This window comes from Heptranchias perlo, chromosome 33, assembly GCF_035084215.1.
Source record: "Heptranchias perlo isolate sHepPer1 chromosome 33, sHepPer1.hap1, whole genome shotgun sequence".
Lineage (NCBI taxonomy): Eukaryota > Metazoa > Chordata > Chondrichthyes > Hexanchiformes > Hexanchidae > Heptranchias > Heptranchias perlo.
The window spans coordinates 28156865-28301043 of record NC_090357.1 but is presented as its reverse complement, the minus strand read 5'-3'; the positions used below and the strand labels follow the sequence as shown (position 1 = coordinate 28301043).

The window sequence follows — 144179 nt, the reverse complement described above, 5'->3', positions numbered from 1 at the left end:
TTCTAGATCAGTATGTTGAGGAACCATCTAGGGAACAGGCTATTTTAGATCTAGTATTGTGCAATGAGAGAGGGTTAATCAATAATCTTGTTGTAAAAAAGTCCTTAGGGAAGAGTGACCATAATATGATAGAATTCTTCATTAAGTTTGAAAGTGATGTAGTTCAATCCGAAACTATGGTCTTAAATCTAAACAAAGGAAACTACGAAGGTATGAGGTGCGAGTTGGCTGTGGTTGATTGGGGAACGACATTAAAAGGTATGATGGTAGACAGGCAATGGCTAGCATTTAAAGAATTAATATATAAATTGCAACAATTATATATTCCTTTAAGGCACAAAAACCCATCAGGAAAAGTGGTCCAAACGTGGCTAACAAGAGAAATTAAAGATAGTATTAAATCAAAGAAAGAGGCATGTAAAGTTGCCAGAGAAAGCAGTAAGCCTGAGGATTGAGAGCATTTTAGAATTCAGCAAAGGAGGACCAAGAAATTGATAAAGAAAGGGAAATAGAATATGAGAGTAAACTAGCACGAACATAAAAACGGAAAAGCTTCTACAGGTATGTAAAAAGGAAAAGACTGACTAAGGCAAATGTCCCTTACAGACAGAGACAGAAGAATTTATAATGGGGAATAAGGAAATGGCAGAGAAATTAAACAAATACTTTGTGTCTGTCTTCACGGAAGAAGACACAAAAAACTTCCCAGAAATACTAGAGAACCAAGGGTCTGGCGAGAATGAGGAACTGAAAGAAATTAGTATTAGTAAAAAAAATAGTACTAGATAAATTAATGGGACTGAAAGTCGATAAATCCCAAGGACCTGATGATTTACATCCCAGGGTTTTGAAAGAGGTGGCTATAGAGATAGTGGATGCATTGACCATAAGACCATAAGAGATAGGAGCAGGAGTAGGCCATTCGGCCCCTCGAGCCTGCTCCGCCATTTAATGAGATCATGGCTGATCTGATTTTTACCTCAACTCCACTTTCCCGCCCTTTCCCCATATCCTTTGACTCCCTTGCTGATCAAAAATTTGTCTAACTCATCCTTGAATGTATTCAATGACTCAGCCTCCACAGCTTTTTGGGGTAAAGAGTTCCAAAGATTCACGAGCCTCTGGGAGAAGAAATTCCTCCTCATTTCTGTCTTAAATGGGCGACCCCTTACTCAGAGACTATGCCCCCTAGTTTTAGATTCCCCCTATCGAGTCCCCTCAGAATCTTGTATGTTTCAATAAGATCTCCTCTCATTCTTCTAAACTCCAATGAGTATAGACCCAACCTGTTCAATCTTTCCTCATAAGTTGGTTGTCTTCTTCCAAAATGCTACAGATTCTGGAATGGTTCCTGCAAATTGGAGGGTAGCAAATTTAACCCCACTATTTAAGAAAGGAGGGAAAGAGAAAACAGGGAACTACAGACCCTGTTAGCCTGACATCAGTAGTAGGAAAAATGCTAAAATCTAGTATAAAGGATGTGATAATAGGCCACTTAGAAAATAATAAAAGGATTTGGCAGAGTCAACATTGATTTATGAAAGGGAAATCATGTTTGACAAACCTATTGGAGTTTTTTGAGGATGCAACTAGTAGAATAGATAAGGGGGAACCAGTGGATGTGGTGTATTTAGATTTTCAGAAGGCTTTCGATAAGATCCCACACAGGTTAGTGAACAAAGTTAGAGCCCATGGAATTGGGGGTAATATACTGGGATGGATTGAGAATTGGTTAACAGACAGAAAACAGAGAGTAGGAATAAACAGGTCTTTTTCAGGTTGGCAGACTGTGACTAGTGGGGTTCCACAGGGATCGGTGCTTGGGCCCCAGCTATTCACAATCTATATCAATGATTTGGATGAGGGGACCAAATGTAATATTTCTAAGTTTGCTGATGACATGAAACTAGTTGGGAATGTGAGATGTGAGGAGAATGGAAAGAGGCTTCAGGGGGATATAAACAGGCTAAGTGAGTGGGCAAGAACATGGCAGATGGAATATAATGTCGAAAAATGTGAAGTTATCCACTTTGGTAGGAAAAACAGAAATGCAGAGTTTTTTAAATGGTGAGAGATTGGGAAATGTTGATGTTCAAAGGGACCTGGGTGTCCTTGTACATGAGTCACTGAAAGCTAACATGCAGGAGCAGCAAACAATTTGGAAGGCAAATGGTATGTTGGCCTTTATTACAAGAGGATTTGAGTACAGGAGTAAAGATGTCTTACTCCAGTTATAAAGGGCCTTGGTGAGACCACACCACGAGTATTGCGTACAATTTTGGTCTCCTTACCTAAGAAAGGATATACTTGCCATAAAGGGAGTGCAACGAAGGTTCAACAGACTGATTCCTGGGATGGCGGGATTGTCCTATGAGGAGAGATTGAGTAGACTAGGCCTGTATTCTCTAGAGTTTAGAAGAATGAGAGGTGATCCCATTGAAACATACAAAATTCTTACAGGGCTCGACAGGGTAGATGCAATGATGATATTTCCCGTGGCTAGGGAGTCTGGAACCAGGGGTCACAGTCTCAGAATAAGGGGTCGGCCATTTTGAACTGAAATTAGGAGAAATTTCTTCACTCAGACGGTGGTGAATCTTTGGAACTCTTTACCCCAAAGGGCTGTGGAGGCTCAGTCATTGACTACATTCAAAACAAAGATTGATAGATTTCTAGATATTAAAGGCATCAAGGGATATGGGAATGGTGCAGGAAACTTGCGTTGAGGTAGAAAATCAGCCATGATCTTGTTGAATGGTGGAGCAGGCTCGAGGGGCCGGATGGCCTAGTCCTGCTCCTATTTCTTTTGTTCTTATGTTCTTATGATGGCACTAACACACAGAGACCAGAGGGAATCAGAAATGTTACTGATGGCACTAACATACGGGGACCAGAGTGAGTCTGCTAGGTTAGTGATGGCATCTGCACACAGTAACCAGAGGAAATCTGCAATGTTACTGAAAGCACTAAAACTTAGAGATCAGAGGGAATCGGCAATTTATTGATGGCACTAAGACACAGGAACTAGAGGGAATTTGCAATGGTACTAATGAAACTAACACACAGGGACCAGAGGGAATCTGCAATCTTACTGATGGCACTAGCACACAGGGAGCAGAGCAAATCCACAAATCCGCAGTAAAATACGGAGACCAGAAGGAATGTGCAATGTTACTGATTGCACTAAGACACAGGAACTTGGGAAATCTAAATGTTACTGATGGCGTTAACACATTAGGACCGGAGAGAATCTGAAATTTTACTGGTGGCACGAACACACAGGGACAAGAGACCATCTTAAATGCTCCTGGTAGAACTAACACACAGCAACCACGTGAAATCTTAAATGTTGCTGCTTGCACTAACACACAGCCACCAGAGGGAGCCCTGCAATGTTACTAAACCTTAAGGACCACAGGCAATTCTACCCATGGCACTAACAGGAGCTGAGGGGATCTACAATGTTACTGATGGCAATAAGGGACCAAAGGGAATCAGTAATTTTACTAATGACACGAACACACAAGGACCAGAGAGAATCCTGCAATATTACTGACGGCACTAACACACAGGAACCAGAGAGAGTCTGAAATGTTACTGACGGCACCAACACAAAGGGACCAAAGGGAATCTGAAATGTTACTGATGGCACTAACACACAGGGACAATAGGAAATCATCAGTATTACTTATGGCAATAACACACAGGGACCATTGGAAATCTGTAATATACTAATCCACAGGGAGCAGAGGAAACCTGCAATGTTACTGATGGCACTGACATACAGAGATCAGAAGGCATCTATATGTTACATATGGCACTCACACAAAAGGACCAGAGGAAATCACAAATATTACACACATCCACCAGAGGGAGACCAGCGATGTTACTGATGGTGCTAACATGCAGGAAGCAGAGAGAATCTGCAAAGATAGTGATGGCACTGACACACAAGGACCAGAGGCAATCTGCAATGTTACTGATGGTGCTAACATACAACAAGCAGAGGGAACACAGCAAAGTTTCTCATGGCACTAACGCACAGGAACCAGAGGCAATCTGCAATGTTACTGATGGCACTAATACACACGAACCAGAGATAATCTGTAATGTTACTAATAGCACTAACACACAGAGACCAGTGGAAATCTGCAATGTTACTGATGGCACTAACACAGAATGACCAGAGGAAATCCACAATATTACTGATCACACTAAAACACAGGGACCATAGGCAACCCTGCAATATTACTGATGGCATTAACACACAGGAACCAGAGGTAATCTGTAACGTTACTGATGGCACTAATACACAGGAACCAGAGGGAATCTGCAATCTTACTGATGCCACTAACACAAACGAACCAGAGGGAATCTGAAATGTTACCAATGGCACTAACCCACAGAGACCAGAGGGAATCTGCAATGTTAGGAATGGAACTATCACAAAATGACAAGAAGGAATTTGCAGTGTTGCTCATGGTACTAACACACAGAAATCAGAGTGAATCTGAAATAGAATAATAGAATCATAGAAAGTTACGGTACAGAAGGAGGCCATTCGGCCCATCGCATCCATGCGAAAAGAGCCATCCAGCTTAATACCACTTTCCAGCACTTGGTCCGTAACCCTGTAGGTTACGGCACTTCAAGTGCAGATCCAACTAATTTTTAAATGAATTGAGGGTTTCTGCCTCTACCATCCTTTCAGGCAGCGAGTTCCAGACCCCCACCACCCTTTGGGTAAAAAAATTTCTTCTCAGTTCCTGTCCAATCCTTCTACCAATTACTTTAAATAGCTAAAATTCTCCAGCCCTGGCAATATCCTCGTAAATCTCCTCTGTACCCTCTCGAGTGCAATTACATCTTTCCTGTAATGTGGTGAGCATAACTTTTTTTAAATTTGTTCATAGGCTGTGGGCGTCATTGGCAAGGCCAGCATTTATTGTCCATCCCTAATTGCCCTTGAGAAGGTGGTGGTGAGCCGCCTTCTTGAACTGCTGCAGTCCGTGTGGTGAAGGTTCTCCCACAGTGCTGTTAGGTAGGGAGTTCCAGAATTTTGCCGCAGCGATGATGAAGGAACAGCGATATATTTCCAAGTCAGGATGGTGTGTGACTTGGAGGGGAACGTGCTGGTAGTGTTGTTCCCATGTGCCTTCTGCCCTTGTCCTTCTAGGTGGTAGAGGTCGCGGGTTTGGGAGGTGCTGTCGAAGAAGTCTTGGCGAGTTGCTGCAGTGCATTCTGTGGATGGGACACAATGCAGCCACGGTGCGCTGGTGGTGAAGGTAGTGAATGTTTAGGGTGGTGGATGAGGTACCAATCATGCGGGCTGCTTTGTCCTGGATGGCGTCGAGCTTCTTGAGTGTTATTGGAGCTGCACTCATCCAGGCAAGCAGACAGTATTCCATCACATTCGTGACTTGTGCCTTGTAGATAGTGGAAAGGCTTTGGGGAGTCAGGAGGTGAGTCACTCGCTGCAGAATACCCAGCCTATGACCTGCTCTTGTAGCCATAGTATTTATGTGGCTGGTCCAGTTAAGTTTCTGGTCAATGGTGACCCCCAGGATGTTGATGGTGGGGGATTTGACGATGGTAATGCCGTTGAATGTCAAGGAGAGGTGGTTAGACTCTCTCTTGTTGGAGATGGTCATTGCCTGGCACTTGTCTGGCGTGAATGTTACTTGCCACTTATGAGCCCAAGCCTGGATGTTGTCCAGGTCTTGCAACATGCGCTCACAGACTGCTTCATTTTCTGAGGGGCTGTGAATGGAACTGAACACTGCAATCATCAGCAAGCATCCCCATTTCTGACCTTTTGATGGAGGGAAGGTCATTTCTGAAGCAGCTGAAGATGGTTGGGCCTAGGACACTGCCCTGAGGAACTCCTGCAGCAATGTCCTGGGGCTGAGATGATTGGCCTCCAACAACCACTACCATCTTCCTTTGTGCTCGGTATGACTCCAGCCACTGGAGAATTTTCCCCCTGATTCCCATTGACTTCAATTTTACTAGGGCTCCTTGGTGCCACACTCGGTCAAATGCTGCCTTGATGTCAAGGGCAGTCACTCTCACCTCACCTCTGGAATTCAGCTCTTTTGTCCATCTTTGGACCAAGGCTGCAATGAGGTCTGGAGCCGAGTGGTCCTGGCGGAACCCAAACTGAGCATCCATGAGCAGGTTATTGGTGAGTAAGTGCTGATGATTGAAGGTAGACTGATGGAGCGGTAATTGGCCGGATTGGGTTTGTCCTGCTTTTTGTGAACAGGACACACCTGGGCAATTTTCCACATTGTCGGGTAGATGTTAGTGATGCAGCTGCACTGGAACAGTTTGGCTGGAGGCGCGGCTAGTTCTGGAGCACAAGCCTTCAGCACTACAGCTGGGATGTTGTCAGGGCCCATAGCCTTTGTTGTATCCAATGCACTTAGCCGTTTCTTGATATCACGTGGAGTCAATCGAATTGGCTGAAGACTGACTTCTGTGATGGTGGGGATATTGGGAGGAGGCCAGGATGGATCATCCATTTGTACGCAATACTCAAGCTGTGGTCTAACCAATGTTTTATACAGTTCTAGCATGACCTCCCTGCTCTTATATTCTATGCCTCGAGTAATAAAGGGAAGTATCCCGTATGCTTTTTTAACCACCTTATCTACCTGTCCTGCTACCTTCATGGATCTGTGGACATGCCCTCCAAGGTCACTTTGTTCCTCTATACCTCTCAGTATCCTCCCATTTTTTGTATATTCCCTTGCATTGTTTGCCCTCCCCAAATGCATTACCTCACACTTCCCTGGATTGAATTCGATTTGCCACTTTTCTGCCCACCCGACCTGTCTATTGATATCTTCCTGCAGTCTACAGCTTTCCACATGGCCAATTTTTGTATCATCTGCAAACTTCTTGATCAAGCCCCCCACATTCAAGTCCAAATCATTAATATATACCACAAAAAGCAAGGGACCTAGTACTGAGCCTTGCGGAACCCCACTGGAAACAGCCTTTCAGTGGCAAAAACACTCGTCAACCATTGCCCTTTGCTTCCGGGCACTGAGCCAATTTTGAATCCAACTAGCCACTTTCCCTTGGATCCCATGGGTTTTTACTTTTTTGACCAGTCTGCCATGTAGGACCTTTTCAAAATCCTTGCTAAAATCCATGTACACTACATCAAACGCATTACCCTCATCGACCCTCTTTGTTACGGGCTCAAAAAATTCAATCAATTTAGTCAGACACAACCTTCCCTTAACAAATCCATGTGAACTGTCCTTGATTAACCCGTGCCTTTCTAAATGATGTTTTATGCTTTCCCTCAGAATTGATTCCAATAATTTGCCCACCACCGAGGTTAGATCTATAATTACTCGGACTATCTCTTTCTCTCTTTTTAAACAATGTTACAACGTTAGCAGTCCTCCAATCCTCCGGCACCACACCTGTAGCCAGGTAAGATAGGAAAATGATGGTCAGAGCCTCTGCTATTTCCCCCCTTTCTTCTTTTAACTGAAATGTTGCTAATGGCACAAAAACACAAGATCCTGAGGAAATCAGCAAAGTTTCTGATGGCACTAATAAACAAGGACCGGAGGGAGTTTGCAATGTTACTGATGGCAATAATACACAAGGATCGGAGTGAAACTGAAATGTTAGTGATGCCACTAACACACAGGATTTTAAAAGAGGTGGCCTCAGAGATAGCAGAGATGGCGGATGCATTGGTTATGATCTTCCAAAATTCTCTAGACTCTGGAACAGTCCCAGTGGACTGGAAGGTAGCAAATGTTACCCCGCTAGTCAAGAAGGGAGGGAGAGAGAAAACAGGGAAATACAGGCCAGTTAGCCTGACATTGGTTGTCGGGAAAATGCTGGAATCCATTATTAAGGATGTGGTAACAGGGCATTTGGAAAATCATAATATGATTAGGCAGAGTCAACATGATTTTCAAAAAGGGAAATCATGTTTGGCAAATTTATGAGAGTTTTTTGAGGATGTAACTAGCAGGGTAGATAAAGGGGAACCAGTGGATGTAGTATATTTGGATTTTCAAAAGGCATTCGATAAGGTGCCACATAAAAGGTTATTACACAAGGTAAGGGCTCATGGGGTTGGGGGTAATATATTAACATGGATAGAGGATTGATTAAAGGACAGAAAGCAGAGAGTAGGGATAAACTGGTCATTCTCAGGTTGGCGAGCTGTAACTAGTGGGGTGCCGCAAGGATCAGTGCTTGGGCCTTAGCTATTTACAATCTATATTAATGACTTAGATGAAGGGGCTGAGTGTTATGTATCCAAATTTGCTGACAATACAAAGCTCGGTGGGAAAGTAAGCTGTGAGCAGGACACAAAGAGTCTGCAAAGGTATATAGACAGATTAGGTGAGTGGGCAAGAAGGTGGCAGATGGAGTATAATGTGGGGAAATGTGAGGTTATTCACTTTGGTAGGAAGAACAGAAAAACAGAATATTTTTTAAATGGTGAGAAACTATTAAATGTTGGTGTTCAGAGAGACTTGGGTGTCCTCGTACAAGAAACATAAAAAGTTGATATGCAGGTACAGCAGGCAATTAGGAAAGCAAGTGGCATGTTGGCCTTTATTGCAAGGGGGTTGGAGTACAAGAGTAAGGAAGTCTTGTTAGAGTTGTACAGGGCTTTACTGAGACCTCACCTGGAGTACTGCATACAGTTTTGATCTCCTTATCTAAGGAAGGATATACTTGCCTTGGAGGCGGTACAACGAAGGTTCATTAGATTAATTCCTGGGATGAGAGGGTTGTCCTGTGAGGAAAGGTTAAGTAGAATGGGCCTATTCGCTCTGGAGAATAGAAGAATGAGAGGTGATCTCATTGAAACATTATCAGAGGGCTTGACAGGGTGGAGGCTGAGAGATTGTTTCCCCTGGCTAGAGAGTCTCGAACTAGGGCGTATAGTCGTAGGATAAAGGGTCGGCCATTCAAGACTGAGATGATGAGGAATTTCTTCACGCAGTAGGTTGTGAATTCTCTACCCCAGAGGGCTGTGGATGCCGAGTCATTGAATATATTTAAGGCTGAGATCGATAGATTTTTGTACTCGAGCGAAATCAAGAGATATGGGGATCGGGCGGGAAAGTGGATTGAGGTCGAAGATCAGCCATGACCTGACTGAATGGCTGAGCAGGCTCGAGGGGCCGTATGGCCTACTCCTGCTCCTATTTTTTTTTATTCGTTCATGGGATGTGGGCGTCACTGGCGAGGCCGGCATTTATTGCCCATCCCTAATTGCCCTTGAGAAGGTGGTGGTGAGCTGCCTTCTTGAACCGCTGCAGTCCGTGTGGTGACGGTTCTCCCGCAGTGCTGTTAGGAAGGGAGTTCCAGGATTTTGACCCAGGGACGATGAAGGAACAGCGATATATTTCCAAGTCGGGATGGTGTGTGACTTGGAGGGGAACGTGCAGGTGGTGTTGTTCCTATGTTCTTAGGATCCAGAGGCAATCTGCAATGTTACTGATGGCACAAACACACAGAGGTCAAAAGGAAATCTGAAATTTTATCGATGGCACTAACACAATAGGATCAGAGGAAATCCACAATATTACTGATGCCACTAACACACAGGAACCAGATGGAAGCTGTATTGTTGCTGATGGCACTAACACACAGGAACAAGAGAGAATCCTGCAGTGCTACTGATGGTACTAACTCGCAACGACAAGAAAGAATCTGCAATATTACTGGTGCCACTAACACACGCGGACCAGTGAAAATCTGTAATATTACTGGTGCCACTAACACACGCGGACCAGTGAAAATCTGCAATATTACTGGTGCCACTAACACACGCGGACCAGTGAAAATCTGTAATATTACTCGTGCCACTAACACACGCGGACCAGTGAAAATCTGTAATATTACTGGTGCCACTAATACACGCGGACCAGTGGAAATCTGTAATATTACTGATGGCACTAACAGGCAGGAACAGAGGGACTCTGTAATGTTACTCATGATGTAACGCTATGAATGGCATTTCTAACTTTAGAGACAATGAAGGATTGGGGTGGGGGAACTCGCACCTTTTTCCCACATGGTCAAATATCATCTTTGCCTCACACTCTTGAATGAAGAAAGGGACACAGCATCTCCCCCAGCGCCTCTGGGTCCATGGCCAGTCCGCAAGGCCCCGTCCCCGTCTCCGTTCCGTTCTTCTCCGACATGACAAGGCAATTTGCAACTTAAACCGTGACCTCCCAGCTCTGAAACTGAACGGCGGCGCCGCCCACTTCAATGAACGAGCAGTTTGTGGATAAAAATACATCTTACTGTAACCGTCTCGGGAGCTTTGTAACTTGGCGACCACTTGACAAAATGAAACCGACCCTTTTAAGGTGGAAAGTTGACTGAAGGGAAGGGACCCGCTGGGTGAGAATAAATGGAGCGATTCATTGCAGCAGAAACCATTTATCAGAGAGCCTGCGGTCACTGATGGGTTTCTACTCCCTGCGCTCACTCCTGTTAATGATCTTTCTGCAATGTTCTTTCAATTACAACCACTGAAGATACACTAGCTGGGTTAAGAAACAATGTCCCAATTAATTGGAAGGCCCTTTTATTTTCTACGGTGCGTATAAAAGTCCTGCCACATACACGGTTTATAGTTGCCAGGGGAGGAGGGTCGTGATTGAGACACAACCACAGAGCGAAGGATCCTGGAAATAATGTTAACTGGATTGAAGCTTCATTTATCGGGATTTTGCTCTGTGGCAAACCAGAGCAGAACCAAATTGTGTAAATCACCCTCTGGTGTTTAACGTGATTTACAGTTCTGACCAAGGGTCATACCCTTTTAAAAATTGTTCCTGTGGATGTGAGCAACACATCCGTATTTATTGCCCATCTCCAGTTATTCAGAGGGCATTAAGAGTCAGCTACCTCGTGTGGGACTGGAGTCATAAGTTGGCCAGATAGGTTGTAGCGGCACCTCCACCCTCCCTAAAGGGCATTCGTGAACCAGTTAAGTTTGTCCAACGATCTGGAAGCTTTCATGGTCAGTACAAATTACCAGATTTATTGAATTCACTTGTCCGTTGCCTCTGTGCTGCTAGCTCAGTACCTCTAGTGTACCATACCTTTACAGCTGCTGACTCACTTGCTGTGTATTTCCAGCAGGTTCTGTTTTTGTTTTATATTATGGTGTTACAGACTGGTCCGAAAAGTAAAAGCCCATGGGATCCAAGGGAAAGTGGCAAGTTGGATCCAAAATTGGCTCAGTGGCAGGAAGCAAAGGGTAATGGTCGTAATAGTTTTTGTGACTTGAAGGCTGTTTCCAGCAGGGTTCCGCAGGGCTCAGTACTAGGTCCCTTGCTTTTTGTGGTGTATACCAATGGTTTAGATTTGAATGTAGGGGCATGATTAAGAAGTTTGCAGGTGATACAAAAATTGGCATTGTGATTGATAGTGAGGAGGAAAGCTGTAGACTGCGGGAAGATATCAATGGGCTGGTCAGGTGGGCAGAAAAGTGGCAAATGGCATTCAATCCAGAGAAGTGTGAGGTAATGCATTTAGGGAGGGCAAACAAGGCAAAGACATACACAATAAATGGTAGGATACTGAGAAGTGTAGAGGAAGTGAGGGACCTTGGAGTACATGTCTACAGATCCCTGAAGGTAGCAGGGCAGGTAGATAAGGTGGTTATGAAAGCATACGTGATAGTTTCCTTTCTTAGCTGAAGCATGGAATATGAGAGCAGGGAGGTTTTGCTAAAACTTTATAAAACTCTAGTTAGGCCACAGCTCGAGTACTGTGTACAGTTCTGGTCACCACATTACAGCAAAGATGTGATTGCACTTGAAAGGGTACAGAGGAGATTTACGAGGATGTTGCCAGGACTGAAGAATTTTAGCTACCAGGAAAGATTGGATAGGCTGGGGCTATTTTCTTTGGAACAAAGGAGGCTGAGGGGAGATTTAATTGCGAAAATTATGAGGGGCCTAGATAGAGTGGATAGGGAGGACCTATTTCCTTTAGCAGAGAGGTCAGTAACCAGGGGCATGGATTTAAAGTGATTGGTAGAAGGATTAGAGGGGAGTTGAGGAGAGCTTTTTTCACCCAGAGGGTGGTGGGGGTCTGGAACTCACTGCCTGAAAGGGTTGTAGAGGCAGAAACCCTCATCACATTTAAAGGGTACTTGGAAGTGCACTTGAGGTGCCATAACCTACAAGGCTACCAACCAAGAGCTGGAAATGAGATTAGGCTGGATAGCTCTTTTTCGGCCGGCACGATGGGCCGAATGGCCTCCTTCTGTGCCGTAAATTTCTACGATTCCATGATACACATCTGTTACCACAGGAATCTCGAACATAAAAGGATCCAACTTTTTTGGCTCCTTCGTCAAACACCCTTTTTCCAGGTGACGTCCCTTTAATAGTATGTTAGTTTCAATGCCCTCTTTATTACACAATCGAATGATCAGAGACTCTCATTCGCAGAAGAATAATCTGATTTCTAAACGGCTCTATAGAATCCAGTTGTACGCAACTAGTCCCAGATCCTTCAGTAAGCTTTCAGTGTATTTATAGCGCAAAGCTATAGGATTTATTCGAAACTCCACAGAAATGAAGAGTTGTAACAGGATCTGTCATTTTGGCGTTGATGTGAAGTGGTTTCAGAAATGCATCTGAGTGAAGTGGCAATATAACTTTGGAGTCAGGTCCTGATGTGACTTTAGAATGCACCAAAGGCACATAATATGAGACCCCTTCAGGAGGCGGTCTCACACCACTATAACGTGGCACCATATGGAGTATAACTTCAGTCATGAAGCCAGGCTTTTAAAGTGCTGCGAGTTGCAGCAGCGACTCTGTAATGCTATGACAAAACGCATGCTCCTGTCCCCACTCTCCTCAACAAAACACAGCCGCCAGAGAGCAGCATTACATCCACGCACAGGATCCTCTCCTGGTGGGCAGAGGGTGATTTTTATCCCACAATATAACTCAACTTCTGTAGCTACCAGTCTTTAGATAGGTAATGCAGTATAACTGCGGTCTAGAATGTTCACGGGGGGGGGGGGAGGGTCGGTGAAAGAGTGATTTTAATGCCACTGATTTAAATTTCCACTTTTAATTGACGCGTAAAATCTGAATGGCATAGCAAGGATTAAAGGGACATTGTCTTCATGAAAAAGTGTTTGCCAAGGCTTTTATATTTCGGGAGGCAGAAGAGCCATGTCACAAATATTCCTGGGCTCGTCTGTTGCGATGTTGAGGCAAAGTCTAAATTAAAGTGTACGGTGAGTGAGCAAGGTAGTGAGCTTAGACTAGGTGCCTTGTGGACACAAGCACGGGCACAGACTGTCCTTTTTCTCTCTTCTGTTTCTCCGTTTCTCTCTTTTTAGCTATTTTCCTCTCTATCTCTCACTGTTTTTCTCTCTATTTTCTTTGTTTCCCCCTCTGTCTTTGTCTCTCTCAGTCCCTCTATGTCTCTTTATTTCGTTTTCGAGGTTTCACTCTCTTTCTCTCCGTTTCTCTTTTTGTTTCTGTCCATATGTTTCTCTCTATTTTGTCTCTCTGTCTCCTGATGTCTCTATCTCATTTTCTCTCTGTTGTTCTCTTACTCTGCTCCCTTTCTCCGATTCTCGCTGCCCTCTTTCTCTGACTTTCTCCATTTCACTGTCCCTCTCTATCTATTCCTCTCTTTCTGCATTTTCTCTCATTTCCCATTTATTTATCTGTCCCTCTGCCCCTCCATTTATCTATGTCTGTCTCTCTCCGTCTTTCTATCGCTGTGTTTAACGCTCTCCAGTTCTCTCTCATTCTCTCGTTTCTCTCTCCGTTTCTCTGGCTCTCTCCTGCTCTTTCTATATCTTTCTTTCTCTGTCTCTCCCAATTCTCTCTCCCTCTCAGTTTCCATGTATCTCTCTGTTTTTCTCTCTCTGTGTTTCTTTCTCTGTCTCTCTCACTTTCTCCATTTCCCCCTCTCTCCCTCAGGAGTTCAATCACTTTAAAACTAATGAAGTGGATGAAGGGTTGTCCACCGGACCACAAAATACAAAGAGGGATTGATGGTTGGACCGGTATTTGTGCTGGAATTGGCTTCAGGTCATAAGTGAAAGTGATGTTTGCCACTGCCCGGGAGGTATCAGTGTGTGCATCCGGCTCCATTTCCCGTGCGCTGGCCGGTGGGTAAGGCTAAAGGCGAAAAATGTCACGGATGGTCAGCCTGATGTGCTCAGGTTACGTGGGCTAGGGTCCGGCAGCTGAAAATGGAAACAGGAAATAGGGCACCAGGAGCCGGCTAGAGGCCTCAGAAGCTGCAAACTGATATCCCTAGACGCGTGGATTGTAAGAAATCAGCGTACTAGAGCAGGTAAACATAAAGCCACTCCAAATCCTGACAGATTCCAGTGTAACATCGCAATTGGTGCCACTGTACAGAATCACCTGCAGCAAAATCCAATTCCGATATACTCCAAATCATGGATTATCTCAATCCAACTATATGGCAGATTTATGGACAATCCAATTCCAATATTCCCCAGATTCAAGAGTAATCTCAATCCAAATATACCCCGGTTCAAGGGCAATCTCAATCCAAACATACCCCAGATTCAAGGGTAATCTCAATCCAAATATACCCCGATTCAAGAGTAATCTCAATCCAAACATACCCCAGATTCAAGGGTAATCTCAATCCAAATATGCCCCAGATTCTAGGGCAATCTCAATCCAAATATACCCTTGATTCAAAGACAATCCCAATCCAAATATACTCCAGATTCAAGGGTAATCCCAAACCAAATATACCCCAGATTCAACAGTAATCTCAATCCAACTATGCCACAGATTCAAGGGTAATCTCAATCCAAATATACCCTCAATTCAAAGACAATCCCAATCCAAATATACTGTAAACCTAAGCCATATCCAATTATCCCGATGCCAGGTTTCTCTGCTGAAGGTAAATTAGATCTCTTGGAAAGTGAGATTTTAACAAATCAGAACACAGTGACATCATGTCAGAGAAAGCACAGGTTCAGGTTTGGGGTTGCACACTTTTGTCAGAATTTGGGGGTTATTGTGCTGGGTTAAACACTCGAACCTATCGTTCATCTGTCATTTTCCAAATGCTCACTGGCCTGTTGTGTATTTCCAACATTTTCTGTTTGTAGTTCAGATTTTCAGTTTTCCTTTTATTTCTATTTTGGATACCTTAGTAAAATTTTATGAAAAAAATGTAATACCTGCTAAAATATTCAACCATCAAAGCAAATGTTCTTGGTTCCTAAATGACCTGCAAAAAATGTTGAATTGGATATCCCACGATTTCAGCGGTTCTTGTGATAAAATATGAAACCTCGGCTTTTTATGAAAACAAACAGTTTTTATTCATAGTATTTTCTGAAAACCTAAAATATATGGTAAGGCCAAAACTTATGGGTTGTATGTACTCACAAGAAGTTCTAGAGGTCTATGTGGACTGCAGGTCATCGCCAAACCAGTACACGGACTGGGGATCCTCATACAGTCTGAACCCTGCAGATATTCGAGGCATCAGTTGGTCACATTGAGGCCAGGATTTAAATGGGAGCAACTCACAAGGAAGGAAGCGTTGCCAAGTGCCTGATACCAGTTCAGCTGTCAGATAGAACATTGCAAAGTGGAACCCCGACTTCTTCCCTGTCCGTGTGTTCATAAAATGTGGCTAAAATACAGCAATTCTTCAGAACCAATTATATCTCAATGCAACGCAGAGCAGAGAGCCGCATTCCCTGGGCTTGCACCCGTCGTGACCTGCAGCAACCCCAGTATCTGGCTGGCACCACTGTTCATGTCATTCTGCCAATCCCAGTTATCTAGGATAAGAGGGCTGGGTGGTCAAAAATACGGTCCACAGGCCGCATCGGGCCTGGGGAACAGTTCCACCCATAAGAGACCATAAGAGATAGGAGCAGGAGGAGGCCATTCAGCCCCTCGAGCCTGCTCCGCCATTTAATGAGGTCATGGCTGATCTGTTTTTTACCTCAACTCCACTTTCCCGCCCTTTCCCCATATCCTTTGACTCCCTTGCTAATCAAAAATTTGTGGAACTCATCCTTGAATGTATTCAATGACTCAGCCTTCACAGCTTTTGGGGTAAAGAGTTCCAAAGAGTCACGACCCTCTGGAAGAAGAAATTTCTCCTAATTTCCGTCTTAAACGGGCGACCCCTTATTGTGAGACTATGCCCCCTAGTTTTAGATTCCCCCATGAGGGGCAACATCCTCTCATCATCTACCCACCCCGCCCGCAGACATCCCCTGAGTGGCGGACGGGCTATGGGGAGATTTATTTCCCGAATGCCCCCGCTTCCCTCCCCACACCCGGCTGCACTGGGAGGGCTGGGACTTGTCCAAAGCCCGTCCGTCCCGGGGCCCTGAGGCGTTTCCCGCGCTGCCTCCCCAGGGCTCGCGCTCGCTGATCCTCCAATCACAGCTTGGCTTTTTTTCCCGCTCTCTCCGGCCGCTCGCGCTTTTGCCGTTGGGGTTTGAAGCTCCGCTCGCGCCCGCCCTTCAGCCGCTTCACTCTCGGCAGCGGGGCGCCGCGCTCCGCCGCCCTGCCGTGAAACACCAGCCCATCAGAAAATAACCGAGCAGCGAAATGGAAGAGCAGAGGGGGCTCGACGGGGAGAGGTCCCGCTTCGCCCAGCATTAAAAGGAGAAAAACGGGACGGCTGAAAAAAGATGAAAAGCTGGTTGATGAAGGGATGAGGAGATGGTGACAATGAGTTTCCACTCAGACCAAATCCAGGGACCACTTACACCGAGAGATCAAATCCAGGGACCACTTACACCGAGAGATCAAATCCAGGGACCACTTACACCGAGAGATCAAATCCAGGGACCGCTTACACCGAGAGATCAAATCCAGGGACCACTTACACCGAGAGATCAAATCCAGGGACCACTTACACCAAGGGATCAAATCCAGGGACCACTTACACCGAGAGATCAAATCCGGGGACCACTTACACCAAGAGATCAAATCCAGAGACCGCTTACACCGAGAGATGAAATCCAGGGACCACTTACACCGAGAGATCAAATCCAGGGACCGCTTACACCGAGAGATCAAATCCGGGGACCACTTACACCAAGAGATCAAATCCAGGGACCACTTACACCGGGAGATCAAATCCAGGGACCACTTACACCAGGAGATCAAATCCAGGGACCACTTACACCGAGAGACCAAATCCAGGGACCACTTACACCGAGAGATCAAATCCAGGGACCACTTACACCGAGAGACCAAATCCAGGGACCACTTACACCGCGAGATCAAATCCAGGGACCACTTACACCAAGAGATCAAATCCAGGGACCACTTACTCCGCGAGATCAAATCCAGGGACCACTTACACCAAGAGATCAAATCCAGGGACTGCTTACACCGTGAGATCAAATCCAGGGACCACTTACACCGAGAGATCAAATCCAGGGACCACTTGCACCGAGAGATCAAATCCAGGGACCACTTACACCGAGAGATCAAATCCAGGGACCACTTGCACCGAGAGATCAAATCCAGGGACCACTTACACCGAGAGACCAAATCCAGGGACGACTTACTCTGCGAGATCAAATCAAGGGACCACTTATATGGAGAAACCAAATCCAGGGACCACTTACACCCAGAAACCAAATCCAGGGACCACTTACTCCGAGAGATCAAATCCAGGGACCACTTGCACCAAGGGATCAAATCCAGGGACCACTTACACCGAGAGACCAAATCCAGGGATCACTTTCACTCAGACAATAAAATGGGAATCCGAATACCTCGGTATGGGGAATGTCCATGTTGGCAGAACCAGCTCTAGTAAAGGCGGGTAATGGATGACGGTGGAATCAGATGGCGACTGTTGGGGCCTGGTGACATATTATTGTCAGAAGCCTTTACAGGCAGTCGAATGATTGGATGCAACCAGCGCAACACCTGGATCTGCCTGTTCTTGTGCCAAAATCCCATGGTCTAATGCCCCAATGTCTTTTTCCGTGAGGAATGTAGACATGTGAAAAAAAGGAGGAAATCGGGCTCGGGCCAGAAGATGATTCCTTGAATGAACAATTCATGAAGCTGTTTTGTGACTCGTCTGCATGAGGTAAAAACATGAAATGAAAAAGGATGCGTCTAGTGACAATGGCGTTGTCACTAGTGATTTCTAACTCTAAGTCCTAATCCTAACCCCTAAGCCTAACACCCTAACCCCAATCCTAACCAATAATCACTAACTTTGAATTGTGCAATGTCAACAGGGCAGTGTTGTGGTGTCGATAGTCGCCATGATGTCACCAATGACGTAGGCCAGCCACGTTGTCAATAGTCGTTGTAATATCATTGGTGATGCATGTTGACCACGTTGTTAATAGTCACAATGAGGGTGGGAGAAAGGTCATCCAAAGAAACCTTGAAAAAAGCCAAAGGGAATTACTTTATTTGAACCGTAAAGGTTACAGACTAAAGCATGCAGATCACCATGGGAAGAAAGGGCAACTCTTTTCCCCTTTTCTTGCAGTTTTCCTCCCCACTGCGGAGGACCCAGAGATACTGCTTACAAGGTGCGTGCAGCAGACAGTGTTATGTGCTTGTGGTTTACAGCTAATAATCACTGAGGCAGCCAGTTATGTAACAGATTAGGAGTACAGCAAATCAATTAAGATGGGTTCATTCCTAACCAAAATGGTAGGTAGCTCAATCTCAGGCCCATTCTGACCTTGTGCCCTTTCTGTTGGGACTCATCCTTCTCATATTCAACACATATTCCAGGGTGATATGATAGAAATATTTAAAGTTATGAAAGATTGGATGGGCTAGATAGAAGCAGGCTGTTTCCAGTGGTTTAGGGGTCAAGATGAGGAGCCATAGATAAAAGATGAAGAGAAATTTCTTTACACAGAGAGTTGTGAGGAATTCACTTCGAGGGTAGGTGGTTAGGTTACAAAGTGCTTTAATGACTAGTGGTCCTCATGTTTTTATCCAAAACTGACCATAGCCCAATCATTTGCTCCAAATATTGATGCAATGGTTTAAGCTAAGAGCTGCCAGGTATCAGGGAGCAGCAGTAGCAGTAAATAAAATCTAAATGTAAGTAAGTGCCAATATAGATTATCTTCATCTATTGCTATTTTAATAACATGTGCTGAATGTGGTCCATACTAGGTGCCAGAATATCGGATCAGGCCCACCATAGAAAATGTGTTTGACACCCTGATCTAGGATCTATACAGTAGTTAAACTGCAATCCGTTAATTCTACTTAAATAGGTTCGAATTGAAAGCCACACGTGTGTATCACCCGAGCTTCTCCCTGCAGAATAACCAGTTCAGACTGAATGAATTACCTTGTTACATTACAAACACCTTACCAGATAACAGAGATTTTACCCACTGTCTCAAATTCAATGCAAAACTTCCTTTCTACAACAGAAATCTGTGATGTATATCTGGATGGCTTGTCTTAGGCTTGCGTTGCCAAACTATGAAATAAACATGGAACAATAGAATCAAGTAGCCTCTATTAATGTTAATTTGCATTAAACAAACCATCCTTCGATACGTATGGGCCCAGTAGAATATACACATGAATATATACTCACATAGTGCACAAACATCTACACACCCAAATACACACTCATGCATACCCCCAAACATACTTACTCCAATGCACACTTATACATACAAACATACACACACTCAAACATAACCACACTTAAAATAAACACATACAAACACTCAAACATACTAACATTCACAAACATACATGCACAACGCTCAAACATGTGCACACATACTTACACAAACAAACACACATATACATACATACTCTTACATATGTACACTGAAACAGATGCATACATATGCACCTACATAAATAGTCAGACCTCAAGTCTGCATATATATACAGATATAGAAATACATCGAAATTGCCACATGGAAACAGACCACTGGGCCCAACCAGTCCCTGTGGATGTTTACACTCCATGACAGCAAATAGTTCCAATCACATTTACCCACCCTATTCCTGTATACCTTCATTCCCCCTTTCCTTCATCCACCTGTCTAATATTGAATGTTGACACAGTTTCTGCCTCAACCACTAACCCTGGAAGTGAATTCCACAGCCTTACATCTAACTCATGTGTAAATAATATTTTCTTGTCCTCTGTTTAATATTTTACATTTAATCTTTTATCAATGACCTCCTGGTCTAGAACCCACAATAATCTGCTTCTAACAAATGTGCCCCAGCCTTTCATAACTTCAAACATTTATATAATTTCCCCCTGTAATCTGCGTTGTCCTAACGAAAAAAAAAAACAATTTTTCAAATCTTTTTGGGTATTTGTATTTCCTCATATTAGGCAGCTAAATGGTATGTACGTGTGACATATGGAGCATACATATCAGGTACACATGTACACATAAAACATGTGTACCTGATATGTATGCTTGCATGCACACATGTACAGGCAGATGCACATCTGTTCTAGTTGATATTTTTGAACAAAATTGGAGAAACTGTGACATTAATATCCGACGGCTAGTATTTTGAGAAGTGACCGCCTGCAGTAATGAATTGGACCAACTTGGTGCTGGGAAAGAAAGGAGTTGGGGGGGTGGAAAGGAGAATATTGCAGTGCTGGAGAGAGAGGATGTCCTGGAGGGGTCAAGGACTGAATCTATTTGGTTAGAGTTAAGAAACATGAGAGGTGCCATTACACTACTGGGTGTATTCTATAGCCTACCAACTAGTGGGAAGGATATAGAGGAACAAATTTGCAGGGAAATTACAGATAGGTGCAAGAACCGGAGAGTAGTGATAATGGGGGATCTAATATAGGATAATGGGGGACCTAATATAGACTGGGATAATAATAGCGTAAAGGGCAGAGAGGGGGAAGAACTTCTGAAGTGTATTCAAGAGAACTTCTTTTATCAATACGTTTCCGGCCCAACGAGGAAGGAGGCATTGCTGGATCTGGTTCTGGGGAATGAGGTGGGTCAAGTGGAGCAAGTGTCAGTAGGGGAACATTTAGGGAACGGTGATCATAGTATCATAAGGTTTAGATTAGCTATGAAAAAGGTCAAGGAGCAATCTAGAGTAAAAATACTCAATTGGAGGAGGGCCAATTTCAGTGGGTTGAGAATGGATCTGACCCGGGGAAATTGGAATCAGAGATTGGCAGGTAAAGCTGTAATGGGCGGCCTTTAAAGAGGAGATGGTTTGGGTACAGCATAGGTACATTCCCACAAGAGGGAAAGGTAGGGCAACCAAAGCCAGAGCTCCCTGGATGACGAAAGGAATAGGGAGTAAGATGAAACAGAGAAAGGGGGCGTATGACAGATGTCAGATTGATAATACAAGTGAGAACCAGGCTGAATATAGAAAGTTCAGAGGAGAAATGAAAAAGCAAATAAGAGGGGCAAAGAGAGAGAATGAAAATAGATTGGCAACTAACATAAAAGGGAATCCAGAAGTTTTCTATAGGCAGAGGAGGGGTCGGGCCGATTAGGGACCAAAAAGGAGACCTACTCACGGAGGCAGATGGGCATGGCTGAGGTACTAAATGAATACTTTGCATCTGTCTTTACCAAGGAAGAAGATGCTGCCAAAGTCATACTAAAAGAGGAGGTAGTTGAGATACTGGATGGGCTAAAAATTGATAGAGAAGTGTTACTAGAAAGGCTGGCTGTACTTAAAGTAGATAAATCACCAGGTCCGGATGGGATGCATCCTAGGTTGCTGAGGAAAGTAAGGGTGGAAATTGTGGAGGTCTGGCCACAATCTGCCAATCATCCTTAGAAACGGGGTGGTGCCAGAGGACTGGAGAATTGCAAATGTTACACCCTTGTTCAAAAAAGGGTGTAAGGATAAACCCAGCAACCACAGGTGGTGGGGAAACTTTTAGAAATGATAATCCGGGACAAAATTAACAGTCACTTGGACAAGTGTGGATTGATTAAGGAAAGCCAGCACGGATTTGTTGAAGGCAAATCGTGTTTAACTAACGTGAATGAGTTTTTTGATGAGGTAACAGAAAGGGTTGATGAGGGCAATGAGGTTGAAGTGGTGTATATGGACTTACAAAAGGCGTTTGATAAAGTGCCACATAATAGGCTTGTCAGCAAAGTTGAAGCCCATGGATTAAAAGGGGCAGTGGTAGCATGTATACGAAATTGGCTAAGAGACAGGAAACAGAGAGTAATGGTAAACGGTTGTTTTTCGGACTGGAGGAAGTTATACAATGGTGTTCCCCAGCGGTCGGTACACCCAGACCACTCTTCTTGATGTACATTAATGACTTGGACTTGGGTGTACAGGGCACAATTTCAAAATTTGCAGATGACTCAAAACTTGGAAGTGTAGTGAACAGTGAGGAGGATAGAGAGAGACTTCAAGTGGACATGGACAGGCTGGTGGAATGGGTTGACACGTGGCAGATGAAATTTAACTCAGAGAAGTGTGAAGTGATACATTTTGGTAGGAAGAACGAGGATAGGCAATATAAACTAAAGGGTACAATTCTAAAGGGGGTGCAGGAACAGAGAGACCTGGGGGTATATGTACACAAATTGTTGAAGGTGGCAGGGCAGGTTGAGAAAGCGGTTAAAAAAGCATATGGGATCCTGGGCTTTATAAATACAGGCATAGAGTACAAAAACAAGGAGGTTATGATGAACTTTATAAAACACTGGTTCGGCCACAACTGGAGTATTGTGTCCAATTCTGGGCACCGCACTTTAGGAAGGATGTGAAGGCATTAAGAGAGGGTGCAGAAAAGATTTACTAGAATTTACTGTTCCAGGGATGAGGGACTTCGGTTACTTGGTTAGATTGGAGAAGCTGGGGCTTTTCAGCTCAGAGCAGAGAAGGTTGAGAGGAGATTTGATAGAGGGGTACAAAATCATGAGGGATCTGGACAGAGTAGATAGAGAGAAACTCCTCCCATTGGTGGAAGGGTCGAGAAACAGAGGACACAGATTTAAGGTGATTGGCAAAAGAACCAAAGGCGACATAAGGATAAACTTTTTTATGTAAGGAGTCGTACAACACCAGGTTATAGTCCAACAGCTTTATTTGAAATCACAAGCTTTCGGAACTTTGCTCCTTCATCAGGTGAGCTGACGAAGGAGCAAAGCTCCGAAAGCTTGTGATTTCAAATAAAGCTGTTGGACTATAACCTGGTGTTGTACGACTCCTTACATTTGTCTACCCCAGTCCATCACCGGCATCTCCACATCATAAACTTTTTTACTCAGTGAGTAGTTATGATCTGGAATGCACTGCCTGACTGAGTGGTGGAGGTAGATTCAATCATGGCTTTCATAAGGGAACTGGATAAGTACTTGAAGGGAAAAAATTGCGGGACCACGGTGAATGGTGGGGGAGTGGGACTAACTGGATTGCTCTTGCAGAGAGCCAGCACGGGCTCGACGGGCCGAATGGCCTCCTTCTCTGCTGTAACCATTCAATGATTCTATTAGACCACAGCGAAATGAGGAACACATTTCAATAGCAGCGGGGCTTTAACCCTTTCGTGCAATACTTTCTATCCCTCTGATAGTCACATCTACAGTACTCTGGCCCCATTGGAATCTGTAATATGAAGCTATGATCAGATCTCATCATTTAGAAAATAAAGTGCAGCTCTAGGGTTTGATGAGATCCAGCACACAGAATGCTATCCTTCGCTCGGATGTGTACTTTCTGTGATGCGGAGGCCGTGTCACTACAGCATGCCCCGGTTGATCCTGTTAGTGGGGCAGTTCTTGCTGGTGTTGCCACTATTACATTGATAACATCACTGCACCCGGGAGCTCCCACATACGTTCCAACCACTTTTATTAGTTAAATTCTGGGTCCTGCATTTTGTTTTAAACTGGCTCCAGGAAATTAATGCAGTTGCATGCCAAACAGTCTGTTCTTTAAATGGCTTTCTACAAAATGTTTAACTTTCTTTGACTGCCACAGGTAATCAGAATATTTAAACACGTGAAGTGACTGGAGATTTTGTTTAAACCTGTAGCCCATTCAGCGGCCTCCACCTGTGGTGCAATAAATAGCAGGCAGTGGATTAAAACCAGTGCACTCAGTGTGGTGCCTAAAACATCGCAAATACTCCAGTCTCGAGCTAGCCGCCTCCGTTGTTAAATTGGTAAAATCCTGTAAGCGAGCAGGGAGCTGGTTAGGTGGAATGTGGTGCAGATTAGAGAGGAGGGCTGCATCTTTTAAGGGTCTGCGGAGAGTTACAGGCCACGTATTGTGACACAAATGTTTTTCAATTTGAAACTAAAATATTTTCATACAAGTCTAATGTTTTCTAAAATGTATACAATTTCATTTGGTTAGAATTTGGCCTCCTCTTTGCACAGTCCCTGTACTAACCCCGACACTCCTGTTATTTGAATTTTCGGCGCTGTCTCTTAAGAAATGTAATATAATTGCAGACTGGGCAGACAGATTTTTGTTTAAATGTTCATTTTTACAAAGTGTTTGTCTCCTGAAACGCTAGCCCGTCTTTTTTTCTTTTCACATGCTGACTGACTTGCTGTGTATTTCTAGCATGCTCTGTCATTGTTTCATTTTGCCAAGAGTTGCAGTTTGTTTCCCTTTTTATTTGTAAAGTGACCTATTTGTGAAAGATTGATACTTTGGTCTGTCAGAGGAGCCGGTTCTGTGTGTGTGTGTGTGTTGGGGGTGGTTGGGGGGGGGGGGGAGAGGTTCACCCTAAGTAATGTCCAGTCACAGTTTACCGGCTGTCCAAGCGTGCTATTAAAGCGAAGTAACATTTATCCTGAGCACGCTTCATTGACGGTTCTCAGATACATTTGGATTACAAATTATCCACAACTCTCTTCAAAAGTAGACACTTTTGTAAGTAAAACTGCACTTTATTTTGTGAACTCCGTCGCCTCCCAAACTTCTGTAACATGTTTTCTGTTATCACATGTTACTTCTCATTTCTGTGAGACTCGAGTGTGCGGTATATTGTGTCTGAGAACTCAAGGGCCAGATGCTGTATCTCAAGTACAACCATTTTTATACCAACTATTTACAGAACTTCAATCGAGTTTACAATTTAGTAAACAGGAGACGAGTGGAAGTGTTGCAGTGTGAATCCTATTTGTGAGTTGACTCGTTTCCCCCTCAATCGTTGAGTACTGTTGGGTCTGTCTGCGAGTTTGTTGACTCCATTTTATTCTATCCCATTCTTTTCTTTCAATGCTTGACTGATTGTCAGATTTAAAAATCCCCCGGACCTGTTGTTGCTTTTTTTCATTGGTTCCAGAACTCGGCTCTGCTCCAGGTTACACTGGGTCCAACGTTCACTCACTCATTCACCCATTCATCTATCCATTAATTTGCGCGAAAGAGTGTGTATCTAAATTAATGTGTGTGTCGGTGTGCGTGCAGCTTGCTGTTACCTGAACGAAACCAAACGTCAGCAAAAACTTAAAGGTAAGGACGATTCAAACTTATTACTCATTGTTAACACGATGTGATTTCTGGATGAGTGAGATGAGTGTTTTTATCTCTCTCGAAAACATTTTAGACTTCTTTGCAAAGTCAGGAACTAGTTAACTTTGCATTGCACAGGAATTTAAATACCGTCCTCAGTTCCGTTAGTGTGTAATTGCACGGTAGAGCTGAACACAGACAGAGCGACCCGTCTGGCCCCTTTCACCCCGACTCTTTATATGTTACTGTTCAGAGAAAAATGTTTCAATATGTTTGAGTCTGGATCATCGTGGGGGAGGGGGAGACTGGCGGAATTGGACTTTTTTTAAAAGAGGAAAATCTACCCTAAATGACTATTTACAAAATAACTTGGTGTTTCGTTTTCTTTGTTTTCCTTCTAGAATTGGGTCTGGGTCTTATAAAGTTAAATCCCGTCCCTTTTAAACAAAATTTGATTTTGAGTTGAAATTACCGACGGACCTGGAGCTCCACTCAGCGTCGCTTCTTGGTTTAACTCCTTTTAAAAAGTATAGAAAAAAATCTGATGACTTTGCCTGCTCAATGGGTTTATGGTGAAAGTTGAGGGGGGAGTTATCCACGGGGTTGGGCTTCACATTGAGTCTGGCAGAGGAGGATTTCCATTTCACAGTAATTAATTAGAATAAATTTAAGAATTGATAAACAAAACTAAGACTTAAAAAAAGAGGGCATCACCGTAACGCGCCGTTAATAATAATTCCCTGCGGCTTTGCTAAATTCGGTCTGTCTGGAGTTTTTGAGGCACACAGCCCCCACTGTACCACAGTATGGACGGGTCTCTCTTGTCAAGACTTTTATACAGCCAGTATTAGATTAGCAATGGGCCGCTAACCCGTCTGTCTGCCAGATACCGTGCCGGAATCACGAAGCGTTACACGCCTTTTAACTAACATTAAGGGTGAGTATAGCCTTTTAAACAATAAAGCAACGAAATGCGACGATAAAGGAATGAAAAATACGGGTCAAGGGGCAGTTGAAAGAACTTAAAAAAGAACAAATAAAATAGTGATGAGGAAGGGCCGAGTATCCCGGCTTAATGGATACAACACATCAACGAGAGAAAAGCCGGGAAAGCGCTGGGAGATCAGACAGAACACGAGAGTGAAGAGAGGAAGAAAAAGAGGGAGGAAAGAAAAGAGAAGCGAAGAGGCGAACCGAGGTGCCTGGAGGAAATTAAAGGAGAGACAGGATGAAAGAATGTTACACAATATTAACCCTTTCCATTGAGAATCAAGGAAGGAAGGGAGCCTGAGGAAAAGAGACAGTTACTGATAGAACGAGAGAAAGAAGGAAAGATAGATAGATAGATATGTGACAGAAAGATATGTAGATGGCTGAAGAGGCAGCGCTGAATCAGTTCTTGAGCAGCACAACTTGTAGGAGTGCCTGCTGCGGATTAGGAGAAAGTAATTTTCTATCTGAGTGAGTTTGGATGTATTTTATGTCCGCGGTGTGCGGTTGGACACGACCAGGCCATCGACAGGAAATGTAGAGGGGTCAAGGTACAGTAGTCTGGGTGAAAGGGGCACTGGCTAAACCCAACTGCTGTACACACTCTCAAATGTGGGACTTCTTTCAGGACGTGGAAGCAACCGGAGTGGGGCACGGGGCAGCTTGGAGGAAGATGTTTCAGACTGTCCCAGACACCTCGTCTTACGTAAAGGTAAGATTGAGGCAGCAGCGTTCAATCAGAGCCATCCAACTGCCTGCGATTAAACTCATCCAACATGTACCGAAAAAATGGCCTTTATTGATAGGAAGGACACAAGAGAAAATGGAGAATGCTGGAAAACATTGTTGAATTTGTCCTCGTTTAACTCGCAATTAACTTGCTCATTGTGACTGAATTCCTAATTACAATTTGTTTAACTCCAGTTTTCCAGTTAAAAATATGTCTACCCAAATGGGATACAATTTCAGAAACCGACTGAATTTGAAAGTCAAGACTCTGCCTGCCGTTTAGTTAAATACTAGCGAAATTCATTCCTTACCATTACCAAAACCCGTGCTTTTGCCCATTTTATCATTACCGCCGTGATGTTACCTGCTGGGACTGCCGCTCTCCTCATTCCCATTTGTAACTCAGACCTGCATAGTAGCGTATAGCTTCTAAAAGGGGACACACAGCTGGATTCCGTGAAAGATTTTCAGTAGTGTTGGAGACTCCTAATGCCGCTGTTGAATCTCTCTCTATGTTTTAAGTTTAATGTAAATTTAAAATTCCAGTAATGGCCCCCAACTCCAAGATCTATGGATTTGAAACGAAAAATAATCTATGATAATAATCCTTTTTTGTACAGAAACTCATATTGTGTGCCAGCCACACTTCGGGCCTAGTCACAGCGTGTGTGAAACTGATCTAATCCAAAAAAAATAAACAAAAGAAATGAGTTTTGAAATGTAACTTTCAACTCCGGATTGTATATAATGTGACTGTGCAGTGACTCCAGATCTGCCCTGGAAATAGTGAGTTGGAGCTGGTAGGGACTCGGATAAGGAAATCTATAGTCATGATCTGTTATAGGAGCTTTCAGTTTTTATAGACACACGGCCAGCGTTCCAACTATTTGTCTGTGGAAAGTTTCACCAACTCCAAGCCGAACCCTTCTTTGCTTCCTCCTTTATCCCATTAGCGGAGTTCTCCATAGGACCCAAACGCTTCAATCGCATTGAATCCCCTCTTAGTAGGACAGACAGGCTTTCTCAGACGGGAGAAATACGCTAGACTTTAACAAGTTAAATAAATAATTAAAAACAAAATAAAAAGAACATTTGTAGCGCCCGACTTTGATTCACGAGATAAATGTAATCCGGTCACTGTAAATATAATGTGTGTATCTAATATAAACAATATGTGACTTACGTTTTTTGAATTAAATCTTATGCAAAGTAAATATGCTGTACATTTTGGAGTCATTGAGGCGGTTTCTGGCCTCTGTGTCGTGTTTTTTCAAAGTGAAAATCATTTAGTTGCAGGTGTGTAAAGGTCTGGATCCATTTATTTCATACAATGTAGGCAGCTAACACTTAATCAAAAGGGAAGCAATATCACAGAGGCTTGAAACGCGCCTCAGACGTATCAAAGAGGACCTTCAAAAAACATTTATGTCTAATATTCCGCGGCAGTATTAAAGAGTGCAGTATGCGGACCTCGGGCTTGTACCTAACGCCCTTGAAATAGCAATTTTTTTTCAACCAGTCATAACGTTTGTGTTATTTCACAAAGGCTGGTTTTCAGACAGTCTCCAACCAAGGGGGAGAGGTCTGCGAAAGTGGAACAATTCTCAGTCTGTTCCCTGCTCTCCTCTCTCCTCGCCAGAGTTCAACCAAAGCTCACCATGAGATACTCAACGTCAGAGAGAAAGTCCCCTCCATGGGGCTCACATGGGGTAATAATCGGCCCCTTCATTACAGTGCTCAGAACTGCGAGACCTTGATCTAATTACAACTCGAACATTTATTACTTTCTAAAGATAGCTGTGTATTAATTTTTTTAAGCGCTCCGAGACAAAACCCAAAGCAGGCAAGCAAGAAATACTTTGCAGTTATATTATGTTTCATTCAAGCGCATCCAGGTCCTCGCTGCAGACTTGTTTTGCTAAGGTCAGCGGAGACTAGGAGTTCTCCAATAAAAATAAATCTCAAATTAATTATGGCCCCGAGCAACGGCCCAGACAGCTTGCTTGTGTGTTTGGAGTCGCAGATTTTTTTCCCCTTTCACCATTTTTCTTACGTTCCTTGTAATTGTGGGAATTTGCCCCCACTCTTAAAAAACCCCAGAATTGGTCGGGTTCGTTTTATTTTAAGTTCTAAAATTGCCGCCCTCCACCGCCGCCCCCCCCCCCCCCCAAAAAAAAGTAAAATTACATATTAAAGTTCACCTCCAGAGCGGGCTCATAAATTACACGTTGTAACCTTCTTGTTGGTTACAAGGTTTTAACACATCCATCACACGCCCAGACCCTTTCCCCAGGCTTTTTAAAATCTCATGCCAGAAGCAATCTGAGAATTTGTTTGCTGTGTATCAAATTGTAAACAAATATTGATGTTTATTTGCCTGGCCCTGCTTCCAACTTGATGATTATTTAAGATTCAGGATCCCTGACTCTCTCTCATGGCCCAAGGGGTGCCCAGACTCAACGTTCTCGTGACCCGAGGTACCTGCACGCAGGGATCGGGGTCTGTATATTAGCAGCGGCGGGAGGGGGGGGGGTGGAGGGAGTGATGGATGGGGCCCAGTGCTAGGCCCCATGAGTGAGAGGCAGGAGGCAGACGCCTAGTGGGGATGGTCCCCAGTGAGAACAAGGAGAGTTCCGGGTGAAAAGTTGGATCTCTGAGGACGGCAGAACGTCCCATGGTTGATCTGGTATAAGAATCTCGGTTACCTGGAGAATTGGTCATTAGATATAAGAACTCTGGATAACCAATCCCTCGCATTTAAAGAAAAATAATAAGAAATAATTAAAGAGTTATGTTGCTCTCAATGTTCAGCAATAACATTCCTCTATACTTGACTCAGAAAGAGTCCAAATGCCCCTGCACGTGCACACCCAGGTTTAATATACTTTCAAAGTAACTAATTACACTGAAGCTTTCTTTGGGGCTTAGGATACGGGGCCAGGTTTCAGTTAATGAGAAAAAAACTGCCCTCAGTATAAATACAGAAACGAAACCCTACAATTACCGGTGAATATTGCACTCGCCTCATTGGTGAGCACACCGCGACTCCCCGGCGGTCTCCTCACGTTCGGAGGCTGCAGCTGCATTGAAATGCTGGCTGGATTGATGAGGATAATTTCAGAGGGGGGAGGGAACTGCAAGCTTAACTCGCCAATTTAGTGAAGAGAGAGAGAAAAAAACGAATAAGGGGATTGGAGATCTGTGGACACGTTCAAAAAACCAGGAGCACAACGTCTAGACATAACGGGAGATTTCACATAAATACATTTATATATATGAAAACTTCACCTGACCAGGTAAACTCTTCATTCCGAATTATGCAGTTTCAGTAAATGTTACCAAATGTATATTTTATATGAAGATTATTGGTGGAACACTGACTCGGTGGGATGTCAGCTGGGTTGAGGGAATAGATGGTGACTGCCCGACTTTGTATAACTTTTATGTACTTTGCCGAAAACTATTTTGCTTTGTTAGATTGTGTTGATGCTGGAATCCAAGTGTGTGTGTTTTTTTTATATAGAAATATCTGTTTGTCAATCAAACAGGGCGCAAACAGCTTAAGGTAACACCTAACGTGTCATTGTAGGGGGGAGGGGAACTGCAAAGTTACTCTTTTCGTGACATGAGGTGCAGCCACAAAAGGCTCTGATGGTTTATTTTATTCTGAAATAGAAGACAATAACAGTGTAGTTTGTGTGTGAGTGTGAGAGTGTATGTGTGTGAGTGTATGTATGTTGTGTGTGTGTGTGGAGCAAGTGCAAAAACGGCTGAGGGTGAGGGGCGCTTCCCGACAGGAAAACGCGTTTGAACCACGGAAAATAGAAATCGCTATTGTTTCTCTTTCCTTATCTCGACGGCCAAAATATCCTGCTTTAAAAAAAATGTGTAATGAGCCCCCACCATTGGTTCAGCGGCTTCCTCTCGGGCGGCTGACTTCACTTCCCAAAATTGCCAATCTTTCATCCGGTTACCTCGCCTGTCCGAGCAAGAATTGCGGTGGTAATTACCTCCTGACCGTGTCATGTTTGGGATATTGTTCCGATTTGGGGAAAAGGGAAGAAATCGGGTGAAATGGACGGCACGATTAAGGTAAGGGGGAGACTGGAGGGGTGGGGAGTGCTTTAGAGGCTGGCCGTCGCTGGCGTTTCGCTCCCGTCCCCTTTCCTTGGGGGTGACGCGACTTTTTCACAAGTTTCCAACCCAAAGCGGTAATCCGATTTCCTTAATTTTCCATCTCCTGCTAAATTTCCTTTTCCTTTCAAGCGCCGAGGCCGGAGTGGGAGCTGTAGTTTCAGTCAGTGGGACGCCTGGGATAGGGAGGGTTGTTGAGGGAGCTCTGGTGATTGTTGCCCTTTCTGCACCAAATGGACTTCGCTTCTCCAAGTCACTTGGATGGCATCGTCCCAACGTGGGCGCCACTCGGACTGTGGCTGCTCCGTAAACATGGCTATCACTAACCCTAGATTAGGCTAGGTGGGTGGGAGGTCCGAGGGCTGTGGGTCGGGGGGCTCTCAATGCGAGGTGGCAGGAACCTGTCCGCGGATCGCAGGGACTTTCACGAACTGCGCAATGTTGCATGGCACAGAGCCCGAGAGCCACTCCGCAACTCAATGGGTCTCTCGCCACCTCCAGACGCACCAAACTTGTGGCGAACACAACTCAGCAACCATAGAATGACCAATTTAATGTGTTTAGAATTTACTAGGATGTACTTATAACGAAACCAGTCGTGTAATTTTCCGCTCAGTCTGTTGGCGGGATCTTGCTGCTTGTTGCGGTACAGCGCGTTCCCTCCATCTCCAACTTTCAGACAGAATTTATTTCTCTCAGATGTTTCAAATGTCTCTCTGGCAGCGGGTCCCACAATATATAGAAACAAGAGGGACCCGCTTTAAGATATCCAGTGTTACAGAATAGTGAATGCACATCGGGGGAGGCGGGTTAGCGCTCTTCGGGATCCAACATCTAACAGTTTTAAGTGAAGATAAAATGTTATTTAAAGGTTTGATTGACTCATAACTGAACACCAGATTTCTCATCAATCCCCCTCCCTTATCGACCCAACATACACTTCCGTTCTTTACACCCCTGTTTCCTGACAGATTTCCTTTTCCTTAATACAATGAAGATGTAAAACAACCCCCCCCCCCCGCTCTCCCTAAAGGACTGTAACTGGTGTTCGTGTTTAATGTTTGTCAGTACGCATTTATTTATGTTTTTTTTGTTACTTATTCTGGGCTGGACTAGGGTCAGACGCCTCTCTCTTTCTCCTTCCCTCTCCCTCCTCTCCTCTCTGGCTCTACCCTCTCGCTGAGCTCAGTGTAGTTTGGGTTTGGTTTGAGCCTATGGCTTCTGAGTGCTGGCAAGTGCAAACTAATGAAAAAAATAAGCCGGCAGGACTACAGTGTCTGTGAGTGATACTTGCCACTGGCCCTGCCTCTCTGTGTGCCGCTGTGTACAGAGGCGGAGACTGCTGACTCCTACAGTTAGAAACACCGCAACAACAGGGGCGCGCACTCCAGCATCTTTATTCAAATCTGCTTCAAACCGTTTCACCGCGTTGTTGCTCCCTTCAAATGCTGCGGACATATTCAGTCTACAGACTGCCAGACTCATTCATGATCTATCGCTCGCACAGCATTCCCACTGTGTGGAAACCCCGAGCATTCCCAGAGATTTCTGGGCTTTATTTTGAGTTGATCGAGGGACACCCTTGCGGAAGAGGCCAATCCACATATAACGGTTCCAGGTTACACATGCAATATTCTTATACGGGATTATGCATTACTGTCCCTTTCGGATTTGAAATCATACGGACCCTAAAAGTATTCAGTTAATAATTATTGAGTTAGTGGTGCGGATTCCAAATGATGGATGTCTCACACCCAGAAACACGCACGCATACACCATGCTTACACAACATATACACACATACCAATAAGCGTACAACTGTACAGAAACCCGAAACATTATATACAAATATAGTATAACTTTTGTATATAATGTGACAGTGCATTTAAAAATGTATGTGTATGATATTGAGCACTCTTGCAATTTTTATGTGATTACATAATCGTCGATTGAAGTTAGAGTTATTTTAAATAATTAACCTGTTGCCATATAATCTACCTTTGGTCTGGGGAGGGGTCACTGTATCAGGAGTAATTTGTCCCTCTCTGAATATCTGCCTTATTTTGGAGGGTGCAGTTTCTGGAGTTGTGTTTGGTGTTGGTACCTGTAACTCTCTCACCGTTTGCCCTTTGCTGTTTGCCATGTTTTCAGGAGGCCTTGTCGGTTGTGAGTGACGACCAGTCCCTGTTTGACACTTCGTACGTGGCTGCCCACCTCCCCAAAGCGGATATGACGGCTTCAGCTGCCGCCGACTATGGACAAACACACAAAATTAACCCTTTGCCTCAACAAGAATGGATCAACCAGCCTGTCAGGGTTAATATCAAGAGGGAATACGATCACATGAACGGCTCCAGGTAACATCGGATCAGGCAGTCCCTTCCACCCACGGCAACTTCCCCAGGCAGAACGGGGGCCAGTGGGCATCATGCACTCGATAACAAGCACCCAGCCCCATTCAATTTTTTGTAAATGCTCCACAGTCCTGATGTAATGCATTCCGAGAGCTTCCCATCCCAGTCTCATCTTTCAGTAGATCTGACCCAATGGTGTTTGTAAAGGACAGCACTAAACAATCAGCAGAACGCCACACGTTGTCATTGCTTTCAATAGAATTGATCATTTATATTAAGTATATTTCTATATATAAAATGAAGTAACGTTTGAATAGGCCCATTGTGTTTATAGCATAACACACAAATAACTTACATAATATTTTTGCAGTCTGATTACTTAAGAGATATCCATTACAGCCCACAAGAGCACAGTGCGCTCTATGAATAGGCCCCAGATACCTAGTGCTTCTCAGGGACTCTTCTTGCTACTTATAGCCCCCAGTCTCCGGCACTGTCCGCTGGGAGGTGCTCGGGGTTGGCTTGTGATCGGTTCGCTCTATGCCCAAAGGGAACTGTTGCCTCTCGGCCAGTAGTGAGGGCCGGGTGACACTACTAAACATCCAATGAAATATATTCTAACGAAAACTAAAACTAAAGGAGAAATTTCTTTACCCAAAGAGTGGTAAGAATGTGGAATTCGCTACAACAAGGAATAGTCCAGGCGAATAGTATAGATGCATTTAACGGGAAGCTAGGTAAGCACATGAGGGAGAAAAGAATATAAAGTTATGCTGATAGGGTTAGATGAAGTAAGGTGAGAGGAGGCTCGTGTGGAGCATAAACACTGGTATAGGCCAGTTGGGCCGAATGGCATCTTTCTGTGCTGTAAAATGCTATGTAATGTGCTTTCTGTGTGGGTCACTGTTCAGATTTGGCTATATGGAACTGTATGAGAGCCATCTATTATTATTATGGGATGTGGGCATCGCTGGGCCACCCCCAGTTGCTCTGAGAAGATGGTGGTGTGTCTTTTGTACAACTGAGTGGCTTGCTAGGCCACTTCACAGTCAACCACATTGGACTGGAGTCACATATAGGCCAGGCCCCGTAAGGACGGCAGGTTTCCTTCCCTAAAGGACATTAGTGAAACAGTTGATTTTTTAGGACAATCCGATACCTTTTACCAATACCAGATTTTTTTTATTGAATTCAAATTCTCAAGTTGCCAGGGTGGGATTTGAACTCACATTCTCTGGATTACTAGTCCAATAATATAACCAGCCATTACAATAACGCGCCCCCCTCCCTCACACATCTGAAAATCTTTACTTAATTTCTTAATTCACTTTTCTTTCGTCGCCACCTTTCTCAGTCCCCTTTAAAAAGCATTGAAATACTTTATGGAATGGATGATATGCCTGAATTGGTCTTTTCAGGACACAGACGGGACTTGTATTTGGAAAACTGGAAGGGCAAGAATATTGAAGGCTAAATGCACAAGGAACAGGGGAGAAGAACGCCTCCATGCGCTTTATAAAACGAAATTGTAAACCAATTCATAAGGACATTTCATTGCACCTAGCGCATACAAGGAATCTTGCCCCTGTTCCCTTCAGGAGATGCGATGCATGTTGTCTTTATGCGAACATGTGATCCCTTGTTGACCTGTATACACAAAGAAATGTAATTAAAGTGACTCATCGTGCGGAGCCCTGGTAACTGCTGCGCACATTTTCAGAAGGGGTTAAGGGAATGGTAGGTTCTAATATGTCCTAATGAATGTAAGCAAAAGGCTAGTTGGAGAAATGGAGAGAGCTATCTCTAGCTGCACCTATAGCTCTTGTATCTGTGGCTTCCTCTCTCTGACGCCTTTCTCCTGCTTCTTAACCCTGACAGGGACTCACCTGTAGACTGCAGCGTGGCCAAATGCAATAAGCTGGTGAGCAGCACCGACACTAACCCTATGAATTACAGCAGTTACATGGACGAGAAGAACGGACCTCCCCCGCCTAACATGACCACCAACGAGAGGAGAGTGATCGTCCCGGCAGGTAACTTTTCCCCAACACAGCCCTTGGGGTTCGGGGTGGGGGTGCGAGAAGTAGAGTCGTTGCATCTCGGACCAGCTAGGGGCCCTCGGGACCTGCACATTAATGACAGTCCCCCTCCAAACACACTCACAGACCCTGAGGTGCCCCTCTCTCAGCCAATACTGTATTAAGGTGAAATACCAGGGATAAGGCTCGACCACATTGCTAAAGTTGACTGAATTTGATCCAATTATGCACTGAATTGCTATTACCAGAAATTAGCCGAGTGGGTTGCATACATCTGGATTGAGTAAATCGGCCGCGAAACCGGCTGGTGTGAGCTAAGCCTCAGTATTTATTGCACACAGAAGTGACACTGTCCCTTTAACTAGAACAGCGTTTAGATTGGGGTGTTAGTGTTGTGGAATCGGTGCGGTTTTTGCAGGATTCTGGATGAGTTATTTAAATAACTGGTGTTTTGCAGATCCGACTCTTTGGAGCCAGGAGCACGTCAGACAGTGGCTGGAGTGGGCTATCAAGGAGTACGGGCTGCTGGAGATCGACACGTCCCTTTTCCACAACACGGACGGCAAAGAGCTCTGTAAGATGAACAAGGAGGACTTTCTCCGCCTGACTTCCCTCTACAATGCCGAGGTCCTGCTCTCACATCTCAATTACCTCAGGGAAAGTAAGTGCCATTCCAGTTCTTACCATCAGCCTAACTGAACGTGTCAGTGAGTCAGTGCTGCGAGTATTGGAGTTTCACCGGTGTATTATTATTGTAAAGATTTAACTAAAGGGACGGTAACCTGTACTGGATTTCTTGGATTGCAGCAAGAGTGTAATGTATCCCCGGTTCTTTGCCGCCAGTACTTTTCAATATCATTGTAGATAACTAATTAACCAGAAGGAAGCATTTCACCAACACGCCCTGTGTGGTCCCACTGTTTTGAAATATTTGCAGGTTTTCAAAGATGTCTTGATAGTTTTCGTACGAGCTGCAGTATATAGTTTTAGAGACTCAGTGTAGCTTTTTCACCCAGTTACGTTCGTATCTGAGAAACATCTCACATCTCCTGAATTATATCACTAAAGATTCAGAAGACTTGAATCGGTGCCTATGGGGTTAATTCGTTATCGAGGGGCGGGATTAATTTTACATCTGGTCTAAACGTGTATGTGTGTGTGTATGGCTGTCTGTCTATGTATGTAACTCTGTGTGTGTGTGTGTGTGTATGTGTAGGAGCAGGACTAGGTTTGCAGGCTGCTTATATTTTTTATTGTTATTGTAACTTTTTGAACACGCAGCCTTGTTTGCGATCTGGTACATTCAGGGTACACGAGGGAGCACCTGTGCCAGAGGGTTTTATTCAATCAAAAAAGAGGGTTGATGAGGGTAGTGCGGCTGATGTTGTGCATATGAACTTTCAGAAGGCGTTTGATCAAGTGCCACATAATAGATATGTTAGCAAAATTGAAGCCCATGGGATTAAAGGGGTAGTGGCAGCGGTGATCCGAAATTGGCTAAAAGACAGAAAGCAAGATTAGTGGTGAACGGTTGTTTTTCAGACTAGAGGGAAGTATACAGTGGATTCCCCCAGGGTTCGGTATTAGGACCACTGCTCTTTTTGATATATGTTAATGACCTGGACTTGGGTATAAAGGGCATAATTTCAAAGTTTTTATTTCAAAGTGGCACAAAACTTGAAAATGTAGTAGAGAGTGAGGAGAATAGTAACATACTTCAGGACAGATTGTTGAAATGGGCAGACACATGGCAGATTAAATTTAATGCAGAGAAGTGTGAAATGATGCGTTTTGGAAGGAAGAACGAGAAGAGGCAATATACACTAAATGGTACAATTCTAAAGGGGGGTGCAGGAACAGAGAGACCTGGGGGTATATGTACACAATCTTTGAATGTGGCAGGACAAATTGATAAGCCTGTTAAAAAAGCATAAGGGACCTTGAGCTTTATAAATAGAGGCATAGAGTACAAAAGCAAGGAAGTTATGCTAAACCTTTACAAATTACTGGTCGGGCCTAAGCTGGAGTATTGTGTCCAATTCTGGGCATCACACTTTAGGAAGGATATCAAGGCCTTAGAGAGCATGCAGAGCAGATTTACAGGAATGGTACCAAGGATGAGGGACTTCAGTTATGTGGATAGACTAAGAAACTGGGGTTCTTCTCCTTAGAGCAGAGAAGGTTAAGGGGAGATGGAATAGAGCTGTTCAAAATTATGAAGGGTTTTGATGGAGTAAATAAGGAGAAATTGTTTCCACTGGCAGGAGGATTGTTAACCAGAGGATACAGATTTAAGATAATTGGCAAAAGAACCAGAGGGGAGATAAGGAAAGTTGTTTTTACACGGCCAGTTGTAATGATCTGGAATACACTGCCTGAAAGGGTGGTGGAAGCAGATTCAATAGTAACTTTCAGAAATAAATTGCATATATACTTGAAAAGGAAAACATTGGGGGATATTGGGGAAAGAGCAAGGACATGGGACTAATTGGATAGCTCTTTCAAAGAGCCGGCACAGGCACGATAGGCCGAATGGCCTCCTTCTGTGCTTGAAGATTCTATGAAAAGCTGGATTGTTAGATTCTTGCACCATCCCATTGATGTAATAAACCAACACAGTCTGATCAAAAATTAAAAAGTGCCTTTTGTATATAAAAAGCCGGCCGCTGCAGTAAAAATGTGTACTGCACGCAACCCGACATAATGTATATTTATAGATCATATAACTATGTTAATATATTTTAATTAAATGTAATAGAAAAAATATAAACAGACGATGACACTATTGTATCGGATTGGTGAATAGTTTGATCCATTTTCCTTTGCCATTTTAATATCCTTTTCCTGTGTCTTAGACCAGCCTCTCTGAGCTTGTCTGCCCTGATCGTGGAAAGCCCTTTGAATACACGAGAGGAGACGCTGAAATATAGTAAATAACTTTATATAAGAAAGCGGTGGGGGATGGCAGAACCTCAAAGTACCAATCTCAGTCTGCAATGAGCCGAGGAAACGAACCCCCGCTCCCTCTGCAACTTTGCCCTGTCCGAGGACTCAAGTTTATTTCAATACATTGAATATTATAAGATAGAAAAGTTCATGCGAGTGTCGGGTGAATTATTTTCCTGACTCTTTCGGCTGAAATGAAATCTTCCTGTCTAAGGACTCAGATCTCAGATTTTGAAAAACGTGGCTTGTTTTCTTTGGTGTGTTCAGTTATGAATTTCTGGAGATTTTCTAACCCAAACGGGTTATAGACAGAATCGGAGGTTTTCCGGAGCTTGGTTTCAGTGAGCTGGAATTGGGTTCGTTGGGACGAGAGTTCGGGATAAGCAGGTTAAACTGTCACGGTGATATATTTGAATTTTAGTTTAACAATCTTGCTCTTAAAATATGAATTTAACTGGGCTCCGGGTGAGTTACTGTGTTGGCTAGTCATTGCGTCGTCTCTCTATCCCTGTCTGTCTTTCACTTTGGCCTTCTTCTATCTCTATCCCATACATTTAAAGGTTGCTTCCTTGACATGTATTGAGGTGTAGAGGAAAAGTGAGCGCTGGGATTAGTGTTGGGATGTAATGCTGATGTAATGGCGAACCCACCGACCTACAGTGCCCAGTATCCCGACCCCAATAAACACGACCATAGTTGTTTGGTTCGGGTTTTTGTGTTAAACTTTCCTGATCCTAGCGCTTTAATCCGCCCTAAAGGTAGTCCAGAATTCATAAGTGCATGTCTATCTGTAGAAAATAATGATGGGAGTAGAAGAGATTGTGCTCTAGATGTGAAATATTAGGTGTAAATAATGGTGCTCTTCTCCATCACTCAGGAGATGTACAGCCTGTATCGTGTGTTCATTTTAAACTGTGCCTAAAAATGGAGGTTGTCTGCACGTTCTGCAGTGGGGGATGTCACCGTGTGTCTGATGAGGCAGTCCGAAGCTTGTTACAGGGTCTGGAGATCAATTTTCTGTCTTTGGTTTAATGTTAAAGTGACAGCCCCGCTCGGGCTGGTTGTTCGTGTATGGCTGGAAGTTTAGGAACAATGTTAGTTGTGATCCGCGGCCGTCTCAGACCAGTCTTACACCTAAACAGGAAGGGTTTATTATAGCCCACAACACTTAGACGTGAGGACAGTCGGTGTAATCAGTGCGTGGTCGGGCACTCTTAGACTCTCCCTGTTACTGCTGTGTGAGACGGGCAATGGCCCATTCTGTCTGCTGAATCGTTGAGCAATCCGACCTGTACTACGTTTATTTCAGTCTATCCCAGAGAAGGATGGGGGTTCATTACCAACGCACCTCTAAAATCCTAAAAAATTGGGGATTGGGTTTGGAACTAGTGAGATTTGAGCGGTGTAGTGTGTGAGAATATATTAGGGCATCAGGGGCGAGACTGTTCTGACTAAACTGGAGCGCAGCGCTTCGGGTTTTCCCAGATTATTACAGCTTCAGTTTGAAGCGGTTTCCCGGGGAGCATACAAGGGGTGGGAAGGATTAACTGTGGAGTAATTCTAGGATTTTTAGAATTAATCTGGAATTGCTCAAATATATTGGGGTTTGGATCTTGTTCGATGTTTAATCTGAGTGGATGAGATAGTCCTCTGGTAAAAAAAATGTTATAAATCCCAGTATAGGCAGCCCTCCCGCTCAGCCCCAGTACCATAGTTAGCCCTCAGGAGCAGGGCCTCCATTGCTAGCTCCAAAATGCAAGCTGGCCATCGCAGCCCCCCACCCCATACACACATACATACAAACACACACATACAAACACATACATCAAACACACAAACAAACACATACATACAAAAACACATGTGCAAACAAACACATACAAACACACACACAAACAAATACATGCAAACACACATACAAACAAATACATGCAAACGTACATACAAACACACACATACAAGCACACACACATACAAGCACACACACATACACATACATATAACAAATACATACAAACAAACACACATACAAACACATACATACAAAAACAGATATACACAAAAGCACATATACAAATACACCCACACTTACAAACAAACACAAAAGCATATACATACAATCACATATACATGCAAAAAAACATACTATCACACACATGCAAACACATACACACATACAAAATGATCAAGAAGTTTGCAGATGGCCGCATGGTTGATAGTGAGGAAGAAAGCTGTAGAGTGCAGGAAGATATCAATGGACTGGTCAGGTAGGCAGAAAAGTGGCAAATGGAATTCAATCCGGAGATATGTGAGGTGACGCAGATATATTCCTAATGTCACATTCTGTCACCATGGTTTGTGTTGTACAAACTGTTAATTCAAATGCCGAGATGCAGCACTATTTAATTTAAATACAAGTCTTGGATGACCATTTTAAAAGTTCGCAGTCTCGATTTCCCATGACTAATCTTTAGTTCATCATGGCAGCTTGAGCAGTTACACTGGCTCCTTACAACCGCTACTTCGCTGCAGAATTCGTTAGAATTTCGTTAAAGTGGAAAGTTGGGCTTGGAGTTGAGCGAAATGTTGAGAACCTTTCACCCGCCTATTCTGCGTGTCTCTGCAAATAGCATCTAACTTGGAGAATGAGTGATGATCTGGAAGAAAAAGTAGAGATTGAAGGGAAAGGGATGAGAGGGGGTCGGGGGTGGGGGGAATAAACTAAATAATAACAAGATAAAAGAAACCAGAGAGGAAAAAGTCCACTGAAGGTAAACGGATGGATCTTGGGGCGAAGTCTGTTCTCGGGTTTTACTCAGAGCCTTTTCTCTATACCAAAGCGAAAGTGCAAGCGGCAGTATTTCAGTGCTGCAAAGCAGAGTAACAGTATCTGCCCATCCGAGTAACCACACACAGGAGCCGGCGCTACAGAATAGAGACAAGTACTGCATTGTACGTGAAACGGCCTGAGATGTTTCCGACACGCGATAAGGCGCTGTGCAAATACATTGCTCTTCTGTGGCACGCTCCGTGCCTCACACGGTCACAGATCCATACTGACACCCCTTATGCCAATCTCCGGCTCCATTATAATAAAACGCTGCTGCTTCTGCCAAATTCTGTCTTAGGTGTCCCAGTGTGTGAGTGCCTTTAAATGATGCCAGCTGCCGTTTTGCTTGCTCTCTTGGATTCTATTTATTTTAAAGGTGATTGTATTTCGCATTATTCCTAGTGTACACGCTGGTTAAAGGGCCTGAGTCATCTCCATCTTTTGATTATAGATTATAAATTATAATCAAATCCAATGATGTTCGGGATTAAATATTTGCAGAACTGACGCTTAATGTTACTGACCTGGGAGCGAGGGATTGAGGTTTTAGTCCATACAGTCTCCCAAACCTTTTAAAAGTTATATATTGGGCCTTTCCCCCGGGAAATAGCTGGATTCTGCTGTTATGTTCAGCTCGCTCTATGTGGATGTGCGCTGATAAGCCGTGCTGTTAAATCCCGTTCCAATTCCCTGTTAAACTATACACTTCCCTAATGTTGTTCTGGTGACTACTTTTTTAAATTGTGTACCCTAACCTGAGGGGTTTTTCACTTAAATCACAGAAAAAAATCAGCCAACGACTCAATGTGTCAGTAACAGAATGCTTTATTTGATATTTGATTTTTTTTTAAAAATCATTATAATAGTTGGCTTCTGAGAAGAGCTGTAACTTAAAGAGACAGAACCAGCCAATTCCTCAGGGCCCCGAGTATTAGACCTGCTCAGCCGAAGGAGTGTAGTCTTTTTAAAACAAAAAAAGGCGTGGGAGAGAGGTTAATTAGAAAGGGCAGAATCATAAGTTTTCACATGTGGTGTTATTATTACAATATTATTCTGGTAGTTCTATCAGAAAGTACAGTAACTGGGAGGCTACAATATGGTTGGTTTCATTTAAAGGAGCAGAGTTTTTATAGAATTATATTCACCAGTTAGATATGGTGTAATTCAATTCAAAATGCCATCATAGAATTTTACAGCACAGAAACAGGCTATTCGGCCCTACAGTTCCATGCTCCACAGGAGCCTCCTCCCACCACACTTCATCTCACCCTATCAATATATCCTTCTATTCCTTTCTCCCTCATGTACTTATCTAGCTTCCCCTTATCATGTGTGAGAATGTCTTGGTTTTCCTGGCTGTGATGCTCATTGGGTGAATATAAGGGTGGTTATTGGTTGCTCCTACCTCTCCAGTATAAAGATTTACTTCTTTAAGTAAATTCTTATCCTCTATATTGATGGCAACTACTGCACTGAAATTGATTGTCTCCCCACAATGCAGCTCTTTAACTGCTCCTCCTGACATCAGCCCTGCCAACTCCCCCTGATGGTTGGTGACTCACTCGCTGTTTTGGGCCCATTTTCCAAATCTCACAGAAAACATCCTAAAACTCCTGGTTTTGATTCCCTCATTTATTCATCGTTTTAGGTCTAAATGCGGCACAACATACAGCATCCTTCATAAATTAATCATACTTCAAAACATTAAAAAAATTGTATGTACATACACACAGACAGATACCCAGACACACATTTCTAGTACAAGTCATTGTGTGACAAGTATTTTTTTATAGGAGTATAAGTTATCCAGCAAATTGTTACTCAATAAATAAAACAAGTATATTCTTGAAAAGGAAAAAATTGAAGGGCTATGGGGAAAGAGCAGGGGAGTGGGATTAAGTGGATAGCTCTTTCAAAGAGTCGGCATAGGCACAGTGGGCTGAATGGCCTCTTTCTGTGCTGTTATGTACACTGGGACTGTTGCCTTATTGGTCGATGTGCATTTTGATACTTAAATATTTAAGTCTCTGGTCTTCTGAAGTGATTATTTTCTACTTTTGCTATTCACCAATCATATTACATTTCTCCTCCACCACATTGCAGCCAAAAAAAAATACACAATCATAATCTAATAAAAAAATCCTCCAACATACTGCCAAGACAGTTCCCTACCCACTCCATTATATATACTTAAAACTAACATTTACAACATAATAAACACGTTAAAAAAAATCAAAAGTTCACTAAAAAAAATCACAAAAATGCTCATAAACTTGCCCATCCTGCCTTCCAATCATAACAACAACTCGCCACCTTGAGGCTGATGCAGCATAACCAAATATTCCAGTTTACAATTTCCAATAGCTCCATGTCTCGGACTTCTCTAATCTCTCCCTCTGACCCCACATCAGCTGCAAGCTCCATACTTCATTCCTTTTGCTGTCAGCCCTGATCTGTTTGCCACTTGTTCTCAAACTTACTCACCAACTTATAGGGCCATTTAATCTGTTCTTCCCTCTATACAAGCTCTGCTCCAGCCTTGCACTTCTGATTTGAGTCTCCCGTCCCATAGCTCACCCCACGGTTGAATTCTGGGCTGTTTGTTGTTCTTGTCTCTATGCTGCTCATTGCTGTAGCTCTGGGCTTAGATGATCTAAAAAAAAATTTAGAATACTGATCGGACATATTGATTGCTTTAATAAAAATTTCAAGGTATTTAATCCCAATTTATGCTGTTTAAAGATAAGTACATAGTTTAGAAACATGTTGGTAAATATAAAGATAAATGTGATTTTCCTTTAGAGGTATTTTAAAGTAAGGGCAGGAATCAGGAAAGGAAGATTTATATTGAGTACAAAAGGAAACTGAGAATTGCAAGCCAAATTCTAAATATGAATTGATATGGAAAACAAAGAAGTGACTGAGGATAATTTAGATTATTTAAATATGCTGTTTAATATTTTAAAATTCTGTTTCATATTATTGTCCACGAACAATATCACAGGACATCAACTATTGTAAAATATTAGCCTGGAAATTATGTGTTTTTATGAAATTACTTTGTCTGCTATTTTTACAGAGGTGTCATTGTATTGGTTTTAAATCTATTGATGCCCCCAAAGACATTTCATACAAAATCATTAAATATTTGTACCACAAAATGGCATAATGTAACTAGTTATTTCCTGTTGCTTTGCTCATGGCCATTTGCAGGATATGATATAAGTTCAGTGTGTGTTATACATGGGAACAAAGAAAAATCAGAGGTGGCAAACAAACCTGGAAATTGGAAATAATTTTGTGAAAGATGTGCACAGGGACAGTGAAGTAAGTGAGTTTTGATGCTAACTTTACAACGATTACTGGGTCAGACCTACTGAACAGTTATTTAATATGGAATAAATTAGATTAAGGGTGGAGCGTTGCCAGATGGCATTATATCAGTATCGAGGCACATTTACAGAGTCTGTTTTTATTTAGCTGGGACTCTATGTATATTAGGAGGTGTGTGATGTCCCCGCACTCACATATCACCTGGGTGAGCTGCCAGGCGTGGAAGGAGTTGGCTTGGCTAATGTTACTGTGAGCCACTCATTCTCTTCTGTTGTTCACTCTGGTGGGATAGTTGATCCACTCTAGTTGAAGCAAGGACTTGGGATTTGGAAACAATTTTGTAAAGGATCTTCTCAAAATACTGTGAAGTTAGAGCATTCTGATGAAAGGTAGAAAGAATGAAAGAAAGAAATAGATAGAAAGATAGAAATAGACAGACAGACAGACAGATAGATAGATAAAGAACTATTTTATAAAACACATTTTTATTGTTCTTTTTGTTTTGATCCTATATTGCTTCATGACGTGTGGCTCACACTGTCCCTTGTGGACAAGTCTGGCTGTTAGTTGGAAAACCAACAGTAGGGAACTAAGTTTCATGTCCTGAAGCCATTTCACAGTCCTCATGAGAATCTAGCCTATAAAAATCTAAAGAGAGTGTTATAGCAGATGGAACATCGATGCTTGGCACTGAGGCACTGGGTGAGCCACATCAACCTGCAAGTTCCCCTCCAAGTCACACACAATCCTGACTTGGAAATAGTTCCTTCATCGTCGCTGGGTCAAAATCCTGGAACTCCCTACCTAACAGCACTGTGGGAGAATCTTCTCCACACGGACTGCAGTGGTTCATGAAGGTAGCTCACCACCACCTTTTCAAGGGCAATTAGGGATGGGCAATAAATGCTGGCCTTCCCAGCGATGCTCACATCCCATGAATGAATAAAAAATAATTCAATCCCTGCATTGCTGTGCACTATGTCTTTATTGCAGAGCAAGGGTGCCAGGTTGGGCCCTGTTATGACTCCCTATGGTTCTTCCCCACTGCCACCGATCTCCAGGCAGCCAGCCCAGAATGACATTGGCCATGGTCCAGTATCAGGTTGCCAAGTTTCTTAGCGACGGGTGCTGCGTGCTTGGGTAGGAAATTACAGCCTCACAAAATTATAAAAACAAAACAAAATTCAAATAAGCATTTCAAGTGCACCATTAAGATAAGTGCTGTGAGCAAGGAGCCACACCCACAACTGTTTTACTGTCGTTAACATTCCCCAGACCCCAAAAATATGGACCTCAAATGAAACAAAACACATCCCAGCCACAGAGTTACAATTTAATTCCACTGTGTAAATAACTCTATGTGAAGTGATTGGAATGCACTGATTCAAGAGTTGTGAGTCAAGTGACTGAAATGGTTATAGCAGGTCCGAGTCCTGCAGCTGCTGAAGTAACCATGAAAAGTGCAGCACGGAGGCATAATCATGTGCAAAGAATTGTGGAGACATTAGGGGCAATTATAGGGTTTGGATGGAAGTTTCAGATAGTTTTCAGCCTGAAGTTGGGGTTGATGGATTAGGGTCATCTACTCAGTGGAAATGACCGTGGTCAAAACAGCATTCCCGTTCAATAGAAATGCAGAGTGGGTAGGGGAGCAAGTGTTGCTATTGACCATTTGTGGTGGCCACTTTTGGGCGATAGGTGGGATCGAGCAGACCAGCTGTGTCTTGTGGTAGAAGGGATGGTGTTTGTTTTAGTAGGTGGTGATAACAGCAGTCACTCTCATCTTTCCGGAACTCCCTTTTAGGAGAAGTTATTTTTCTGAAAGGGAGCATTTTTTTTGCTGTATGTAATTAATTAACTTTTTTTATTGGGGTGGGGCACATATAGCAAAATATTTTGAGTAGTTATGTGTGTCTGTCATTCCCCTAGTGACTGTATAGGGTGGAGTGTAGAATAAAGTAATTGTACCCAGTCCCCTTAGTCTCATACCTGTGAGATATGCTGTGTTATCCCAGTGGCCTGATCGACATTCCACCTTCAACCAACACCAGCAACACAGATTACGAGTGAAACTGGTCTATGCCAGTAGTGCGAAATGGACTCATAGCGATTTGGCAACCGGTTATATACCGTTGACTTCAACTGGGTGTGGTGTAAATCGGGCTATCAATTCGCTATGAGCTCATTTTACACTATTGGTGGAGACGAATTTCACCCCCAATATCCATTTGTTTATCTGATTTTCTGTTTGTGAAACTTTGCTGTGTGCAAATTGGCTGCCACATAAAATTCATTGGATGTGAAGGACTTTGGGACGTTCTAAGCATGTGTAGGATGCTCTATAAATGCAGCTTGTTTATTTCCATCTTGTATCCTAATTTTTTAAAATTATAAAATAGAGCAGCCTAGATAAAGCACAAAGCCATAAGTGGGTTATAGTCAACCTCCTGGGTGGTATTTATCATATCCCATTGCTAGCCAAGACACATCTGACTTCTAACACTTATAATGTGTTTTAAGCTGGTAAAATAATTTTAATGAGTATTTTTGAAGCTTTAAAAGAAACCAGTTAAGCTGCTTTGTTACTACATTTTTGTCATCTGTTGAAGCACTGAAACTTTTTTCGATTTCTGCCAGCAATTGCCTGCGTTGTTGTCTCACATCCCACATTTCATCATTCAGTGTTACAGCATATCAGCAATGGGATGTATGTGATTTGCAAATGCTGTGAAGGGTTTACTTGGATACTGATATCATGCACCCAGTGTGGTCCTGCCAATTTGGGGATTTTTACAGAGTGTTACTGTCATGAACTTGCATACTGCTGGATGTTCGTTGCAGGTCTTTGATTAACTGGTTGCAATATCTTCTGTAGGTAGTCCACTAAGCTATTCCACGTCATCTCATACTGACCAGTCAACACGTCTCCCAGCCAAAGAAGGTGGGTTCAATTTGCTTCTTTTAAACAACTCTTTTTATAGGTGATTTTGAAATGTAACTGAAACACACTGTGGTTTTGTTAAGGTCAATGCAGCCTCATTATGTTAAAGATAATATTTGATACTTTATCAGTCTCCACCGGTTGCTCGGTCAAAACAAATCTCCAGTTAAAGGGAACTTCGATGCAAAGTCTATTTAATGCACAGGCTCACCTCCAACATCTTCCTCCTCTTTGCATTCTTATTGTGCTTAAATCAAGATTCACTGGCATAGATTCTCAACTTACCACCCGTGTTTGTGAAAACTGACATCGCGGATCGATCTTCGTTATAGAAACTGCCTGATTTGTATTTCAATTTGAAATTAAATTCGGATGGTTTCGATAATAAGCAGCCAATCCACAATTAAAGTTTTATGCTTGGGTGCCAAGTTGAAAATCTACCCCAATGTATCATCTTATATAATAACTCATCCTTTCCCTAAATACATAACCCCTTACCATCCAGTCTCTCCTTTCTCCCACAATCTAGAGACTTTTAAAATCCAAGCTGCCTGTCACCTAATTACCACTCAAGCTGCCTCCTTTTTTCAACCTTGGCATGTCCTGTACAATAGGCCTTGGTGTTGGTTTCTAAATTTAAAGAAGTCTAGATGTGGATGTAATTCAACTATTATCAAAGCACAGGCAGTGGGTAAGCAAATTGTAGAACTGTGATTTTTGGTCACTATTTTTCTGCTCTTCACTGAGTTTTAATGTGCTTCCAGTTTGTAACTCACTCCTGGGTATCTGTTATTCTATATACAAATGAACAAACCCCTCAATTAGATTCCAGTCAGTAACTCACTCCTGGGTATCTGTTATTCTATGTATAAACCCCCGAATCCCTCGATTAGATTCCAGCCTGTAATTCACTCCTGGGGGTAGATTTTGATTTTGTGCGACAGTGTAAAACGGGTGTAAGGGAATCTGCAGCCCATTTTATATTTCTCTCGGTTTTAATTCCCATTGACTTCATCGCAGCACGCCAATTTCCTCGATCTTTTGCGCCGCTCCCAAGTTATGTCCGTCAAAACACCACTTAGCTTGTTAACATAGCCCCGCCCCCATGCAAAAGATCAGAGAACGTGAGTCTTACTGCATTTACACCCATTTTAAACAGGTGTAAATTTACATCGAAAATTTGGGGGGCAACAGGACCCAAAGTCACTGTTTCTGGTGTTTTATAGAGATGTTTTGAAAGATTTTTTTTATTTCTGCTTACTGAGACCTGCACTGTATTTTCACTATCTTTGAATGGTTTATTATGGAATCGGAATCTGCTACATTGAAAAGAGAAAAAGCTTCCACAATTGCATTTTCTTAAACATGCTTAAAGTGCATAAATGATGGCTTCAAACTTTAAATTTTATAACAGCAATAAGGTAAAGAGGGACTTAAAGATGACGAGTGTTCTGTGGTTTCTTCGAGCTGATTTCCGCCAGCTTTGCACCGGCTCTCACTTTCCAGCGTATGCTGATGAGATTTTTAGGAAATTCCGATCTAGGAGCCAACTTAAATTTTTACATAATCTTATAAGTCGGATGGAGAAAATTATGGCCCTTTGACTAAGGAGACAATACAATCAGGGTTCTGGGTTGGGCAGTGAATTAGCATGCTGATTTTTATCTTGGAAATATGGGCCAGGAATTTCCTCAAAGCTGCTCCCTCTCCCCATCGTAGTCTCACCGGAAGAACAGCAAAAACCCCGTTAATGCTCATAAGCAGGGTTTCCGCTGCACTTCTGGCAAAATTACCGTGGTCGATTGGGAGCAACTCTGAGTAAATACCAGGCCGTTTCAAATCCATCCCGAAAGGATTGGATGAAAGTTCCTCTCTTTCATTTGGTTATCAGGAACCCTATGTGAAATAGATGGAAGAGTCTTAAAAACAGTTAATTAGCTCCACAGCTGAAAACCGGCACTGAATTGACAACATTGTTTAGAGAAGCTGCACAACTGGCTGATGCATGAAATAGAAAGGGAAGGTCATGCTTGACCAAACTTATTGAATTCTTTGAAGAAGTAAAAGAAAGAGTATACAATGGTAATGCAGTAGTTGTAAAATACATGGACTTTCAAAAGACCTTCGATAAAGTATTGCATAGTAGACTCATGACTAAGGTGGAGTCAGGGGATAAGTAGCAGAATGGATAACAAACTGGCTACCGGAGAGAAAACAGAGAGTAGGGGTTAAAGTTAGTTACTGAGACTGGAAGAAGTTGGGAAGTGGTGTTCCACAGGGATCAGAACTGGGACCACTGTTGTTCACCAGTTACATAAATGATTTGGACTCGAGAATCGGAAGTATAATTTCAAAATTTGCAGATGACACCAAATTGGGGGGTATAGTTAGTCGTGAGGAAGATTACAACAAAATGCAAGAAGACCGTAACAACCTTGTAGAATGGGCGTGTAAATGACAAATGAATTTCAATATAGATAAATGTGAGGTGCTGCATTTTGGTAGGACGAATAAGGAGGCCTCCATCTCCTTGGAAAGTAAGAGTCCAAATGGGGTAGAGGTACAAAGGGATCTAAAGGTACAGATTTACCAATCATTAAAAGTAGCAACAAAGGTTAACAAAACCATAAAAAGTGCAAACAAAGCACTGGGGTTCATTTCAAGAGGAATAGAATTCAAAAGCAGAAAAATTATATTAAACTTAAAGAAAACTTTAATTAGAGTACTGTGCAGAGTTCTGATCTCTATATTACAAAAAGGATATAGAAGCACTGGAGAAAGTGTAAAAAATATTTACAAGGATGATAACAAACTGAGATGGTACAACTATCAGGAAAGACTGAACAGGTTGGGGCTTGTTTCTCTAGAAAAGAGAAGACTGAGAGGTGGCCTGTTAGAGGTTTTTAAAATTATGAACGGTTTACATAGAGAAGATGTTTCCACTTGTGGGGAGTCCAAAATTAGGGGCTGTAAATATAAGATAGTCATTAATAAATCCAATAAGGAACTCAGGAGAAACTTCTTTACTCAGTGGATGGTGAGAATATGGAACTAGCTACCACATGAGGGAGAAAGGAATAGAAGGATATGTTGATAGGGTGAGATGAAGCAAGGTGGGAGGAGGTTCGTCTGGAGGATAAACACTGGCATAGACCTGTTGGGCTGAATGACTTGTATCTGTGCTGTCAATTCTATGTAATTCTATGAATATCACACTGATAGCGATAGGGTGTGCTAGGCTGAGGCTGAGGCACATTGTTGGGGCAGAGTAGAAGGAGCTTTATTCTGCATTGAACCTGGTCTGGGGTTGATGCTGACAATGACCACTTGAAATAGAAAGTGTTCCACTCCTCAGTGCTGATATCCGTCATCTTGACCAGCAAATAAAAAATCTCTAATTATGATGAGTTTGGCAAGCACTGTGGGGTGAGTCAATCAACTTGGTGATACTTCTGTGTTTACACATTTAACCTTCAATTGACTTTTACCATAATGTAAAATTAAACCTACACAAGGTTGGAAATAGAAACAAAGGAGTATTGACATCGAGTGAGAAACTGAAGGTTCGGGCAGCAGTAGTGTAGGTGTATGTTAACACAGGTGATAGCACAGGCAGTCATTGCTTCCTTATAATTAGTTTATTTATTATGTGGTGATTACCAGGCCCATCACTAAGCACAGTAATAAGCAGATGGAGCTCTCCCTGCTGGTTCAATGGGGAAATGCAACCACCTCATGGTGTGGTACTGAGCCCCACAGAGCAGGAAGCTCCCAGTTCATTTCCTGGTCTATGCTGAGTTTGCAGATCTGCGGGCGATGAGGTAATTGGAAATGTTACAATTGATCTGAAGTTCCCCTGAGCTAAAGAAGCAATAAATTATCCAGGCTAATCAATGATTTCTGCTGGAAAGTGGACATAGAAATTGGAGTGTGACATGCTCCATGGTGGAATAGCCCAACAACACTCACTCTCTGGCCTCACTCATGAAAAATGGTCACTTGTGCAAGGTACCAGAGTGTGCCAGGATCCAGGGATGAGCATGAGTGATCGGGGAGAACATTGGATGGTTAGAAAAATAGGCAGTTCTACTCAGATCTACAACAACAAGGATTTGAAGCCAGTCAGCAGCATTGACCTTTTGCCTGTAAATGCCCAGATGTGGAAAGTGCCAGAACAATTCAGTATCTCTCCTGAAAAGTACAGAAAGACCGCAAACTGCTGCAGCTCTCCTAGCTCTCTGCAGTTTCAAACTAAGGGCTCGAACCAACAACAAAGCTTAGTTGGTTGAATTTTCAGTTGCCTGTTTCCCTGATGCATTTCATCAGAACATGGCATGCTTTGCTCCTGTTTATCTCGCAAAAACGGCAAGAATCACCAGGGATGTGAATTCCAATTTACTCAACACTGGAAACAGTAAACAGCTTTAAATATAGCTTCCCTCCCAAGACAGATAAGCGCTGGAATGTGGTCCCACAGGAGATTCCACCCAACTCTTTAGCCAATGTTTCTGAGAAATCGTTAAGATTCAGATCATAAACATTTAAATATATTCAGCAGTAAACACTAGACATGCAGCAGGTAATTTGTTTGCGTGATTTGTTATTGCTCTTGTGCTATTACAATAAGGTTGCCAACCCTCCAGGATTGTCCTGCAGTCTCCAGGATTAATTTCCTGGACACTGCTGCGAAAATCATAGGGGCATTAAAAAAATTGTGAGTTTTAAAAAATTTTCTTTGAACACTTTTGTTTATTAATCATAAAGATATTGGAGATGGGGAGAAAATGGCTGTTTGACTGGGTGGGGTGGTTAGAGGTGGGAGGTCATGTGATGAAACCTCCAGGAATATGTCCAACCAGAGTTGGCAGCCCTTTATTTGTCACTGTGGGTCTGATGTTCAGAGTTTAGGGTTGTAGGATCGTAGATCTCCCTCCTCATGTGTTAATCCCCACACACTGATTTCTGTGTCAGTGGGCACCTTACCACTGGACCAACATGACAGTGACAGGGCTGAGGTCAGTCTACAACCAGCAGCAATGAGCAATGTTCCACTGTCTGTGAATGCCATGTATTCCAGCTGGCCCATGGAAACCACAAGCCCAACTAGTACTATTTGTTTGTCTGATATTCAGCATCTGGATGACACCATGCCCCTCCCTGTGCATCCTTTCTCTGTGGAAGGCATTGACTAATGTTTGGGTCTGGTTCCATGGGAGTGGGCAGTCCTCTGGTACCTCAGTCAACTGGTCATTTTTCATGTGTGAATGAATGTCAACAAGTGATCAGAGTGGGATCCTGGCTGTTTTTGTCCCCCTCCCAAGCCCAGAGTTCCTGAGGTTAATTCCAGTACCCTCTCTTTCCCCTGTTTGAGGTCAGCTAAGTCAGCACAGATCAACGATTGAAACTGGTGTCTATGGCTCAGGGCTATACTAAGTGGTCCATTTACCCAGTGAGGCAACAGGTAAATGCACCAACTGCATAATGGCACAGTGGAGCAGCACTACGCCACATTACAGAGAAATGGGGCACAGATTTGCACAGGCAGAATACTGAATGACAGAGAGCTGATACGTTAAGTGACAGAGAGGCAGGACACTGAATATCAGAGAGGTGAGATACTGAGTATCAGAGAAGCAATACACTGAGTATTAGAGAGCCAGGACACTGAGTATCAGAGAGGCATCACACACTGAGTGACAGAGAGGTGGGATACTGAGAATCAGAGAAACAGCACACTAAGTGACAGAATGGCAGGATACTGAGTAATGGAGAGGTGAGACACTGAGCATCAGGGAGGTGAGACACTGAGCATCAGGGAGGTGAGACACTGAGTAACAGAGAGGAGCGACACTGAGTAACAAGAGGTGAGACACTGAGTAACAGAGAGGTGAGACATTGAGTAACAAAGAGCTGAGGCACTGAGCAACAGAGAGGTGAGATACTGAGTAACAGAGAGTTGCGACACTGAGCAACAAAGGTGAGACACTGAGTAACAAAGGTGAGACACTGAGTAACAAAGGTGAGACACTGAGTAATAGAGAGGTGAGACACTGAGTAACAAAGAGGCAAGACATTGAGCATCAGAGAGATGAGACATTGAGTAACAGAGAGGTGAGACACTGAGTAACAATGAGGTGAGGCACTGAGCAACAGAGAGGTGAGACATTGAGTAACAGAGAGGTGCGACACTGAGCAACAAAGAGGTGAGACAATGAGTAACAAAGAGGCAAGACATTGAGCATCAGAGAGATGAGACACTGAGTAACAGAGAAGTGAGACACTGTGTAACAGAGAGGTGAAACACTGTGTAACAGAGAGATATGACACTGAGTAACAGAGAGGTGAGACACTGAGTAATAAAAAGATAGGAGACTGAGCAACAGAGAAACGGGACATTGAGTTACTGACAAACGGGGCGCTGTCTACTCAGTGTCTGATCTCTGCCATCAACAGGCGAGCTTGTGGAGGAGGGGAGCCTCGTGAAAAAGTATTCCTAAGACCCTCTACAGTCCCTGCATAGTGAGCAGCACTGGCAGGACAGATCATCTGCTCACCCACACAGTTAGTTCTGGGGACAAAATAGAATCTTCATCTTGTGCCTGCTATAGCAGATTAGAACTGGCAGCACAGGCCTAAGAACAATGTGGTTCAACTGGGAACTTGCAAAAACTTCTGCTCTCATTTTGATGCCATCCAGTGCTAGAGTGAGGTGGGTCTAATAGACATGATGGCACTGGATAGAGTTATGAGTTATACAGTACGGATAGAGGCCCTTCGGCCCATCGTGTCCGCGCCGGCCATCAAGCCCAGTCTAATCTAATCCCATATTCCAGCATTTGGTCCGTAGCCTTGTATGCTATGGCGTTTCAAGTGCTCATCCAAATGCTTCTTGAATGTTGTGAGGGTTCCTGCCTCCACAACCCTCTCAGGCAGTGAGTTCCAGACTCCAACCACCCTCTGGGTGAAAAAGTTCTTTCTCAAATCCCCTCTAAACCTCCCACCTTTTACCTTGAATCTATGCCCCCTTGTTATAGAACCCTCAACGAAGGGAAAAAGCTCCTTAGTATCCATCCTATCTGTGCCCCTCATAATTTTGTACACCTCAATCATGTCCCCCCTCAGCCTCCTCTGCTCCAAGGAAAACAAACCCAATCTTCCCAGTCTCTCTTCATAGCTGAAGCGCTCCAGCCCTGGTAACATCCTGGTGAATCTCCTCTGCACCCTCTCCAAAGCGATCACATCCTTCCTGTAGTGCGGCGACCAGAACTGCACACAGTACTCCAGCTGTGGCCTAACCAGTGTTTTATCCAGCTCCATCATAACCTCCTTGCTCTTATATTCTATGCCTCGGCTAATAAAGGCAAGTATCCCATATGCCTTCTTTACCACCTTATCTACCTGTTCCGCCGCCTTCAGGGATCTGTGAACTTGCACACCAAGATCCCTCTGACCCTCTGTCTTGCCTAGGGTCTTCCCATTCATTGTGTATTCCCTTGCCTTGTTAGTCCCTCCAAAGTGCATCACCTCGCACTTTTCCGGGTTAAATTCCGTTTGCCACTGTTCCGCCCATCTGACCAACCCATCCATATCGTCCTGCAGACTGAGGCTATCCTCCTCGCTATTTACCACCCTACCAATTTTTGTATCATCAGCGAACTTACTGATCATACCTTTTACATTCATATCCAAGTCGTTAATGTAGACCACAAACAGCAAGGGCCCCAGCACAGATCCCTGTGGTACCTCACTGGCCACGGGCTTCCAGTCACAAGAACAACCTTCGACCATCACCCTCTGCCTTCTGCCACTAAGCCAGTTTTGTATCCAAAGTGCCAAGGCACCCTGGATTCCATGGGCTCGTACCTTCTTGACCAGTCTCCTGTGGGGGACTTTATCGAAGGCCTTACTGAAATCCATGTATACCACATCCACTGCGTTACCCTCATCCACGCGCCTAGTCACCCCCTCAAAAAATTCAATCAAATTAGTCAGACATGATCTTCCCTTGACAAAGCCATGTTGACTATCCCTGATTAATCCTTGCTTCTCCAAGTGGAGACTAATTTTGTCCTTCAGAATTTTTTCCAATAATTTTCCTACCACTGATGTTAGGCTCACTGGCCTGTAGTTCCCCGGTTTTTCCCTACTCCCCTTCTTGAATAATGGTACTACATTAGCGGTTCTCCAGTCCTCTGGCACATCCCCTGTGGCCAGAGAGGTTCTGAATATATGTGTTCGAGCCCCCGCAATCTCCTCCTTTGCCTCACACAGTAGCCTGGGATACATTTAGTCCGGGCCTGGGGATTTATCCATTTTTAGGCCTGCTAAAACCGCCAATACCTCCTCCCGCTCGATGTTAATATGTTCGAGTATATCACAGTCCCCCTGTCGTATTTCTATGTCGACGTCGTCCTTCTCCATAGTGAAAACAGATGCAAAAAATTCATTTAGAACCCCTCCTACATCTTCCGGCTCCACACACAGATTGCCATTTTTGTCCCTAATGGGCCCTAATTTTTCCCTAGTTATCCTCTTACCCTTAATATACTTATAAAACATCTTAGGATTTTCCTTTATTTTGCTCGCCAGTGTTTTTTCATGGCCCCTCCTTGATCTCCTAATTTCCTTTTTAAGTATCCACCTGCACTTTTTGTACTCCTCTAGGGCTTCCTCCGTCCTTAGCCTTTTGTATCTGCCAAAAGCCCTCCTTTTTTTCCTAATCCATTCTCGTATATCCCCTGACATCCAAGGTTCCCTGGAGTTCTTGGAACCACCCTTGACCTTTACGGGAACATGTTGCCATTGTATGGTCTCAATCTCCCTTCTGAAAGACTCCCATTGCTCCGATGCGGATTTTCCGACAAGCAGCTGATCCCAGTCCATTTTGGCCAGATCCTGCCTTATCCTATTAAAATCGGCCTTCCCCCAATTTAGAACCTTTATTTCCGGCCCCTCCCTGTCCTTTTCCATGACCACCTTAAATCTCACTGAATTATGGTCACTGTCACCAAAGTGCTCACCTACTAGCACTTCTTCCACTTGGCCGGCCACATTCCCTAGAATTAGGTCCAGTACCGCCCCCTCTCTTGTAGGACTTTCTACATGCTGGCTCAAAAAGCTCTCCTGGATGCACGTTAAGAATTTTGTACCCTCTAAGCCTTTTACACTCTGAGTATCCCAGTTAATATTGGGGAAGTTGAAATCCCCCACTATTATTACCCTATTATTTGCACAATTTTCTGAGATTTGCCTACATATCTGTTCCTCTATCTCCCCCTGACTGTTTGGGGGTCTATAGTACACTCCCATCAAAGTGCTTGCCCCCTTTTTGTTTTTAAGCTCCACCCATATGGCCTCATTTGAGGAACCTGCTAATATATCATCCCTCCTTATGGCAGTAATTGATTCTTCAATTAATATTGCGACCCCCCCTCCTCTTATACCTCCCTCTCTGTCTCGCCTGAAGATTCTGTACCCTGGAATATTGAGCTGCCAGTCTTGCCCCTCCCTCAACCATGTCTCTGTGACAGCAACAATATCATACTCCCATGTGTTTATCAACATCTTCAGTTCATCCACCTTATTTGCAAGACTCCTTGCATTAAAATAGATGCCATCCAGCCTTGCTCTTACATATTTGCCCTGTCTTCCAAGCTGACTTGTTTTTTTCTCAATATTTGGCTGCACATCACCCCCTATTGTAGCTCCACTCTGTATCCCATCCCCCTGCCAAGTTAGTTTAAACCCCCCCCAACAGTGCTAGCAAACCTCCCCGCAAGGATATTTGTCCCGCTCTGGTTCAGATGCAACCCGTCCGACTTGTACAAGTCCCACCTTCCCCAGAAGCAGGCCCAGTGATCCAGGAAACTGAAACCCTCCCTCCTGCACCAACTCTTTAGCCACGCATTCATCTGTTCTATCCTCCTATTTCGATACTCACTAGCCCGTGGCACTGGGAGTAATCCAGAGATTACAACCTTTGAGGTCCTGCTCTTTAATCTGCTACCTAGCTCCCTAAATTCTTGATGCAGGACCTCATCTCCCTTCCTACCTATGTCGTTGGTCCCAATGTGGACCACGACCTCTGCCTGCTCACCCTTCCCCTTGAGAATGCCCTGAAGCCGCTCAGTGACATCCATGACCCTGGCACCAGGGAGGCAACAAACCATCCTGGAGTCACGTTTAGGGCCACAGAAACGCCTGTCTGTTCCCCTTACGATAGAATCCCCTACCACTATAGCTCTTCCACTCTTTTTCCTCCCAGCCTGTGCAGCAGAGCTACCCCTGGTGCCAGGAAGTTGGCTGCTGCTGCCTTCCCCTGATAAGTCATCCCCCTCAACAATATCTAAAGCGGTATATTTGTTTGAGAGGGGGACGGCCACAGAGGACCCCTGCACTGCCTGCCTGCTGCTCTTACTGTGCCTGGAGGTCACCCACTTACTTCCTGCCTGTACAACCTTTACCTGCGGTGTGACCATCTCACTAAACGTGCTGTCCACGACGTTTTCAGCATCGCGAATGCTCCATAATGAATCCATCCGCAGCTCCAGTGCCGCAATGCGGTTTGTCAGTAGCTGCAGCTGAATACATTTCCCACACACATGGTCGTCAGGGACACCGGAAGGGTCCCTGATTTCCCACATAGAGCAGGAAGAGCATAACACGAGGCTGGGCTGTCCTGACATGACTTACCCTTTAACTAATTAATTCAAATTAAATGAATCCCACCAATTTCACTTCAATTAAAAGGTATACTCAAGGGCCCTTGCTGAACAGCAGTCCCCCACTACACAACAGAGACCCTAGAATCCACAAACTCTAACCTTAGACAAATTCAGCAGGAAAATACTCACCAACCAATCACTTACCTCTTCCTTGGTGACGTCCAACTTTGGATTACTTTTTGCTTCTTATTTATCTTAGGTCCAGGAGCAAAGTCCCTGAAAACAAAATATAAAAACGAACCTACCCTTTAAATTCCCTCTACCCCCCAAAAGGTTAGAGGAGGTGGGAGGGTGGGAGTCACTACTAGTGTAGTGTCTCGGGTTTAGCAACCGCTCCACCTATATACGGGTACCAATGAATTGGCCCCGCCGCCTGCCTTTGAAAAAGCCCGCGAAGCTCCTTCCCCGCTGGAGAAAAAGACTCACGTAGGTGAGTTTAATTACTCACCTCAGGCCTCCGCTGCTCCCTTTATCAACTCGCCAATCACCTACCCGCTAACCTGTGACATCAATCCTTGTTTTTTTCACCGATTGCCTCTCTGTAGTCTCCGAGTCCCGCGCTCTCTCCTAGGTCCGCTCCCGCCTGCAGCTCTGCTCCGAGTGCGGGTAGGCCCTCGAGCCTGGGCCTTTAGTAGTCTCCGAGTCCCGCGCTCTCTCCTAGGTCCGCTCCCGCCTGTAGCTCTGCTCCGAGTGCGGGTAGGCCCTCGAGCCTGGGCCTTTAGTCGTCTCCGAGTCCCACGCTCTCTCCTAGGTCCGCTCCCGCCTGCAGCTCTGCTCCAGGTGCGGGTAGGCCCTCGAGCCTGGGCCTTTAGTAGTCTCCGAGTCCCGCGCTCTCTCCTAGGTCCGCTCCCGTCTGTAGCTCCGCTCCGAGTGCGGGTAGGCACTCGAGCCTGGGCCTTTAGTAGTCTCCGAGTCCCGCGCTCTCTCCTAGGTCCGCTCCCGCCTGCAGCTCCGCTCCGAGTGCGGGTAGGCCCTCGAGCCTGGGCCTTTAGTAGTCTCAGGATGTCCATTTCCAGCTAGGACATCCTGCATCCTACTGGGTATTAAACATTCACTCAAGAAACAGTTGAGCTGTCATATTTATTCGCCTTTTTCTAATCGCATTGAGCTGACTAATAACTTTGGTACTGAACTAGCAACCTATAGTTATGAGTTCAAATCCAACCATGGCGAGCTGTGAAATCAATAAATCTGGTACTTTATAGGCTAACACCAGAAACTGACCATAAAAGCTGCTTTTTTTTTTAATTGTTGTAAAAACCCAACTGGTTCACTAATGAGCCTGCCCCTCCTACCTGGTCTAGTCTACATGTGACCCCAGTCCCACAGTATGTGGTTAACTCTTATTGCGCTCTAAAATGGCCTGGTGAGCCAAAAGAGCCACTACAAATCAGAACAGTTTGAAAAGCAATTCCCTACCTAACACCAGTGTGGAAGCACCACCACCGCCCACAGCGGTTCAAGGAGAAGGCTCACCACCACCTCCTCAGGGCAACTGGAGATGGGCAATACATCCAGTTTTTCCCTGTCTTCAGAACAAATAAAAAATAAAGAGAACATGAACCCTGAGTCTTGCACTGTTTTGTGGGTAAGTTAGAACTTTGTCGCACTCGGCAAGAGGAAATACATACACACAATATGAACAGTGTATCCAGTATTAAGCTGAAATATCATTGGTTTCTCCTGTCATGTGATGTATGAGATCCCATCGTGGTGACGAGCGCAGCCCAGGAGAGTACTCACTGATATGGCCCAGAATTTCCTCGGAACTGCTCTTGCTCCGCCACCGTAACTTCGATGGGACCTTGCTGTGTGCAAAAAAAAATTAGCTCGTGCATTTCCTACATTACGTGGCTGCAGTCATACCTAGCACAAAGGAAGATGGTAGTGGTTGTTGGAGGCCAATCATCTCAGCCCCAGGGCATTGCTGCAGGAGTTCCTCAGGGCAGTGTCCTAGGCCCAACCATCTTCAGCTGCTTCATCAATGACCTTCCCTCCATCATAAGGTGAGAAATGGGGATGTTCGCTGATGATTGCACAGTGTTCAGTTCCATTCGCAACCCCTCAGATAATGAAGCAGTCCGAAACCGCATGCAGCAAGACCTGGACAACATCCAGGCTTGGGCTCATAAGTGGCAAGTAACATTCGCGCCAGACAAGTGCCAGGCAATGACCATCTCCAACAAGAGAGAGTCTAACCACCTCCCCTCGACATTCAACAGCATTACCATTGCTGAATCCCCCACCAGCAACATCCTGGGGGTCACCATTGACCAGAAACTTAACTGGACCAGCCATATAAATACTGTGGCTACAAGAGCAGGTCAGAGGCTGGGTATTCTGAGGCGAGTAACTCACCTCCTGACTCCCCAAAGCCTTTTCACCATCGACAAAGGCACAAGTCAGGAGTGTGATGGAATACTCTCCACTTGCTTGGTTGAGTGCAGCTCCAACAACACTCAAGAAGCTTGACACCATCCAGGACAAAGCAGCCCGCTTGATTGGCACCACATCCACCACCCTAAACATTCACTCCCTTCACCACCGGCGCACAGTGGCTGCAGTGTGTCCAATCCACAGGATGCGCTGCAGCAACTCACCAAGGCTTCTTCGACAGCACCTCCCAAACCCGTGACCTCTACCACTTAGAAGGACAAGAGCAGCAGGTACATGGGAACAACACCACCTGCACGTTCCTCTCCAAGTCACACACCATCCCGACTTGGAAATATATCGCCGTTCCTTCATCGTCGCTGGGTCAAAATCCTGGAACTCCCTTCCTAACAGCACTGTGGGAGAACCTTCACCACACGGACTGCAGCGGTTCAAAAAGCCGGCTCACCACCACCTTCTCAAGGGCAATTAGGGTGGGCAATAAATGCCGGCTTCGCCAGCGATGCCCACATCCCATGAACGAATAAAAAAAACAACAGTGACTACATTTCAAAAGTACTTCATTGGCCGTAAAGCGCTTTGGGACATCCTGACGTTGTGAAAGGTGCTATATAAATTCAAGTCTTTCTTTCTTTCTATCAAATTCTTGCTAAAATTTGTCACTAATAGGGTGCTAGAGCTGGATTAGTTCTGTTCAAGATTTCTACCCCAGTCTCAACATCAAGTTGAAGTCTATCCTGCAGGGTGGAGTCTCGTTGCAGGAAGTTGTGTGGTGTGGGCTCAAATCCCCTGGGGTGGATTGAGACTGCTTTCAAGCGAAGTGCGGCAGGAACCCCGTTTACAAATGTAAACCAGCTTATGTCGCAGTTCCAGCAGAGCGAGACCTGCTCCAAGGAAATTCCAGACCTATAGACAGGCTCTGCAAATGGTGTTTTATATAATATATACTTTGGTGTAAGTTATGGGTGGGGCTCTGTCACTGAATAAACTATAGGTTCAACAACCATAAATATAATATACTGTAGCTCAATGTATCATCTGCTATAAATTTTGCTCCCAATTGCAGAACAATTTTCTTATTACACCATCCATTGCACCAGGTTAAAACTGGTTGCAAAACAAGCGTTAGAACAATTTAGGACCTTGGAAAACCCTCTCTCCAACATATGGTACTGTGCAGCTAGAGTGGGACAGTTTAACGGGCATGATGAAAGTATTGCTCTGTACTTGTGGCATTAGAGTTCTCTATTGGAGGTGTCAGTCATGGCTCAGTGATAGCACTCTCACTTCTGAATCGGAAAGTTGTGTGTTCAAGCCTTCAGCACATAATCCAGGCTGACATTTCAGTGCAGTACTGAGAGAGGGCTGCAGTGTTGGAGGTGCCGTCTTTCGGATGAAACATTAAACCGAGGCCCTGTCTGCCCTTTCAGGTGGACGTAAAAGATCCTATATTTCAAAGAAGAACAGAGGAGTTCTCTCTGGTATCCTGTCCAATATTTATCCCTCAACCAACATCACTAAAACAGATTATCTTGTCATTACCACATTACTGTTTATGGGACCTTGCTGTGTGCAAATTAGCTGGTGCATTTCCTACATTACAACAGTGACTACATTTCAAAAATTCTTCATTGGCCGTAAAGCGCTTTGAGACATCCTGAGGTCATGAAAGGCGCTATATAGATTCAAATCTTTCTTTCTTTCTATCAAATTCTCACTGTAATTTGTCACTAATAGGGTGCTAGAGCTGGATTGGCTCTGTTCAAGATTTCTGCCCCAGTCTCAACGTCAAGTTGAAGTCTATCCTGCAGGGTGGAGTCTCATTGCAGGAGGTTGTGTGGTGTGGGCTCAAATCCCCTGGGGTGGATTGAGACTGCTTTCAACTGATTTCACTTTGGACCCTTACAGCTATTGGACAGAGAAGATTTATCCTATCAGTCCGGGCTGGATTTAATCCCTGGTTTTAGAGGTGAAAGGACAATAACCAACCCACTGCACCCCCCGCCCCAGTCTTTCAGTTTTTTTTTATCACAATGTCTGTCTGCCTGTCTATGTGTCTATCTATCTCTCTGTGGAATCTGTCTGTCCACCTATCTATTTATCTAGTAATCTGTCTGCCCAACTATCTATTATTAGTGTTGTTTCAATGTTTTAGACTATATTATGTGTTTGTTTTTGGAGAACCAGATATATTAATGAGTTAAACATTCACCCACTGAGATTGCCAGTCACAATGTCTGGCCCTATAAATTTATAAAGAGATGGAGATCTGTTCACTTACTGTGGTGTCTGATTTTTCTGCTTCAATATCAAAAGACAGAGAATTTCCTGCTATGAGATCACAGGTAGGGCCTGCCAACAGCTGCCGTCTCCTGTGTGAAATTCCACTCCCTGTTTGTGAGGTCATTGGAGCAGAACTTGACAACGTCACTGGAAAGGGAAATTTAACACAAAATGTTTGTTCCCAGGCTGTCTCTCAGCAGCTGTTTTAAAGTGTGCAGCAGGAAAGTAAGGGAGGATTGAGAGACTCCAGTGACTGTCGATATCTCCCTCTCTGCACAAGTAATGAGAGTTTGTCATTGAAATGTAAAGTGAATGTTCACTGCCAAGATTTCAAGATCCCCATTGATAGTTCTTTTTCTGCTCCAGAATTTAAAACCAATGAAAGTTCTACATTCTCATTTGGATAATGTATTTTTCCAAATAAACAATCAGCTTTCCAATTAACTTTTAAAACGGTAGCCCTGTTCAGACGGCAGCACACAGATTCCTAGGTATCCATTATTTTACACCTTATAAAGTATCGGAGACCTGAAAGTAATGCCCTGAATGAAAGTTTCAGTGGCAGTGCCAATAGGGGGTTAATACTCCACGTTAACACACTGGTTAATGCGTTGATGTAAATCCTCTGTGCATTATTTTAACACTGTTGGTAGCCAGTTTAAATAAAGGATTAAAAGTTGAATTAGGAAAGTTTATGAGAATGCATTTTCTTGGTGGGCTACTGGAGAAAATTAAGATTATACATAGTATAGCATGTGCTGTCACATATTTCCTGTACCACACTTCCTGCAACAATTCTCTCTGACGCTCAGTGTCACACTTAATCATACCCAACTTTACTCCAGTTAATGCCCATTTACCTCTGACTGGCTGATTCTAATACAAGACTGACTGCCAGACCTGGTCATCGTAGCTGTCTCCCAACCCCTTTCTGGAGATGCTGTCTCACTGTCCCACCCTACCAGTTCTTTCACTGTTCTCTGACTCCCTCATTATTACTATTCGGTTACACTACTCCAATTTTTAAAAATCCCTCTCCCCTAACCCTAACCCACTCTCAGACATCACTTTAACAGTAATTATTTCATCTACTTACTTTTGCAAATTAAACACTTCAGACTTAAAGGACCATCACATATTTTGCTTTGGTATAAATTTAAAGAAACATTAATTTACTGAAGTATCTCTAAACCAATATCTTTACATGATATAATGTTCCTGTCCTTATCAAAGAGCAAATCCTCTGACTTACTGTGAACAGTGCCACAGGAGGTTCACTAGTATAAATATTAAACCAACTTAGTTAAAGCTGAGAAGATCTTGTATTCCCTTGTATGTTACAACGTGCATCAATTAAAAGCAGTTCACATTGCTCGGTGCACGAACAGCAACAGGTAGATTTGTGTGTAGTTATCTGACAGTCACAATTCACAAAGTTCAGTTTCTAGTGTGGACTGGGGGTGTCCCTACAGGTCGGCAGGTGGGAAAACATGTTTCGGGCCTATAAGGACAAGCATTTGTGGCAAAAGAATTGGTGGCAAGCATCGCTGTTGCTTTCAGAGGACCTCTGAACTCCAGCAACATCTCATTTATATCAAAGCACAGCCTCACATATTACAGTATAGCCTCACTTATATTACAGAACAGTCTCATTATATTACAGCACAGCCTCATTTTTATTACGGCACAGCCTCGCTTATATTACAGAACATTCACACTTAAATTACAGAAGTCTCACTTATATTACAGCACTGTCTCACTTATATTACAGCAGAGCTTCACTTATATTACAGCACAGTCTCACTTATATTACAGAACAGACTCACTTACATTACCGTATAGTCTCACTTCTATTACAGCACAGCTTCACTTACATTACAGAACAGTCCCAATTAAATTACAGTAGTTTCACTTATATTACAGAACAGTCCCAATTAAACTATAATGGTTTCACTTATATTACAGAACAGTCTCACTTATACTACAGTATAGTCTCACTTATATTATAGCACAGCCTCACTTACATTACAGTATAGCCTCATTTATATTACTGAACAGGTCACTTATAATACAGCACAGTCTCACTTATATTACAGCACAACCTCAGTTATGTTAAATTACAGAACAGCCTCATTTATTACAGAACGGTTTCACTTATATTACAGCACAATTTCACTTATCACTGAACAGTCTGATTTATATTACAGAACAGTCTGACTTATATTACAGCACAGCCTCACTTATTGCTGAACAGTCTCACTTATATCACAGAACAGCCTCACTTATATTACAGCAGAGCTTCACTTATATAACAGCACATTCTCACTTATATTACAGCACAGTCTCACTTATATTACCGTATAGTCTCACTTCTATTACAGCACAGCTTCACTTACATTACAGAACAGTCCCAATTAAATTACAGTGGTTTCACTTATATTACAGAACAGTCCCAATTAAATTACAGTGGTTTCACTTATATTACAGAACAGTTTCACTTATATTACAGTATAATCTCACTTACATTACACTACAGCCTCATTTATATTACTGAACAGGTCACTTATAATACAGCACAGTCTCACTTATATTACAGCACAATCTCAGTAATGTTAAATTACAGAACAGCCACATTTATTACAGAACGGTTTCACTTATATTACAGCACAATTTCACTTATCACTGAACAGTCTGATTTATATTACAGAACAGTCTGACTTATATTACAACACAGCCTCACTTATTGCTGAACAGTCTCACTTATATCACAGAACAACCTGACTTATATTACAGAACAATCTCACTTATTACAGAACAGTCTCAGCTATATTACAGAACAGCCTCACTTATATTACAGCAGAGCTTCACTTATATAACAGCACATTCTCACTTATATTACAGCACAGTCTCACTTATATTACCGTATAGTCTCACTTCTATTACAGCACAGCTTCACTTACATTACAGAACAGTCCCAATTAAATTACAGTAGTTTCACTTATATTACAGAACAGTCCCAATTAAATTACAGTGGTTTCACTTATATTACAGAACAGTCCCAATTAAATTACAGTGGTTTCACTTATATTACAGAACAGTCTCATTTATATTACAGTATAATCTCACTTACATTACACTACAGCCTCATTTATATTACTGAACAGGTCACTTATAATACAGCACAGTCTCACTTATATTACAGCACAATCTCAGTAATGTTAAATTACAGAACAGCCACATTTATTACAGAACGGTTTCACTTATATTACAGCACAATTTCACTTATCACTGAACAGTCTGATTTATATTACAGAACAGTCTGACTTATATTACAACACAGCCTCACTTATTGCTGAACAGTCTCACTTATATCACAGAACAACCTGACTTATATTACAGAACAATCTCACTTATTACAGAACAGTCTCAGCTATATTACAGAACAGCCTCACTTATATTACAGCAGAGCTTCACTTATATAACAGCACAGTCTCACTTATATAACAGCACAGTCTCACTTATATTACAGCACAGTCTCACTTATATTACCGTATAGTCTCACTTCTATTACAGCACAGCTTCACTTACATTACAGAACAGTCCCAATTAAATTACAGTAGTTTCACTTATATTACAGAACAGTCCCAATTAAATTACAGTGGTTTCACTTATATTACAGAACAGTCCCAATTAAATTACAGTGGTTTCACTTATATTACAGAACAGTCCCAATTAAATTACAGTGGTTTCACTTATGTTACAGAACAGTCTCATTTATATTACAGTATAGTCTCACTTATATTATAGCACAGCCTCACTTACATTACAGTACAGCCTCATTTATATTACTGAACAGGTCACTTATAATACAGCACAGTCTCACTTATATTACAGCACAATCTCAGTAATGTTAAATTACAGAACAGCCACAGTTATTACAGAACGGTTTCACATATTACAGCACAATTTCACTTATCACTGAACAGTCTGATTTATATTACAGAACAGTCTGACTTATATTACAGCACAGCCTCACTTATTACTGAACAGTCTCACTTATATTACAGAACAGTCTCACTTATATAACAGAACAACCTCACTTATATAACCGAACAACCTCACTTATATTACAGCAGAGCTTCACTTATATAAGTCAGACTGTTCTGTAATATAAATCAGACTGTTCAGTGATAAGTGAAATTGTGCTGTAATATAACAGCACAGTCTCACTTATATTACAGCACAGTCTCACTTATATTACAGAACAGACTCACTTATATTACCGTACAGTCTCACTTCTATTACAGCACAGCTTCACTTACATTACAGAACAGTCCTAATGAAATTACAGTAGTTTCACTTATATTACAGAACAGCCTCATTTATATTACTGAACAGGTCACTTATAATACAGCACATTCTCACTTATATTACAGCACAACCTCAGTTATGTTAAATTACAGAACAGCCTCATTTATTACAGAACGGTTTCACTTATATTACAGCACAATTTCACTTATTACTGAACAGCCTCACTTATTGCTGAACAGTCTCACTTATATTACAGAACAGTCTCACTTATATTACAGAACGGCCTCACTTATATTACAGAAGAACCTCACTTATATTGCAGAATAACCTCACTTATAATAAAGCACAGCCTCACTTTTATTACAGCACAGTCTCATTTATATTACAGCAGAGCCTCACTTACATTACAGAACAGCCTCTGATATTACAGAAGTCTCACTCATATTACAGCACCACCTTGCTTATATTATAGAACAGTCTCACTCATATTACAGTACTGGTTCACTTATTACAGCTGAGCCTCACTTATATTACAGAGCAGCCTCATTTATATTACAGCTCAGTCTTACTTATATTACATAACATTCTCACTGATATTACAGCACAGACTCACTTATATAACAGCTCACCCTTACTCATATTAAAGCACAACCTCACTTATATTACAGAACAGCCTCACTGGTATTACAGAACAGCCTCATGCATATTACAGAACAGTCTCATTTATATTACAGAGTATTCTCACTGATATTAAAACACAGCCTCATGCATATTACAGAACGGCCTTGCTTATATTACAGAACATTCTCACTTAAATTACAGAACATTTTTGCTTACATTACAGCAGACCCTCACTTACATTACAGCAGAGCCTCATTTATATTACTGAACAGGCCACCTTTATTACAGCACAGTCTCACTTATGTAACCTCAGTTATATTACAGAACAGCCTCATTTATTACAGAGCCATTTTACTTATATTACAGCACAACCTCACTTATTACTGAACAGTCTCACTTATATTACAGAACTGTCTCACTTGGATAACAGCTCAGCCTCACTCATATTAAAGCACAACCTCACTTATGTTACGGCACCACCTCACTTTAATAAAGCACAGCCTCACTTATATTACAGCACAGCCTTACTTGTATTGCAGAACAGTCTCACTTGTATTACAGAACAGCCTCACTGATATTAGAGAACAGTCTCACTCATATTACAGCACCACCTTGCTTATATTACAGAACAGTCTCACTTATATTACAGAAAAGTCTCACTTATATTACAGAACAGGTCCACTTATATTACAGAACAGGTTCACTTATATTACAGCTCAGCCTCACTTGTATTACAGAGCAGCCTCACTTATATTACAGAATATTCTCACTGATATTACAGCACAGCCTCACGGCGGAACAGGTAGATAAGGTGGTAAAGAAGGCATATGGGATACTTGCCTTTATTAGCCGAGGCATAGAATATAAGAGCAAGGAGGTTATGATGGAGCTGTATAAAACACTGGTTAGGCCACAGCTGGAGTACTGTGTGCAGTTCTGGTCGCCACACTACAGGAAGGATGTGATCCCTTTGGAGAGGGTGCAGAGGAGATTCACCAGGATGTTACCAGGGCTGGAGCGCTTCAGCTATGATGAGAGACTGGGAAGATTGGGTTTGTTTTCCTTGGAGCAGAGGAGGCTGAGGGGGGACATGATTGAGGTGTACAAAATTATGAGGGGCACAGATAGGATGGATACTAAGGAGCTTTTTCCCTTCGTTGAGGGTTCTATAACAAGGGGGCATAGATTCAAGGTAAAAGGCGGGAGGTTTAGAGGGGATTTGAGAAAGAACTTTTTCCCCCAGAGGGTGGTTGGAGTCTGGAACTCACTGCCTGAAAGGGTTGTGGAGGCAGGAACCCTCACAACATTCAAGAAGCATTTGGATGAGCACTTGAAATGCCATAGCATACAAGGCTACGGACCAAATGCTGGAATATGGGATTAGATTAGACAGGGCTTGATGGCCGGCGCGGACACGATGGGCCGAAGGGCCTCTATCCGTGCTGTATAACTCTATGACTCTATTACAGCACACCCTCACCTGTGTTACAGAACAGCCTTCATGATATTACAGAATAGTCTCACTCATATTACAGCACAGCCTTGCAACTATTACAGAGATGTCTCACTTATACTACATAATATTCCCACTTATATTAAAATACAGCCTCACTTATATTACAGCACATTCTCATTTGCATTACAGCACAGCCTTGCTTATATTACATAACATTCTCACTTATATTAAAGTACAGCCTCATTCATATTACAGCACAGCCTCACTTGTATTACAACACAGCCTTGCTTATATTATAGAACAGTTTCACTAATATTATAGAATTGTCTCACTTATATTACAGAACAGTCTCACTGATATTACACAACTGCTTCACTTATGTTACAGAACATGCTCTCTTATATTACTGAACAGGTTCACTTTTATTACAGAACATTCTCACTTGTATTGCAGAACAGGTTCACTTATATTACAGCTCAGCCTCACTTATATTACAGAACAGTCTCACTGATATTACACAACTGCTTCACTTGTATTACAGAACATTTTCACTTATATTACAGAACAGGTTCACTTTTATTACAGGACATTCTCACTAGTATTGCAGAACAGGTTCACTTATATTACAGCTGAACCTCACTTATATTACAGAGCCGTTTCACTTATGTTATAGGACAGCCTCACTTATGTTACAGCACAGCCTCACTAATATTACAGAAACTCCTCACTTATATTGCAGAACAGCCTCACTGATATTTTAGAACAGTCTTACTTATATTACAGCACAACCTTACCTATAATACAGAAGTCTCATTTGCATTACAGAACAGCCTCACTTATATTACACAGCAGTCTCACTTATTAGAAAACAGCCTCACTTATATCACACAACTGTTTCACTCATATTATGGAACAGCCTCACTTATATTATGAACTGCCTCATTCATAGTACAATATTGCCTCATTTATATCAAAGTACTGCCTCATATATATTACAGCACCATCTCATATATATTATACTGCTATTTCATTTATATTACAATGCTACCTGAATTATATTTCAGCAGCACCTCATTTTTATAATACACCTTGCATCATTTAAACTACACCAGCACGTTTATATCACCATCCAATTTATATTGTAGCACCTCCCCATTTACACGGCAGCATACTACATGGCGTGATTTCATTGACAGTGCCGCCTCATTTATATCATTGCTCCACAATCAGGCAGTTATCTTTTAGAACACACTTGGATCTGCACATTGTAAGAGAACATGGCATCGTACAGACTATCACTGCGATATTCGAAAAGCTCTATGTTTAACATTTTATGAGATAAAGCGGAGAGGAGTGCAATAATCAGTAGACCAATATGTAATGCAGCAGTTACTCCAGCATCGACTTTGTAACTTGCTGCTGAGGCATCAGATATTTGGGAGACTCCAATGGCTCAGTGAGTGAAGTGGTGGATGCCTGGAGTGGTACTGAGCTATACAGAGCAGGAAGGTTGCATGCTTGATCCTCCGTCTCTGTTACATTGGCTGATCTCAGCGTACTATAAGAACATAAGAACATAAGAAATAGGAGCAGAAGTGGCCACACGGCCCCTCGACCCTGCCCTGCCATTCAATAAGATCATGGCTGATCTTCTATCTCAACTCCACTTTCCCGCCCTATCCCCATATAATCGGCTTTACCGTCCCCGGGCTATCTCTGATCGTTATTTCAGTAACTCCTGCTACAAAGTGCGTAAGTCATTGTCAGGGGAGAAGAGCAGCAGCAGCCTTTCACTGTCCAATAATCTGTTGTAAACAATTTTACAACACCAAGTTATAGTCCAGCAATTTTATTTTAAATTCACAAGCTTTCGGAGGCTTCCTCCTTCGTCAGTGTTGTAAAATTGTTTACAATTGTCAACCCCAGTCCATCACCGGCATCTCCACACAATAATCTGTTGACAGTCCCTGTCTAGTCGCACAAATAGGGAATAGCCACAGGCTATTGTCAGGTATGAGGGGGTGGGGTGGGTATTTCTAGCGCCTAACAGTCACTACCCAGCAAGATTCAACACCTTCAGTAGAGAAGAGAAAACTGGGAACGGAAATGATTCATTATTGTGGATTATAAGCTGGGATTTGTGTAGGATATGCAAATAAATTGTGAAAGTGGATTTCGAGTTCGGACCGTAGAAGCTATCAGTTTCATCGGGAAGTAGGATTCTAAATACAATCCCTCAGCGTTGCTAATGGATCGGTGTTTGGACTGCTGCAGAAGTCTCCTCTTAACCGGGTGACTGAACGCTATTAGTGCTATTTGCAGGTGCGTGTATTGTGTAAGCGACAGAATACACACTCCAGTCGCCTCTATTCAGCAGCCCTTCGCGTCTACCTGAATTCTGAAATAAAAGGTGCATTACCCAAACAAAGGCTAATCAGAGCCCACCGTTTGATGCTTTAATGGGTTTTCTACAAACCCGCGCTGTTGTATTTGTCCAAGTGGAAGCTGAACAAATATCCCATTAGGCGGAGAGATGGGAGTTCATGGACTCGGAGGGGGAGGAGACTGGCTGTACTCACCGAGAGACAGGTGGTGTTCCGTACAAAGGAAAAGCAATCTGCTTCACTCATTATTAATAGAAAGAAAAAAAATCCCTCATTGTCTCCTTAATTAATATGAGTGTGCGCTTATTGCTGCTGCTCTGTGACAGCAGCGAGTCCCCACCAAGAAAAGACAGTGTAACAATCAGTTCAAAACATGCACCCTGAGGAAAGCACCTTCTAAATCCCACACGCAGCTATTCAGTGATTTAACTGAGAAAACCAACAGAAACAACTCCTCCCACACCCCCTTTCATTGCAGTTATGTTCAGGGTATTTTAAATAGGTTTGGTCAAGTGGTACGGTCTGTTGGTTTGTTAGATTTATAGGGGAGTGGGTGAAAATGGCCTTCCTCACTGTCTCTCCCGTGCTGATGTAGCAGATGTCCTTTCCATTCTGGAGTATGCTTTTTTCATATATGTTCCGAAGTAAAGTGACATCTCAGCCTGGCCGAGTCTGGAGTGAAGTCCCTCTTGCAGTGCGGTGAATCCGTACATTTATCCCGGGTTAGGCTCGGGCCAATCGAATCACACTGACCCGGGAATGGACACATGGAGTGCCCCACCGTGACAGAAACCGATGTTGAACCCGGACTAAAATACTTAGAGTGACCCCCGCCCTACAAATCTGCTCTGATTCCGTACATGTCGGTACTGTGTCCCGGGTAGAACCGGGTCAGGCAGCAATGATGCAGATTTGGGGCTCCTAACACGGGAGAAACAGGAGCTTGAAATACCAGCAGAACTCGTGTGGCCTTTTTGGACCCAATCGCAGTTCGACCCGGATCTCCACCCGGGTTTCCACACTGATCCCACCAGTAACCAGAGCCGCTTCTCCCTCCCACACACACGGGCAATTTAGCTTCAAGCACAGGTCTCCCTTCTAGGCACAAAATGGTTATGGACTCGCGTTACCTGCAAGCAGCCGCTGTCAAACTGAGTCGGGAGAATTCTCCCTTTAAAATAATCCACAGGGCATCAATTTCAATTAGGTGTTCCTGCGTTCTGTGCTTCCCAATTTGTTGAATTCCATGGATTCCCTTTTGCCTCGCTAAGGTGTATTAATTGGGATTGAAACTGTGACACTGTCTTCCGCATGTGAAACTTTTATTGGGAATGCTGATTCAACTTTGGCGGAGTGTTCCCGTGCACTAGTTCCCACATACTCTGAACAGGATCTCCTTCAAATACCCTACCCACTCGCTTGTTTCTGGGGAGTCTCACTGACCCGCGAGTGTTCACGGGTAGAATTTCACTAAAAAGAATATTTTTCAAATGGTTGTATGTGCGTGAAAATCTGAAACAAAAACAGCAAATTCGGGACTGGTAACATCTGAAAAAACGACAAGGCTGGTTAACGCTTGGTCCTGGAATGTTTTACTGTCCGGAGGCTGCCGGAGGTGTCGTGTATTTCCAGCATTTTCTGTTATTATTTTTACTTCGCTTTGTAAATATCTAGATGAAATCAACAAAAAGTTCAAAGCTGATTGCCAAGTGCAGTTTTCAGTACCTAACATTCTCATTTTATGGGTTCACAGAGGGGAAGGGTCTGGAGTCTGTCTGTTTTACCTAATTATTTCCATAGAATCATGCAGCAAAAGAAAGAATTGCATTTGTGTCGCACTTTTCACAACCTCAGGAGGACCCAAAACACTTTACATTCAATGAAGTGCTTTTGAAGTGTAGTCACCGTTGTAATGTAGGAAACGTGGGCAACCAATCTGTACACAGCAAGGTCCCATGATAATCTGTTTTAGTGATGTTGGTTGAAGGATAAATATTGGCCAGGACACTGAAGAGAACTCCCCTGCTCTTCTTTGAAATAGCGTCATGGAATCATTTACGTCCACCTCAGAGGGCAGGTTTAACCTCTCCTGCAAAAGACGGCACCTCTGACAATGTAGCACTTCCTGAGTACTGCACTGGAGAGGCAGCCTAGATTTTGTACTCAAGGCTCTAGAGTGGGACCTGAGCCCATGACTTTCTGACTCTATGCTGCTTGTTGCTGTGGCGTTGGACCGAGATAGTCTCAAAAAAATACATTAGAATGGTGAGAAGGCTACCAATGAGCCATGGCTGACACCTTACAGGAAGCCATTCACCTTTTGGTGTTTTCTCCCAAAAAGCTATCCCCTTGGTCCCATTCTCCTGCTCTTTCCCCATGAATTTTTCTTTCTCAGATATTTTTTCGCTTCCCTTTTAAAAGTTATTATGAATTCTGCTTCCCCCATTATTTCTTGTTGGGAATCCCATGTCCTAATAACCCTCGGTATAAAAAAGTCCTCTGAATCTCTCCCTTCATTCCTTTTGGTGATGTTCTTAAATTTAAGCAGAATTGTTATCAAATGTTTTTCCCCAATTTACTTTATCAAAACCTCCTATCATTTTGAACACCTGCATCAAGTGCCATCACAATCTCCTTTGTTTTAGTGTAAAGAGCCCCTGTTTCTCTAGTCTCTCCTCATAACTAAAGCCTCTCATTCCAGGCATCCTCTTAGTAAATCTCTCTGCACCCTCCCCATGGCCTTGACATGCTTCCTAAAGTTAGCTGCCCAAAACTGGACACATTCTAACTAATCTAACCAAGCATTTGCATGCATTCAGTATTACTTCTTTGTTTTTCTACTCTACACCCCATAAAAAATCCTAGGATCCCATATGCTTTTTTTTTACAGCTTTATTAAGTGCAATTGGGGTGGTCGGGGCTCAAAAATTCCCCCCGTGTTTTGTGCAGCTGTGTAAACCTAGCTGATTCACTAAATCTGGTAAGATTTGTTCCTTACCAGATCTTCCCCATGACCAGATTTGGTGAATCTGCATATTTACACTGGGATTGCCACAATTTGCATCAGACCCGGGCTCCACCGACACCAATGCAACAGGTACCAAATCATCTTGATATGGAACACGATAGCTACATTACCAGTTTTGTATTGGTGCCAAGTGGTTCTGGGTACAAATTGAGGCAAAAATGGCTGGTTAACTCTGGTATTCTGGACTCAGGTCCTAATAGTCTTCAGAATACACTAGAGCCAATTATGAGTGAGATGGCTTCCTGGGAAGGGAATCTCACACCACTTGGACTTGGCACTATGTGGAGTATAACTCCAGTCTGGTGCATAGCCAAGTTTAAAAAATGTTCGGGTGGTCTGCTGGTTTTCCAGGGAAATTACTGCAGAGTCTTTTTAATGTGGTGAGACAGTGGACACTCCCTCATGAATTCTCATTATGTTAAACAGAAGTTACTGGAGGAATATCTGTGTGTAAACATACATTTACAGAACTCTAACCTGCCAGACAGAGTGCAGTATAACAGGGGTGTTTCAGACTGCACTTGGCACCAGACTTATCAGTCTCAGATTGACAGTGTGGTATAACTGCAATCAAAGGCGCAGTATAATCATAAATATTATCAAATGATTGAAAATAATACCTGGATTTTCACTCCCCAACAAGAGCAGTTGAGGGGAAGGGGTCTGTCTGCAGCCCAGTGACATTATTGAGTCCTGTTGGTTTGCAGTCTGCATCCTTGAAGTGTGTCTTTCCTTTTACTTAAGTTCATTCTCAGAATGTGGGCATCACTGGTAGGCTGGCATTTATTGACCATCCCCAGTTGTCCTGAGAAGATAGTGGTGGGCCTCCTTCTTAAGTTGAGTGGCTTGTTAGGCCACTTCACAGTGTAGTTAAGAATCAACCAGTTTGACGTTGGATTGGAGTCACATTTAGACCAGACCGGGTAAGGACAATAGGTTTCCTTCCCTAAAGGATATTAGTGAATCATAGAATCGTAGAAAGTTACAGCACAGAAGGAGGCCATTCAGCCCATCGTGTCCATGCTGGCCAAAAAAGAGCTATCCAGCTTAATCCCACTTTCCAGCACTTGGTCCGTAGCCCTGTAGGTTACAGCACTTCAAGTGCACAACCAAGTACTTTTAAAATGAGTTGAGGGTTTCTGCCTCTACCACCCTTTCAGGCAGTGAGTTCCAGACCCCCACCACCCTCTGGGTGAAAAGATTTCTCCTCAGCTCCCGTCTAATCCTTCTACCAAATACTTTAAATCTAGGCCCCCTGGTCACTGACCCCTCTGCTAAGGGAAATAGGTCCTCCCTATCCACTCTATCTAGTCCCATCATAATTTTATATACCTCAATTAAATCTCCCCTCAGCCTCCTTTGTTCAAAAGAAAACAACCCCAGCCTATCCAATCTTTTCTCATAGCTAAAATTCTCCAGCCTTCTGTACCCTCTCTAGTGCAATCAGATCTTTCCTGTAACATGATGACCAGAACTGTACTCAGTACTCAAGCTGTGGCTTAGCTAATGTTTTATACAGTCCTAGCATAACCTCCATAACCAATTAGGTTTTTACCACAATCCAATGGTCACTTTTACTGATACCAGATTTTTATATCCAAATTGTTTTTTAAACCAAATTCAAATTCTCAAACTGCCATAGTGGGATTTGAATTTATGTCCTGCTGGATTATTAGTCTAGGCCTCTGGGTTACTAGTTCATGAACATAACCATTACACTACCCAGAAACTTCCACATGGAGAGCTAATTGGAATGTACAGTGTCCCAGTACTGTGGGGGAAATTAAAGGGAATGAATTTCACTTTATCATAATTCACATCCCCACCCCAAACTCCAAAATAACTCCGAAATCCAAGCTGTGCTTTCTTTTTTCATTCATTGAGGTTTCATTGTATGTTACACGGACGGGGTGAGGCTGTGATGCTGCGATGGAGGTGTCTGCTGGCCAGAGACTGAGACGAAGCACAGTGGCAGCAACTCAGAACGGCTCAGTCCCACTTTGTGTTTTGTCTGGTTTGAACACTCGGCTGCAAACCTGCGCCATGTAAAAATATAGAGAGAGAGAAACAAAGAGAGGGCTGTATGAGAGCCTGCAGCTCAGGAAACGCAACTCTTCGGGGACTCCACACAACCGCTAGAGCCCGTGAATCAGGCCAGCTTGGGGGGTTGGGGCTGATGACTTCCCCGGGGCACTTTGCTAAGTGATTGCAGTCCGAATGCAAGATTATTCTGTTAATATTTTAAGACGACTCAGGTCATTTTAAACTTGATTTTGGTGCCTAATAAAACAAGCTGAAGGACATTAAATAAAATGATTTATTGCCTTCCCTCTTTCCACCCAAGATCTACTCGATTGTAGAAAGCGAATGAAATCTTTTAAATATCCATTTGCGATGGTTGAATCTCACTGAGCAGTTTTATGTAATTTATTTAAAACTGTTCACTTGTATTAAAATGTATTTATTGTGTGTTTTATTTACTTGTATGGAAGAACTTAAAAAAGTTGATTAATCTGTAAACATTTCCATTGCCCCAATATTCTCTTTTTGTGATAACGAATAGTTCTGAGACTTTCCGACTAAAAGTAAAACAAAACACAACTCAACTTTGGGGAAAAATAACGGAAAGGTTTTTTTTAATAAATCCCCAACTGGTTGATCTTTTGGATACGCGCCCAATAATTGTGCAATTGTAATACTGTGCACTCTCAGCATGTTTACAGTCAGATGATTAAATCCTGGGCCATTTCCTAAACCCTGTTTGTGTATTGCTTCTTGCAGTCTGGCTACTAACTAATTATTTAAACCCATGACCTTGCCTCCTCTTGGCCTGCGCACAAAACACTCACACAAACCTCAGCCATCCAGATTGAACATCGCCCCCTCCCAGCTCCGTTTAAGTTTTCCACATTTAAATAATTTTTTGAAAGGCCACAGTTTGCTTTGGAAAGCTGTGGTACATTCCGTGCTTTCATTTATACAGATGACCTTAAACCTTTTTTTGGGATGGAAAAAAAAACTTAAACATGCGAAAATAATCATGTGTAGATACTTTAAATAGTGGCCTAACAACAGGCTCAGTGTATGCAGTTGATTCAAATATTAGAGGTGCAGTAATTTGCAGTGTTAGGTTAATGGCTGGTGGTCTGATGCCAGGTTTCGAGAATCATAGAATGATACAGCATTTGAAAGAGCTATCCATTTAGTCCCAGTCCCCTGTTCTTTCCCCATAGCCCTACAAATTTTAACTTGGGCCCAGATTTTCCTGCAACGGTGAGATCGGCAACATACACCATCAATCTCACCGTCTAGTGCCCCAATCTCATCGTTGATAACCTCCTCTGTATTTTCCTGCATTTCTGATTAGAACACCACAGCAAGCAGCCAATGGCCAGTGTTTACCTCAGCTTTTAGTACTGGCAAAACATTGGAACACGACAGGACTCCTTGCTGTATATTTGGCATAAAGTTTCCTGCTTAATGCGACAGATTAGAATTGATGATGAAATGGACAAAAACATTTTATTTTCTAACGTGCCCACTCTGAGCTCCTTGCTCCACCGTTCTTTTCCTTGAGTACAGAGTAGTGCCAGCAGTAGTATCAGAACTGAAATCGATGCTCGTTACTTCCCACCTGAGCTCCCTCTCCCATGACGGACTCGGGATGACTCTGACAGATCGCCTGCTGACAATATCTTGCTGCAAATATCACGGTTAAATATTGAATGGATGCTTTGAAATCAGTCAGACTCTTTGTAAGTTACTGTGAGCTAAGCAGACGAGCTCAGGCCAACTGAAGACATGAGGAACTGATCTAGCAGCAATAAATCAAGCTGCTGCTAGGCTACCAAAGTCTTTTATTCTTAAATCTAAGTGGCAATGGCGTGGAAAATGGCGTTAATTCAGAAAGATGGCAATTGCTGTTGATTTTAATGGGGAGCAAAATATGGTGTGGTATAAGTAATGGCGCAAGTCACTTACTCCATAATTTCCTTTTTTCTTTTGCACCATTCAAGGGTCCCTACATTGTAGATACGCCATTACAGGAAAATCTGTGCCAATGAGTTTAGATTGTTGTGCAGCACAATACCACTGTGTCACACCATACTATTGTAAGGAGTCGTACAACAACAGGTTATAGTCCAACAGCTTTATTTGAAATCACAAGCTTTCGGAGCTTTCCTCCTTCGTCATCTCCACATCATCACACCATACTGACTGCTCACACACATGCCAGCCACTGTCACACCAGACTGACTGCTCACACTTAACCCAGCAATTGTTACACACAGACACATAGACCAACAGCTTCTATTCACATGTATAGGAGTTTGCGTCACATCAGCCTGTTGTACTGATACCAGGAACAAACTGACAGTGTTTTGGCAGGAGGGGAATCCTACTGTTGCTGTGCCCTGGGTATTCACCACTTGTATTTGGAGAATTTAAAAAAAGAACGAGCATTTTTGTAATGCCTTCCAAAACTCTCCAGTACATTTCACAGCCAGCAAATTATTTTTGAAGTGTAGTCACTGTTGTAATGTACGGAAATGCACCGTAAGATTCCACAAACGGCAATGAGATAAATGACCAGATAATCTGTTCCTGTAGTGTTGATTGAGGGTTGAAACTCCAGTGCTTTTCTTCTTCTTAAGAGTGCCATGTGATCTTTTACATCCACCTGAGAGGGCAGACGGTGCTTTGGTTTAACATCTCATCCAAAAGGCAGCACCTCCATCAGTGCAGCACTCCCTCAGTACTGTGCTCAGGTCTCTGGAATCGGGCTTGAACCCACGACTTTCTGACTTGGAGATGAGCCACTGAGCCATGCTAACACAACTTATTAAGTGCACAAAACAGTCTCAATTTGCAATATCAGAATTCACATATAAATTTGATGCTCACTTTACCTACTGGGTGTTGAAGCTAGCCTGTTAATCCTGTTTGGTGTTTATCCAGCTCCAGAGTATAAAGGTTGCTCAATGTTAACATAAGAAATAGGAGCAGGAGTAGGCCAATCGGCCCCTCGAGCCTGCTCCGCCATTCAATAAGATCATGGCTGATCTGATCCTAACCTCAAATCTAAAGAACACAAGAAGTAGGAGCAGGACCCGGCCACTCAGCTCCTGGGCCTGCTCCGCCACCCACAGGGCCTTGACCGATCCGAACTCAGCTTCATGTCCAATTTCCTGCCCTCTCCCCGTAACCCCTAATTCCCTTTACTTGGTGAGGCTGGGAATTTATATCAAGCACTGGCCACTTCAGTTCTGTTGGATCATTGGGTAAGCTAAGAACTGAGGTGGTACAGCCTTAATAAATTGATGTCTCACTCACTTCAGTCTCTTGTTTCATTTTAGATCCATCGTATGACACTGGCAGGAGATCTGGATGGGGCAATAATATGAACAATGTGACAAAAAGTAAGTAACTCTAAATATTTTTAAAAAATTATTGAAAAATCAAGATTAAGAACCAGTGCTAATAGAACAGGACATCAGCAAGGTTGAAAAATGTTGAAGAGCTGAGTTTCTGAATGTAAACTAGTGGCAGGGAGCCTAGATCATTGGCCGCACCTATTGGGAAATCATGGAGGTGAACTCGGTATGTGTGGCTGGTGAGGAAGGCTCGCCACCTCAATTTGGAAAATTGGCCTCAATGAGTATTGATTAGGTGACACCAAGCTTGGGTTTTAAAGATTGAAGGAAGACTTGAGGGAGGCAAGGAGTTTCGGTTCTGAGGCTCCGAGAAAGAATGCGTTAAAAGTGAGAGATGGTGCAATAAGTTTTGATTTCAACAAAGTGAGGATGCAAGGAGGAGGAAACGGGAGATTTTTCTGGCTCTGTACCCAAGTGCACTGGATCCCCTGGGCACTGTGAATATTGGACATTTGGGCAGGTCAGAGTGCACATCTGTAAAGGAACCCACAGCATTTTATAGTACTGTTCTATAAACGTTAACGTGCTCTCTTCCTTTTTCTGTTTTCTTTGGTTCTTAACTGTTCTTAAGTATGTGTTCTTGGAACAAATAACAATCAAGTTACCTAACATTGTAATATCGTTCAAATTATTTTGTGTTCCATTTTCTGCCCTGCTATCCTGATGCCGTTGACTCTGGCTGGGTGCAGTTTCATAGATGCCAGCAGCCCTCGAGTATTTTGCCCAACTTGCCATTCGCCAAGAGTTTAGCATCAGTTAGCTATTTGACCATGGGGAGAATCATAGCCAAACGTGATCTGGTCCACACCTGATGTGCTCTGCTGCCCACTTACAGCAGGGACTTGAAGGCCAATTATTGTGTTCCTGCTGCTTCCATAGCTGTGATCAGCAGGCTCAACATAGACCAGGGATCAAACACGGAACCTTCTAGATCTACATGGCTTTGAGAGACACTGTAAATGCATTAATCCCTGAGCAATCAAGGCAGCTGCCCACTCTAAATGTTAATGGTTAAGAAGCACATAGGTGACAAAGTGCAGCAAATGTAGTGTGAACACTGAAGACACAATTGGAACAAATGTTACCCAAAGTTTAGTTGGATGAAAAGGTCTTTCAGCCCATCCACTTTTCCAGAATGCCAACCCAACGACCTTCCTATTATTGCACTGAGCTGTTTTTAAAATGAATCCAATCTCCTGGCCTATCGCACTCTTCCTGGCAATCCATTGCAACTGTTGATCAAACTCTGTGCAAAGAAATATTTCTGTGAGTTAATGCAGTGTCTCCAGAGATGTGATGAACTATCAGTGATCCAGTTATCACAAAGCTGTGATCCCAAGCCTGTCCTTACAGCAGTGTAAAGTTTATGAATCTATTTTTTCAGCTTCTCCTGGAGCAACGCAGAGTGTGAACAAGAGTACAGAACAGCCACGGCCCCAACCAGGTAATAGTGAGGAGTAAAAGAGAGCGTGATGAATTTACAAATAGCTGTAGTGATATGGCGATGGAAAGATATAGAGAAGAGATGCAGGCAGACATAGAGTATTCATTAAGTGTCCTTCCTTTTTTTCCACTTTCCTCCCACATCTCCTAAAAGTCCTGACTCTCACTGGGTGCGTTTCCAAGGGCACCACCTGCTCTCTGGTACCCCGCCCAAGTGGCCATTCTTCATGTCTAAGCCCAAACAGTGGGTGTCAAAAGACAGGCAAAACAACTGAGCCTGATCCTCACCAATGCTCATTCCAAGAGGAGTCATTGGATAGCGGTCAGGACTAAGAACCCTGGTTGATTTACCTTCCTTAGCTCATTAATGATAACATCAACTGTAGCCTCTCTATTACTGCTCCAGCTAAGATCAGCTGACTGAGCATAGACCAGTGGTTGATCTGGGATTTGCCTGATCGTTTATGGCCAGAATTCCAGGCCAATAATGCAGTACCACATTTAGACAGTGAGCTCGCAGAGATATGCTTGTTCTTTGAAGTGGCCATGTTGCACAGCTTTACCTGTTTTTTAATTAGATGTGATCAGTACAATACCTTGATCAAAAGATGCAGTGTGTGTTTTTAATTTTAATGATAAGAATAACGTCCCCTTTTCCAGCCAGGGGATATTTTTATAAAATCGATTGGTCGCAACCTGACCCAGCCATCTGGTAGGATGGGTCGAGCATTTCAATCAGCTCCATCCTGCCCACCTTCAGAGCAGGAGGGGTAGAGATATGACCCTTTGCCCATCTAAAGCTGAGAATACGGTTTTGTGCACAGGCAATCAGACTTGTTTCATAAAGGCACATAGACTTAAAAATATATTGTAATGAAAAACCAAATGTTTGTGTGTCTGGTGTTCCTTTCTTAAAATTACCCAGCAACCACCTCTGAAAGCAGATTGTCTAGTTCAAAACTGGATGGGTAGAAACCCTGGGCAGTATCAGTGTCTCTCTGGTTGTAATTAACATATACCAGTACATCTTCTGAGGCAATGCGTGCAGAGGCCAAGAGTGAGTGAGAGGGTGGGTCTGTAGCAGAGCAATTTTGACATGTTTGTTACAGCTTTCTATTTAGATGATTGCTAGTTATAGAATTCCAGCATTTGATTTGATCTTTCTTTTAATTTAAATCCATTTTTATTTAGTTTTCCATTCTGGTGAATACTGAGGAGAGTGCTTCTGTATTTCAGATCCTTATCAAATTCTAGGACCCACCAGCAGCCGGTTAGCCAACCCAGGTAAGATGGTGAATCGATAAAGGAACAATACTTTACTCTGCAAAAAATATATGGAATGCTGGAGGAGCGTAACCTGTGTTCACCATTTGTACTGAAATTATAAATGCACGTATAAAAAACTCATTTACAATTTTACTAGAGGTAATGACCACTGGAAATGTGCTCTTTGTTTTAAAAAGCACAGGTTGACTTATCTGCTATTTATGTCAAAACAGTCACCAGAAAATTCCATGACTTGGCAAAAGAAAGGGGCTGTGGTTTTCAGTACTTTCAGTTCTTCTTTACAATATTATGTAGAAGACATTTACAGAAAATGGTTTCACAGATGTTTAATAACAAGGCGACATGTTTTCGAAACTGAAAGGACATGCTGTGCTCCAGCGATTGTGTTTAGTTAGGATCTGTCCAGTTCCTTTATGTTGCTTATTCAGAACTGCACAATGTAATGCACTATAATGTGGTGCAACTTTGTAATGTGGCACAGAGTGTCATTGTAGTGTGTTACAGTGCAGTATATTAGTGTGGTGCAAGATATTGCAGTATGGAAAAGTGCAGTATGTTAGAGTGTGGTACAGTATATTGTTCTTTGGTACAGTATAATATGTTACATAGAATCATAGAATCCTACAGCACAGGACAAGACCATTCGGCCCATCGCGCCTATGCTGGCTCTTTGAAAGAGGTATCCAATTTGTCCCGCTCCACTGCTCTTTCCCTATAGCCCTGCAAATTTTTCCTTTTCAAGTATTTATACAATTCTCTTTTGAAAGTTATTATTGAATCTGCCTCCACCACCCTTTCAGGCAGTGCATTCCAGATCATTACAACTCGCAGCATTAAAAAATTTCTCCTCATTTCCCCTCTGGTTCTCTGGCCAATTATTTTAAATCTGTGTCCTCTGGTTACTGACCCTCCTGCCAGTGGAAACAGTTTCTCCCTATCTCCTTCATCAAAAACTTTCATAATTTTGAACACCTCTATTAAATCTCCCCATAACCTTCTCTGTTCCAAATAACTGAAGACTCTCATCGCTGGTATCACTCTAGTCAATCTCCTCTGCACCCTCTCCAAGGCATGACATGCTTCCTAAAGTGCAGTGCCCAGAATTAGGCACAATACTTCAGCTGTGATAAAGTATTTTAGTGTGGTGCAGTTTACGAGTGTGGTTAGTATTTTAGTTTTTGTCTAATTTATCACACTGTAGTTTAACTCCTACCTCCACCTCTTTAACATAGCCTGTCTCCACCCCTGCCTCAGCTCAAAACTCTGCTGTCTGTATCCCAACTCACACCAAATCCTGTTCACCCATCACCCCTGTGCTTGCTGGCCTACAGTGGCTCCCGGTCCGGGAACCTGTCGATTTTAAAATTCTCATCCTTGTTTTCAAATGCCTCCATTACCTTGCACCTCCTTATCTCTGTAATCTCCTCCAGGCCTAAAAAATTTCAAGACTTCTACAATCCTCCAATTCTAGCTACTTGTGAATCGCCAATTTTCTTCGCTCCACAATTGACGGTCGTGCATTCAGCTGACCAGGCCCTAAGCTCTGGAATTCACTCCCTAAATCTCTCCGCATCTCTATATCTCACCTCCTTTAAGACACTCCTTAAAACCTACCTCTTTGACCAAACTTTTGGTCACCTGTCTTAATATCTCCTTTTGTGATACAGTATTTTAGTGCGATGTGGTATATTACAGTGTGGAACAGTATTTTACTGTGGGTCAGTTTATTACAGTGTGGTACAGTATTTTACTGTGGTTCAGTTTATTACAGCATATTGTGGTACTTTAGTGTGTAGTCTATCACAGTGTGGCACTGTATATTAATGTACAGGTGATCACAGTATGGTGCAGTATTTTAGTTTGCAGTTTATCACAGTGTGGTACAGTATTTTAGTGTGTTCCAGTTTATCACAGTGAGGTGCAGTATCTTAGTGTGTAATTTATTACAGTGTGGTACAATATTTTAGTGTGGTGCAGATTATCACAGTGAGGTACAATGGGCTCGATTTTACCAGGCCTGCGGGTTTCCGGCGGGTTGGGTTTCGGGAGCGTGGTCAACACGCTCGGCGAAATTAGTGGGTTGCCCGCGCGATCGTAGCAGGCAACACACTAATAGGAATCAATTACCTGCTCCTCCGGGGTCCGCGCCGCTGGTCTGCGCGTCGGGCAGGCTGCGCATGCACAGTACGATCTGTCAGCTGGAGGCTCTCTAGTTAAAGGGGCAGTCCTCCACTGACAGATGCTGCAACCAATGGAACAAATTTGCAGCATGGAGCAGCCCAGGGGGAAGGCTGCTCCCAGTTTAATGATGCCTCACCCCAGGTATCATCAGATGGGGTGAGGAGGAGGGGGAGGACAGAGATCTTCCCCCCGGCGGGCTGGAGGAAGCGGCCTGCCTCTGCCACCAAGAAGGCCTGGCTCGAGGTGGCAGAGGGGGTCACCTGCGCCACCAACATATGGCCCACCTGCATACAGTGCAGGAGGCGCTGCAATGACCGCAGTAGAACACGAAGTCTTTCCCCTACACTCCGTCTGCCACAACACTGCCCCCACCCCACATCTCCTTCGGCACCGCCAACACTACTCTGTCACATCACCCTTCATACCCACTCAAACCCCATCCTCATCTTACCTCCACCTACTCACCTCGCCAGTACTCATCCTGCCACGAACACGCAACCCAATCCTCATACAATCTCATTGCTCTATCCCATACTCACCCTCTCGTGCATCTCCCTCACGGCCAGCCTCACTCAACCTGCCACCACCTGTGCTGCAGCCAAAGGGCATGCATCACATATGTGCAGTAGGCAGCGTAAGGCAAACGTGTCGTGAGCATGAAGGGGGTGCACAAGGGTGTCTGAGGGTTTGCCATGGGTGTTACCTATATTGAATTTCAGAGCAACAACCATCACACATTATATTGGCACCACCACTGCCATGTCTCCGCGAATCCTGTCCGTTGTGTCCAATAATGCCCGCTCCTGGGTATCACTATGAGGACCCACCACTGATGCCACCCATCATGTTACTGCAGAGTAGGTGCAGGTGTATTTGCAGGGCTCTTCCGCGCATACGACTGAGAGACATCGGCGGTGTACCCGGCTGCACCCTGGAAGGATGCGGAGGAGAGGTTGTGGAGGGCAGTGGTGACTTTGACAGCGACAGGTAGGCAGTTGGTGCTGGGGCCAGCCAGGAGCCGCTCGGCATGAAAGAGGCTGCAGATCTCGACGACTACATGTCGAGCGAATCTGCGCCTCCGTGTGCACTGCTGCTCGGAGAGGTCCAGGGAGCTGCGCCTCGGTCTGTGGACCCTGTGGCGAGGGTAGTGCCCTCTGCGATGCGTCTCTCTCTGCGGTAGCCCTCCCTCCTGCTGTGCAGGTGGGCGTGCAACAACACCGTGTTGGGGGGCTCCACGTCTCTGCGGTGGACGGCGTGGACTGCGAGGCTGCTGGGGCTGGTCATGCTGTTCGTCCTCCGAGGGTGTCCACGCACCACCCATCTGGCAGGTGTTGGTCTGAGGGGTTGTGCAGGGTAGGTGGGTGGTTCCTCGGACTGGGGCTGCGGTTTCGTGTCGGTCTGTCCTCTGGCTTGTCGGGGGGTGGTGGGGGGCAGGGGTTGCCCTATGCGCCGCGGTGGCCTCCTGCGTGGGTGAGGGCTCTCCCCCGTGGAGTGCACCTTGGCACCTGCCACAGGCTGCTGGCTGCAACACGCCTGGTTGGAGGGAGACTGTTTCCCCCAGTGTGTGAAACACTCTGCGATGCAGGTAAAATCCCACACTTCCTCTTTTGACAGCTGATTCAGCTCATTAACTTACCTCAACAAGCAAGGTAAGTACTCTCAAGTGGAACCCCGCTGGCTTTAATTGCCTGCGGGATTCCCACCAGCGGGGGCCACGCACGCAGCCCCGCACGTCATCGGGGAACACGGAAGTGGTCGGGATCACGGCGCGATCCGGTCACGTGACCGCATATCGGGATTTTCGGTGCCCCCCCGCTGGAAACCCGCAGGAAACCCGACCCTAAAATCGAGCCCAATATTTGAGTGTGCTCCAGTTTATGACAGTGCGGTAAAGTATTTTAATGTGCTGCAGTTTATTACAGTGTGGTTCAATATTTTAGCATGGGTCGGTTTATTACAGTGTGGTACAGTATTTTAACGTGGGTCAGTTTATTACAGTGTGGTACAGTATTTTAGTGTGTGTCAGTTTATTACAGCGTGGTACATGATTTTTCTGTGGTTCAGTTTATTACAGTGTATTGCAATGTAGTTTATCAAAGTGTGCTACAGTATTTTAGTGTGCTGCAGTTTATTACAGTGTGGTACAGTATTTTAGCGTGGATCAGTTTATTACAGTGTGGTACAGTATTTTAGTGTGCTGCAGTTTATTACAGTGTGGTACAGTATTTTAGCGTGGGTCAGTTTATTACAGTGTGGTACAGTATTTTAGTGTGCTGCAGTTTATTACAGTGTGGTACAGTATTTTAGCGTGGGTCAGTTTATTACAGTGTGGTACAGTATTTTAGTGTGTCAGTTTATTACAGTGTGGTATAGTATTTTAGTGTGTGTCAGTTTATTACAGTGTGGTACAGTATTTTATCATCGGTCAGTTTATCACAGTGTGGTACAGTATTTTAGTGTGCTGCAGTTTATTACAGTGTGGTACAGTATTTTAGCGTGGGTCAGTTTATTACAGTGTGGTACAGTATTTTAGTGTGTCAGTTTATTATAGTGTGGTATAGTATTTTAGTGTGTGTCAGTTTATTACAGTGTGGTACAGTATTTTACTGTGCTGCAGTTTATCACAGTGTGGTACAGTATTTTAGTGTGCTGCAGTTTATTATAGTGTGGTACAGTATTGTAGCGTGGATCAGTTTATTACAGTGTGGTACAGTATTTTAGCGTGGATCAGTTTATTACAGTGTGGTACAGTATTTTAGTGTGTGTCAGTTTATTACAGTGTGGTACAGTATTTTAGTGTGCTGCAGTTTATTACAGTGTGGTACAGTATTTTAGTGTGCTGCAGTTTATTACAGTGTGGTACAGTATTTTAGTGTGTGTCAGTTTGTTACAGTGTGGTACAGTATTTTAGTGTGTGTCAGTTTATTACAGTGTGGTACAGTATTTTAGTGTGCTGCAGTTTATTACAGTGTGGTACAGTATTTTAGTGTGCTGCAGTTTATTACAGTGTGGTACAGTATTTTAGTGTGTGTCAGTTTATTACAGTGTGGTACAGTATTTTAGTGTGTCAGTTTATTACAGTGTGGTATAGTATTTTAGTGTGTGTCAGTTTATTACAGTGTGGTACAGTATTTTACTGTGCTGCAGTTTATCACAGTGTGGTACAGTATTTTAGTGTGCTGCAGTTTATTACAGTGTGGTACAGTATTTTAGCATGGATCAGTTTATTACAGTGTGGTACAGTATTTTAGCGTGGATCAGTTTATTACAGTGTGGTACAGTATTTTAGTGTGTGTCAGTTTATTACAGTGTGGTACAGTATTTTACTGTGCTGCAGTTTATTACAGTGTGGTACAGTATTTTAGTGTGTGTCAGTTTATTACAGTGTGGTACAGTATTTTAGTGTGTGTCAGTTTGTTACAGTGTGGTACAGTATTTTAGTGTGTGTCAGTTTATTACAGTGTGGTACAGTATTTTAGTGTGTGTCAGTTTATTACAGTGTGGTACAGTATTTTAGTGTGTGTCAGTTTATTACAGTGTGGTACAGTATTTTAGTGTGTGTCAGTTTATTACAGTGTGGTACAGTATTTTAGTGTGCTGCAGTTTATTACAGTGTGGTACAGTATTTTAGTGTGCTGCAGTTTATTACAGTGTGGTACAGTATTTTAGTGTGCTGCAGTTTATTACAGTGTGGTACAGTATTTTAGTGTGCTGCAGTTTATTACAGTGTGGTACAGTATTTTAGTGTGTGTCAGTTTATTACAGTGTGGTATAGTATTTTAATGTGGAGTAGTACCTACCTTTTGAACGAGGTGCTCACTGCCTCAGCCAGAAACAGACCCAGCTCTCGCTTGAAAGAATTCAGCAAGTTGGCGTCCACCGCATAGGCCGGCAGCCTGTTCCACAGGTCCATTGTTCTCCGGGAAAAGGACCATCCTCTGACATCCAAACGAGATTTGGTCTTGTACAACTTAAAATTGTGACCTCTGGTATCCCTAACCTATTGGGTTGAAACAAGCTTCTACACGAACACAATCTTTTCCTATAATTATCCTATAAATCTCTATCAAATTAACCCTAAGTCTACGCTTCTCTAAAGTGTACAGTCTTAACTCTTTTAGTCTATCTTGATAACTAAGATGCTTCAAACTAGCAATTAATCTTGTGCCCCTGCTCTGCACCCTTTCCAAAGTCTCAATATCACCTACCATGTGAGGAGACCAAAACTGGACAGAGTATTCTAACTGAGGGCTAACCAAGGTCTTATGCAAGGACAAAATAGTATGCTTAGTCTTATATTCAATTGTCCTATAAATATACCCCAGCACCCTATTTGCTCTAGCTATCACTTCATAGCATTGGTTATGCATCTTTAGAGATCAATGCTCTAGTACGCACAGATCTCTTTCTTTCTCCACCTGCTTTAGTACTTTTCCCTGAAAGCTGGATGTATGTCCAGCATTCACCCTGCCTACAGGTATAACACTGCTGCACTTTTTCAAGTTACGATCCCAATCCCCCAAAGCATTAAGATCTGTCTAAAGCAGTCGAGCATCATCTGTGGTCCTGACACTTGCACAAATCTTAGTGTCATCTGCAAATTTGCAGATCATACTCCCAACACCTACATCTAGAACATTGATAAAAATATTAAAGAGCAACTACTCCAACATCGAACTCTGCAGGACACCACTGGTCTCCAAACAAATCCAAATCCATCTACATATTTTCTGCCTACGGGCTTTCAGCTGTTCTCAATACAGCGCAGTTGATTGCCACTAATAACTGATTCTTCGATCTTGTAGAGAAGCCTCTTATGCAGTACCTTATCAAAATCTTTTTGAAAGGCAATGTAGACAATGTCTTCCCTCATCCACTGTCTTGGTGACTTGTTCAAAAACTACAGTCAAATTTGTAAGGCAGGACCTCCCTTTTTTGAAGCCATGTTGGGTGTCCATAATATGTCCTTCACTATCTAAGTAGTCATATATTACATCCCTAATGATTCCCTCAAGCGTCTTCCCTATTACTGACATCAAACTAATGGGCCTATAGTTACCCAGATCCGTCTTATCTCCTTTTTTAAAGATTGGGACTACATTAGCCACCTACCAGTAAGAGAACCGTCCCAGACTCCAGCGAGCTATTAAAGATACGGACAAGGGGCTCGCACAGCACCTGTCTCATCTCCATGAGGAACCTCGGGTGGATATCATCCTGACCGGCTGCCCTATCTATATTAAGGTTCTTAATTTTACTACAGTGTGGTACAGTATTTTAGTGTGGTGCAGTTTATTACAGTGTGGTGCAGTATTTTAGTGTGGTGCAGTTTATTACAGTGTGGTACAGTATTTTAGTGTGGTGCAGTTTATCACAGTGTGGTACAGTATTTTAGTGTGGTGCAGTTTATCACAGTATGGTACAGTATTTTAGTGTGGTGCAGTTTATTACAGTGTGATACAGTATTTTAGTGTGTTGCAGTTTATTATGCTCTGGTACAGTATTTTAGTGTGTTGCAGTTTATTAGTCTGTATAGTATTTTAGTATTCTGCAGTTTGTAACACTATGGTACAGTATTTTAGTGCCATTCAATTTAACACAGTGTGGTACAGTATTTTAGTGTGGTTCAGTTTATCACACCATGGTACAATATTTTAGTGTGGTTCAATTTATTACAGTATGGTACAGTATTTTAGTACAGTTCAGTTTATTACGGAGTGGTGCAGTATTTTAGTGAGCTGCAGGTAATCGCAGTGTGGTACAGTGTTTTAGTGTGGTTCAATTTTTTACAGTCTGGTACAGTATTTTAGTGTCGTTCAGATTATCACAATGTGGTACAGTATTTTAATGTACTCCAGTTTATTACAGTGTGGTACAGAATTTTAGTGCAGTTCAATTTATTACAGTGTGATACAGTATTTTAGTGCCATTAAGGCTATCATGCTATGGTACAGTATTTTACTGTGTTTCAGTTTAATGCAGTGTAGTACAGTATTTTAGTGTGGTTCAGTTTATCACAGTGTAGTACAGTATTTTAGTGTGGTTCAGTTTATCACAGTGTGGTACAGTATTTTGGAATAGTGCAATTTATTACCGTGAGGTATAGTATTTCATCGTGATGGAGTTTCAGTGTTCAGTTCCATTCGCAACCCCTCAGATAATGAAGCAGTCCATGCCCGCATGCAGCAAGACCTGGACAACATCCAGGCTTGGGTTGACAAGTGGCAAGTAACATTCGCGCCAAACAAGTGCCAGGCAATGACCATCTCCAACAAGAGAGAGTCGAACCACCTCCCCTTGACAGTCAACGGCATTACCATCGCCGAATCCCCCACCATCAACATCCTGGGGGTTACCATTGACCAGAAACTTAACTGGACCAGCCATATGAATACTGTGACTACAAGAGCAGGTCAGAGGCTGGGTCTTCTGCGGCGAGTGACTTACCTCCTGACTCCCCAAAGCCTTTCCACCATCTACAAGGCACAAGTCAGGATTGTGATGGAATACTCTCCACTTGCCTGGATGAGTGCAGCTCCAACAACACTCAAGACGCTCGACACCATCCAGGGCAAAGCAACCCGCTTGATTGGCACCCCATCCACCACCCTAAACATTCACTCCCCTCACCAACGGCGCACCGTGGCTGCAATGTGTACCATCCACAGGACACGCTGCAGCAACTTGCCAAGGCTTCTTAAACAGCACCTCCCAAACCCACGACTTCTACCACCAAGAAGGACAAGAGCAGCAGGGACATGGGAACAACCCCACCTGCACGTTCCCCTCCAAGTCACACACCATCCCAACTTGGAAATATATCACCGTTCCTTCATCGTCGCTGGGCTAAAATCCTGGAACTCCCTTCCTAACAACACTGTGGGAGAACCTTCACCACACGGACTGCAGCGGTTCAAGAAGGCGGCTCACCACCACCTTCTCAAGGGCAATTAGGGATGGGCAATAAATGCTGGCCTTGCCAGTGATGCCCACATCCCATGAACGAATAAAAAAAAAAGTTTATTACAGTGGTAAGGTACTTTAGCGTGGTTCACTTCAACACAGCTTTGTACAGTATTTTGCTGTGGTTCAGTTTATCACAGTGTGGTACAGTATTTTATAATGGTTCAGTTTATTACAGTACAATACAGTATTTTAGTGTGGTCCAATTTATCAAAGCATGGTGCAGTATTTTAGTGCAGTTCAGTTTATTACAGTGATGTATAGTATTTTACTGTGAGTCAATTTATTGCAGTGGTGAATATTTAAGCGGGGTTCAAGTTATTACAGTGTGGTACAGTATTTTAGTGTGGTTCAATTTAATAGTGTGGTACAGTATTTTACTGTGCTGCAGTTTATCACAGTGTGCTACCGTATTTTAGTGTGGTTCAATTTAATACAGTATGGTACAATATTTTATTGTGGTTCAGTTTACCACATGTGGTACTGTATTTTAGTGGTGTATCAGTTTATCACAGTGTGGTACAATATTTTAGTGTGCTGCAGTTTATCACTGTGGTACAGTATTTTAGTGTGGCTCAGTTGATCACAGTGTGGTACAGAATTTTAGTGCAGTTAGAGTTCAATTTATTACAGTGCGGTACAGTATTTTAGTGCCGTTAAGGCTATCACTGTATGGTACAGTATTTTAGTGTGCTGCAGTTTAATATAGTGCAGTACAGTATTTTAGTGTGGTTCAGTTTATCGCAGTGTGGTACAGTATTTTAGAGAGGTTCAGATCATTACAGTGTGGTACAATATTGTAGTGTAATGCAGTTTTTCACAGTGAGGGACAGTATTTTAGTATAGCGCAATATATTACAGTGCGGTACAGTATTTTAGTGTGGTTCAGATTATCACATTGTGGTACAGTATTTAATTTGGTGCAGGTTATCACAGCATGCTACCTTTTTTTAGTATGGTTCAGTTTATTACAATGTGGTATTTTAGTGTGGTGCAGGTTGTCACAGGATGGTACAGTATTTTAGTGTGGCACATTTTATCACAGTGTGGTACAGTATTTTAGCAATGTTCAGTTTAACATTATGTGGTATAGTATTTTAATGTTCAGGTTATCACCATGTGGTACAGTATATTAATGTGGTTCAGTTTATCACAGTATGGTGTAGTATTTTAGTGTGATCCAGTTTCTCACTGTGTGGTACAGTATTTTAGTGTGGTTCAGTTTAGCACAATGTGGTACACTATTTTAATGTGCTGCAATTTTCACAGTCTGGTATAGTATTTTATTGTGGTTCAGTTTATTACAGTGTGGTACAGTATTTTAGTGTGGTGCAGGTTATCACATTGTGGTACAGTATTTTAATGTGGTGCAGATTGTCATAGTGTGGTACAGTATTTTAGTGTGGTTCAATTTTTTACAGTGTAGTACCGTATTTTGGTACGGTTCAATTTATCACAGTGTAGTACTGTATTTTAGTGTGGTTTAGTTTATCACTGTGTAGTACAATATTTCATGCAGTTTAGTTTATTACAGGGTGGTACAATATTTTATTGTGGTTCAGTTTATTACAGTGTGGTGCAGTATTTTAGAGTGCTTCAGGTTATTACAGTGTGGTACAGTATTTTAGTGTTCAGTTTATCACAGCCTTGTACAGTATTTTAGTGTATTGTAGTTTATCACAGTGTGGTACATTATTTTGGAGTAGTGCAATTTATTACAGTGAGGTATAGTATTTCATTGTGGTGGAGTTTATTCCAGTGTGGTTCAGTTCATTACAGCATGGTACAGTATTTTGCTGTGGTTCAGTTTATCACAGTATGGTACAGTATTTTATAGCAGCTTAGTTTAATTCAATGTGCTACATTATTTTAGAGTGGTTCGGTTTATTACAGTGTGGTACAGTATTTTAGAGTGGTTCAATTTTTTACAGTGTAGTACAGTATTTTGGTACGGTTCAATTTATCACAGTGTGGTACTGTATTTTAGTGTGGTTTAGTTTATCACTGTGTAGTACAATATTTCATGCAGTTTAGTTTATTATAGGGTGGTACAATATTTGGTGTGGTTCAGTTTATTACAGTTTGGTACAGTATCTTATTGTGGTTCAGTTTATCAAAGTGTGGTACAATGTTTTATTCTGGGTCAGTTTATTACAATGTGGTACAGTATTTTAGTGTGGTAAAGTTTATGACAGTGTGGTACAGTGTTATACTTTGGGTCAGGTTATTACAGTGAGTTGCAGTATTTTTCTGTGGGTCAATTTATTGTAGTGCTGCACAGTATTTTAGTGTGGTTCAATTCATTACTTTGTGGTACAGTATTTTAGTGTGGTGCAGGTTATCATAGTGTGGTGCAGAATTTTAGTGTTGTTCAGTTTATTACAGTGTGGTACAGTATTTTAATGGTGTTTCAGTTGATCATTGTGTGGTATAGTATTTTAGTGTTGTTCAGTTTATTACAGTTTATTACAGTGTGGTACAGCAGGTGGTGAGCGAACCAACACGAGGGAAAAACTTACTTGACCTCGTCCTCACCAATCTACCTGTCGCAAATGCATCTGTCCATGACAGTATTGGTAGGAGTGACCACCGCACAGTCCTCGTGGAGATGAAGTCCCGTCTTCGCACTGAGGACACCATCCATTGACACTACCACCGTGCTAAATGGGATAGATTCAGAACAGATCTAGCAGCTCAAAACTGGGCATCCATGAGGCGCTGTGGGCCATCAGCAGCAGCAGAATTGTATTCCAGCACAATCTGTAACCTCATGGCCCGGCATATTCCTCACTCTACCATTACCAACAAGCCAGGGGATCAACCCTGGTTCAATGAGGAGTGTAGAAGAGCATGCCAGGAGCAGCACCAGGCGTACCTAAAAATGAGGTGCCAACCTGGTGAAGCTACAACTCAGGACTACATGCATGCTAAACAGCGGAAGCAACATGCTATAGACAGAGCTAAGCGATTCCACAACCAACGGATCAGATCAAAGCTCTGCAGTCCTGCCACATCCAGTCGTGAATGGTGGTGGACAATTAAACAACTAACGGGAGGAGGAGGCTCTGCAAACATCCCCATTCTCAATGATGGCGGAGTCCAGCACGTGAGTGCAAAAGACAAGGCTGAAGCATTTGCAACCATCTTCAGCCAGAAGTGCCGAGTGGATGATCCATCTCAGCCTCCTCCCGATATCCCCACCATCACGGAAGCCAGTCTTCGGCCAATTCGATTCACTCCACGTGATATCAAGAAACGGCTGAGTGCACTGGATACAGCAAAGGCTATGGGCCCCGACAACATCCCAGCTGTAGTGCTGAAGACTTGTGCTCCAGAACTAGCTGCGCCTCTAGCCAAGCTGTTCCAGTACAGCTACAACACTGGCAACTACCCGACAATGTGGAAAATTGCCCAGGTATGTCCTGTCCACAAAAAGCAGGACAAATCCAATCCGGCCAATTACCGCCCCATCAGTCTACTCTCAATCATCAGCAAAGTGATGGAAGGTGTCGTCGACAGTGCTATCAAGCGGCACTTACTCACCAATAACCTGCTCACCGATGCTCAGTTTGGGTTCCGCCAGGACCACTCAGCTCCAGACCTCATTACAGCCTTGGTCCAAAGATGGACAAAAGAGCTGAATTCCAGAGGTGAGGTGAGAGTGACTGCCCTTGACATCAAGGCAGCATTTGACCAAGTGTGGCACCAAGGAGCCCTAGTAAAATTGAAGTCAATGGGAATCAAGGGGAAAACTCTACAGTGGCTGGAGTCATACCTAGCACAAAGGAAGATGGTAGTGGTTGTTGCAGGCCAATCATCTCAGCCCCAGGGCATTGCTGCAGGAGTTCCTCAGGGCAGTGTCCTAGGCCCAACCATCTTCAGCTGCTTCATCAATGACCTTCCCTCCATCATAAGGTCAGAAATGGGGATGTTCGCTGATGATTGCACAGTTTTCAGTTCCATTCGCAACCCCTCAGATAATGAAGCAGTCCGAGCCTGCATGCAGCAAGACCTGGACAACATCCAGGCTTGGGCTCATAAGTGGCAAGTAACATTCGCGCCAGATAAGTGCCAGGCAATGACCATCTCCAACAAGAGAGAGTCGAACCACCTCCCCTTGACATTCAACGGCATTACCATCGCCGAATCCCCCACCATCAACATCCTGGGGGTCACCATTGACCAGAAACTTAACTGGACCAGCCATATAAATACTGTGGCTACGAGAGCAGGTCAGAGGCTGGGTATTCTGCGGCGAGTGACTCACCTCCTGACTCCCCAAAGCCTTTCTACCATCTACAAGGCATAAGTCAGGAGTGTGATGGAATACTCTCCACTTGCCTGGATGAGTGCAGCTCCAACAACACTCAAGAAGCTCGACACCATCCAAGATAAAGCAGCCCGCTTGATTGGCACCCCATCCACCACCCTAAACATTCACTCCCTTCACCACTGGCGCACTGTGGCTGCAGTGTGCACCATCCACAGGATGCACTGCAGCAACTCGCCAAGGCTTCTTCGACAGCACCTCCCAAACCCGCGACCTCTACCACCGAGAAGGACAAGAGCAGCAGGCGCATGGGAACAACACCACCTGCACGTTCCCCTCCAAGTCACACACCATCCCGACTTGGAAATATATCGCCGTTCCTTCATTGTCGCTGGGTCAAAATCCTGGAACTCCCTTCCTAACAGCACTGTGGGAGAAACGTCACCACACGGACTGCAGCGGTTCAAGAAGGCGGCTCACCACCACCTTCTCGAGGGCAATTAGGGATGGGCAATAAATGCCGGCCTTGCCAGCGACGCCCACATCCCGTGAACGAATAAATAAAAATAAGTTGATCATCGTGTGGTATAGTATTTTAGTGTGGTTCAATTCATTACTTTGTGGTACAGTATTTTAGTGTGGTGCAGGTTATCATAGTGTGGTACAGAATTTTAGTGTTGTTCAGTTTATTACAGTGTGGTACAGTATTTTAATGTGTTTCAGTTGATCATTGTGTGGTATAGTATTTTCGTGTTGTTCAGTTTATTACAGTGTGGTACAGTATTTTAATGGTGTTTCAGTTGATCATCGTGTGGTATAGTATTTTAGTGTGGTTCAATTTATCACAGTGTTTTACAGTATTTTAATGTGGTGCAGGTTATCACATTGTGGTACAGCATTTTAGTGTGGCTCAGATCATCACAGTGTGATACAGTATTTTAGTGTGGCTCAGATCATCACAGTGTGGTACAGTATTTTAGTGTGTTTCAGTTTATTACAGTGTGGTACAATATTCTACTTTGGTCAGATCATTACAGTGAGGTACAGTATTTACTGTGGATCAATTTATTGCAGTGGTGATTATTTTAGTGTGGGGCAGTTAATCGCAGGGTGGTTAGTATTTTAGTGTAGTTCAGTTTATCATCGTGTGGTATAGTATTTTAGTGTAGTGCAGTTTCTCACAGTGTGGTGTAGTATTTTAGTGCATTGCACTTTATCACAGTGTAGTATAGTATTTTAGTGTGCTGCTATTTTATCACAGTGTGGTGCAGTATTTTAATGTGGTCCCATTTATCACAGCGTGGTACAGTTATTTAGAGTGGTGCAGGATATCACAATGTAGCATAGTATTTTAGTGTGCTGCAGTTTATTGCAGTTTGGTACAGTGTCTTATTGTGACTCCATTTATTACAGTGGGTACAGTATGTTAATGCGGTTCAGTTTATTACAATGTGGTACAGTATTTTTGAGTGGTTCAGTTTATCACAGTGTGATACAGTATTTTAGTTTGGTCCCATTTATCATAGTGCGGTGCAGTGTTTTAATGTGTTCCAGTTTATTGAAGTTTGGTACAACATCTTAGTGTGCTGCAGTGTATCACAGTGTGGTACATTATTTTAGTGTGGTGCAGTTTATCACGGTGTCATACAGTATTCTAGTATGGGTTAGTTTGTTACTGTATGGTACAGTGTTTTAGTGCGGTTCATTTTATTATATTGTGGTACAGTATTTTACTGCGGGTTAGTTTATTACAGTGTGGTACAATATTTTACTGTGGGTCAATTTATTACAGTGTCGTACAGTTTTTATAGTAAGATAAATTTTATTACAGTGTGATGCAATATTTTACTGTGGGTCAGTTTATTACCGTATGGTACAATATTTGAGGGTAGTCCAGGTTATTACAGTCTGGTACACTAATTTAGTGTGCTGCAGTTTATTGCAGTGTGGTACATTATTTTAATGTGGTTCCATTTATTACAGTTTGGTACAGTATATTACTGTGATGCAGTATATTACATTGTGGTACAGTACTTTACTGTGGGTCAATTTAGTACAGTACAGTATCATATTGGAGCGTGGTCCAGTTTATTTCAATGTTTAATGTGTTGCAGTTTATTAGAGTGTGGTACAGTATTTTAGTGTTGGCTAGTTTATTGCAACGTGGTACTGTATTTCACTGTGGTTCAGTTTAATGCTGTGTATTAATAGATTAAGTGAACTCTAACAAATGGATTTCAATGTAGGCAAGTGTGAGGTCATCCACTTTGGACTCAGAAAGAATAGATCAGAATACTTTCTAAATGGTGAAAAGCTCAAAGCAGTGGAGGTCCAAAGATACTTAGGGGCCCTTGATCATAGATCATTAAAATGTCATGGACAGGTACAAAAAGTAATCAAAAAGTGCTGACCTTTATATCTAGAGGACTAGAATACAAGGGGGTAAAAGTTATGCTACAGCTATACAAAGCCGTAATTAGACCACACATGTAGTACCGTGTTCAGTTCTGGGCACCGCCCCTTAGGAAGGATATATTGGCCTTGGAGGGAGAGCAGCGTAGATTTAATAGAATGATATCTAGACTCCAAGGATTAAATTACGAGGAGAAATTACACAAACTAGGGTTGTATTCCTTGGAATTTAGAAGATTAAGGGGTGTTTTGATCGAAATTTTCAAGATATTAAGCTAAACTGAAAGGATAGATAGAGAGAAACAATTTCTGCTGGTTGGGGAGTCTAGGACGAGGGGACATAGCCTAAAAATTAGAGCCAGGACTTTCAGGAGTGAAGTTAGGAAACACTTCTACATGCAAAGGGTGGTGAAAATTTGGAACAAACTTCCGCAAATAGCAGTTGATGCTAGCTCAATTGTTAATTTTAAAGTTTAGACTGATAGAAAGGGAAATCATTTTTGACAAATTTATTAGAGTTTTTTGAGGATGTAACTAGCAGGGTAGATAAAGGGGAACCAGTAGGCATGCCTGACCTCTCCCAAGTCTTTCCTGCTGCCGGCTATTATATGCCACCTTCTCCTGCAAGACAGAGGGAAGTGTGTCAGTGAGTGTCCTTCAAGGAGTTTCGGTGATGTACCTGTCATGGTCGAATAGCTGCTAGTGTGTGTGACTTGTGAGTGGTGGGTATGTGGATTGCAAGTGTGGTACTTTGTGAGGGTGAGATGCAGTATATGAAGTGCAGCGTTGCGTACAGATGGGCAGTGATGGTGGGTGGGTGACAGGGGGTATCATGCGTGGAGCAGTGTTGCGTTTAGCAGGATGTGCCACTTGACACTTGCATTCACTCACCTTGAACATTCGTGTCAAATCATTGAACTTTTTCCTGCACTGCATCCACGTGTGCAGTGCAGTGCTCCTGGCATTTACCTCCAGGGCCACCTCCTCCCACTGCCTCCGCAGCTGGTGTCTGGAGGGTCTCCTGCCACCCTGCAGTTACAGGATGGCCCTCCATTTATCCATTCCCTCCACCAAGGCCTCCAGTGCTTCATCGGAGAACCTTGATGCGCGCTCTCTTGACGGTAAAGCCATTATACTTGTCATCCTCCACTGCTTGCAGTCCACCTCTGCCGGCTCATTTCCATGATGTGCTGGCGGCACATACAAATCATGGAAATGAGTCGGCAGCACAAATCTCACGTGCTGCCTCTTTTGGAAATACCGGGCGCGGATTAATTGCACACCGTGACCCCCGCGCCCGGATTCCGGGGTTATCGAATTTAATGCCCATGGAGTTAGGATAGATCACCCATGATCTCATTGAATTCCCTAGATTCTAGAACGGTCCCCGTGGATTGGAAGGTAGCAAATGTAACCCCGCTATTCAAGAAAGGAAGGAAAGAGAAAACAGGGAACTACAGACCAGTTAGCCTGAAATCAGTCATCCGGAAAATGATGGAATCCATTATGGCACTTAGAAAATTATAATATGATTAGGCAGTGCCAACATGGTTTTATGAAAGGGAAATCGTGTTTGACAAATTTATTAGAGTTTTTTGAGGATGTAAATAGCAGGGTAGATAAAGGGGAACCAGTGGATGTAGTATATTTGGATTTTCAAAAGGTATTCGATAAGGTACCCCACAAAAGTTTGTTACACAAGATAAGGGCTCATGGGGTTGGGGTAATATATTAGCATGGAGAGAGGATTGGTTAATGGATAGAAAACAGAGAGTAGGGATAAACGGGTCATTTTCAGGCTGTAACTAGTGGGGTGCCGCAAGGATCAGTGCTTGGGTCTCAGCTATATACAATCTACGTTAATATCTTAGATGAAAGGACCAAGTGTAATGTATCCAAGTTGCTCACGATACAAAGCTAGGTGGGAAAGTAAGCTGTAAGGAGGTCACAAAGAGTCTACAAAGGGATATAGACAGGTTAAATGAGTGGGCAAGAAGGTGGCAGACAGAGTGTAATATAGGGTAATGTGAGGTTATTCACTTTGGTAGGAAGAATAGGAAAACAGAATATTTTTTAAATGGTGAGAAACTATTAAATAGTGGCGTTCAGAGAGATTTGGGTGCCCTCGTGCAAGAAACAGAGAAATTTAGCGTACAGGTACAATAAGCATTTAGGAAGGCTAATGGCTTGTTGGCCTTTATTGCAAGGGGGTTGGAGTACAAGAGTAAGGAAGTCTTGCTACAATTGTACAGGGCTTTTGTGAGACCTCACCTGGAGTACTGAGTATAATTTTGGTCTCCTACCCAAGAAAGGATATACTTGCCTTAGAGGCAGTGCAACAAAGGTTTGCTAGATTGATTCCTGGGATGAGAGGGTTGTCCTATGAGGAGAGATTGAGTGGAATGGGCCTATAGGCTCTGGAGTTTAGAAGAATGAGAGGTAATCTAATTGAAACATATAAGATTCTGAGTTGGCTTGACAGAGTAGATGCTGAGAGGTTGTTTCCCCTGGCTGGAGAGTCTAGGACGAGGGGGCATAGTCTCAGGATAAGGGCTCGGTCATGTAAGACTGAGATGATGAGAAATTTCTTCACTCAGAAGGCTGTGAATCTTTGGAATTCTCTACCCCAGAGGGCTGTTGGTGCTCAGTCATTGAGTATATTCAAGGCTGAGATAGATAGATTTTTGGACTCTAGGGAAATCAAGGGATATGCGGATTGGGTGGGAATATGGAGTTGAGGTCGAGGATCAGCCATGATCTTCTTGAATGGCAGAACAGGCTTGAGAGGCCATATTGCCTACTCCTACTCCTATTTCTTATGTTCTAATGTTTTTATGAATGGCAGAACAGGCTCAAGGGGCTAAATAGCCTACTCCTGTTCCAATGTTCCTATATATTTCAGTATTTTATTGTCATGCAGTTTATCACTGTGTGCTACAGTATTTTAGTGTGTTGTAGTTTATTATAGTGTGGTACAGATTTTATTATGCTGCAGTTTATTACAGTGTTCCAGTGCAGCTCAATTTATTACATTGTGGTACAGTATTATAGTGTGGTACAGTATTTTACTGTGGTTCAGTTTATTACTGTGTATTAATAGATTAAGTGAATGGGCAAAACTGTGACAAATAGATTTCAATGTAAGCAAGTGTGAGGTCATCCACTTTGGATCTAAAAAAAAAGATCAGGGTATTTACTAAATAGTGAAAAGCTCAAAACAGTGGAGGTCCAAAGATACTTAGGGTTCCACGTACATAGATCATTAAAATGTCATGGATAGGTACAGAAAATAATCAAAAAGTCTAATGGAATACAGGGAGGTAGAAGTTATGCTACAGCTATACAAAGCTGTGTTCAGTTCTGGGTACCACACCTTAGGAAGGATATATTGGCCTTGGAGGGAGTGAAATGTAGATTTACAAGAATGATGCCTGGACTCCAAGGATTAACTTATGAGGAGAGATTACACAAACCAGGGTTGTATTCCCTGGAATTTAGCTGATGAAGGGGTGATTTGATCGAAGTCTTCAAGATATTAAGCTGAACTGAAAGGGTGGATAGAGAGAAACTATTTCTGCTGGTTGGGGAGTCTAGGGGCAGAATTTTAACTTTGAAAAATGGGTTGGGTTGGGGGCGCAAGGGCATTGAAAATCGCATCAATTTCAGACCCACACCCAGCCCGCCTCCAATCCCCCATTTACGGTTTTCACCGGGGCGGGATGAGGGGCAGGCAACCAGCCCGCTCCCAGGAGGCAGGTTGTTCACTAAAACCTTTCAAGGAGGCTGCGGGCCTCCATTTTCAAAGGTTTTTTGATTTCAACCCCTGGGGGCCGGGATTCCCAGGCCCATCAAGCCCACCTGCAGCGACCCCCCAACGATCGCGGACCCCCCCCACGATCTCCAATCCCCCCCAATGATCACGGACCCCCACGATGACACCCGACCTGCCCCCAACTATCACTGACCCCCACGATGACCCCCAATCCCACCCCCCCCCCCGTGACTGACTCCCGATCCCTCCCCTATGATTGACTCCTCCGATGACTGACTCCCCTCCCCATGACCCCCCCCCCCCAACGATGCCCCATACCCCCCACTGTATAATGTGGGTCAGTTTGCTACAGTGTTCTACAGTATTTTAGTGAGCTGTTGTTTATTACAATGTGCTACAGTGTTTTAGTGTATTGCAGTTGATCACAATGTGATGCAGTATTTTGGTGTTTCCAGTTTATTATCGTGTTGTACAGTGTTTTTGTGTGTTCCAGTATATCAATGTGTTGCAGTGATTTAGGGCCCGATGTTAGCAGGCCTGCGGGTTCTCGGCGGGGGGGGGGGCTATCGGGCGCGTGGGTAACGCGCCCAGTGAAATGAGTGCGCCCCCCGCGCGATCACAGGATAATTGAAGTCATTTACCTGTGGTTACGGGTTTTCCGCTGCTCAGCTGCGCACCGGCGGCCTGCGCATGTGCAGTGATGTCTGAGTGATGGTGGAGCTCTATTTAAAGGGGCAGTCCACCAATGCTCCTCCTGCTGCAAACAAGAAGTAGCACACCATGGAGCACCCCAGGGGTAAGGCTGCCCCACGATTTTCTGACGACTCACTCCAGCTGCTGCTGGACGGGGTAAGGAGGAGGAGGGAGACGTTGTTCCCCAGCGATGGAAGGAAGTGCCCTGCCTCCGCCACCAGGAAGCCATGGGCGGAGGTGACCGCGGAGGTTAGCAGCAGGGGCAACACCACAAGAACATGGATCCAGTGTCGCAAGAGATTCAATGATCTCACTAGGTCCGGCAAAGTGAGTACACTAACGCATTCTCCCACACTCTGTCTTCCACATCACCTCAAACACCTCACAACCCCTTCTGCACTGCCACCACAGCAGTCCCGCATCAATCCTCACAGCCACTCAACTATCATCCTCACCGTGCCTGCACGTACCCACCGTCCCTGTCCCCATTCGAACACTACCGCACACCCCAATCCCCATACAATGGGATGGGCATGTGGCACACGCATCCTCCCATCCATCTCCCACACGCTCAACCACCCACACCAATGCTTGAAGCGTCTCACAATGCAATCATCACTCAATCACGCATCTGTGTTTTGCCTTGACAGGAGAAGAGATGCAAGTACGCCCGGGAAAGGGCACGCACCGGAGGGGGCCCGCCACACGAGGTGGTTCTAATGCACGCAGAGCTGGACGCCTTGGAGATCAGCCACACGCTGCATTGCCTGTCCGTGGCGGATGGCGAGGCTGGAGCTGCAGAAACGTCCGGTAACGGAAAGCTGACACTCAGCACTCATGATCGCGAATGATCTTAGCATCACTTGGCATCTGCCGCACCTCAACATTTGTCCACATGCCTGATATTGCCCTTTGTTCTCTTGCAGGGCCGTCTGCGAGCGCCGTGTCTGTGGAGGGCGATTCCTCAGAGGACATGCCGGTCTCTGAGGGTCCATCATCACATATGAGCCAAGCATCCACCAGCGCAGATACACACACCTCGGTGGGTCCCCCTCCTCAATTAGTTGGGATTGCACATGGTGAGTCACCGCGCACATGTGAGCATCAGCAGACCCTGGTGGCAGGGGTAGCCGCGGAGGGTCCGTGTCGGTGGGAGCACTCTTCTCCAGGCTCTGCTCAGCCGGACCCAGATGCTGAACCCAGGGGCCACCAGTCAAAAGGAGAGTCGTCGAGGGGCACCAGCACATTGCCGAGGTACTGGGAGAGGTGCCACGCGCACTCTCCACAATCGCGCAGGTGATGGAGGAGTCCAACTCCTGCATGAGGGCAATGGTGGCACAAGTACAGGAGGGTATCCGCGAGATAGTGTCGCGGGTAGGTGCGGGAACGTCTGCGGTGGAGGAAAGGCTAGCCTCCCTCAAGCGTCACGCACAGCTCAACATTGAGTCCATCCAGGCCCTGACAATGGCTGTTCGGATTCAGGGTGAGCAACATTCTGCCGTCATAAACAGGCTGACAGATACATTAGAGGCCCCAGGTGGCCGAGTCTGCCCCTGCCCCGGTGCAGGAGGAGCAGTCTGTGGAGGTGCCCTCATGTGCACCGAAACCCAGGGGGCGTCGGCCCAAAGCATCTACCCGGTCAGGGCACGAACAAGAGCAACCTGCCACTACCTCTGCTGGAGCCACAGGGGTAGCACCACATAGGGGTTCCCGCAAACGTAAGGCTCGGGTGTTATGAACACAAAGGGAATACACCAGGGTGTATGACAATTTGTTATGTTTTTATTTATAGTCGTTTACTGCACATACACAATAAACACAATTGTTCTCACCACTCCTGTCACCTCTTGTCCATTCTTGAGCGGCTTGTGCAATAGGTCCCTTTCGTGGGGCTCATCATGACAACGAACACCTGGTCCCACCCATTGGGTCACACTACAGTGGGTGCAGGAGTAATGGCACCACTCTTCTGTGGAGGGGGCTGGTATGGCCGCTCCTCTGTGCACGTGATGAGGTCTGGACGCCTCAGACAGTCTGATGTTAGGAGAACCGTTGACATATGAGTGCCTCCCTGGCCTGACGAGCATTCAGGTGAGCCGGTGTTCGGCCCATGGGTCCTTCCTCCTCCTCTTGCTCCTCCTCCTCCTCCTCATCGTCGTCCTCAATATGGGTGGCGGATGTGCATGGGGCCTCCTCCAGCGGCACCCCTCTCTGTTGTGCCATGTTGTGCAGGGCACAGCAGACAACTATAATTCATCCCACTCTGAGTGGCGCGTATTGGAGCGCTCCCCCAGAACGATCAAGGCACCTGAAGCGCATCTTGAGCAGCCCTATAGCCTACTCAATTGTAGACCTGGTAGCAATGTGGCTGTCATTATATCAGCACTACGGCTCGGTGATGGGGTTCCTCAGAGGTGTCATAAGCCACGTGTGCAGGGGATATCCCTTGTCGCCGAGGAGCCAGCCGTTGCCGGTGTTGGGTGAGTGGAAGAGGGGCGGGACGGTGGACTCCCTGAGGACGAAGGCATCGTGGCAGCTGCCAGGGTATCTGGCGCACACGTGTAGGAATCTCTGACAGTGGTCACAGATGAGCTGGGCGTTCATGGAGTGATACCCCTTCCTGTTGATGAACAGTCCTGGCTCATGTGGAGGTGCCCGTATTGCTATGTGGGTGCAATCGATTACACCCTGCACCCGTGGGAAGCCAGCCACAGCATGGAATCCAACCGCCCTCTCCATCTGGCTGCGGTCATCCATGGCGAAGTTGATGAAGTGCAAGGCCCTGTGGAACAACCCATCAGTAACCTGCCTTATGCACTTGTGTGCAGACGACTGACAGACCCCGGTGGCACCCTGGAAGGATCCGGAGGCGAAGAAGTTGAGGGCAGTGGTGACTTTCACGGCGACGGGTAAGAAGATGCTGCTTGGTCCATCCGGGAGCAGCTCGTCATTAAGGAGGCTGCAGATGTCAGCAACTACCTGGCGACTGACTCTGAGCCTCCATATGCACTGCTCCTCAGAGAGGTCCAGGAAGCTGAGCCTCAGTCTGTAGACCCTGTGCCGAGGGTAGTGCCTCCTGCGACGCATCTCTCTCTGCGGTTGCCCTCCCTCCTGCTGTGCAGGTGGTTGTGTCACAGCACCGTGTTGTGGGGCTCCACGTCTCTGAGGCAGACGGCGTGGCCTGCGAGGCTGCTGAGGCTGGTGATGCTGTTCATCCTCCTCCGAGGTCAAGGCGGCCCCCATCTGGAAGGTGTAGGTCTGAGGGGTTCTGCAAGGTCGGTAAGTGTGTCCTCGCACCGGGGTTGCGGTTCCACGTTGGTGAATCTTCTTGCTAGGAGGAGGGTGGTGGAGGGCAAGTGTTGCCCTATGTGACGGAGTGGCCTCCTGCATTGGTGAAGGGTCTCCCCCCCCACCTGTGGAATGCACCTTGGCAGCTGCCACAGGCTGCTGGCTGCAACATGTCCGTTTGAAGTGAGAGTGTTTCCCCCAGTATGGGAAACAGTCTCAGTTCAAGGTAAAATCCCACCCTTCCTAATAAAACAGCTCAATCAGGCCTGTAAACGACCTGAACGAGCAAGATAAATACTTACAAGTGGCATCCCGCTGGCTTTAATTGCCTGCGGGATTCCCACCAGCGGGGTCTGCGCACGCACGCCGGCGCGTCCGTGGGGCACCTGGAAGTGGGCGGGTTCGAGACGGGATCCGGTCCCGCTCTGGGATTCCCCGATTTTCGGGGCCCCCCCGCCAGGAACGCACCCGATGGTGGGTGCTAAAAGCAACCCCTTAGTGTCTGTCAGTTTGTTACAGTGTGGTACAGTATTTTAGTGTGATGTAGTTTCTCCCAGTGTGGTACAGTATTTTAGTGTGATGTAGTTTCTCCCAGTGTGGTACAGTATTTTAGTGTGATGTAGTTTCTCCCAGTGTGGTACAGTATTTTAGTGTGATGTAGTTTCTCCCAGTGTGGTACAGTATTTTAGTGTGATGTAGTTTATCCCAGTGTGGTACAGTATTTTAATGTAGTGCAGTTTATTACAGTGTGGCACAATATCTTATTTTGGTTCAGAGTATTACAGTGTGGTACAGTATTTTAGTGTGGCACAGTTTATCATACTGTGGTACTGTATTTTAGTGTGGTACAGTATTTTGTTGTGGTGCAGTTTATTACAGAATGGTGCAGTGTCTTAATGTGGTTCAGTTTATTACTTTGTGGTACAGTGTTTTAATGTGGTTCTGTTTCGCGTTCTGTGCCGTCCAGTACTTTAGTGTGGGTCAATTTGTTGGTGTGGTACATTATTTTAATTTAGTGCAGATTATCACAGAGTGTAACAGCATTTAATTGAGGTTCAGTTTATTACAGTGTGGTACTATATTTTAGTGTGCTTCAGTATGTCACAGTGTGGTACGGTATTTTAGTGTGGTTTAGTTAATTATAGGGTGGTACAGTATTTCAGTGTGTTCCAATTAATTATTTTGTGGCACTGTATTTTGGTGTGGTTTAGTTTATCACAGTTTTGTACAGTATTTTAGTGTGGTCCAGTTTATATCAGGGTGCTACAATATTTTAGTGTATTGCAGTTTATTACAGTGTGGTACAATATTTTAATGTGGGACAGTTTACTACAGTGTGTGACACTATTTTATTGTGCTGCAATTTATTACAGTGTGATACAGTATTTAGTCGTGCTGCTGTTTATTACAGTGTATATTATTTTAGCATGGTGCAGTTTATCACAGTCTGATACAGTATTTTAGTGTGGGTCAGTTTGTTACAGCGTGGTACAGTATTTTAGTGTGATGCAGTTTATCACAGTGTGGTACAGTAATTTAATGTCTGTCAGCTTGTTACAGTGTGGTACACTATATTAGTGTGCTGCAGTTTAGGATAGTGTGGTACAGTACTTTGGTGTTGGTCAGTTTGTTATAATGTGTTAAAGTATTTTAGTGCAGTGCAGTTTATCTGAGTGTGGTACATTATTTTAATGTCATGCAGTTCATTACAGCGTGATATATTGTTTTAATGTGCTGCAGTTTATTACCGTGTGGTACATTCATTGTCGTTCAGTTTATGATAGTGCGGTACAGTATTTTAGTGTGGCTTAGTTTATTACAGTGTGGTACAGTATTTCAATGTAGTGCAGTTGATCACAGTGTGGCACAGTATTTTAGTGTGGTGCAGATTATCATTTTGTGGTACAATACTTTAGTATGGTTCAGGTTATCACAGTGTGCTACAGTATTTTAGTGTGGTGCAGTTTTATCACAGTGTGCTACAATATTTTAATATGCTGCAGTTTATTACAGTGTGGTACAGTATTTTAGTGTTTTGCGGTTGATCATAGAATGGTACGGTATTTTAGTATGGTGCAGTTTATTACAGTGTGGTACATATTTTAGTGTGCTTCAGTATGTCACAGTGTGGTATAGTATTTTAGGCTGTTCCAATTTATCACAGTGTGGTACAGTATTTTAGTGTGCTGCAGTTTATCACAGTGTGGTGCAGTATTTTAATATTGTGCTGTTTTTTACAGTGCATAAAGCTTTTAAAGAGTTCTGCAGTTTATTACAGTGTGGTACAGTATTTTAGTTTAGTGCAGTTCATCATAGTCTGGTACAGTATTTTTGTGAGGTGCAGCTTATCACAATATTTAATGTGGTCCAGTTTATTACAGTGTGGTACAATATTTTAATGTGGATCAGTTTACTACAGTGTGGTACAGTGTTTTATTGTGCTTCAATTTATTACAGTGTGGTACAGTATTTTAGAGCACTGTAGTTTATTACATTGTGGTTCAGTATTTTAGTGAGCTCCAGTTTATTACAGTGTGGTACAATATTTTAGTGTGGTCACTTTATCACGGTGTAGTAAAGTATTTTAGGATGCTACAGTTTATTACAGTGTGGTACAGTATCAAAGGTGTGCTGCAGTTTATTGCAGTGTGGTACAATATGTTAGTGTGGTCCAGTTTATTACAATGAGGTACAGTATTTTAGTGTGGTGCCGTTTATCATAGACTGGTGCAATATTTTAGTGTGGTGCAGTATTTTGGTGTGCTGCAGTTTATTGCAGTGTGATACAGTATTTTAGTGTGCTGCATTGTATCACAGTGTGGTACATTATTTTAGCGTGGCCCAGTTTATCTAGTATTGTACAGTATATTAGTGTGTTGAAGTTTTTCACAGTTTGGTACAGTATCTAAGTGTACTGTTTTTCCCAGGGTGATACAGTATTTTAGTGTGCTGCAATTTATCCCAGTGTGGTACAGTATATTAGTGTGGTTCAGTTTATCCAAGTGTGGTACAGTATCTAAGTGTGCTGTAGTTTTTCACAGTATTTTAGTATGCTCAAGTGTATTACAGTGTGGTACAGTATTTTAGTGTGCTGCAGTTTATCACAACGTAGAACAGTATTTTAGAGCATTGAAATTTATTGTGTGGTTCAGTATTTTAGTAAGCTGCAGTTTATCTTAGTGTGGTACAGTATTTTAGTGTGGTCCAGTTTATTACAGTGTGTTACAGTATTTTAGTGCGCTGCATTGTATCACAGTGTGGTACATTATTTTAGCGTGGCCCAGTTTATCTAGTATTGTACAGTATATTAGTGTGTTGAAGTTTTTCACAGTTTGGTACAGTATCTAAGTGTACTGTTTTTCCCAGGGTGATACAGTATTTTAGTGTGCTGCAATTTATCCCAGTGTGGTACAGTATATTAGTGTGGTTCAGTTTATCCAAGTGTGGTACAGTATCTAAGTGTGCTGTAGTTTTTCACAGTATTTTAGTATGCTCAAGTGTATTACAGTGTGGTACAGTATTTTAGTGTGCTGCAGTTTATCACAACGTAGAACAGTATTTTAGAGCATTGAAATTTATTGTGTGGTTCAGTATTTTAGTAAGCTGCAGTTTATCTTAGTGTGGTACAGTATTTTAGTGTGGTCCAGTTTATTACAGTGTGTTACAGTATTTTAGTGCGCTGCAGCATGTCCCAGTGTGGTATATTATTTTTTTGTGCAATAGGTGTGATACATTATTTTAGTGGGCTGCTGTTTATCCCAGTGTGGTACAATATTTTGTTGCGCTGCAGTTTATCACACTATGGTACATTATTTTAGTGTGCTGCAGTTTATCCCAGTGTGGCACAGTTCATCACATTGTGGTACTGTATTTTAGTGTGCTGCAGTTTATCCCAGTATGGTACAGTGTTTTAATGTAGCACAATATGTTAAAGTGTGGTACAGTATTTTAGTGTGGTCCAGTTTATCACAGTGTGGTACAGTATTTTAGTGTGCTGCTGTTTATCCCAGTATGGTACAGTGTTTTAATGTAGCACAATATATTAAAGTGTGGTACAGCATTTTAGTATGGTCCAGTTTATCGGTGTGGTACAGTATTTTAGTGTGCTGCAGTTTATCCCAGAGTGATACAGTATTTTAGTGTGCTGCATTTATTACAGTGTGATAAAGTATTTTAGTGTGCTGCAGTTTATTACAGTCTGGAACAGTATTTTTTTGTGCTACAGTTTATCGCAGAATGGTACAGTAATTTAGTATGCTGCAGTTTATCCGAGAGTGGTACAGTATTTTAGTGTGCTGCAGTTTATCCTAGAGTGGTACAGTATTTTAGTATGCTGCAGTTTATCCCTGTGTGGTACAGCTTAACATGTTGTGGAACAGTATTTTGTTGCACTGCAGTTTATTACAGTGTGGTACACAGTATTTTAGTATGTTCTAGTTTATTACAGCTTGGTACACTATTTAAAATGTGCTGCAGTTTAATACAGTGTGTTACAGTATTTTAGTGTGCTGCAATATATCATAATGTTGTTCAGTATTTTAGTGCGCTGCTGTTTATCCCAATGTGGTACAGTATTTTATCGTACTACAGTTTATTACAGTATGATAAAGTATGTCAGTGTGCTACAGCTTATCCTTATGTGGTACAGTTTATCACATTGTGTTACAGTATTTTAGTGCCCTGCATTTTATTACAGTGTGGTACATGATTTTAGCGTGGTCCAGTTTCTAATAGTGTGGTACACTATTTTAGTGTGCTGCAATTTATTACAGTGTGGTACAGTATTTCAAGAGTACTGCAATTTATTACAGTGCGGTACAGTATTTTAATGTGGTGCAGTTGATTACAGTGTCATACAGTATTTTAGTTTGGTGCAGTTTATCATAGACTGGTATAGTATTTTATTATGGTGCAGTTTATCACAGTGTGTGGTACAATATTTTAGTGTGGTCCAGTTTATTACAGTTTGGTGCAGTATTTAAAGTGTGCTGCAGTTTATTACAGTATGGTACATTATTTTAGTGTGCTGAAGTTTATCATACTGTTGTGCAATATTTTAGTTTGCTGCAGTTCATCCCAGTCTGGTAGGTACAGTTGATCAAATTGTGCTATGGTATTTTAGTGTGCTGCAGTTTATCCCAGTGTAGTCCAGTTTATTACAGTTTGGTACAGTATTTAAAGTGTGCTGCAGATTATTACAGTGTGGTACAGTGTTTTAGTGTGCTACAGTGTGGTACATTATTTTGGTGAGCTGCCGTTTATCACGCTGTCGTGCAGTATTTTAGTTTGCTGCAGTTTATCCCAGTGTGGTACAGTATTTTAATGTAACACAGTTTATTACAGTGTGGTACAGTATTTTAGTGTGTTGCAGTTTATTGCAGTGTGGTACGATGTCTAAGTGTGCTGTAGTTTATCACAGTATTTTAGTGTGCTGCAGTTTATTACACTGTGGTACAATATTTTAGTGTGGTTCATTTTATCAGTGTGTGGTACAGTATTTTAGTGTGCTGCACTTTATTACAGTGTGGAACAGTATTTTAGTGTGCTGCAATTTATTACAGTGTAGTATGGTATTTTAGTGTTCTGCAGTGTATCACAGTATGGTACATTATTTTAGTGTGCTGCAGTTCATCCCAGTGTGGTATAGTATTTTAGTGAGGTGCAGTTTATCACATTGAAATACAGTATTTTAGTATGCTGCAGTTTATTATAGTGTGGTGCATTATTTTAGTGTGGTCCAGTTTATTACAGTGTGGTACACTGTTTTATTGTACTGCAGTTTATCACAGTGTGGTACAGTGTTTTAATGTTGTGCAGTTTTTTACAGTGCGGTACAGCATTTAAAGAGTTCTACAGTTTATTACAGTGTGGTATCGTATTTTCATAGAATCATCGAAAGTTACGGCACAGAAGGAGGCCATTCGGCCCATCGTTCTGTGCCAACCGAAAAAGAGCTATCCAGCTTAATCCCACTTTCCAGCACTTGGTATGTAGCCCTGTAGGTTACGGCACTTCAAGTGCACATCCAAGTACTTTTTAAATGAGTTGAGGGTTTCTGCCTCTAACACCCTTTCAGACAGTGAGTTCCAGACCCCACCACCCTCTGGGTGAAAAAATTTCTCCTCCGCTCCCATCTAATCCTTCTACCAATTACTTTAAATCTATGCCCCTTGGTCACTGACCCCTCTGCTAAGGGAAATAAGTCCTCCCTAATCCACTCTATTTAGACCTGTCATAATTTTATATACCTCAATTAAATCCCCCCTCAGCCTCCTTTGTTCCAAGGAAAACAACCCCAGCCTATCCAATCCTATCTCATAGCTAAAATTCTCTAGCTCTGGCAACATCCTTGTAAATCTCCTCTGTACCCTTTCTAGTGCAATCACAACTTTCCTGTAATGTGGTGACCAGAACTGCCTAACCAATGTTTTATACTGTTCTAGCATATCCTCCCTGCACTTATATTTTATGCCTCCGCTAATAAAGGAAAGTATCCCTTATGCCTTTTTAACCACTTTATCTACCTGTTCTGCTACCTTCAGGGATCTGTGGACATGTACTCCAAGATCCCTTTGTTCCTTTACACCTCTCAGTTCCTCCCATTTCTTGTGTACTCCCTTGCCTTGTTTGCCCTCCCCAAATGCATTACCTCATACTTCTCTGGATTGAATTCCATTTGCCACTTTTCTACCCACCTGACCAGTCCATTGATATCTTCCTGCACTCTACAGCTTTCCTCCTCACTATCAATCATACAGCCAACTTCTTGATCAAGCCCCTTGCATTCAAGTCCAAATCATTAATATATACCACAAAAACAAGGGACCAAGTACTGAGCCTTACGGGACCCCACTTTGACCAGTCTGCCATGTGGGACCTTGTCAAAAGCCTTGCTAAAATCCATGTACACTACATCAAACACGTTACCCTCATCGACCCTCCTTGTTACCTGCTCAAAAAATTCAATCAAGTTAGTCAGACACAACCTTCTCTTAACAAATCTATGCTAACTGTCCTTGATTAACCCGTGCCTTTCTAAATGATGATTTATGCTCTCCCTCAGAATCGATTCCAATAATTTGCCCACCACTGAGGTTAGACTGACTGGCCTATAATTACTCAGTCTATCCCTTTCTCCCTTTTAAACAACGGTACAACATTAACAGTCCTCCAATCCTCCAGCACTACACCTGTAGCCAGGGAGGATTGGAAAATGATGGTCAGAGCCTCCACTATTTCCTCCCTTGCTTCTCTTAGCAGCCTGGGATACATTTCATCCAGGCCTGACAATTTATTTACTTTCAAAGATGCTAAATCCCTTAATACTTCCTCTCTCACAATGTTTATTCCATCCAATATTTCACACTCCTCCTCCTGAACTACAATCTCTGCATCATCCCCCTCTTTTGTGAAGACAGATGCAAAGTATTCATTAAGAACCATACCCACATTTTCTGACCTCCACACATAGGTTATCTTTTTGCTCTCGAATAGGCCCTACTCTTTCCTTAGTTATCCTCTTGCGCTTTATGTATTTCTAAAACATTTTTGGGTTTTCCTTAATTTTACTTGCCAGTATTTTTTCATGCCCTCTCTTTGCTTTCCTAATTTCCTTTTTAATTTCACCCCTGCAATGTCTATACTCCTCTAGGCTTTCTGAAGTATTGAGCTCTTGGTGTCTGACATAAGCTTCCATTTTTTGCCTTATCTTACCCTGTATGCTCCTTGTCACCCAGGGGCTCTAGATTTGGCAGTCCCACCGTTTTTCTTTGTGGGAACATGTTTACTCTGAACCCCTTGAACCTCCCCCTTGAATGTCTCCCACTGCTCTGACACTGATTTACCTTCAAGTAGCTGTTTCCAGTCCACTTTTGCTAAATCACTTCTCAGCTTAGTAAATTGGCCTTTTCCCAATTTAGAACTTTTACTCCTGTTCTATCTTTGTCCTCTTCCATAACTATGCTAATCTAACTGAATTATGATCAGTACCGCCAAAATGCTCTCCCACTGATACTCCTTCCACCTGCCCAGCTCCATTCCCTTAAACTAAATACACTATTTATTAAACTAAATTTTATTTTACTGCAGTTTATCATAGTCTGGTACAGTATTTTTGTATTTTTATCATAGACTAGTACAATACTTTAGCGTGGTGCAGTTTATCACAATGCAGTACAGTATTTTAATGTGGTCCAGTTTATTACAGTGTGGTACAGCATTTTAGTGTGCTGCAGTTTATCTCTGTGTGGTTCAGTATTTTGGTGTGCTGCTGTTTATCACACTGTGGTACAGTATTTTAGTGCCATGACATTATTACAGTATGGTACAGTATTTTAGTGTGATGCAGTTCATCATAGTCTGGTACTGTATTTTTGTGAGGTACAGTATTTTGGAGTGGTGTCATTATTACAGTGTGGTACAGTATATTAGTGTGCTACAGTTTATTACAGTGTGGTACAGTATATTAGTGTGCTACAGTTTATTACAGTGAAGTACAGTATTTTAGTGTGGTGCAGTTTATCATAGACTGGTACAGTTTTTTAATGTGGTCCAGTTTATTACAGTTTGGTACAGTTTTTAAAGAGTGCTGCAGTTTATTACAGTGTGGTACAGTATTTTAGTGTGCTGCAGTGTATCACAGCGTGTTATAGTATTATAGTCTGGTTCAGTTTATCACAGTGTGGTACAGTAATTTTGTGTGCTGCAGTTGTGGTACACTATTTTTGTATTTTTATCATAGACTAGTACAATACTTTAGCGTGGTGCAGTTTATCACAATGCAGTACAGTATTTTAATGTGGTCCAGTTTATTACAGTGTGGTACAGCATTTTAGTAGGCTACATTCTATTACAGTGTGGTACATGATTTTATTGTCATCCAGTTTATTAGAGTGTGGTACAGTATTTAATATGTTCTGCAGTTTATTACAGTGTGGTAGAGTATTTCAGTTTGGTGCAGTTTATTGTAGATTGGTACAGTATTTTAGTGTGATCCAGTTTATTACTGTGTGGTACAGTATTTTGGTGTGGTACAGTTTATCATTGTGTGGGACAGTATTTAACGTGTTCTGCAGTTTATTACAGTTGGGTACTGTATTTTGTTGTGGTGCCATTTATATAGTGTGGTACAGTATTTTAGTGTGGGTCAGTTTAATAGTGTGGCACACTATTTTAGTGTGGGTCAGTATATTACAGTTTGGTATAGTATTTTATTGTGCTGCAATTTATTTTAGTCTGTTGCAGTTTATTACAGTGTGATATTATTTTAATGTGGTGCATCATCATGGCGTGGTACAGTATTTTAGTGTGTTGCAGTTTTTTCACAGTGTAGTACAGTATTTTAGTGTGGTGCAGTTGATCACTGTGGTACAATATTTTAGTGTGTTACAGTTTATCACAGTGTAGTATAGTATTTTAGTGTGCTGCAGTTTATCATAGTCTGGTACAGTATTTTAGTGTGTTGCAGTTTAGCAGAGTGTGGTACAGTATTTTAGTGTGTTGCAGTTTAGCACAGTGTGGTACAGTATTTTAGTGTGTTGCAGTTTAGCACAGTGTGGTACAGTATTTTAGTTTGTTGCAGTTTAGCACAGTGTGGTGCAGTATTTTAGTGTGGTGCAGTTTCGCAGAGTGTGGTACAGTATTTTAGTGTGTTGCAGTTTAGCACAGTGTGGTACAGTTTTTTAGTGTGTTGCATTTTAGCACAGTCTGGTACAGTATTTTAGTGTGGTGCAGCTTATCATAGTCTGGTACAGTATTTTAGTGTGTTGCAGTTTAGCAGAGTGTGGTACAGTATTTTAGTGTGTTGCAGTTTAGCACAGTGTGGTACAGTATTTTAGTGTGGTGCAGCTTATCATAGTCTGGTACAGTATTTTAGTGTGTTGCAGTTTATTACAATGTGGCACAGTATTTTAGTATGGTTCCGTTTATTATAGCATGGAATGATGTTTTAGTATGCTACGGTTTTCCACAGTGTGGTACAGTATTTTAATGTGCTGCAATTTATTACAGTATAGTACAGTATTTTAGTGTGGTGCAGTTTATTACAGTGTCATACAGTATTTAAAATGTGCTACTGTTTATTACAGTGTGATACAGTATTTTAGTGTACTGCAGAATATCACAGTTTGGTACATTTTCTTTTGTGCTGCGGTGATACATTATTTTAGTGTGCTGCAGTTTATCCCAGTGTGGTGCAGTTCATCGCATTGTGGTACTGTATTTTAGTGTGCTGCAGTTTATCCCTGTGTGGTACAGTGTTTTAATGTAGCACAATATATTAAAGTGTGGTACAGTATTTTAGTATGGTCCAGTTTATAGAGTGTGGTACAGTATTTTAGTGGTGCCGTTGATTACAGTGTGGTACAGTATTTTAGTGTGGGGCATTTTATTACAGTTTGGTACAGTATTTTAGTGTGGTGCCATTGATTACAGCGTGGTACAGTATTTTAGTGTGGGGCAGTTTATTAGAGTGTGGTACAGTATTTTAGTGCATTGCAGTTTATTACAGTGTGGTACAGTATTTTAGTGTGGGGCAGTTTATTACAGTGTGGTACAGTATTTAATATGTTCTGCAGTTTATTACAGTGTGGAACAGTATTTTAGTTTGGTGCAATTTATCATAGACTGGTACAGTATTTTATTGTGCTGTAATTTATCACAGTGTCATACAGTATTTTAGTGTGATCCAGTTTATTACAATGTGGTACAGTATTTTGGTGTGGTACAGTTTATCATTGTGTGCACAGTATTTAACGTGCTCTGCAGTTTATTACATTTGGGTACTGTATTTTAGCACGGTGCTATTTTTAGTGTGGTACAGTATTTTAGCATGGGTCAGTTTATTACAGTGTGGTACAGTATTTTAATGTGGTGCAGTTCATCATGGTGTGGTACAGTATTTTAGTGTGGTGCAGTTGATCACTCTGGTACAATATTTTAGTGTGCTGCAGTTGATCACTCTGGTACAATATTTTAGTGTGTTGCAGTTTATCACAGTGTGCTACATTATTTAGTGTGGCGCAGCTTATCATGGTCTGGTACAGTATTTTAGAGTGCTGCAGTTTATCACAGGGCTGTACAGTATTTTAGTGTGGTGCAGTTTATTACAGTGTGGCACAGTGTTTTAGTATGGTCCCATTTATTACAGCGTGGTACAATGTTTTAGTGTGCTGTGGTGTATCACAGTGTGGTACAGTATTTTAGTGTGCTGCAGTTTATTACAGTATGGTACAGTATTTTAGTGTGCTGCAGTTTATTACAGTGTGGTACAGTATTTTAGTGTGTTGCAGTTTATTACAGTATGGTACAGTATTTTAGTGTGCTACAATTTATTAGTGTGGTACAGTATTTTAGTGTGGTCCAGTTTATTACAATGCAGTGCAGTATTTTAGTGTGGTCCAGTTTATTACAATTTGGTACAGTATTTTAGTGTGGTCCAGTTTATTACAATTTGGTACAGTATTTTAGTGTGGTCCAGTTTATTACAATGTTGTGCAGTATTTTAGTGTGCTCCAGTTTATTACAATTTGGTACAGTATTTTGGTGTGGTCCAGTTTATTACAATTTGGTGCAGTATTTTAGTGTGGTCCAGTTTATTACAATGTTGTGCAGTATTTTGGTGTGGTCCAGTTTATTACAATGTTGTGCAGTATTTTAGTGTGGTCCAGTTTATTACAATTTGGTACAGTATTTTAGTGTGGTCCAGTTTATTACAATTTGGTACAGTATTTTAGTGTGCTCCAGTTTATTACAATTTGGTACAGTATTTTAGTGTGCTCCAGTTTATTACAATTTGGTACAGTATTTTGGTGTGGTCCAGTTTATTACAATTTGGTGCAGTATTTTAGTGTGGTCCAGTTTATTACAATGTGGTACAGTATTTTAGTGTGGTCCAGTTTATTACAGTGTGGTACAGTATTTTAGTGTGGGGCAGTTTATTACAGTGCGGTACAGTATTTAATATGTTCTGCAGTTTATTACAGTGTGGAACAGTATTTTAGTTTGGTGCAATTTATCATAGACTGGTACAGTATTTTATTGTGCTGTAATTTATCACAGTGTCATACAGTATTTTAGTGTGATCCAGTTTATTACAATGTGGTACAGTATTTTGGTGTGGTACAGTTTATCATTGTGTGCACAGTATTTAACGTGCTCTGCAGTTTATTACATTTGGGTACTGTATTTTAGCACGGTGCTATTTTTAGTGTGGTACAGTATTTTAGCATGGGTCAGTTTATTACAGTGTGGTACAGTATTTTAATGTGGTGCAGTTCATCATGGTGTGGTACAGTATTTTAGTGTGGTGCAGTTGATCACTCTGGTACAATATTTTAGTGTGCTGCAGTTGATCACTCTGGTACAATATTTTAGTGTGTTGCAGTTTATCACAGTGTGCTACATTATTTAGTGTGGCGCAGCTTATCATGGTCTGGTACAGTATTTTAGAGTGCTGCAGTTTATCACAGGGCTGTACAGTATTTTAGTGTGGTGCAGTTTATTACAGTGTGGCACAGTGTTTTAGTATGGTCCCATTTATTACAGCGTGGTACAATGTTTTAGTGTGCTGTGGTGTATCACAGTGTGGTACAGTATTTTAGTGTGCTGCAGTTTATTACAGTATGGTACAGTATTTTAGTGTGCTGCAGTTTATTACAGTGTGGTACAGTATTTTAGTGTGTTGCAGTTTATTACAGTATGGTACAGTATTTTAGTGTGCTACAATTTATTAGTGTGGTACAGTATTTTAGTGTGGTCCAGTTTATTACAATGCAGTGCAGTATTTTAGTGTGGTCCAGTTTATTACAATTTGGTACAGTATTTTAGTGTGGTCCAGTTTATTACAATTTGGTACAGTATTTTAGTGTGGTCCAGTTTATTACAATGTTGTGCAGTATTTTAGTGTGCTCCAGTTTATTACAATTTGGTACAGTATTTTGGTGTGGTCCAGTTTATTACAATTTGGTGCAGTATTTTAGTGTGGTCCAGTTTATTACAATGTTGTGCAGTATTTTGGTGTGGTCCAGTTTATTACAATGTTGTGCAGTATTTTAGTGTGGTCCAGTTTATTACAATTTGGTACAGTATTTTAGTGTGGTCCAGTTTATTACAATTTGGTACAGTATTTTAGTGTGCTCCAGTTTATTACAATTTGGTACAGTATTTTAGTGTGCTCCAGTTTATTACAATTTGGTACAGTATTTTGGTGTGGTCCAGTTTATTACAATTTGGTGCAGTATTTTAGTGTGGTCCAGTTTATTACAATGTGGTACAGTATTTTAGTGTGGTCCAGTTTATTACAATTTGGTACAGTATTTTGGTGTGGTCCAGTTTATTACAATGTTGTGCAGTATTTTGGTGTGGTCGAGTTTATTACAATGTTGTGCAGTATTTTGGTGTGGTCCAGTTTATTACAATTTGGTACAGTATTTTGGTGTGGTCCAGTTTATTACAATGTTGTGCAGTATTTTAGTGTTGTCCAGTTTATTACAATGTGGTGCAGTATTCTGGTGTGGTCCAGTTTATTACAATTTGGTGCAGTATTTTGGTGTGGTCCAGTTTATTACAATGTTGTGCAGTATTTTAGTGTGGTCCAGTTTATTACAATGTTGTGCAGTATTTTAGTGTGGTCCAGTTTATTACAATGCAGTGCAGTATTTTGGTGTGGTCCAGTTTATTACAATGTTGTGCAGTATTTTAGTGTGGTCCAGTTTATTACAATGCAGTGCAGTATTTTGGTGTGGTCCAGTTTATTACAATGTTGTGCAGTATTTTGGTGTGGTCCAGTTTATTACAATCTTGTGCAGTATTTTGGTGTGGTCCAGTTTATTACAATGTTGTGCAGTATTTTAGTGTGGTCCAGTTTATTACAATTTGGTACAGTATTTTAGTGTGGTCCAGTTTACTACAATTTGGTGCAGTATTTTAGTGTGGTCCAGTTTATTACAATGTGGTACAGTATTTTAGTGTGGTCCAGTTTATTACAATTTGGTACAGTATTTTAGTGTGGTCCAGTTTATTACAATGTGGTACAGTATTTTAGTGTGGTCCAGTTTATTACAATGTGGTGCAGTATTTTAGTGTGGTCCAGTTTATTACAATTTGGTGCAGTATTTTGGTGTGGTCCAGTTTATTACAATGGTGTGCAGCATTTTAGTGTGGTCCAGTTTATTACAATGTTGTGCAGTATTTTAATGTGGTCCAGTTTATTACAATGTGGTGCAGTATTTTAGTGTGGTCCAGTTTATTACAATGTGGTGCAGTATTTTAGTGTGGTCCAGTTTATTACAATGTGGTGCAGTATTTTAGTGTGGTCCAGTTTATTACAATGTGGTGCAGTATTTTAGTGTGGTCCAGTTTATTACAATGTGGTGCAGTATTTTAGTGTGCTCCAGTTTATTACAATTTGGTGCAGTATTTTAGTTTGGTCCAGTTTATTACAATGTGGTGCAGTATTTTAGTGTGGTCCAGTTTATTACAATTTGGTACAGTATTTTGGTGTGGTCCAGTTTATTACAATTTGGTGCAGTATTTTGGTGTGGTCCAGTTTATTACAATGTGGTACAGTATTTTAGTGTGCTCCAGTTTATTACAATTTGGTACAGTATTTTAGTGTGCTCCAGTTTATTACAATTTGGTACAGTATTTTAGTGTGCTCCAGTTTATTACAATTTGGTGCAGTATTTTGGCGTGGTCCAGTTTATTACAATGTTGTGCAGTATTTTAGTGTGGTCCAGTTTATTACAATTTGGTGCAGTATTTTGGTGTGGTCCAGTTTATTACAATGTGGTACAGTATTTTAGTGTGCTCCAGTTTATTACAATTTGGTACAGTATTTTAGTGTGCTCCAGTTTATTACAATTTGGTGCAGTATTTTGGTGTGGTCCAGTTTATTACAATGTTGTGCAGTATTTTAGTGTGGTCCAGTTTATTACAATTTGCTACAGTATTTTAGTGTGGTCCAGTTTATTACAATGTGGTACAGTATTTTAGTGTGGTCCAGTTTATTACAATTTGGTACAGTATTTTAGTGTGGTCCAGTTTACTACAATTTGGTACAGTATTTTAGTGTGCTCCAGTTTATTACAATGTGGTACAGTATTTTAGTGTGGTCCAGTTTATTACAATTTGGTACAGTATTTTAGTGTGGTCCAGTTTATTACAATTTGGTACAGTATTTTAGTGTGGTCCAGTTTATTACAATTTGCTACAATAGTTTCCTATGTATTTTGACATTTGTTGTCTCAAATTGTCGAGGATAGTGGTAAATTGCTGACGGTGTGCTCAATCAGTTTAAGAATATAAGTTTTTTAATGTACACCAGTCAGAGAGTTGCGAGAGAGACTTTAGAAACTTGCTGTACAGTAACACTCGTACCATTCACTCTATGGTACCACTCACTCTACAAACAACTACACCGTTACAGACAACGATGTACATTCAGGATTTCCATTCTAAATTTGTCTGCAGTAGTTTCATTGTTAAATGTTAACATAAATGTCTTACCAAAAATTGTGGCAACTGGAAGTTGGAGTGGAAGTGCACATGCACACACACCTTTAATTATATAAAATTGATACATGAAGTGAAGGCTATTATTTCAGCTCAGCCATTCCTCATAAAGAAAGACAGACGTTTCTGACAGGTTAAGCTGTAAATTATGAATAAAATGACTGCTTCAGATGAATGAACCAAAAGGTCACAACTCAGTCATGCATTGTTTTATTATACATGTTATACTGTCACTGTTTATGTTATACTGAATGATTGTAAGTTTTTTCTTGTTTTTAAAGCATCATTTAAGAAGCTGCTAAGAAGACAGATTTGAAAAAGACTTCATTGTCAGTGCGTGCCCTCGCAGCTGTACTTTGTAGGTGTTACACCTTGTTGTTCTGAGGGTGGAGCTGCGGGCTTCACTCATAATTGTACGGAGTACGTGATGCTTTTCAGATTCCACGGGATTCAGTTTAGCAGTGTCAGCGGCTGACATGACACTGGCGTCAGGAATAGTGTGCTTAAATCCATCACTTGCTACGTCAGTCAGCTCTCTGCTGAAAGCTAATCTGGTGTGATGAGAGTTCCCGTTCAGTTGCTGAGCACAGTGTGTCGCACTCGTATTTATTTCTTCTAGTCAGTGCGAGGATTCTTTAACAGCCCCTTCTATGTCTTTGATAAACATTGGACGTCCAGGATGCTAGTACTGTTTTGACATGGCAGAAATCTGGGAATAGTGGATTACCGGGAGCTGCAGATAACTCGGTGATACCTCTGATTTCTCTGTGATAGAATTAGAGCTCCATAGGGTTGCAGGGCATGGAGTATATTATAAATCTCATTGATAACTTAGCTTTTTACATAACATTGCTAACCTATAAATAATTTATACTAAGCTCTCATTTTATTACAGGAAGTGGGCAAATACAACTCTGGCAGTTCCTTCTAGAACTGCTGTCTGACAGTTCCAACGCCAGCTGCATCACATGGGAAGGAACTAACGGCGAGTTTAAAATGACAGACCCAGATGAAGTGGCTCGGCGCTGGGGAGAGAGGAAGAGCAAACCCAACATGAACTACGACAAGCTGAGCAGAGCTCTGCGCTATTACTACGACAAAAACATCATGACCAAGGTTCACGGCAAACGCTATGCATACAAATTTGACTTTCACGGCATTGCGCAAGCTCTCCAACCACATCCAACAGAGTCCTCTATGTATAAGTATCCCTCAGATCTTTCCTACATGTCCTCCTACCATGCACATCAGCAGAAGATGAACTTTGTATCTCCTCATCCCACCTCTATGCCAGTCACGTCCTCCGGCTTCTTTGGAGCAGCCTCGCCATACTGGAGTTCTCCTACAGCGGCCATTTACCCTAATCCAAATGTGCCACGTCATCCTAACACGCATGTTCCCTCTCACTTGGGCAGCTACTACTAGCATTAACCTCTGTTCCTTCTTGCTTACCAACCTAGGTGTATCCATACCCAATCTCGGATCTCTAGGGACCCTGGAACTTCATCTGGCCTTGGAACATTAATGAATGCTAGGCCTGTTACCAAACTGGATTTCTGTCCACTGCTGGATCGTTGTGGGGATGGGCCTGTTGCCATCTCTAAAAGTCTCCAACTGTTAATCTGTTGTTTGAAAGTGAATATTGACTAGTTGTGAAACTTTTGAGCACCCATTGGTTTATAACCATTTTGGTCAACAATAAATGATCTTCCATGAAGCAAGAACAAACTTTGGACCTTTGCACCAATTAAGGGCTTGTAGCCAGTTATTGACTTTGGCCAGTCATAGATGTTGTTCCTTGGATCAGTTAGCAACACTGGATTACTAACCAGTCCCACAATGTAACCACAATCGCAAACAACTGTGGATCTGCCAGCACATTCCCAGTTGTCTGACCAGCCGCGGGCAATTGACCAGTTGCCGGGGACTATCGGAACTGGACGTTCCCCCAGCTCTTTATTTCACTGATGATGCTCTCTTCCAGAAAGGAGCTCTGTTAAAAGGAGACTCCTCCTCGGTGGAATGAACTGAAACAAAGGGATATATCTGTTGGGACTTCTGACCTGGAGGACTATGCTACCAAGTGAAGAATATTGCTACAAAGAGCTGTGTTTTGTCCTTAGGAATACTAAAGCTAATTAGATTACACAGGATACGCGAACGCTGTGCGTTTGTAAGAATTCATTGTTGGATCAACCACGCATCCTCGTATAAAGCAAGTTACTGTATAAATTATGCAGAAAATGACGATTCCTTTACCTTACAGTATTACACGAGTTGACCTCGGTCACAGATGCAGTTTTACTATCAAGTCCATTTTGACGAAATATAGACATTTTGTAGCCTGTAGATCTTTTTATCTGTACATTTGGGCTCTGCCTTTTTACTGAGTAAAGGGACGCATAGGGTAGTAATTGTTGAGAAAAGTTTATTCTTATAAAGTGTTACTAATGACAGAAGCACTGATGCAGCTATTTTCTATAACTTGCAAATAGCTGGAAGCGGTTTATTCCCTAGTTCTTAGTGCTTTTGGACTATTTTTTTAATGTAGCATTTTTAAATAATCACCGACACGATTTTCCCATTAAAATGGGGCATTGCCTACTATATATGCAATTAGTTCTTGATGATAATTATGTAACTTTGCAAGTAATCCTTTGCAGCATATTAAGTATTAAACCAAAACACTTATACAAGGGCTACTTCTAACATAAAGCCAACTGCCACGAACTATTTCCTCAGACAGATGGTTCTGCTGTTACATACATTTATTTTTACGTGAAAGAGAACTGTGTACTATTGAAGGAATGGTGTGTATGACAGTTTCTTACACTATGCAATGTGTTCAATAAACAGTGGCAATAGGGAGTGCCTTAACGTCACGTACAACAACTTGTTACTGATGTAGCCTCTGAGAGACAACCCAGTTTCCAACAATTAAATGTGAGGAGGTTCCCTGTTAATACAAGAGGACTGGGACTTTAGGGAACTTCCTCTTCCTTTTCCTGTTTCTTTTCTTCTCTCCCTCCCCTTCTTCATCTATAGACACTGTTCCCATAATCTAAGCTGATGTTAACTTGGAAAAGCAGCTCGGCAAAGATAAACAGAGCTGTCAATGTCGGGCAAATCCGGGGTGCAAGTGTTTCATTTGCGAGCTGTGTACCTGAGGCGCCAGTTTGCACCAAAAAGGGGGTAAGTTGTGTGAATTATGTGAGCTGCAAGGGACAATCAATGGGTTTAAATCCTTTCCTGTGCAATTTTGACAACAAACAAGGGTATTATCTGTTAACATAACACACAGCAATTTATGTAAACGTGTAAGCGGGTGTTGTAAATCGAAACCGCTGCTCGTATTAATGTATTCTTGTTTCCATCTGTCTTACTCTCTTGTCTGTCTTTCTCTTTTCCTCTTCGCAGCCTAATGGTTACTGGATTTGCACGTGTTTTGCAACAATGGAGGCAGAGCTATCCTAACATTCAAAGCAGTAATGAATACACTCTATTAAAACTACAAGCCCCATAGTTTTAATAGAATGGTTTCTTGTTTCATGGATAGCCCACCCTTGATTGGAATCTCTTGTTTTTTTTCTCAATCTCCAGCCACGAAAATGGAACGAAATTCTGGAAGGCACAGTGCATACACACGTGAGATTGCCATCCTTGGGCGGAGGGTAGCAGATCATGATCTCACGTTTGACTGCTGCCTGATACTAGAGGATTGGAAATAAAGACAGCTCGGGTTTAGATTGTCTTTTGCAGAGTTGCCCCCAATGTCTCAGTGGCACTGACTGGTGCAGATCAGGAAGATGCAGATCAGGAAGTTGGGCTAGCTGATCCCAGCCAGAGCTTTGGGTGGAAGTGCTACATCTGGCCTGACTGTTCCTGGGTTCAGGAAAGGTAAATTCATCCAAGATTCCTATTTTTGATCACCATCCAAAGACTCCAGCTGGAGGTGTGTGTGGATGTCAGTTTAGGATCAGGTTTGGTTATGATCTTCCCATGGTTGATTAGCTGCTAACACTCATTGCTTAAGTTTACACATGAAGAATGGTCACTTGGGTGAGCATTATGAATGAAAAACAAAATCCATTTCAGTTGGGCAGTGAGCATGGTATTAGAAAGACAAAAGGGGAGTAAAAATAAATCCAAAATCGAAGGAGGATGGCAAAGAGAGAAATGAAAATGGGGGAGACAGATAAGGTCTAAAATAAGTAAGTGACAGGTGCAGTCCAAGAATAGTATTGAGCTACCTAAGGATGAAGCCAAAGGGACCTAGATAAGACTCAACTTTCAATATGTCCAACCAATGTTTTTCATTTATAATGAATTTTAACCTCAGTTTTTATTGCTGATCTAAAAACCCACTTTTTGGGTGCTTTTCAGTGTTTTTAGCATCAAAAACCAGGAGAAAATCGGGGGAGAAAAAAATAGAGCCCAAAAGAATCAAGCTAAATTCAGAGAAAATCAGTAAAATTCACTTTTTAACACTAAACCTCAAGATAACAAGCAAGTGGCTAACCAGGCAAGTTAAGGTAAGTGACAACCCCACAATTATTAACACAGTTCTCAGTCGCTGCGGGGTTAAATTTAACCTAACCTGCATCGTGGAAAATTGACGGGATTAAATCGGCCGCCCGTTTTGCACCCCGCCCGATTTTACTGTCCACTGACTATGTTTCAACTCTTTGTGAACGAGGCCTCAACAGATCAAATTAATCAATTGACAAAAATGTCAGTGCGACTCTCATTAATTTCAGTCTCCACCTCGTTTAGGATTCTTCGGTACAAACTGTCTGGATCGGGTACTTGGTCTAATATAAAATAATTTTAATCTTTTTATAGCCATATCCATTGTTATTTGCATATTGCCTAGCTCCTCCTCTGTTGTTCCTGCAGATCTGATACCCAACTTTTTTTTCTCTTCTTGATTAAAGACAGACTTGAAGTAACTATTAAATGACTGTGATTTCTTTGTCTCTGAGTCCCAATTGCAAATATTATATTTTGTTTATTGTTTATATATTTCAAAACCCTTTATTGTTACTCCAAGATGTTCTCAGCATTCAATGTTTTCTTGACCTCGTTACTTTTTAACTTGCTTTTGTTTGTCTTTAAAATTGACCCAATCCCCTGCCAATGTTTTGAAACTTATCTGTTTATCCTCAATACTACTCCTTACAACCCTGTTGCTTCAGATTGGGCCAAAAATTAATTTCAATTGTTGCTTCACCAACATTTTTTCAACTATTTCTCATGTTTCTGCTGTAGACCTCCTAACTATTATGTGCTCCAATTAATCTTAAATTCCTCTACAGTCTGCTTTTATAGGAGAAAATGTGCTGTATTTTTACACTTATCTGATCAGCAAAGTAATGTGGGGGAAATTTTGACCATCGGTGGTGGGGCAAAGGAAGGGGGCAATGCACAAGAGACCCGTGTTAGAGGAACAGAAAGGGCTCTAGGGCTGGAGGAGATGTGTGCACTAGTCCAAAATTTTGCCCTCGCCCAGATACTTCACGGGTGTGTGGAGCAGTAATGGGGGTCTGGAGTTGAGGTGTTTTTATTTTACACAGATCTACACTGTATTAAAAAAGCACAATTAAATTTATTATTATAGCTTTATCTCTGATATGGGAAGAACTCAGATGGAAAATCTATCTCATTAAGTTTTTTTGATCTTATACAAGAACATTCTTTCAGGCTGTTCTTCATTTGGTAGTTACATGGTGATACTAAGACACACATCAACAAGCGGCTATGCAGAATAATGACCTGCAATTTACAATTTCAGGTTTCAAGCTCCAAAATATTGTTAATATTCTCTTTCACGTCCTGTTATAATGCGGTTCAGTATGACTGCACAAGATCTGGAGGAAAAGGCAAGGCAAAACTGTAGTTTCCTTAACATTACAAGTTGCACTGTAGCACAGTCATACCTGTACATTCTGTTACTCCTTTGTTGCATATAGAGCGAAATAATGGACATTTTTAAGATATGACGGTAGAATTCATGAATTTGCGTTCCCAGTAGAGCTTCATGCGTCGGAAGCATGTATTGGGAATTGGACGCAAAGACAGTGTCCTTGTAGGATTTCTTGTCTGCTCATTTTAATGGTAATATATTTAAAGGACGGCAAGGAGCTCCAGCAAACACTAGCTTTAATGCAGGTGGCATTTTAAAAAATATTTGCATAAAGCAGAAGGGTTGCCGTTAGGGAGCTGAGCAAATGGGCAGCCATACTTAGTGCTGAGCCAATCAGAAAGTGCTACAGTTGCGTGCACAGTACCGTTTAGCAGAGACTTGCAGAGTTCAGTTCATTAGATGCACCGTGAGTAGCTTAATAAATGGCAGGGCAGCAGTAGGTACATTTTTTTAGCTTCGCAGATTTGCATCTACAACAACAACATGCATTTATTTTGTGCTTTTAACATAGAATAATGTCCCAAAGCACTTCATTGAGACATAATCAGAAAAAAATGGACACCAAGCCAAAGAGGTGAGGTGACCAAAAGCTTAGTCATACAGGTGGGTCTTAAGGTAGGAGAGGGGGGTGAATGGGCAGAGGGGTTTCAGAGAGAATTGCAGAACTTGGGGCCTAGGCCGCTGAAGGCATGACCGCCAAGGGAGGGGGGACTGCACAAGAGGCCCACGTCAGAGGAACAAAAAGTTCAGGGAATGACGCCAGGGCTGGAGGAGGTTACAGAGATAGAGAGGGTTAAGCCCATAATGGGATTTAAATATGAAGATGAGTATTTTAAAGGTCCATCTAGTTCGCCTTCTACCATCCTGGTAATTGCAAGATACAACAATGATGGAGTTGGTCCAAACATGGAAAAAAGAGCTGAATTCCAGAGGTGAGGTGAGAGTGACTGCTCTTGACATCAAGGCAGCATTTGACCGAGTGTGGCATCAAGGAGCTCTAGTAAAATTGAAGTCAATGGGAATCAGGAGCACAAAACTCTCCAGTGGCTGGAGTGGATACCTAGCACAAAGGAAGATGGCAGTGGTTGTTGCAGGCCAATCATGTCAGCCACAGGACGTTGCTCCAGGAGTTCCTCAGGGCAGTGTCCTAGGCCCAACCATCTTCAGCTGCTTCATCAATGACCTTCCCTCCATCATAAGGTCAGAAATGGGGATGTTTGCTGATGATTGTATAGTGTTCAGTTCCATTCGCAACCCCTCAGATAATGAAGCAGTCTGTGCCCGCATGCAGCATGACTTGGACAACATCCAGGTTTGGGCTGATAAGTGACAAGTAACATTTGCACCAGACAAGTGCCAGGCAAAAGGAAAAGGGTGGTGGATGGGGTGCCAATCACTGTGGCTGCAGTGTGTACCATCCACAGGATGCACTGCAGCAACTCGCCAAGGCTTCTTCGACAGCGCCTCCCAAACCCGCGACCTCTACCACCTAGAAGGACAAGAGCAGCAGGCACATGGGGACAACACCACCTGCACGTTCCCTCCAAGTCACACACCATCCCCACTTGGAAATACATCACCGTTCCTTCATCGTCACTGGGTCAAAATCCTGGCACTCCCTGCCTAAGCACTATGGGAGAACCTTCACCACATGGACTGCAGTGGTTCAAGAAGGCGGCTGTTAGCTAATCATAGCAATCAATCAATGAGTCTACAACAGACCCAGATATGCGGCGAAGAAAACCCCAGTGATGTAGAGCTTTTGGAATCATCGGTCCAAAGCACCTGTTCCTCTCCAGCATGCTACACTTACATGTCATGTCTCAAATGATTCATATACTGTATCCCAAAATGTTATTATATGAGTCACATCAGCTGGCCTGACATTTCAGTGCAGTACTGCAGGAGTGCAGCATTGTTGGAGATGCCATCTTTCAGACGAACTGCAAATCAAAGAACCAGTCTTCCTGATAAGGTAGACGTAAAAGAATCCAATGTTGTTTGTGGGATCTTGCTGCGTGCAAATTGACTGCCGTGTTTGCCTACATAGCAATAGTGACTACACTCCAAAATGAAGTGCTTGAGAGCATCTTGAGGATGCAAGAAGTTCTTTCAACTGACTCTATAGCAAAGACCAGAGATCAAAGCTGGGACCTGTTCTCTATCCCACTGGGCAATACACTATATCAGCTGAATGGTTTCCAAGGTACAAGTATGCAAATATTTTCTATTAAAAAATGAAATCATGCATTCTTTTCGCTACCTAGGCTTAATCTTTCAGTATTAAAAGCTGTAATAATTGTCTCAATGGCAGAAAGTTCCTCGGAGATGTTCCCACTCCGTCACCATTATTTTACTGGCACACAAGAAGCTCCGAGGAATGCATCAGCCAATACTGGGTGGGGGTCAGGCCTGGGTCAGGGTTTGGGTACTGTGTTGGGGGTCAGGGCCTGGGTCGGAGGTCGGGCCCTGAGTCAGGGGTCGGGTCCTGTGTCGTGGGTCAGGTCCTGGGTCAGAGGTCAGGTTTGGAGCCTGTGTTGGGGGTCAGGCCCTGAGTTGTGGATTGGGCCAGGGTCAGGACCTGGGTTAGGGATCAGGTGGGGGGCCAGGCACTGGGTCGAGGGCCAGGTCCTGGGTTGCGGGTTGGGCCGGGGTCGGAGGTTGGGGTTTGAGTCGGGGGTCAGGCCGGGGGTCGGGGTTCGGGTCGGGGTCAGGCTGGGGTCGGGGACTGGGTTGGGGGGTTGGGGCCTAGGGCAGAGGTCGGGTCGGGAGTCATCGAGCCAGGAGACACGGGGCCGTGGTGGGGTGGGTGGGAGATCAGGATTCAGGTGCCAGGCTGGGGGGTGACTGAGAGTCAGGGATCTCGGGGCCAGGAGCGGTGGCAATCGGTAAGGTCCTTTAATATAGGGTTGGGAGGGGCATTCTTGCTCCTCCCGGCTTCACATTCCAGTTAGTTATTTACTTTCTTTGTTGCAGGTGATCCCTAGGCCTGGTTTCTCTGAGTGTAGCTCGCGATAGCACCGGCTGCCTCAGGGCAAACCAATCTTTGAGTAGGGACCTCAAGCTGATGTTAGGCCCCTTATAGGCCTGCTTCAGGCGTGGGTAAAGGACGCCTCTTGATTGTCCTCACTCAATATGGGGGGTGGCGCACCTCTGGCCAGAAGTGTGCATGCGCTCCCAGCCAGCTATTTTGCGGCTTTAGTAAGCCGCATAGCCCCTGAAAAACAGACTCTACATGGTCCGATTTCTCAACCAATAAGTCTAAAGGAATGGTGAACCATTTTGGCTGCCGTAGGTTGTAGATGGAAAATGGGGCACTTGGCATAATCTGCCAAACTGTCGGGCGGTAACAATAGACAGAATGGAGCTCCTGAACTTTAACCACAGCAGAGTATACAAGTATAGTCTGAAGACCCTATAGGGTGCAGGAGAATATCAAACATACATCATGTGGTTGGAGTCATACCTGGCACAAAGGAAGATGGTTTGTTGGAGGCCAATCCACTCAGCTCCAGGATATCGCTGTAGGAGTTCCTCAGGTCAACGCCCTAGGTCCAACTATCTTAAGCTGCTTCATCAGTGACTTCTCCTCCATTCTATAGAAGTGGGGCTGTTCGCTGATGATTGCACAGTGCTCAGTTCAATTCGCAATTCCAAGACAGGACAGTGTGTGACTCCGAGGCGAACTTGAGGTGATGGTTTCCCATGACATTGTTGCTCTTGTCCTTCTTGTTGGTGCAGGTTGCAGGGTTGGGAGGTGCTGTTGAAGTAACCTTGATCAGTTGCTGCAGTGCATCCTGTAGCTGGTAGTGGGGGGCGTTAAAATTAAGTCCGCCGGCAGGGGCGGCAATCAAGCGGATTGTTCTATCCTGGATGTTGCTGAGCTTCTTGAGTGTTGTTGCAGCTACAGGTCGTGGTGAGTATTCTACCACACCCCTGAATTGAGCCTTGTAGATGGTGGAGAGATTTTGAGGGGTCAAAAAGTGAACCACTCATCATGGAGTACCCAGTCTCTGCTCTGTGCGTGTAATTGACATGGCTGGCCCAGTTCAACGTCTGGGTAATGATAACCCTGAAGATGATGATGGTGAGGGACTATCCTCCTTGGGGAGCAAGATCTTGACTTGGCACCAAAATGTCCATAGTGATGATTTTTTAAAATTCGTTCATGGGATGTGGGCATCGCTGGCGAGGCCAGCATTTATTGCCCATCCCTAATTGCCCTTGAGAAGGTGGTGGTGAGCCGCCTTCTTGAACCGCTGCAGTCCATGTGGTGAAGGTTCTCCCACAGTGTTGTTAGGAAAGGATTTTGACCCAGCAACGATGAAGGAATGTCGATATATTTCCAAGTGGGGATGGAGTGTGACTTGGACGGGAATGTGCAGGTGGTGTTGTTCCCACGTGCCTGCTGCTCTTATCCTTCTAAGTGGTAGAGGTCGCAGGTTTGGGAGATGCTGTTGAATAAGGCTTGGCGAGTTGCTGGAGTGCATCCGGTGGATGGTACACACTGCAGCCACTGTGCGCCGGTGATGAAGGGAGTGAATGTTTAGGGTGGTGGATGGGTTGCCAAGCAAGTGGGCTGCTTTGTCCTGGACGGTGTCAAGCTTCTTGAGTATTACTGGAGCTGCACTCATCCAGGCAAATGGAGAGCATTCCATCACACTCCTGACTTGTGCCTTGTTGATGGTGGAAAGGCTTTGGGGAGTCAGGAGGTGAGTCACTCGCCACAGAATACCCAGCCTCTGACCTGCTCTTGTAGCCACAGTATTTATGTGGCTGGTCCAGTTAAGTTTCTGGTCAATAGTGACCCCCAGGATGTTGATAGTGGAGGATTCGGTGATGGTAATGGGAGGTGGTTAGACTCTCTCTTGTTGGAGATGGTCATTGCCTGGCACTTGTCTGGCGCGAATGTTACTTGCCACTTGTGAGCCCAAGCCTGGATGTTGTCCAGGTCTTGCTGTGTGCTGACTCGGACTGCTTCATTATTTGAGGGGTTGCGAATGGAACTGAACACTGTGCAATCATCAGCGAACATCCCCATTTCTGACCTTTTGATGGAGAGAAGGTCATTGATGAAGCAGCTGAAGATGGTTGGGCCTAGGACACTGCCCTGAGGAATTCCTGCAGCAATGTCCTGGGGCTGAGATGATTGGCCTCCAACAACCACTTCCATCATCCTTTGTGCTCGGTATGACTCCAGCATTTGGAGAGTTTTCCCCCTGATTCCCATTGACTTCAATTTTACGAAGGCTCCTTGGTGCCACACTCGGTCAAATGCTGCCTTGATGTCAAGGGCAGTCACTCTCACCTCACCTCTGGAATTCAGCTCTTTTGTCCATGTTTGGACCAAGGCTGTAATGAGTTCTGGAGCCGAGTGGTCCTGGCAGAACCCAAACTGAGCATCGGAGAGCAGATTATTGGTGAGTAAATGCCGCTTGATAGCACTGTCAACGACACCTTCCATCACTTTGCTGAAGATTGAGAGTAGACTGATGGGGTGGTAATTGGCCGGATTGGATTTGTCCTGCTTTTTGTGGACAGATTATACCTGAGCAATTTTCCACATTGTCGGGTAGATGCCAGTGTTGTAGCTGCACTGGAACAGTTTGGCTAGAGGCGCAGCTAGTTCTGGAGCACAAGTCTTCAGCACTACAGCTGGGATGTTGTCGGGGCCCATAGCCTTTGCTGTATCCAGTATACTCAGACGTTTCTTGATATCACGTGGAGTGAATCGAATTGGCTGAAGACTGGCTTCTGTAATGGTGGGGATATCGGGAGGAAGCCGAGATGGATCATCCACTCGGCACTTCTGGCTGAAGATGGTTGCAATCGCTTCAGCCATGTCTTTTTCATTCACATGCTGGACTCTGCCATCATTGAGGACATATATTGAGACAAAGTCAGCCCTCGGGGCCAGACTTGTTAATCTGGTACCTGAGCCAAGCATGTCTGTAATATTCCAGGACACTAATTGGATGCTTCATTTGCCAACTGTGGTCTGGAGGTGATGATATTTGGGCTGAGCTATTTCCCATTTGACCCCAGATAACTCTGTAAGCCTCATGGGTAGGGTAATCCTAGCTGTAGAAGCAGCAGGAACCTAACTAGTGTACTGTGATAGCAACCTGTGTGGGTTTAGTAGTTACCCCTAAGCCTTGGCTATTGACAACATGCACCTGAATTCTTTGAGCTCAGACTAAGAAAGAACGTACTTTTATGGATTTTTCAGTCGCTTTGGAGACCCTTACACCAGGTGATGGCTTTTGGTGTCGTTCAGACAAATGACTGGTCGAAAAGAAATCGCCCAGCTCAAGGGGACTAATGGAAGCAAAATCCATTCAACTGTTGAAAAAAATAATTTTAAAATTGAACTTAACCAAATTCCAAGTCACAAGAATATGGTAAACGCATTCAAAAAGGTCAGAGCAATGTAGGGAACAGTTTGAGGAACAAACAGTGCGGGAATGACTGGATTCTTTCAGAGGTATAAGCTTTGATGTTTCTCCAATTACTTTCAAAGTGGGAGAGGAGCTGATTCAGAGCAGCCCTGTTACTCGGGGCTCTTTTGACAGTTTTTATTTCAGTGGTAACAGTGATCCTCAGTGTGGACTGAGGACTAAAGTTTGACTTCTCACTGAGCAGCAGCCAGCACCAATCCCCAGTGTGTGTCTCACTGTGTAAATAACAAGCAGCTTCAAGCACTAGCCTGCAGTCCTCTTCCCCCCTGAGCAGATTCAGACATTTTTGAAAGTACACATGAAGCAGATGCATTTCAAGGCATGAATTAAAATAAAATCAGTTGAATGGGCCCTTGGTTTAACGTCCAGTCTGAGCTGAGTTGGCTGATCTCAGCTCAATCAGCAGTTGGGTGCTGCTATTTACCTCAATGCCCTGGATTATAGAGAGGAAAAACCATCTAGGGCTCCCACTCCTGGGGGGTGAAATTTTCTTTGGGTGGGGGCGCCACTGGCAATCCGGAACAGTCGCACATTATGCACCTCGTCCCGATTTTCCTTCCCATTGAAGTCCCACTGATCGCCAACCAATGACTCCTGCTGAAAAGTGCGTGTGTGTGCACGAGTGAGTCTGTGTGCATGCATGTGTGCACATATGCGAGAGTGTGCTCGCATGTATGTATGTGTGTGCATGTGCATGCATGTGTGTGCGCATGTGTGAACATGCGTGCATGTGTAGGTGTGTGTGTATGAGTGTGTATATGTGGGTGAGTCTGTGCGTGTGCTTGCACGTGCACATGCACACGTGTGTGTGTCTGTGTGTGTGTGCATGCTTGCGTGTGTGTATGTGCCATGTATGTGTGTGTGCATGTATGTTTGCATATGTGTGTGTGCACATGTGTGCATGTGTGGATGTGTGTGTGTGCATGTCTGTGTGTGTCCGTGTGTCTTGTGCGTGCGTATGTGTGCGTACATGTGTAAATTGTGGATGAAGGCAGTGTTGGGTTCAGTGTGATGTCACCCCTCCTCCCCACTATGATTGACTAACTCACTGTCTAGGCTCATGTATGAAGCCTGGCTGCTTGGCATCGTTAGACCATAGAAGGTTACCGAACAGAAGAAAGCCATTCAGCCCATCATGTCTGTGACGGTCCCTTGCTAGAGCAATCCAACATTAATCCAACTGCCCCACTCTCTTCCCATAGCCTCGTATCTTCCTCTGTTTCAAATATTTAGCCAATTTTATCTCTGCCTCAAGCACTCCCTGTGACAAAGCATTCGGTGCTCTAACAACCCTCTGTGTAAAGATATTTCTCCTAAGCTCTTTACTCACTCTTTGTGACAAGAGAGAGGATGAGAGAAAATTGGGGGAAAAAAATCCCTTGAAAGATTGTAAAAAATACAAACTTCAATGATAACCTTGCAGCCAAGGAGCAGGGCTGTGATTGTGTCTGATTCAATATGGAGATGGGAAGAGTCAATGTGCATTGGAACTGAGAAAAACCAGAATCTCGCTGTGCTTTTGCAAGTTTTACCCCTTAATAAAATGTTTCCTGTTGCTGCTTTCCCATAGTAACAAATGGCATCACATTACACTGTTATTGTACATAACACATCAGTGGAAGTGCAGCCATCACGGAAAGCAGATATATTTTCCAGGGCAGCCCAGGATGTTATTTAAAATGAAGTCAAAGTCTGACAGTACTTGGCCTTTTACTCTCCCCAACGCCTTTTCTATTTTCTCCACATGTTTCTCACCTCTCCCCCTTTCCTGTATTGAAGGTCTTGAATCCTTTGATGGGGTGATGGGTGCCAACTACCCTTTGGTACCCTGTCCTAATGCTCATTATTCAGGCATGGGCCTAGATAGGAGTGTCATCAGCTATTTGACCATAGTTACCATCACAGAGGTTACAAGTTCAGGGTCTGTCTTAGATATTCCTTTGGGTTCAGCTGGTCATTCCCATAAGTATCTGAGTGCCTTACATTCAGGAGTGTGCCCAAACTGACCAATATCTAATTATTTTACAGCATGAAACAGTGTGAAACAATAGTATCCACTTGGGATCTGATCTGGATATTGTGTATTTCGCAGGTGCCCTCCCTTGTGTTCCCCCAATCTTTTCGAAAGCAGACTGAGAAACACTTGGTAAAATGAGATCTGAATTGATGAGCTGCTTTATTTCACAGACAGCAAGTGAACATACAGACTAATAAAGAAAATTCTACTTGCTTAGCTCAAGAAGTTCGAAATGTGGGAACATTATCACCTCCAAGTTCCCCTCCAAGTCACAAACCATCCTGACTTGGGCATATATCGCCGTTCCTTCATCATCACTGGATCAATATCTTGGAATTCGTAAGCCTAACACCATCATGGGAACATCATCAGCAAGGACTGCAGCGGTTCAAGATGAAGGCCCACCATCACCTTCTCAAGGGCAACTAAGAGATGGGCAATAAATGCCGGCCTTGTCAGCAACATCCACATCCCAAGAATGAGTTAAAAAAGAAATCCCTCCTCTGTCCTCGAGAATGTGGGGAAATAATAAACCACATGCACCATCCCTTTTGTGGACTGACTTACCTAACTGCAAAAACAGCATTTTTAGCTTCCAGCTCTGGATCAAGGGCTGCATCTCACTTAGTCTCTGGTCTTTAAACCCTGACTGTCTATGTAACCCTTTGACCCTGTGACAACAGCTGAGGTTGAGCACGTCCTTACCCAACATCAACAGCAGGGCCCACTCGATAGCAGCTGTGGACAATCTCCCTCGCCCTAAATGGGGAGTGCGGTGTCCGGCAGCAGCCCTCCTGCCACAGGCACAGGTAGAGATTAGATAACTCAACACAGGCAGGGGGCGAGACCCGGATCAGAGGCAGAGCCTTTGATCCCTATTAAGAGACTCATGAGAGGGTGACATTCGACTTGGGCAGGGATGGAAAATGGGCGGTTCGCATCTGCCGACCCTTACACGCACACCCCATTGCAGAACTGAATATCGGAAGGGACATATAACCGACGTCAGATCTGATACCCCACGTTTGCATCCCCGCCCATGTTAAATTTCATCGCCCATCAATTTTATAATCTGCTATAGCCCATGTCCAAGCTATCTCCACCACTCTATCACTGTTTGTGCATTGTGTGACCTCTCATTTCAACAGCCTCATTATGACTTAAAATTCATTTGAATGCTTTAATGATTATGACTATCTTTCAACTCTCTGATATACCCCACACCCCTCACTGTAACACTGATATACCCCACACCCCTCACTGTAACACTGATATACCCCACACCCCTCATGGTAACTCTCTGATATACCCCACACCCCTCACTGTAACTCTCTGATATACCGCGCACCCCTCACTGTAACACTGATATACCCCACACCCCTCACTGTAACACTCTCTGATATACCCCATACCCATAGGAACATAGGAACATAGGAACAGGAGTAGGCCATTCAGCCCCTCGTGCCTGCTCCGCCATTTGATAAGATCATGGCTGATCTGTGATCTAACTCCATATACCTGCCTTTGGCCCATATCCCTTAATACCCTTGGTTGCCAAAAAGCTATCTATCTCAGATTTAAATTTAGCAATTGAACTAGTATCAATTGCCATTTGCGGAAGAGAGTTCCAAACTTCTACCACCCTTTGTGTGTAGAAATGTTTTCTAATCTCGCTCCTGAAAGGTCTGGCTCTAATTTTTAGACTGTGCCCCCTACTCCTAGAATCCCCAACCAGCGGAAATAGTTTCTCTCTATCCACCCTATCTGTTTCCCTTAATATCTTATAAACTTCGATCAGATCACCCCTTAACCTTCGAAACTCCAGAGAATACAACCCCAATTTGTGTAATCTCTCCTCGTAACTTAACCCTTGAAGTCCGGGTATCATTCTAGTAAACCTACGCTGCACTGCCTCCAAGGCCAATATGTCCTTCCGAAGGTGCAGTGCCCAGAACTGCTCACAGTACTCCAGGTGCAGTCTAACCAGGGTTTTGTATAGCTGCAGCATAACTTCTGCCCCCTTGTACTCTAGTCCTCTAGATATAAAGGCCAGCATTCCATATGCCTTCTTGATTATTTTCTGCACCTGTTCATGACACTTCAATGATCTATGTACCTGAACCCCTAAGTCCCTTTGGACTTCCACTGATTTTAACTTTTTACCATTTAGAAAGTACCCTGTTCTATCCTTTTTTGATCCAAAGTGGATGACCTCACATTTGTCTGCATTGAATTCCATTTGCCACAGTTTTGCCCATTCACCTAATCTATCAATATCGCTTTGTAATTTTATGTTTTCACCTACACTGCTTACAATGCCACCAATCTTTTGTGTCATCGGCAAACTTAGATATGAGACTTTCTATGCCTTCATCTAAGTCGTTAGTGTAACACTGATATACCCCACACCCCTCACGGTAACTCTCTGATATACCGCACACCCCTCACTGTAATACTCTGATATACCACACACCCCTCACTGAAACACTGATATACCCCACACCCCTCACTGAAACACTGATATACCCCACACCCCTCACGGTAACTCTCTGATATACCTCACACCCCTCACTATAACTCTGATATCCCCCACAACTCCTCACTTTAAAACTCTACCTCACACCCCTCACTGTGACACCTATCACTCATTATAACACTCTGACAGACTTTCTGATATAGCCTGTACTTCTCACTGTAATGCGGACTGAGATATCTATCTATAAACTATCTATATTAGAACCTGCTGAAGACCAAGGCCACAGAATGTGAAGCATCTCTCGCTCCTCCTGAGAAATATGGATATTCTTATCTCTATGATGTTTGGCCCTGGTGCAAAAATGCTTTTCCAAATTCTCCACAGGAAACAAACATCAGCATGAAAGGGAAATAAAGTTCACAGGAGTTAAATGCGGCCCATTTTACGTTCCTCGTCAGGCCAATTATAAGTTGCTTAAAATGTGCAATTCATAGCCAAACCCAATGACAACACATTGAGTCACATCCAACTCCCATTCTACAGAACTCCAATCCATCAGTTTCTGTTGTTTGCTTCAAATGCCCACATCACATCGCACTCCCATTGTATAGAATCCCAAAAGACAAATGGGTTGAAATCATACTGTGAGATAATGATATTACATGGATTAATGCCTTGTTGAACAAATTAACACCTTTGTTAAAATAGTGGACAGCAATTTCTATGAATGAATTAACAAATTTGTTACGAACAATTCCTCCCTATTCACTCTATGTATAGAATCCCAATCGACCAAATCCAATCCCATTTATTGCTATTACAGAATTGCAATGATCCAAACTCTTTCCCATTCACTCCTATTGTATCGAATCCCAATGATCCAAGCACCCTAAGTGTCAGAAGGTTGTGTGTTCAAGCCTGACTCCACTATGGGAGCAAATTTCCACTGGACTTCTCCAACTCATCTGCCGTTAGTGGACGTGCTCCACCTGAAATGAGTGGGGGTCTCTATTGGGTCACATTGTGTCTGCCTCCTCTTCCCTTGGCTAACCTGATGAGCTCATTAAATCCCTCCCAGTATTGGGTTACAAGGGATGCAGGAGGGAGCACTCCTTCCTTTAGTCCCACAAAGCTGAGTCCTCCGTCGGTGGATTTCAGACAGTAACACCTCAACTGAGGAGTCAGAGAACTCGGGGGCCTGGTAATAAGTCCTCAAGCTCCCTGAAATGTCGTAATATGAACAAACAAACCAATCCAAAAAAGGTCAAAAACGGCAACAACAACTTGTATTTATACAGTGCCTTTAACGTAGTAAAACATCCCAAGGCGCTTCACAGGACTGTTATCAGACACAATTTGACACTGAATCGGAAAGGTAGACTGCACAGGATACAGCTGGTAACACTATTCCAGAGGTTAGTTGATTGTCTTCAATTTGATTCAACTAAAAATATATATATTTTTTAAAAAGACTAAATACTTTGGAAAATTATGTATCAGCTAAAGACCCTCAAGACCACCGTTCCCCCCCTCACCCCCGCTAACCAAATGTGCCTCAATTAGAAGAAATATCATCCTGTAATGAAAAAACAGAAGGATAAACGAACCCATCCAATAAAATCAAAAATGGGAGCCAAAAAATTAGATAAAATGCAATTCTGGGAGCAATAATCTTGAGCCAGCACAAGTCAAAGGTCAGGAAGGGCCTTCCATTGTGGACATCTTTAAAGGTCGAGAGTGCGGACTGGGCAAATATTGTAAAATTGAGGACTAGCGCCAATTTTAAAGGCTTAACGAGAAACTGGAATAACCCAATCAGCCCAACACAGGTGGTCAGAAAACATCAGACTGAGGCACAGATCCTGGGGATCAAGGGTTGCATCTCACTCAGTCTCTGGTCTTTAAACCTCCTCGCCCTGAGTTGAATTTACTTCCCTCTCGGAGGTAGATTTTACATAGCCCCATTTTCCTCATGTTCTTTTTTATTCTCCTTCCTTCAGTAATTATTCAGTCCCTTTTGAAATGTTCTAAACCGATCGCCAAAGCATTTAACATTCCAATAATTTTTTGCATGAAGAGAGTTCCTTCAAATCTCCCCCTTTATCTATCTTGTGCGTATCTTGAGATCAAGGCCTTCGATTTCCTGACCAGTGGAAAGAATCTATCGACATCCACCTTGTCTATTCCTTTTGTCATTGTGAACACCTCTATCGGATCATTCGCTCAACTGTCTCAGCCCTACTGCCTTTGGCCTCTTCTCCTAACTCAGATTCCATATCTTTGGCACCATGCTCGTAAACCTTCGTGCACTTTAGCAGAATCTGTGGGCGTGAAATTGGTCTCAGGCGGTAATATAAAACGGGCGATAGCGAATCGGCACAACTGATGGATAAGAGAATCGGCCGTGATGTAAAAGGGGCAGTCACTCCTAGTGCCCATTTCAGCTGCCATTGAAGACAATTTCACCCCGATATCTCTCCTATCGTGAGGAGCCCAAAATTATACACCCGATTCCAGATGTGGTCCAACTATCAGTTTGTACAGAGTCACCCTGGCCTCTTAGGGGCGATTTCACTCTCATACACAGCGCGGAATGTTTAGTTCCGGGAACAAAGGGGTGGGGGTTTGTTGCTTGGGTCTCTGTCCCCATCTTTAATGCTCCCAGGGGATTTCTGGAGCTTCCCTCAAGGGGGGATTGGACTGCCTGAGCCTGAAGCAGGTGCAAGCGAAGGGCAGGGAGGCCAGTGAGGTGGGCGTTCGTATAAGCTCATTCTCCTCCCCCACACTGGAAGGGCAACGAGTTTGAGTTCTACCCAGGATAAGTAGGCCTTAGGCCCTGTAATCAGCCCCTCACCAACCGAAGATTCAGAGAGCACCAGGAAGGAAAGACCAGGAGGTCCGGAAAAGGTAAATCCCCTTTACTTTCAGCAAGGATCAGAGATGAAATCCTTGAGCTCCGCTGGTTGGATGGTGACCAGAAAGCCTCAAAGCCAGCGGCCATTCCTGCTGCTGCAGGCCTCCCAGGCTGCAGTTTCAGCCCATGTCCAAGCATAAGGCCCAGCCAAGGGGTGGGCCCGGGCCTAGGCTCAGGTCTGGGTCTGGGCCCGGGTTACATTGGGCCTGGGCTAATGACTAGAGTTCACAAATACAGGGGGGTTCAGTCAGGTCAGTGCTTGACTAGCGACAGGCACAGTGGTGGGGGGGGGGGGGAATCATTGGCCCTCGTTCTGTCCAGCTGGATGTCAGTGACGAGGGGTCACCAGTTTAAAATTCTTATGGAGGACAGAGATGAGGTGAAATTTCTTCACACAGAGTGTTGTTACAGGATGGAATGCTTTGCTACAGGAAATAGTTGAAGCAATTGCAAATCACAAGATCACAAGATAATTACCGACGAGGAAAGCCACTCGGCCCATCTTCAATCATCCATCCAGAGAGATCCCAAAATCCCCCTCTTGCAGTTTCTGATTGGATCTTAATTGAGTCCAGGGATTTCCCTCCACCTCTCTGTCCGAGACTCCGCTCCGTGTCCTGATCTTTCTTTGTGAAAAGAAAATCTTCTTGCTCTCAGTCCTGAATGTGGCCCCTGGTCCCAGTCTCGCGATTTAATTTGAAGTCCATTTCTGGATTTATCTTTTCCAAGCTATTTACTTTTGTAAACAATTTTACAACACCAAGTTATAGTCCAGCAATTTTATTTTAAATTCACAAGCTTTCGGAGGCTTCCCCCTTCATCAGGTGAACGAACATCGTTCACCTGACGAAGGGGGAAGCCTCCGAAAGCTTGTGAATTTAAAATAAAATTGCTGGACTATAACTTGGTGTTGTAAAATTGTTTACAATTGTCAACCCCAGTCCATCACCGGCATCTCCACATCAAGCTATTTACTATTTTAGATCCCTCTATCATGTCACCTCTCAGACGCTTCCTTTCTAAGCTTAAAAGTCCAAGCCTCTCTTATCGTTCTTCATAATTCACCCCCCCCCCCCGCCAACCCCAACATTGGGGATCAGCCTCCTGCCTCCTTCTCTCAACTGCCCCCAAGGCTGGAATGCCTCCCTTGTGTCTCAGTGACCAGAACTGGACGCAGTGTCCACGGTGCAGTCTGACCAGAGCCGCGTGCCATTTGATTACAAATAAAAACAGAAAATGCTGGAAATGTTCAGCAGGTCAGGCAGCACCTGTGGAGAGAGAAACAGAGTTAACCTTTCAGGTCGATGACCTTTCATCAGAACTGGAAAAAAAAGGTTCCTCGATCTGAAACGTTAACTCTGTTTCTCTCGCCACAGATGCTGCCTAACCTGCTGAGCGTTTCCTGTATTTTCTGTTTATATTTTGGAATTTCCAGTCCCCGCAGTATTTTGCTTTTGTTACAGTTCGATTGAACGTTCTCTAATTGACGCTCTTTAGTTCAATATCCGTTGGGTTTTGTGGATTCTTGCTCTGCATTGAGTGGATATGTTGAACATTGAGTTCACTAAGACCCCTAGGTCTCTTTCAGCTTCATCCTGAGCTAAATCATCACCATTCATGGAGTGCGTGTATTGCCCATATCTCCTCTCTGCACTCCTCTGCACTAAATTCCATCGGCTGCTGTTCTGCTCACTCACATATTTTGTCCAACTCACTCTGTAGTTTCTGAGCTGCCTCCTCCAATTCCACCAATCATCCCAGTTTGGTGTCATCAGCAAATGTGACTAGTTTGAATCCAGGCCATTTTCATAACTCAGAAACAGCAGTGACCTCAACACTGAGCCCTGAGCCTCCTCCTGATCTTTTAAGGCAACCACGGGAGATAAAGAGGCTGTGGGAGGAGGCCCGGACACTGGGATTCATTCTGGACTGTTCTTCTCTGTTTATACCTTCTCTAGTTCTCTGATACATTTTGGGAAAAAGAGCAGTGAAAGGGAGTGTAATTTAAATAACAGAATAAAGGATCAGAGAGATCAAAGCAGGCAGATACAGAGATAGTTAAAGGTGGGAGTGGAGATGAAAAAGGAAAATTGGGGCACAGGGATTTCTATATCGATGTATTAAATATAAACACAAGGGGGTGATGTTAAATTTATACA

The 144179-nt window shown here is 43.2% G+C and overlaps 1 protein-coding gene across 4 annotated transcripts; it reads left to right on the top strand.

The window, feature by feature from the left end:
• Positions 1–26177: 26177 nt before the first annotated feature.
• On the top strand, positions 26178–137177 carry fli1 (Fli-1 proto-oncogene, ETS transcription factor). Of its 4 annotated transcripts, XM_067971100.1 has the most exons (10): positions 26178–26418; positions 27100–27183; positions 33486–33691; positions 35567–35721; positions 36185–36388; positions 47712–47777; positions 80336–80398; positions 81798–81857; positions 83093–83140; positions 123128–127181. In XM_067971100.1, exons 2-10 carry the CDS (start codon positions 27145–27147, stop codon positions 123655–123657), a joined length of 1371 nt encoding a protein of 456 aa, XP_067827201.1. In that variant the 5' UTR covers positions 26178–26418; positions 27100–27144; the 3' UTR covers positions 123658–127181. The 4 variants fall into 4 exon arrangements, with proteins under 4 accessions (XP_067827201.1, XP_067827203.1, XP_067827200.1 ...); XM_067971102.1 differs by lacking the exons at positions 26178–26418; positions 123128–127181 and adding an exon at positions 136706–137177 and having other exon boundaries at positions 26572–27183; XM_067971099.1 differs by lacking the exon at positions 26178–26418 and having other exon boundaries at positions 26586–27183.
• The last annotated feature ends 7002 nt before the right edge of the window (positions 137178–144179 follow it).

Excerpts from the sequence above, each read along its gene's own strand:
- fli1 (XM_067971099.1), top strand. The coding sequence starts at position 27,082 with ATGTGGGACTTCTTTCAGGACGTGGAAGCAACCGGAGTGGGGCACGGG. Across the intron at positions 47,778-80,335 it reads ACGTCTCCCAGCCAAAGAAG|ATCCATCGTATGACACTGGC; the intron begins GTGGGTTCAATT and ends GTTTCATTTTAG. Across the intron at positions 80,399-81,797 it reads TATGAACAATGTGACAAAAA|CTTCTCCTGGAGCAACGCAG; the intron begins GTAAGTAACTCT and ends CTATTTTTTCAG.